The sequence below is a fragment of the Lagopus muta genome, chromosome 4 (assembly GCF_023343835.1).
Source record: "Lagopus muta isolate bLagMut1 chromosome 4, bLagMut1 primary, whole genome shotgun sequence".
In the NCBI taxonomy this organism is placed as follows: domain Eukaryota; kingdom Metazoa; phylum Chordata; class Aves; order Galliformes; family Phasianidae; genus Lagopus; species Lagopus muta.
Genome location: NC_064436.1, coordinates 58,093,867 through 58,238,045, shown reverse-complemented (window position 1 = coordinate 58,238,045; position 144,179 = coordinate 58,093,867). Strand labels below are relative to the sequence as shown.

At 37.8% G+C, this 144,179-nt stretch overlaps 1 protein-coding gene and 1 long non-coding RNA gene across 5 annotated transcripts; both read right to left on the bottom strand.

Annotated features, from left to right (window-relative positions):
• Positions 1 to 1,725: 1,725 nt before the first annotated feature.
• On the bottom strand, positions 1,726 to 12,834 carry HS3ST1 (heparan sulfate-glucosamine 3-sulfotransferase 1). Its single transcript, XM_048942153.1, has 2 exons — positions 12,676 to 12,834; positions 1,726 to 4,440 (listed from the first exon to the last, which is right to left on the bottom strand). The coding sequence occupies exon 2, from the start codon at positions 4,309 to 4,311 to the stop codon at positions 3,349 to 3,351; it is 963 nt and encodes a 320-aa protein (XP_048798110.1). The 5' UTR covers positions 4,312 to 4,440; positions 12,676 to 12,834; the 3' UTR covers positions 1,726 to 3,348.
• A 14,938-nt stretch (positions 12,835 to 27,772) lies between these two features.
• Positions 27,773 to 82,865, bottom strand: LOC125692067 (uncharacterized). Of its 4 annotated transcripts, XR_007376430.1 has the most exons (5): positions 82,735 to 82,865; positions 42,838 to 42,927; positions 41,077 to 41,210; positions 37,968 to 38,156; positions 27,773 to 33,225 (listed from the first exon to the last, which is right to left on the bottom strand). It is a non-coding gene; the product is annotated as an uncharacterized LOC125692067 (long non-coding RNA). The 4 variants fall into 4 exon arrangements; XR_007376431.1 differs by lacking the exon at positions 42,838 to 42,927; XR_007376429.1 differs by lacking the exon at positions 82,735 to 82,865 and having other exon boundaries at positions 42,838 to 56,267.
• Between the last annotated feature and the right edge of the window lie 61,314 nt (positions 82,866 to 144,179).

Genomic DNA, 144,179 nt, shown 5'->3' with positions numbered 1-144,179 from the left:
CCCCAAGAAGACTTCTTTCTCTTTCCATACTCACTAGAAGTGTTTGCAGAGTAATCATTATAGTTTAAACTTTGTCCTCTGTGAGTATAGTGTCTGCTTTCAAAGACTTGCAGTAATCCACGTTGTGAAGCAAAGGGCACAGCTTAGTCCTACACAACCCTGATTAACGACTTGATTGGCTTTTCTTCTTGTACACCGGGGTAGCGGTAGGCTTTGAATTGAACACTGAATTCTCATAAAACGTTGTTTTTATTTTACAATCGCAAGAGTAATCACAGACTTGGCTAGCAGCCCTGCAGAAATAGGCCTCTGTAGCTACACCCAAGTGGTTGTACTTTAAACCTGAAATGGTAGTGTATTACAGAAACAAATACCTGTATGGCATGACAGTGGAAAGATATTTTCAGGGATTTTTAAACCCAAATAAATATGGAATGACTTCAAAGCTCACTGTGTTCCTACAGTACCAACCAGAATGCATGTCAGCCTCTTTCTTTCATTCTCTTATCACTTTCTTCTGTTTGAATTTCTGTTGCTTACCACATTTTAAGAAAATACCACGATGCATGTGAAAATGTGAATGTAGCTCTTCTAAAACAGAATTCACACTCTGAAGCCAAATTTTAAGCATTGTAACCCTTGAATTTAGGCCACAATGGCAGGTAAATATTACCTTTATTATTTGTTAGGGTGCGAGTGGTTGTTCATTCCCATCGCTGCCATGCAGTAAGCTCCAGGGTGAGGTACTGCACAACTGTGTCATCCCTGCACAAGGCGTACACTACACTATGATATAGTGTCTGAGGACACCTTTGAACAGAAGGCCTTGGCTGTGAGTCCTGTGAGCTTGTGCTTCAGGATGGCCCCCTGAAGTGGTCACTTTGCCTCCTGATCCTACAGAGAATATGGCAGGAGGTATTATGTTACTACTACTAACAAAGCAATGGTGAGCTGATGGTTATTCTGCTTCTTGTTCTATAGAGGTATATCCGCAGAGACATAGGGAGTGAGAGGATGTGCCCTGCTTAGTTGCAGTCAAAATACTGGTATTAGGTAGCACTGTACATCTAAAAACATTCTCAGTACCAACAGGTGACAATACTGAGGGTATTGTTATATGCTTATGCCATATGCTGCACCACCATGTGTAACTTGAGGCATCCCTGCCTTCATACATTCATCTGGCTCTGTGACTGAAAAGGTGGCACCCACATGGCCACATACCCCAGCGGAATTTTTTCTTTCCCAGCAGAAAGTTATTGAAGGTAGAGAGTGAAACGGACTACAAGAAGACAGAAGTGAAGGTGGGACTGTATTGAGGAGAGAGCCCTTCTTGTGAGCCAAAATCTTTTAGGTCTAGATGGCTCCTACAGAGTTAGCAAGGAAATGGGATGATAATGAATAGCAAAATCTCTTCTGTTCCTCCTTACACAAAACTCTTGATGTTTCTGTTTTCCATGTTGGTACTTCAATTAAGCCTGTTATTTTTGGTATCTGCCTTATCAAGGATGCAACATTGTTGCCAGCAGAAACTATCCACTCTTCTTTGTATATCCTGAGTGGACCCAGCAATGGACCATGCAGGCCAACAATCCAGCAGCTAGCAACTGCTCTTCACTGGATCCACTGGGCTGCAACTGAACTCTTAAGCAACATTTAACTTGAGACTAAACTGAAGTTGAATCCTAATTTCATCTTTCAAACTAGAAAATTATGAACAAAGAGAAAAAGATGCAATTCAGAAAATATTTTATTGAGTACAATACCATTTCATAGTAGGCTTTCATCAAAGGTCTACTTTATGAAACAAACACCAACAACCTCTCTGAGGTTGAATACAGCTTGGGCAGGTGCACAAGTAGTGGGATATAGAGGGGAAGCATCTGCAAATTTTCATGCAAGCAGCATAATATGGGATACTTGCACCCAGAGGGTACCTTGTCACAGTGCCCAAGTTTGAACCATCTCACTGGGAAAAATTAACCTATCTACATTTATTTAAATTTTATGAAGGATTGAAACAATCAGTAACAAGTTTAAATGTACAGGGTATTGCCACTGAATGTTCAAAGGGTATGTTTTAGATCATAACATGAAAATTAGCTCATAATGAAAGCACTATAGAAGCCTTCTGTGGAAACAGGATTAACTCTAATGCCAGAAATTGATGTCTAATGGAACATCAGAACTAACATAGATAGGAAAAGCTGTAACTTTTACCAATGTACTAGCATCTAACTTCCATTTTTAGCAGATGGAAGACAATAAAAGTTCCTGGAATTTGAGTTAATTCCATCGTACCCGAGGCTGGATCCAAAGTTTGGCTTTACATTTACTGGAAAGAGATTAATTGAATAGTAGCCCGTGGGCCCGTCTAAGTTACATGAAGCAGCTGTTCAACTCATTGAGAAGTGTTCAATACAGTAAAAATGTGTTAATATTTATAAGAATGAAGTTGCTGCTTACTGGAATGTAGACCAGCTAATTTTTCTATGTAACCATTGGTTTTCAGTAGTGGGAAAGGATGTGTCATAAAATTTAGGAACAGCAGTTAGCAGCCTTTAAAATGTCCCCATATTGCTTATATTCTTCTCTCAAACCTCTCTCTTTCATAATGAAGGATATATACATGCCGAGACTGTAGAAAGGTTTTAGATTAATCAATTTCTGCACTTAACTTTGATTTCATGAGCTGCTCCCCACAGAATCTTTAAAAGTTTGCCGTGAAACTAGTAGGGTTCTGCCAAAGTATTTGAGAAGCAGTTACTACAGCATTAAGTAGGAAGGTAAATACAGCTGTTAACGTGCTTTATGACACAGTTTTCCACTGTCCTTTAGGTGTGCATGTCCCAACACGTATAAATACCACATTATCAAGAAAAAATTCCATAAAGCAGGATAGAACAATTTTCAAACTACAAGAATATTTGCAGATAAAAAGAAATTATTAGACCACAATTTAGAGCAATAAAAGTAGAAATGGAAAGTTTAGCATATTCATTAGCAACTAGAGGATAAAGTTCAGAAAGACTGAAGTATTCAAATAATTCTGAAGGGTTTTGTTGAAATGAATTTCTTATTTATTAAAAAGACAACACATTCTCAAGAGAGCATCTTCTGCAGTGAAATAATTTACTTTCTTCATATAGACACGTCATACACAATGTTAACAACCATGAAAAACAATACAAAATGCTTTCAAATTTAACAAGTAGAAAAATATAACTAGTATATATGGCAATTGTGAATCTAATACTGTACAGAAGTATTTATGAATTTTTACAAATAAATTATAGCTTAAATGCCCTTTTAAAATTTACACCAGAACATAGGTTCTCACGTTTACCACTAACTTGCCACAAATGAGTGCCAGTCAAATGTTCTGCCAACAAGCTCAAAAAATTTCTTGTTAGGCTCATAGAAATACTCATGCAGTTTCTCAAGTAACCGAGTATCTACTTGTGGGTGAGCTCGTCCTTTTGACTCATGTAAACAACGCTCCCTACCACTGTCCCTTAGGCAGTAAAAGCCTTTAGTTTTATTGAAATAAAAGTTCGAAGCATTTATCTGTGGTGATAATTTCAAAAATCTCTCTACCTTCTCTATTTCTGGAAAGGGATCTTTGATTAGTTTATCCCCATCTACAATGTGGATATGATCAAGGGGAAAATACTTCAACCAGTTCTGCATGTGAACGTAGTATAAGCTTCTGTTTATTGCCTTGTAGTCCACGTTGAGTTCACCATCTTTAATCAGGAATTGTTCAATGGAGGGATACGGCTTGTGCTTCTGCATGTGGTTATAGAACACTTGGGTGTAATCTGACAGTACTCTCTCGCTTGGGTCTCTTAAAATAAGAAGTAGTCTCATAGATTGGTTCATGTTATAAACTCTTTCAGGCACTTCAGGTGATGTGAAATATGCAGGAGTTTTTTCCACGGTGATCTGATGGGGATGAGAGAATGGCATTTGATTAATATACCATTGCAATCCATTTCTATAGTGATCTTCCCAGTCAAAGAAGTGGACTTCACTTTCTGCTGCAGCAATATCAGGATGAAGACTCAGCATCTCCAACAAAGCTCTTGTTCCACCTTTCCTCACTCCAATAATGATAGTCTGTGGCAGCTGCCGGCATGATCCATTAGAATGAATGTTTTCCTTGAAGTCATTTTTCTGAGATGTTTTCTTTAAAAGCTCTCTCTGAGCAGACTGAGCAGAAGTCTCAGCCTTTGAATTTATAGCTGGTCTGGAAGGCACTATCTGAGGTTGAACAATGAGCAGCACAGCTCCCAGCAGAAAAGCTGCCATGACAGAACTTCTTTAGTCTGGTTTCACTCAAGCAGGTAATGGGGCATGGAGTGATTTCTACCAAGAACAGCCTTTAAAAGTTGTTTTTGTTTTGCTGAGTGGATGCGTATTTCTCAGACAGAAACTTTTCTGAGAGAGAGAAAGAAAAAAGAAAATAAGACAGGCACATTATTTTATACTCAGCTATATTAGTACTAAAGCCACACTACAAGTATCTTTTGATTTTCAAAACTGAACCAACTTCTTTAGATTTCTGAACTCTACCTCATAAATCACTGGAGAGAATTAAATTCTTTAAAGACAGCCACATACAATAACGCCATGACAAAATGACTGCGAGTCACCAGGAGACATGAATATTCTCAATCTCTTTCTAAGATTCAAGATTTAGAGTTTTATTATTTTTAAATTTGATTTCAGTGGAGTTGAAGGGTGCTTTTTTTGTTTTTAAATGTGCAATAGGTCTACTTTAGAAAAAAAACAAAGGGCTTGAACAAGGAAGCTTCCTCAAAGAAGGTCACGTAGTCTCCTAAGGGAACTAGATCATCTATAAGGTTCCTTCTAATCCAAGCCATTCTATGAATTTATGTTATGACAGGAACCTGAAAGTAAAGCCTCCAGGGCAAAAGGCTCATGTGATATGAAGAGAAATGCAAGAAAGCCACATTCTTACAGAAATAAGTTAGGAAGGGCTCTAAGTGAAACTGTAGACTATAGCAAGGCTGCACTAATGAAATACTAAAAGCGGTGGTCCCAGTCAAAATATTCATGGACAAAATAGGCAATGAATATTGCTGAAGGTAATTTCCAGAGTCAGGCAGCCAGTCTGATGTAAACAACTAACTTTATCCTTTATTTATTTATTAAAGTAAAGAGATCTTTAAGGTAAAAGTCAGGATTTTAAACACAGTGCTTGAAATGAAATTAAAATGGCTTCACACATAACAGATCTGTTGGATGGTCACATTGTGAGCTGGCTGCGTATAACAGCTCTCTAGATTTGGAAGCTTTTGTAAGTCCTATAAGCTCAGTGGAGGGCTGGTGCTATTGTATTGTAAGTGTTGTGGTATTGTCTAACTCCATTTTGAAGTGGAAGCCATGATGGCAGAGCATCTGACTCTCTGCCTTATTGTGCTACTGTAATTATGAATTTAAGCTCAGAACAATGCGTACTGTACTAACTAATGAGGGCTGAAATAAATTACGTATGAACAACCTGAGGAACAGCAAGGGCTAGGTTTTGGAAATTCTCCAGAGAATCTGAAAAGAAGCTAATGACTTTTCCACAATAAGCTAAGTCCCAGTGTGACAGGGACTAATGACGTGTTTCCAAGTCATCTAGAAAGTTGTTTGATAGCTTTGCATTTACAGAGGTCATGACTCCATCCTGAATGAAGCAGGCTGGCTTCCTTATGCTTGCTACTGATTATTACTTTCCTGCTTTCCCTTTTCTAATCACTTGTGAAGAGCTACAAGGCAGTCATATTGTTAGGTAGCAGAAATCAAAGCTGGGAGGAGAGGGAAGCAGTGTGCCTCAATGAATCTGTAGTCAAAGGAACTGTGCTTCTCTGGGTGCCTATGGGCTGTGAGCTCATGGCCACGTCCTGTCTTGGACACAAAGTTGTGCCCTAGGCTGTTCTATGATGTCTGATCATGAAAAAAGTTGGCAGAGAAATTTGTTGTTCTTCCATTTTTTGTCTCTGTTATGATTTTTATGTGGTTGAGAGAACTCCATTTCAGCTGTCAATTTACGGCTCTTTCCCTGTCCTCACTGTTCTCAACTAAATCTACTTCAGTTTCAAAAAGAAATAATCCTAGTTATTAGCACCTCACTAAAGTTGTCATGCAGGGAGGGGGTGGGGGGGTGGTGGTTGTAGACTGGACAGCAAATAATTCAGTATTGGTAAATACATGGCTGATGTCCTCACTAAATATTCTGCCCTTATATTTAATAGTAGTCTGAGCAAATGGCCTAATTAGATCAGTGCCCGATGGGCAGCTGAGAACATAAGAGCAACAAAACATCAACTCTTCTTGAATTTTAAGGTCACAGATTAAAGGAATAGCCACTTACTGTAGAGTATATTTTAAGAGTTACAAGTTCTATAAATAGTAAGCCTGAGTCGTTGTCCTAACACCTTACTGGAAAGGCATAATAGGATTCCAGAGAACAGGTTGAATTAATGTTGAAAGGAGTTAAAACCTAATGGTAGGAACCCTTATTTCTATAGCAGTCAATTTGAAATATGTTCTGCTTTCAGCTGAGTTATATGATGAGCACTATTTCTCTGGAAAGAGAAGTAGTTAACTTAAGGTTAACTACTGATCTCAAATATTAATAAGAAAACACTAAGTGTTTTAGTGATCACAAAGTGATCTTAGCAATGTTATTTTATTTGGGATTATTGTTTTTAAATGCATTGGGATTGTTTTTAAATTCATAGTTCGCATAGTACTCCACCACCAATTCCATGTTATTCAAGCCCTTCTATGGCTGAGCATAGCATAGGAAGTAAGGTCTGGTTAAAAGTGCCTCTTAACCGTAAATCTACTTTTGTTTCAGCTGGCATTGCTCTTCACTTGTGAGATATTACAGGTATGGTATCGAGGGACACATCACAAGTATTCCCTTGAGCCTCAGTCTTCCTGTTCTTACCTGAAATACCTAGGGGGAGGGGTGGACATTATTTTTTTAAATAAACAAAACAATGCTTTCAGTTGCAACGTGATACTCAGAAGAACATAGAGTGTCCTATAATTCAGCCATATAGAGTTTGATTTCTTTTTTCCTCCACAATTGTTTGTTTAGGTGCAGATCAGGAATGCATCAAATGTTCCACGGTGTGAAAGCAGTGAATGCTATGAATTCTGTTCCACTCCTGGAATACTCCCACAGAATCCATAGCATTTACTGTCCTTATGCACATCCAATGAACCATGTCAGTAATTACGCCATTTCAAATATATAAGCTATTGTTGTTTCACTTGCAAGCAATAAAGCATTGTCTGCTTTCTCCTTCTGGATTCCTTTGTTCCTTTCAAACACTACGGGTTTGAGATCTGAACCAGTTATTGCGTTGTGTTAGACTAATGCAACACAATGGACATGAGTGTTTCTCTAAATTCAGCACAAAACATATGTTGTGTGGGCTAAGCAGTGTCCAGGAATAAAACTGCATGTAAATTGGTTGTCATTCAGCCTTCTTCTCTCTGCCCTCTTCAATGCTTTGAACAGATCTGCAATTTGGTGGCTAGAATTACTGCAGTTTATATAAAATGATGCAAACGTGTATTCCATAGCTTTATAATTTGTGGGTCTGAAAAACTGTTTCAACAATAATAAGCATGCACTGAAGATTTTATAGCAGCCACTCTGCCAAATTACTTTTCTGCTTTAAGAATTCTCTTCACTGCCTCCACAAGTCATGCAGAGCATACATGACTGCACTCGGTGACTTTGTAGTTCAGATTAATACAAAAATTTAACTGACAGTCATTACCATTGCATTTGCTACAAGTAAACGAGCAAGTTGGTAAAAGAAACAGTTTATGTTAAATGACGCTTTGAAGATTATACCAAGACTATTCAAGAAGTCTAATTGCTTTTTCTTAAGCTTTTCTTCAGCTTTCTGCAACTGATTAGTAAAATGTACCGTACTATTTATTCAACAAGATTTGGTGTGGACAGTGCCAATCAGATCAGCTTTCATGATTAAAACCTCTCCCAAAAGTAATAGCAATTTGGAAATAAATTGAACCTTTCGTCACTAAACAAAATGAAGGGTGCAGCTGTCATATTTCAATGACTTTTAAGCATATTACAGTACTCTTTGAAATTTATGTAGCTATTTTATGACTTCTGATTATCTCTTAACACATTAGCATGGTATTTTAATGCCTCAGTATGTTTATCTTCTCTCAATAAGATGGCATAAACTACCTAAATTATATATAACATTTAGTTTTATTAGCTTTAACAAAATAAGATTGATAACTTCATTTTGCCTGAGGGTGGTGTGGGGTGCATTCAGAGCTGAACTTTACAAAGAACATCAAGTTGGCTGCCGGAGCGGGTGGGAAGGAACATAAGTAGGGCAGCCCATCTGTAGGGCAGCCCTAAGTGGGAGATACAGGCTGCTGGCAACCTGACAGCAGATACTTCACAAAACAAACAAACAATCAACACACCAAGAGGTATAGCAGAGCTAATGGACACAACTGCTTCCAGGACAGTGACTGTGAGAAAGATGACTGCATGAACTGTTCCATGCACATGGAGATGTCTTCAACTTCATTATACAAAAACTGCAGTTTTATGTTTTCCCCAGGTGTTGAGAAAAACCACGTTAAAGTTTCAGGCATCTTCACTTGCTCTTTGCAGAGCTGAAGCCCTTCACTGGAGGAATCTTTACATACATCTGCAAAAACCCAGGCTGGTCCAATTGAGAACTACAGATCAGTCGCTGAGATTTGTCTCTAGAAGGAGATCAGAACTGAGAATCAGAGGGGGACATTCTGCTCTTCAAGGTATTCTCAGCATTGCAGATGGGATAGAACCCCAGGACAGCTCGTGGGTTGCCATTTCCCTTTGCCCTAGAACTACAAGTTTGGGCACTCAAATCAGATTGATGTCACTGGTTAAAACTAGCTGTGCTCACAGATCTGCTACATGGACTTCTTCTGTTGGGAGAAAAATCCATAGTTGAGGTAACTCTACAAATACCTTTCTGTACTGATGAAAAACCAGTAATCTGAACATTTGTATTCAGAGATGCATTTTAAGAAAACTGAACTAGATCAATTCCAGCATACTTGAAACTCATCAGGTCATTGAAATGAACAGTGTATATTCAACCCCTCTAAGAGGATGGTGTCTGTCCTAAGATACATTCCTTAGCTGTTTATATGAGCTCTTTCAAGTGGCATTTTGTATCCCATTAGCACCAAACATGCAGCTATCACTTACAGATCAGTCAAGAGCTTTTCCTGAACAGAAAAGGAGCAAATATATATAATTTTTTTTCCATCTGATCTAGTTTATAAAGCATCTTATTTTCTTCAAAATATACCCTGTAAATATATATTTTGCTGTTTTTAACTGTTAAATGGCCTCCCAATGTCCTCTTTGTGAAGAGGTGCTTCCCACACTTACCCCACATCCTGTTTTTAAATTACATTTTTAAAAAGTTTCAAGCAACATGTGCCAATGAAATGCATAAACTCTAGTTTCCACTAATTAACTGCAGGCAATTGCCTACTTTAGTGAGTGTTACAGAAACAACTGTATTACATTAACCAGAACTACATACAACCAAAGCCATAGATCTCTAGGGGCATAAACTATTGATCTCCTTGTTACATATTAAAAATAGCTATCTGTGTTTTAAGAGGGGAGGTGAAAAGGTAAGAAACTGTATTAATCATATTACAGTGCCCCAGTGATACTGCCCATCTATTCCTTAGACTATATTCCATGAGTTATATTAAAATATACTGTACAATGAGTAGAGATTAAACCACGGGTTTCACTTTTATAGTCAGCATGTTAAGAAATCTAATCATCATTTCAGTGCAGTTAGGGAGACATATTACCTATATGCGCCAAGACTCTGAAAGTATTTCTTAAAAAGTCCCTAAATTTTGGTTAGGGGAACTTAGCAAGCTGAGCAAGGTTGACTTGATAGGAAGTATTTTTGGCTGAGATCTGCTCCATGTCTGAACCTGCTGTGATAAATACAGTTTATACAAATTAGCTAGGTCACCAGTTTGTCCCTTTTAAAGAAGGAGTTCAGCTCCAGTGCGAGCAATAAAGTAGAAAATTTATAATAGACTGTGGTTATATATAACACTGTACTCTTTTTCTTAAGGTCAGAAGGGACCATTGCAATGTTTTATGCCAGGAGATCATAAAAATTTTTTAGAAGAGAGAATACCCTACATTCCAAAGAACCTCATGCAGGTAAAAGGAAAATAGGACATTACAGCAGAATAAAAATAAACCTGAAAAAGATCGGAATGCACAGAATTTTTTGTACTGAATACTAATATGGAATCTCCTTACCATCTTCTAGCAATTGCTTAGCACCTTGCAGGACTTTTTCCCATAAAGAGAGGGAAACATGCTGTATCACTGCCTTCCCTGTACCCCCAGAAGCCCAAACATTCCATTCAAAATGCAGAAGTTGCCTCAGTTCCCCTCAAAAACGGGTCATGACCTAATGAAGAGGCAGAAATGCATTGCACAGAGTTGCTTTTTAATTCACCAAACCTTTCCCTAGGAAAACAATCTGTGTGAAAGGCAGCTGTCTGTCCTGCCCCCCTTCTGTACAAAGGCTCACCTTAACAGAACGTACTGAAAGAGGAATACACAGTGCATGAGGCAATACACAGTACACGAGGCAATCCCATTTCCACTACCCCTGCTAAGCAACACTTTCCTACCACTCTACCAACGCGGGCCCTGTTTCAAAAAGCAATATACTGAAAGTGACAATAGAAATAAAAGAAAAAAAGGAAAAAAAAAAAAAAAAAGGAAAAAAAAAAAAGGTAAGTAACCCTTTAAGTAATCTTCCAGGTTATACTCAAAGCTGATTTCTGTCAGCCTCCTTCCTGGTACTCAACTTCAGAATAATACTGGAGCAGAGCAGTGGTGAGGTCGTCCCTGTATTAGACTTAACTAACCCAATCCTTTTACCAAGCAGAGTACTGCATGGTGACCTGGAGGGAACCTTCCTGCTCAGGAGTGGGAAGCGAGGTGACCCAGCTGAAGCTTCCATCCCAGGCTGCCCAGGGATATTTACAGCTTTCTCGCTCTCTAATTATTAAAACTTCTCAGGGAAATGCATCCATCTGGGGCTGCAGTAGCTTCTTGGCTCTGGGTGGCATTTCTGGGGGTGGGAAGGGAGAAATCCTAGGCTGGTCAATAGGCTAAAAACATTTCTGGCTTCCTCTTTCATGCGCATATTCTTATGGATTAGAAAACTGTTTTTTATGCACTCTGATTTTGTGTGATGTCCGTGCATTTTTACGGTTAATTCAGAATAACCAAGGTAACGTCCTTGCAAGGAGGGGGTATGGATGAGAACCTGGCAATTCTGGGGTTGGAATTCACTCTGTTAAATCAGTGCCTCACTGCAGCAGCTGGCTTGGCTTCAGCTGTATAATCTTGGTACTGACCTACTGCAGGCACTCATTTGACAGTGTACTATCAAAAAACCTGCATTTTCCAAAAAGGGAAAGGGGAAAAAAAAAAAAAGAAAAAGGTGGGTGCTGAAAGGCTGGATGAGTGAGAGTGCTACAGCAGATGCTAGTAGCTGCACTTTTACTGAAAGGTGCTCATTTCTGAGCAGGGTGGGAAATGCACTTGTTCAGGAGCGCAAGAAATGCTGGCAGATATATATCTGCGTATGCAGATATGAATAAATAAAATATAGTAATATTTTATCATTTGCATATGGAGTTTGAAAGCCAGACAATTTATGGGCATATACTGAAGAGAACCTGTTCTGCTAAGCATGCCTCTCGCCACACACTGCAGAGGCTCGCCGTAAGAGCAGGCAGTGAAGGGGTCTCCGATGCCAGAAGGATGTCCCTGCAGGTGCCCCATCCCCACCGCGCTCAAGACTGGTATTCAGGAGACTTCCCAGATATTTTTGCTCTCTCAAAGAGGTCCAGTCTTGGAACAGCAAAAGCCCTCACGTGCACAGAGAGGACAGCCCTCTACATTACCTCCCAGCCAACAAAGCTGGTGGAATTGCTTGTATCTAGCTTTTCCCTTATCAAGGACTGAAAGACAAGAGCAGACCAAGACTGCCACCGCAGCCTCCCAGCATCCTTTCATCCCCCCAAATTTGAACCTCTCTCATCTTCAGCCCTGGAACACGCTAAGACCGGCAGTACACCATGCCTGTGCTGTTCTATTCCGGGCAGCTCACCTATGACAGGCAAAGCAGAAGTGAACTCGAGTGAAGGTTTTGCCCCGAGCCCACCCCGCCCTCCTGCTGGGCGCGCTGCACCTGCCCGATTCCAGCGCCTGCCGTAGGAACGGAGCAGAGATGCTGAGCGGAGCAAGGCAAGCTGCCCTGCCGCCAGGTAGAAGCCCTGCGCTCCACCACGCCGCTCCCACGCCCGGCACTCCGCCTGCCGTGCCTCTGTCGCTCGGACACATCACCTACCGGGTGCAAAGAAAACAGACTGCCCAGGGAACAGATCGAGACAGACCTGCTGACCGCATACCCCATTTTCTCCCCACTCTTTCTCCCCTCGTTCCACGACAGCGATGCCTCCCGGAGGCTGTCTCAGCGAGCGGGGTTTCGCGCTCGCCCGTACCCCAAACCTTCCGCGGGACCCCCGCTCATCACTCACCGCCGGGGCGCGGAGCCGTGGGGCAGCATCCGCCGCGCTGTGCCATGGGCGCCCGCGGGTACCGCAGCCGTGGGAAGAGCTCCCGGCGATAGAAGCAGCGGCGGCGGACCGAGCGCCCGCTGCCGCCCGCCTCGCCCGCCTGGAAGCGGCGCCCGGCGCTCGCCGCCAGCGCGTTTGTACGGCCCCCGCCCCGCCCTGCCGGCGCGTCATCGCCCCGCCACCCGTCCCCGGCCCGCCCGGCCGCTCTCCCCCGCCCCGTCCCGAGGGCGGGCACACGGGGCCGTCCGGGCTGGGCGCCGCCGCTCCCCCTTGGGCCGGGGCGGCGCCGGGCGTCTTAGGGGCGGGGGCAGCGGGCGGCTGCGAGCGGAGAGCGCGGTGTGTGTGTGAGAGTCTGCGCGCCGCCCCGCGCCTATATGTAGAGAAAAGACATTATACATATATATATAAAATAATTAATGCAACTAATAATGCTGGCCTGTAGGAATAATTTGCTAACTACAGAAAGCAGACCCCCCCTTATCCTTCTTTCGCCGGTGATTGCTTCCTTCCTGTACCTATAAAAATAACACCGGTACGAGGTTTCCTGAGTGAGACCTACCTCCTCCACTGATGGCACTTTTTGTGTTTTCTGAACTTTACAAAGTGGCTTTGATTTCTTCTTTCCCTGCAGAGGGTTCTTTGTTCTGCCAGGAGAACTTAAAGTGAAATGGTTGTACGGAATGAAAGAACTGGAAGCCACAGTGGGAAAAAGGCTTTCCAGGAATTTATTTCAGGCACAGGGTTAATCTATTAAAATAGATCTATATTTGCCAAAAACTGATCTATATTATTTTTTTTTCAAGAGACAATGCATTAGAAATATCAATAACATACTGCATCTATATTTATTCAGCAGCCAAAGTCTCTTGAAAGAGAACTCATTCCTAGGCTGACTGGTCAGTTCAGCCCCGCTCCCATCCAAAGGATGTCATGCAGCCCTTGGCACAGCAGTCCCTTGTGCAGTTCCATCTCCTGTGAACAGGTGTGGGCTGCTGCTAAGGAATGTGGACTAGCACTGCGTATGCACAGCTCCCAGCACAGTTTGCCCAGGGAGATAACTTGCATAATAGTAGGCAAGCACTCTCCTAGCTGTGGTTGTCTGGCAGCCCACAATCTCCCTGCAGCTGAGGGTCAGTATAAAATTTCCTCATTTATAATTTTTTTTTTCCTGTTACAAACTCTTCTGTTCTGTAGTTTTACTCCATAGTTTTGCTTGTAAAGAACAGCTGCTTGTGCATCAGCATGGCTGGAAACCTTCTCTCCAATGGCAGTGTTATTGATTTAGGGTTTGGTTAAAGTTCTGTCTGTGCTGGCAGAGCTGTTTGCACAAGCACAAGCACTGCAGGGCTGGGTTACCACTGTGTACCAGGCAGCGTTTTTTATCCTCCCACCAGAAGTGCTTCCCATGGTGGCTGTGCGGGAACTGCAGGCTGGTGTGAGCCAGATGCAAGCAGTATAGAGTGGTGTCTTTAAATATGGCATGGATGAGAGAGGCTTCCATCACCCTTGGTGCGGGATGCTGTCACACTGACTGCGACACACTCATGTTTGCTCACTCCTTGAGTTCCAGCAGTGGGAATGTCAGCTCACGCGTGCCTTCTGCACCAACAAACAGCTCAGTGCACTGCTGCTATGTCAGACTTCTCATGCTGTGTGTTTTGTTAAATCCTTTTCCTTCAGTACTAGCGTGCAGTGGCATTATAACAGAACCAATCAATTATGGGACTCTGCTTGCTGACTTCTGTTGAGGGATGCAGAACGAGGATGTGATGTTTATTTAAGTGTCACCAGCAATTTCAAGTGGATTAAAGGATGTAGGTGTGTGGGGGAGTTATGTTGTTTACAACTGATTGTCTGCCTCAAGCCCTGAGAAGGCAAACTTTGGTGTGGCCAAATTAATTAGTAAAATAAATATGTAAGTGAAAATCTGAGGAATAAACATCACTCCATTTGGTTTAGGAAGTGGTATCTCTAAATAGAATTCTGTCAAAGGTTTGCAAGAGGCAAGTTCAAGTTCTCTAAGAAAAGCAGGATAGTACAACTGAATTTCTTTAATTTGATGTTTTTGCATAGCCTATGTTTTCTGTATTTAAGCTTACTAAATCGATGCAGTGATTTTTTTAAATAATAGACATCTGAAAATACTGTACTTTTAATCTGTAAAATATTTTGTTATTAAAAAACAAAACATAACAGTAACACTGTGTTTTTATTTGTATTTAGTAACTTTGGTGAACTGTTTGCTGCACGAGGAATTGGTTGTGAGATCATACCTGGAGATGTCAATGGCTCGATGTCCATATGGAGATCATGACAACTGGTGTCCCCCAGGGGTCAGTACTGGGGCCAGTGCTCTTTACTGTTGCAATGGAAATTAGCCTTGCTGATTAACTGTACAGTTTATGGCCCAATAGTTTGTTCTGGCTTTCTTGCAGACAGGTAAAAATCCAAATGCTTAAATATTGATCAACTGCTAAAAATTCAGGGATATGGGATCAATATTTCTTCCATGTGGTCTTTAGATCAGATACAATAATACCCATTCCATGCTTATTTCAAATCTTCATATAAAAGAATCAAAGGATGAACAAATAACCCAACAAATTTCTTTAAGTAGTTTGTTCCAATTGTGAACCATCAAAATAACAACAGAAAGTATCTGCACCTCTTAAAACGAAGGTATTAATACAGATATTAACCTGTAGCTCCAAGCCACTGCTTTAACATTATCAATCACTTTTCCTGGTAGATTAAAGATATGTTACTCCAAAATATACTTTCTTATATTAAAAACTTTCAAATTGGAACTCTCAAACTTTCACACTGGAAACATTTTCACAAGGCTTTTATAAGGAGCCCCAGTTGACAATGAGGTTTAAAGACCTATCAGTTTCTCCGATCTTAATTCTGGTGCCATTGACATGTACTCCTTATTTTCTAAATTCTAATTTTCTGATTACTTATGAAAGTCTAGATCGTTCTGACTGCGTATTTCTCTTTATAAAGGGGATTTGTAATTTCCTCAAAGCAGATTTGACATGATGGTGGCAGCTTCCCTTCAACTGTGGGAAGACTGGTAGAAGTCATACAGTAACTACTCATGTTCTGTGTTTTTATTCCATTGATTGAGAACTGACTAATCTAGAAAAAAAGGAAATGAGAATTCCTGAAGTCAAAGGAATGAGAAAGGAAATTGAGAATAATCTGTGCAGTGTTGCCAATATTCATTAACACTTCCCTCGTTCTCTGAAAAGGAGGATGTGAAAATGGGATGTTGGATGCCATCAGAATTCCAGCATATCCTGGATGACTGACATGTCCCGCGCATTCTAAAGAAAGAGATGTTCTACCCATACAATAGATGAAATGCGAGCTGCTTGGAGGAATCAATTCTGCATGTGTTGATGACAAGTCATTAGGACTAGGGTCAGAAAATCTGGGGACAGAGTTGAAGACAAGGCCAGTGCTGGCGACAGGAAGGCACCGGGCTTCCCTTAGCAGATGCTGGTGGCTCTGCGGCAGCAAAGGAGGAGGCAGTGACTCACAGGAAGCAGTGCAGCTTCCAGTAGTGGCCTCAGCATGGAGGGGCTGAGGTGTGCTGTGTATCTGGCTCTGCAGGTCTGGTACTGGCTGAGGCTGTTTCAAGCACAGTCTGGAAAGCCATGGATTCATGCATCAAGGGGTGAACTCCTTCTCAACCACATTTGCAAATTTTCTTTCAAGCCCTGTGCCACCACTCCACTGTTACTCACCATGTTTTGGAAATGCAGAGGTAGAAAAAGCTGAAAAAGCAAAGACATGAAGATTACTTAATTGAGACAACACTTAAAGCTTTCTCAGTATGGTCTACATCGGCTGGCTGTTACATAACAAAGTCTACATTTGTCAGGTTGAAGGAATGCAGTTATGACTTAAGCAATTTAAGACAATTCCAGCTCACAGATTTCTAGATTTGTCACTGGGAAATGAGCAGAGGAAAGCAGGGAGGAAGTAGTGCTGTAACCCTGGCAGCTCAGGGAATTCAGAGGATGAGTTATAAAAGACAATTAAATAGACATATTCAAGCCTATTTTAAGTTTAGGAAAAAATAGGTATGTTAATTTAGGTCTGAAATGTGAAGAAGACAGGTTGAATTCAGGACTGGTATGTGAAGATATGAAATATGTGCTGATTAGGTGTGAAAAGCAAAGGACGTGAAAAGGAAAGTATGGAATGATGTGTATCACAGTATAATAGAATCACAGATTCGTTAAGGTTGGAAAAGACCACTAAAATCATCCAGTGCAACCACCAGCTCACCTCCATCATGCCCGGTGACTCCACCATCTCTCTGGGCAGCCCGTTCCAGTGCCTCACCACTCTTCCTCAGAAGTTCTTCCTGATATCCAACCTGAACTTCCCTGCTGCAAGTTAAGGTCATTACCTCTCATCATATCACTGTTACCTGGGAGAAGAGACCAGCTCCCACTTCACTTACGACTTTCTTTCAGGTGGTTGGGCACGTGAGGTTGCTCAGCTGACATACACTGAAAATGTTCCTGTTTCCTACACATTTTGGATTTTTCTCCCCAGAGGGAAGTACTGATGAGGTGCTGAGGTTGAGTGTGATTGACAGCTTGACTTGCCACATGGGTGCACTTACAAAAGCTGGATGGAAGGTGAGGCATGCAAAGGGAACTCACAGTGAAAAGGGAAAGAGAATTGTAATTCAGTGATAACATTGAACCTTCCCAGTGAAATAAATAGAGGATTAGTATGGAGATTCCACATAGCCCCACCTCATAGCACAACTGACAATCTGATTTAGAGTGGTCTGTGTTAAACATGCAGCAGTACCATGGTCTGCTAATACATTTCCTCTAGATAAAACATTATCAAGTTTGTATTTTAAGCTCCAGGAGTTGAGCACTGAGGAGCACTGAGTTTTATACTGCTACTAAGTAAGGGGATTGCCAAATCCTGTCGTTCAGTATGAACATTTAAAACCTACCTTTTCCTTTCCATATCTGAAGTGCTGTTTGTAATAAGAAAATAGGGATTATTACTTAGTTATGCAAGACTGGGGATGATGGCTTTTGCCTGATCTGAAGAATGTTTGGTTTAACAAAGTAAAGGAAGAATAAAAGATTAGTAGTGAATTGACAATGGATGAGATCCAGGTTCTAGAAGATGTGTCAGACTTATTGCATTTCTGCAAGTAATTAAAGTTTTACCTCTGAGAATGCAGTACCCCTTTAAGGTATGGGTTTGCTACAAGAAGGGGAAAAGTGATTCAGTGATAATTAGTGTGGTGTGTGGTGTGTGCTGGCAGTGAGAGCTCTGAGCAGGAGAGGCAGAGGTAAGTGTGGAGTTGTTGCTGTGTTGCAGATTTTTCCATCTTTCTGTTCATTTTGACATCCTAAAGACAGCAGAGCCTTGCAAGGCCAGCAGGACTTATAGTGCTGAAAAAGCCAATCTGTCCTTTTCCATCTCTGCCTCCATGCTGCCAGACCCATTGGCTGGGCTGCATTTGCCAAAGGAGCAGAAAACCACCAGTACTACAACAGAATTGTTTCCTGCTGGTTTCATTCCTTGCTGAGGCTTTGCCTCAGCTAGATCCTGCAAAGCCAGCATGTGGCCAAGAGCTGGTGCACAAAGGCCGGGAGCTCTGTTTTCAATGGTTCTGAGCTGTGTGGGTATTTCACACTTAAAACTGGAGGAAGAAAACTTAAATGCTACTCTGTCCCTTGAGAGTTACTTGCAGCACACTGGCCATTTTAGTGATGTGAGGTGACAGCAGTCCAAACACCTGAGCCCAGCTGTGCAGTTTTACAAAAAAAAAAAAAGAAAAAAAGAAAAAAAAGTAGTGAGAGGAGGCAGGGTAAATGACTTACTGCAATAGCTTTCCCATTCAAGCATCATTATCCTTCCAGACTTGTAATTTCAGAGCCTTGTGCATTATTATATGTTCAGCCAGAGAGAGAGAGAAGTTTTTCTAGTCACAGCCATGTAGAAATGTAAGAAAATAGCCAGACAGACTCCATAAGGCAACTTAATTCTTTGCTCAGTCTTCTGGCTATTCTCAGTTAGGAATGCCTGGCTTCAAATTAACTTCTCTTCAGAATAGCAGCATTTCCCAGTTTTTCATCTCAGTTTTTAGAAGGTGTAACTGTGATTAAGGGTACTATTTTGCATTTGTCCTGTCCTCTTTTCTTTTCCTGTATCTGCCTCCTGCTGGAATATCTGTTACAGGATTTTCTGTTGTATCACTGTGCCATAGAAGCAAATCCCTGTCATACCAATATTGTATCATCAGTGAAAACTTGATATATAAATAATAGATTCAAACTGATCCACATACTCTAATTAATACATACTCTCCTGGTTTTCTTGACTAGGTGAAGGGAAGACTTTCAGATGAATTTATTCTCTTTAACTCAAATACACACTTGCATGAACTAGGAAATACCTTCCCATATATTCTAGCTCTTTTGTAGGTTGTTAAGGGATTGACTTTACTAAATTTCAGCATGTGACACGGGCAGAGCACAGGAAAATGGGAAATTGTGCCACGCACAGCTGTCTAGGAGCCTGAGAGCATCACAGTGATGAGACACTTTACTCCCAGTTGAATTATCTGGGATGGCTGCCAACTTTGAAGGGGCTATGAGTGAGTAAGCCATGGCCCACTTTCCTTCCACATAGTTGGCAGGAAGTAAAGCATACTGTGTGTTTTCATGAGCACTGAGAAGGGATGGGACACTTTCTAGCCATCCTTTCCCTATACAATAAGGTAACCCAAGACTGGCACCCAGTTATCTGTTTTCTAAGTTAACACTATGGGAAAACTTATTTTTTTATTGCGTGGTCTTGTTTCAAATAGAATACAATGCCACTAAACAGACTGGAAGCCTAAAGCAAGTAGTGATTGCTCTTAAGAATAAAGAGCATTTAAGGTTTTGCAATAGCTACAGTAGAGGTATGGTTGTCTTAGATGAAAAGAACATGGCTAGGAACCTGTATACTTTGTGGTCTTTGTTAGACACCTTATTCATAGCTGAATGCTTTAACCTGACAGATCATATCAAGCATTACTGTGCTCCTTTAATGACACTGTTGCTTGTAAAATACTTTTTTCTTTTTTTCTGCAGTGGTCTCTAACCCTTAAGTCTCAGCTCAGCCACTCTGATTCAAAGCATTATCTAAGTTTGCAAGTGATTCCATAGAAATCAACTGACCTTGCAGAGAAAGGTATGTTCAATAGAGAAATAGGAAGCTTGACTCAGGCTTTTATTAAATACCAATCATGTATAACGTAGGCTGGACTATGTCTGTCTTTGTTACATTTAAGTAGCTGCCACTGCAATCATTAGGATTTCCAGGCACAGACCAACTGGGTTATGAGTTCCAGATACAGAGTGAAGTCCAAGGAAATGAGATGACCCACGTAGCAGACATAAGTCAAGTTCAGTGTAAAATATATATTGCTCTAAATTATCATTGTAAGAGTAATAAAATGAAGCCATATTTGTAAGTTTCACAGTGATATATTTTTATGAGCTTAGAGCTGCTGTTTGTATAAATTCAATAGAGAAGCTGTTTGGAGTTGTTTCAAATTTCTTTAGCTACGGGGGAAGAACATTTATTCCCTATTTCACTTGTTAAAAAGAATAGAAAGCAAATCTTTTATCTGTTTACTAGAAAATACAGCTTTAATGAATGAAACTCATTACCCTTCTCAGTCTGGCTGTTTTGAGTTGTATAGAGATGGAATTAGGTTGCCTAGACATTGAAGGACAGGACTGACACCAGCTCTCTGTGGGCTTTTTTCGAAGGTACAAACTAAAATTGGTTAGACAGATTCAGCTGAAATATTTACCCAAATCATATTGTCAAGTCAGAATACTTCAGCTGAGAATAACTTTTGTTAGAAACTGACGGAAACCAACTTCTTTGAGAAATTCTGCCTAGAGCTTTCGAAGTTTCTGGACTTGATTTTTATCTTAGGTACTTAGCATCCTGGGAGCTGGCTTCATTTGGCAGGTCTGTAGGTCATCCTGACTCCCTGCTTGTAAGCGTCCACTAGCAGTCCTCAGACCTGTTAAATGCTAGACTGTAAGAAACCCTGTTCTTAAAAGTCATCAGGAAAATGGGGTGATTCTCATCTGCCTAACCATAGTGCAGTGTGTTTCCTGACTAAAAGACAGGTGCACTGGAGTTGGTGAAAGAAATTTTATTATACCCTTAGATCAGCATCACTGTAGAGTTCTTTAATCGAGCGGGGGAGGAACCCCAAAGCACTGCTCTTTTATACTCACTGTTAAGATCATTTTGACCTCATTCTGGTCTTAATCTGATTCCCATTTGAATCCATTTCAATGCAGTTTGAGTTGTAACAGTGTCGGTGCCTTTGGGGTGTGCACTGGCTGTATAAGGAGGCAGCATTCCAGGGGTTCCCACTGGAGATGTCCCTAAGACCCTGAAGAAACCATATCTTATGAGTTGGTAATTTTTTTTTTTCCAGTAACAGGAAAGAAAGTGACTTATTGACTACAAACAAAAAATGGGGAAAAAAGCCTTTTACTATAACAATAGCTTTTCTTGAAGACTCACTTCCTCCCCTACAGTTTTTGTCCTTGCTTCAGTGGCAGGTATATGTCTCATTTTGATGATTGGTATGGAAATGAGGGAAATGAATGCATTTTCATCCAAGGATTTGAGTGTTTTTTGGCAAAAGTTTTTTTTCTTAATTTTTTCCTCCGAAGGACAAATTGCTTTGTCTTTCCCCCTGTCTTTTTCTTTTTTCCTACTTCTATCTCTCAATTAGAGAGGGATATGATACATTGAATTTATTATAAGGTAGACCATTGAAATAACTATATGTATATATGAATGCTACCTTTTTACTCCAAGACAACGTTTCATGAAAATGGACAGGTTTAACATTCTGCCATTTTTTTTAAATTTCAGCCCCTTCTAGGCCCATGTGTGTCTGTGTAAATATCTTTTCTACCTCACCTTCCACCCTGTTTCTCCACAGCGGATAAAATAGTAGCATCTCAATTCATTTAGTTTAGCACAACAAGAAGTGAGCAGAATTACTAACTGCAAGTGCTACACCAGGGAGGGAATAGCTAACTAACTTTAATTGTGGACACTCCTACTATTTGGCACAGAGTCATCATAAGCCTGCCATAGCAGCTACCAGCAATTAAATGTATCTGTGGCTAACTAATAAAAGCTTTTATCTCTCTTAACGGTTTCAGACTCACTGTTAGAAAAAAAGGTGTTAGAATAATTGTTTAATCTGCCTTTCTACTACAATTTTTGCAATCTAAATTAAGAAACATTTTGTCTTTACATTGCAACAAAGCCATAGTAAGGGTGTGGCAAAAAATGAGGCAAATATATCTAAAAGTGAATTGCTGCTTCTGCTACTACTAACTCTGAGGAAGAGGGATTAAATTTTTGTCTGTGCTGCTTTCTACTCATTTCACTGCTGAAAGGAGACAGAGCAAGGAGAGGGTAGGAGTCAGGGATGCTGAGTGACCAATTGTTTCAGCAGAGTTCTCACTTGAGATATTCATATCTGACTACTACAGCATGAGCATGAGCTTCTACCTCAATAATTAACATTGATAATTAATCTTCCTGATCACTGAATATTTATATGGAAACTGAAGAAGGTGGTTTGAGTCTCTGGGTGAAAGAGACTATAAGATGAGGAGAATTATTTTTTCTGAAGTTTTTTTTTTTTTCTACAATTACTTTGTTTTAGAGCATCACCATCAGCATTAATTACTACCTATATCACAGGAAAGTCAGATGTGTGGTCAGCTGTCATGTTCTTCCACTAATTCTTGCATGCTTACTTGTATGACACTGTAGGCAGATAGTCAATGCATGTATCTTGGGAAGGCTATGCTGTGTCTACCTTAACATACTTGGCATTCTGTTACTTTCTTTTATTCTGCCATGTTCACCATTTATTTTATTTTCAGTTATAATCTTTTCTGGGCCTAGCTTAATATATTTATATCCTTTATTATAAAGTCTTCCTCTCCTACCCTCTCTTATTATAGGAAACATTTCTGTCACATTAGTCTGTCATGTTTCTCTTTTAAAAATCTGCCTAGACATTTTTCAGCAGGGAGGTCATTTATGCCCCAAAAATTCATTATTAGAGCTGATAAATCTTTACCAACAGAGATAAAACTTACCTTCCATTTCCCAACAAGAAAGTCTGATATTTTTAAAAAACATAGGTCTAATTACTTATTTCTTCTTCCTCACAAAGAATACATTTTAGTATTTAAATTTGCTAGGCTAGTATTTCTGTCTGCATATACTTGTATGTACTGGAATATATTTCAGATCTAAAATGTGTCTGGCTAATATATCTATATGTAAGTCTTTGTGTGTAAAATTTGCATTTTATGTAAATATCCGCATAGTAGATAATACAGCTAGAAAGGCTTTTTTTTTTTTTAGTTACACAGATTATGTATATATATTTTTTAATGTTATCATAAAAGGATCCTTCCAGTTTGTGAACATCAGCTCTAAATCAAATGAAGGAAAATGTAAGCAAAAATGGAGTTAATTAAAGTGTATTCTGAAGCAGCCTCACTATAAAAAGCTATTAAAATTAGCCTCCATTAATGAGCTGCAGTTAGATTAGAAAGTCATTTTAAACCCATGGTCTGTTCTTAGCTCTCTGGAAGAGCAACAGTAAGAACTGTTCAGTTTCTTTGTGTAGAACTCAGTAATAAAAGTGTGCTAATATACACTGGCTACTGTGGTGAACTATCTTGTATAAGCCTGATTCAACTAGACAAATGACCTGTTTTTTAAAAGAGATGGAAATGTTTGCAGTAAACCTCTGGGCAGACAGATGTGCAGAGGGTATACAGCTACTACAGAAAAGATGTTTATTCAAATTCTTCAGACACAGAAGGTCAAAAGCACTTAGTTAAAAGTCAAGCAAAGAAAATCAGCATTTGGGACAAAATCCTTTTCTGAGTATGTAAGCTAAATACCCCAGCCATCCACTTGGGATGTCAATGGACTCTGGGAAGCATTGCTCAATCACTCCTTGAAATGAGCAGAAGTAAGCAAGCTGTGCTGACTACTCCTGATGTTTTTCTTGCCCTTTATGTACCTAGAAATGATTTCCAGGATTAGTTCCATCACCTTCTCAGGAACTGCGGTAAGGCTAGGTGGCCAGTATGGCTCAGGTCCTTCTTGCTGCCTTATTGCTTGAAAATAGGAATGACGTTTGTTTTCCTTCCATCTTTGGGCACTTTCCCAGTCACCATGGCCAACCAACAGTTAAGAGTGGCCTGGCAATGACATCTGCCAGCTTTTTCATCACTTGAGTGCATCTCGTCAGGTCCCATGAACTCATGTCTGTACAGTTTGCTTAAACATGTCCTTGATTTGCTTCCACTAAGGGTATGTCCAGTTTTTCCTTTTGATTTCTGGGTCATGTGATTCCTGAAGGCTGGTCTTGCTGATAAAAATGGAGGCAAAGAAGGCATTCAGCCTTTTCCCTGTCCTCTGTAACTAGTTTCTCTGTCTCATTCAAAAATAGGTCCACATTCTCATTAGTCTTCCTTTCAACACCCTGGTTCTGATAGAAGTACTTGCTGCCTTTGAAGTCCTGCACCATGTTCAAATTCAGTTGGGCTTAGGCTTTCCTGTCTGCATCTGTGCTTGCTTGGACAGTGTAGTCCTGCCATGTTCTCTGCATCCACCTTCTATATACTTCATTTTAATATCCTTATCTCATGAGATTCTCCCAGTAAGAGTACGATGAAGCCAGGCTGCTCTCCTGAAGTCAGCACTGTGGTTTTTGGGTAGTCCCATGTGGAGGCAGATATTAAACTCAATGACCCTTGTGGGTCCCTTCAATCGTGTGATATTCTCTGATTTATGCTTTTAATCCTTCTCCCTCTCTCAGAACCCTAAGCTCCACTGGCTAGAGTAACTGCAGACAAGGCTGCCTTCGATTTTTTGCATTGCCAATGAACCCTTTCTTTTTTATGAGTACAGCAGATCACCTCTCCACAATGGCTGCTGTATCATCTGGATCAGGAAGTTGTTAACAACATTCCCAAGGAAATTGCTGGATTGCTTATGTCCTGCTGCACTGCCCTCCCAGCAGATGTAGGAATGATTGAATTCCTCCATGAAGATGAGAGCATACGAATGGGAGGCTATGTGTGGTGCCAGACAACAAAATAAAATTTTCAAGTATGGTAACTGCAAGAGGAGGTCAAAGGAAAATGTTGGACTGATACTTGATACAAACAGTCACCTAACAAGTAAGGATGAGGAAAAAGCAGAAACTTCTAATGTCTTTTTGCCTGAGTTTACAATAGTAATGGCATCTTGGACTGTTTGGTCCTTAAAGCTGAAGGACAATGACAGAGCAAGCACTGATTTTTTTTTTTTTTTTTTTTTTTTTTTTTTCTTCCATCCATGGTGACCAAAATTGTGAGGGATCAGTTTTATCAGCTGAAAGTTCGTAAGTTCATGAGATATGATAGGATTTACTCTAGAGCACCAAGGGAGTTAGCAGACGTTATTGCTGGATGCCTGTCATCGATTTACCAAAGGTCCTGGTAGTCTGGGACAAGACATTTAGCAGAGATATCTAGGTAATAAGGAACACTAGGCAGTCATCAGTGCATGAAGTTCAACTAGAGTTAATACTAGGTTCTAGACCTAGGATAGAGTAATGCTGGATGTAGGTACAGAATAGGAGATGAGTGGCTGGAGAACAGCTCAGCAGAAAGGGACCTGTGGGTGCTTGAGATAGCAGGCTTAGCATGAACCAGCAGCGTGCCCCGGCAGCCAACAGAGTAAGTTGCATTTTGGGCTGCGTTAAAAACAGAATAGCTAGCTGGTCGAGAGATGATCCTCCTAGTATATTTAGTGTTGGTGTGGCCTTATCTTGACTACTGTTTAGCAGGAAGGCATATGTTATGAGGAGAAGCTGAGGTCATTTGGCTTCTCTAGTTGGGAGAAAAGTAGGGTCAGAAGCCTCACTCCTCTCTGTGACTTTCTGAGAATGGGAAGCAGAGAGGGAGGTGCCCATCTTTTCTCTTAATAACCAATGATAGAAAGCAAGGGAATGCCATAAAGCTGTGCCAGGAGAGGTTCAGACTGGGTATTACAAAAAATGCCTAGTATTTGACATTCCGGTAATTCTCCTTCAACTCCAGTGTTATATGCACTCATACACCTATGACAGTTTATGGCTACATGAGCTCAGGCAATTTCATATCTGTCTTTGGTAAGCTACTTGGGATGTAGGAGGACAGCAGCCCAGAGTCTCAGAAAATCTGTTGGTTAAGGTCAAGGGGATTGCTGATACTGAGAGAGAGGTGTGTAGCAGAAGCCCCCTGCTTGCATTTTTCCACTCTCCAGAATCATTCCAGAGCATCTGGAAAAGAATGACTTTACAGCTTGCCCAAGAGAAGGCTTGCCAAAACCTAAATACTTAGAAGTCAGGTACGTAGTATAAGCCAGTGACACTCAGTCACTTCATCAGTGGAAAAAAGTCCTTTGGCTGATTGTATTTGAATGTTTTAGTGCTTCCTATTTCCCCAGTTTCCAATTCCTGCAGATTACCTTGAATACCAGAGATAAAGCTTGCTGAGATTTTTGATAGCAGCTGTGTGAATGTTTGCTTCCGTTGTGTGAATGTGAATTTAACCCTAAGGCATGTGCCATTCTTTGTGGCTTTTTAAACCGCAGGATAAAAATGTGACTATGTGAAGAGTTGCAGTAGAAAGTGCTATTTACTCTGCTGAAAGGAGATGCTATGAAATGTTACAAAATCTTCCTAACCTAGCTTAATCTTTGTCCTGTGTTCTTCCACACAGTGTTCAGAATCAGGTAAGTGACATGAAGAATATTACACAGATGAAGAATATTGCTTTTCTGGATCTGAAAAATCCAATAAAAGTCAGGTTGTGCTAATATTCATCATGCTGTGATATATATATATATTTTTTAAATCTTGTCTAGTCTCCCTAGTCGAGGGTGATCCTATTCTAAGAAGGAAACCAAGATGATCAGCAAAAATCTGCATGGAAAGTGCATTTCCTATCTTTCCTCTTTACTTCAGCTGGGAACTAAGGAGATTCTAGAGAAGAACACAAATTTTGCTCCTTCTGCGTCCAGTGCTGCTAACTGTGTATGAAGGAGGAGGCAGACCACATCCATGCAGGTGTTGCAAAAATATGTTTAAGACCAGATTGAGAGTGTAGTGACTAAACAGATTCGATGCCAAAGCACTTTTGTCACATGTAACATGTATGATGTATGAAACTTTACAAACTGCACAGCTTCTCTGCTCCACATAAGAGAGAAGGTAATTCAGAAAAGAAGCTGAGGTGTTACTGTAGCAGTTCCAGCTACATGGTACGTAGTCATGAGGTAGGGCAGCGAGGTCATTGGATCTCTCTGGTGTTTTCTTTTCACGCATAAGTGATTCTGGACATCCATCTTTACAGTACCAGTAGAGAATACCTGATTCTTGGTTGGGTTTCACAAATTTCCTTAGTGCCCACCAATCAACCTGCACCACCCATCTCAGAGACTTTCAACAGTCACTCTCAACAGGCTTGACCGGTTGTTTACACACAAGGTACTCCTCTATTTTTAGAACTAAGCTATTTCCTTATCCTAGAGGGTTGACTAAAGTTCATATGCAAACACTGTTGTCAGCTAAGTCTACCTTGTGTCAACTGCCACAAAGAGCAACCTTCCAGGCTTGACTTATTTCAAGCTGAAGTAGGTGAAAGCATTGCATTCAGGGAGCATTGCATTTGAACCACAGTAACAGTGTCAAAATCTAGTCCTGAAACCCCACCAGTGTACATCAAATCCAAATAATGTCTGCAAGTACATTTTCCACCTTATTAATTTACTAATATATGTGCATATATATGCATCACACATTTTTTTTTATCCCTGTAGAGAAATACAGCTGGACAACTTGATTCAATCTGTTCACTGATTTTATTTTCTTTTGAGTTTTAATGGTTTAGTGGTGTCTCTGCTGATCAGTACAGTCTTCACCTCCACAAAGGATTATATTTTATCTTGGCTTCAAATCTGTTCTCAAATTAGCATGGTGATACAGATGGATTCTTGTCTCAGAGCCATGTGATTGATTTCATCTCTGATATTCTGCTCCATCAACATGCAAGGAGTTATTCCTGACATCAACGGGCAATCTGTTTACATTGGGAGTGCAGAACATCAGAACTAAGCAATACAAAACAGATTAAAAAAGAGAATGACATTTTTATTGCTTTTTGAAGCAAAGCAAAATACAAAACTTATTAGTTAAGCCATACACTTGCTTCCCTAAAACAATTATCTTCAAGCTTAGAACATAAGAGCATGTGTAATGAGTCAAACCAAAAGCCTATTCAGACTGCTGCACCATCTACTGTGGTCAATTTAGGATAGATCAAGCAGATTATATACTTCCCCTCTTGCACTTTTTCCAAAGTTTAAGAGAATTTCCAGAATGTGGACCAGCAATAGCCCTAGTAAATTTAGGTGAGGCTATGATTTCTTGGTCATGAAAATGTAAACCAGATTTTAAAAGATTTAAGCATTACCATGTAACACAAAATATTATGAAAGAACTGCATTTAAGTTCATAAATTAACACATAATTATGATATATATATATCAAATAACTGAAATTCTGACACAAAGTTTTCTTCCATTTTGGTTTGGAGTGCGGTGACACTGGATATGGTGAAATACTTATTTTGACTCTGAAGAATGTGTTTTGTTATAGTGAAAATAAAGGATGCAAATAGGTAATCCAGATTCCACTCTGATCTTGCCACTTGTAGTTCAAAATGTCTTATTTTTTCACTTTTGAATCATAACAGATTTTATTTGATGTTTATACTGTTACACGGCCAAGTTTTATAGTCCTTATGTGAGATTATTTTGATTGCTATGAAATAATAATAAAGGCATTCCTTGGAGGGAAAAAAAAAAGACTAAAGTGGTGAATGCGAGCTAGCCAGACAGTAGAAAGAACATTGCAATAAGTTGGGCAGTGCATAATTTCTCTGGGTAATATATAACCCTCTCTCCCACCTATCATTTACTTTGCATTGAAGATCTTTCTTTCGTGTTTACATTCCATACAAATAATGAAGTATCTGGTTTACTCAGCCCTTGGTAGTGGATTGTTAAAGAAAATGGGTTTCTGAAATATTAACAACTATAAAGGGAAATAATATTTAGTAGAAACAGTTGAAGTAGATTAAGAAAACATTTTTCTTTGTATGTACTTTTTCCAGTTTCCCGTAAGGGCTAAGTCTGTCTTAGAGGCTTTTGGGAGAGAGATTTGGAAGCTGGTACTTAGATTTAAAAATAAAAATACAAAAATAATAATAAAAAAGAAATTTAAATAGATATAATTTATAACCCTGTTGGCCATGCTTTTTTTAATGCACCCCAAGATACCACAGGCCTTCTTGGCCACAAGGGCACACTGCTGGCTCATGGCCAACTAGTTGTCCACCAGGACACCTAGGTCCCTCTCTGCAGAGCTCCTCTCCAGCAGATCATCCCCTAAACTATACTGATGCATGCAGTTACTTCTTCCCATGTGTAGGGCTCTGTACTCACCCTTGCTGAACCTCGTAAGGTCCCTCTCTATCCAACTCTCTGGCCTGTCCAGGTCTCGCTGAATCGCATCACAGCCTTCTGGTGCATTGTATCATCAGCAAATTTGCTGAGGGTGGACTCTATCCCTTCATCCAGGCATTGATAAAGATGTTGAACAAGACTGGAATCAGCACCAGCCCCTGCAGAACACCACTAAAGGCGCTTAACTACACTCTGCAATGCTGATCACAACTCTGAGCTAAACAGGTCAGCTGTGCACTCATTTATTCCACACTTCCTAAGCTTGCTTATGAGGTTATTATGGGAAACAGTGTGAGAAGCCTTGCTGAAGTCAAGGTACACATCTCCCCCACTGGTGAAGGCTACCAGGTTGGTTGAGCATGATTTCCTCTTGGTGAATCCATGTTGACTACTCCTGATAACCTTCATCAAGGTTACGAGGTCCCCTTCTCAAGGGGGCCAAAAGAGAGAAGGAGCAAAGGAACTGTGCTTTGCCCTCGCTGAGACATGTCCAACCACAAGAAAAAGCACAAGATCCAAGGCAGCTTGTACTCCCTCACTGCTAGGCTGAAGGCAAGATCTCAAAGGCAAGGAGTGGAGGCAAATCCATGACCTGCACTGCAAGAGAACCCCTTCCTTGCTCACTCCAGTCCCCCAGGTGCATTCGTGGAAGAGGTATGAGCTCCCGGCTGTGAAATGCCTGCGTGTGGGTCATGCCAGGCCATAAACACGTGTGGAGCTAATAAAACCAAAAGCAGAGGCGCTCGGCTCCGGTGCGGAGCCGTTCTGCAACGAAGCAGGGAACCGCTTCAGCGGATGAGGAGAATTCCGACAGCGAGGAGCGAGCGGTGAGCAGCTGTGTGCGCCGCGAGCCCTCGGGAGAGCAGCTGAGCGGGCCGGGGCGGGGCTGGGAGCGCCGGCGGGCATTTAAAAGCGGCGAAACCACCCTTGACAGCCTTTTTTGGGGGAAGGCTTGTTCCGTAATGATGCAGGGAAGCCTGTTTGTTGTTCCTTGTTCTCTTGTTGCTTGCCGTGGAACTGCTGATTTCAGTACTGTCCTTTGAAGCGCTTTTCCAAGTGTTGAGGAGTCGCAGTGAACTTTCCAGAAGGCCACAGGAAGATATATAAAATGATGCTAAAATTATGCATGAATCTCATAATGAGGTTTTTTTGTTTTTGTTTTCCTGCTCAAATGCCCAAGAAAAGTCTCATTCTCCTACCATGTCTTCCTGGCTTTCCAAAGCCAGCAGGAATGCTCCTGGCTTGCTGGTGCCTTTCCACAGCATGGTTTCTGGGAGGTTCAGATTTTCCTGGTGCACCTTCCATCTGCTTTATATATCTAGGACCATTAAGGTTGGAGAAGGCTGCTAAGATCATCTAGTCCAACTGCCAGTCCATGCTTACTAAATTGTGTTTCTCTGTGCCATGCCTCCATGTTTCTGGAACATCTCCAGGGATGGTCCTTCCTTCTGTATGTAAGTATATCTCGACTGTACCTTTTAAGTCCTTGCATTAAAACAAGGTTTGCTACTCAGAGTACCTAGAAATGTAAATCTTAACATGACCAGGCAAACAAATGGTTTTAAAAGGCTTTTCTCCATAACGTAATCTAGGGAGGTGTATTAGCCATGTAAATATATCGTTGATTTACTTTTTTTTTCCGTTAACAGTGGGTGATTTCTCTGTAAGTGACCTGCAGTGTTGCTTTCTGGGAACAAAGCAATGTTGATGAAGACAAGGGAATCTAAAGGAAGGGTTTTTTTTCTTTCCAGAAAACTTATAAACAAAGCCAGGGTACTGAGGTTTCACTGGTTTTATACCCTTTGGAGTGACATGCCTTTGTTGCTTTGTCTTCCTTTACCTCCAGGTCAAAGGAATAATGATGTTCATTATATTTGCAGCACTGTTTTCATTTCTCTCAACATCTATGCTCAGACTATGCCTTTTAGAAAGATGAATTTATTTTGTGACTGCCTGCTCTGTGGCATGTTATATAATTTGATGTATATTTAGTTATATCCCTTCATTGCTAAGAATGACAGTTTTCATCAAAAGAAATCAAGACATTCATTCTCATTTGTTTGAGGATTCAAGATGTATTGTAGCTAACAGTTTGCCTCCATCTTTTTGCTTAAAGAAAAACAGGAAATAAAGTCTGGGATGGAGAATATAACAAAACATGTGGTGCTGGGGATAATCTTTTATAATGAAGGCTGGCCTGTGATAGAATATGCCTGAAGTTTTCATGCATTTATGTGTCAACAGCTTTTGTGTTGTGCTATAAGGTAAGTATCCAACCACTGTAAATTGATATTCAGCAGATTTGTTAGCATGCAGACCTTTGCAAGATAATCAAGAGAGCACTTACAAAGTATTGCAATAGTAAATTTCTTAGAACAGATGTTCCTTAGTCATTTCAGTGATAAATCCTTCTGACTTCTTAACCTTTAACTACAGTTACGCATTTACCTTTGGTTGTGAGAAATAAAAGGAACTGGTAAGGATTTTCTAAAGTTGTTTTGATTTATCTGGAGGTCACTGAGTCTGTGACAATGAGGGGGAAAAAAAAAATAAAAAAGCCTCTAAAAGTTTACATGAGGAAGATTATAGGTAAAAACAGTAAAATGATTGGATTTTATGGATATTCTTCAAGTTGTTCATGCAAAGTATTAAGCCAAGTGTTTAAATCTAACCTTCCTAGGATGTATTTCCCCTTGTTCATTCCTAATTCAGATGTGGTTTTATTCTCACAGATGGTTTAAATGTGACTTTTGTCTCATGTATTTTTAATCTTCTAGAATTTATGTATATACATCAAAATGCTCATCAAGACTGTCTTTCTAAATAATAGGGAGGAAAAAAAAAAAGTATCCTAAATGAAAACTTAGCTTGCACACTTTAGATAGCTGTCTTAATATGGAATTACTCATACCTAAAGTTACTTAGCTGTTGTGTTTACTGTGGTTCAGTAGCGACAAAACTACAGGATCAGTTTTAGCATTAATTGTAGCTGTAGGCTTTGTCCACAAAAAGCAGGTTTGTTCCATTTCCTTGGATTCAAACCTCAGGTGGTTTCAAAGCCCTTTATGCCCAGGGGTATCCTTGGTGAATAAAGTTAGACCTACCTAGACCTTTGAAGGTGTGAGAGTTGCATACCTATAAGCTATTGAGAAAGTAAACATTGTTATATGTTACTCTTTTAAAGATATTTTTGCAATCTTTATTCCCTTCTTCTCACCTAAAACCAAAACTAAATAGAGAGATACACAGAGACTTTTACTGCATCTTTACAGGAAAATGTCTGGGAATATTTTAGCCCTGATGTCAGTGACATTATCTAGTCAGAAGTTTAGGATTAAAGTCTCCCTTGCAAACACAGTGTCAAAGCGCCTGTTAGAAAACGCTGTTGGCATCTGTTAATATCCATCCTTGTCTGAGAATTAATCCAGACACTGCTGGTTGGCCCCATCCAAAACCACACTAGCAATGATTCAAACAGCATGAAGAATCACATGTACACGTCAAGAACATTCTCTGGCATTTTTTATTTTACTAATATAGTTGTCTGTGGAGACAGAAGACATATAAGCACTTTAATAAGAGTAGCTAGATTGTACTTGCCTTGGCAAGTAGAGCTCTGTGAACCTCTTATCTGCAAAATAACACTCAACTAAATGATACAGATATTGATGAAACTCTTTCTTTAGTCTTTACTGTGGCTCCAGGAGAATAGTTTAAGTGCTCTGCAACCTGTGGGCTTTTCCACCGTACAATGTGAAGAGAATCTATAAAAGAGGAAAGTTATGCTGAAAGATGTCCAGTGTAACTGCTTCAGTTTCTCTGGGATGGCAATCGCTAATGGTGGAGAAAAGAGAAGACAGAGAATCAAGTGAGAAATTCTAGTATTTTCTAGACTTCTGCTTCTCTTTAAGTTATAAGTTCTTCAACATGGATAAGAGCTGGACTACAGCTGTTATAGAGTGGTTGCAATGATGATGCTGGAACGATAAACAGCTGCCAAGACATTACTACAATGATCTGGAGTCTGCATACCCAACTGAGCTGAGCTAAATGTGAAATATGTATATTTTATTCTTTGCTCTTTTCAAGTAAATATCAGAAAACTTAGGCCTGGGAGACAGCTTAATGAAATGATTTCCTTGGGGAAAAAAGTCATTTGAATCCCTAATGGCTATTTATTTGTTGGAGATGTTAGAAGGAAAGGATGTGTGTGAAGGGAAGGGTGATGGGGGCAAGTTCACATTAAACTCCTTCCTCAGGAGTTATTTAAGAAACCCAGGTCTGATAAGAATATATGCATGTCTGAAGTTTTTTTGTGGTTATTGCTGGATTTCTCAGGATTTCACTCTAAATGAACCTGAAATGCAGTCAGAACTTGTTTGCAATCAAAACCAACAAGTCCTGCCAACAGGCTGAGCTGCTTAAAACAAACAGCACCAGCTATAGGTTCATAAATATCAGGAGCAGTGGTTTGAAAACTGTATTGAGAAGTCAAACAGCCATGGTGGCAGCTGAGCAAAGATTAAAAAAGTAATGGGGAAAAAGTCCATCTGACTGAATTTGTGGGGAAGAATCGGGCAGCAAAACTGAAATACAGTATAAGCATAGTCTGTGTATTCCATGTTAAAGAATATGTACAATTTAACTCACACCTGAATTTCTTCTGTTTTGAGAGAATGATGCGGCTCTAAATAACAAAGCTCCTTAGAGCCTGCAGAACAGAGGATGCAGCCTACACATTAGGGTGTCAGTAAGTATTTATCTCCCAAACACTGTGTTTTTCACGGGCATATTTTATGTTTTGTTAATAACATAGGTAATATGCCTTTCACTGGATGTGTAGCAGAGCTTAAAAAAAAAAAAAAAAAAGCAAGTTGTGCATCCAGGCACTGCTCAAGGTAGGAGTGCAAAGGAATGGTTGGGTTGTGCCTGTTGTGGAATATTGCTTTAACAGACTGTATTTCTATGATTGCTGCTGCTGGCACTGTGTTGGGGCCTTTTTTTTAATTTTATTTTTATTTTTATGGCTTGATACTGGAGAGAGAAGATTTGGATACCAGAAGAACAGGAGTAGCCTTCTTCCTCTGTCCTGGTCCTGCTGAATTATAATCTGGCTACTTCTATACTTAACAGATTTCATATCACAATTTTTGTAGGTAGAAATTTTACAAACGAGAAATTTTGTTTTGGTTGCTGAGAAGGAGCTGCAATTTCATGCAATAACTTTCACTTGTTTTTTTTTTTTTTTTTTTTCTGTGATTCACTGTAACTTACATTCTCAATATAAATGCACCTCTCTTCACTGAAACATTTTGCTGGTCCATTTAAAATGGAAGAAGAAAGAAAGGCAAAGAGATTTGTCATAAACTGAGAATGTGAAGTCTTTGGACTATAGTTTTGCCTTGACTCAGGTTAATTTAAAAATGAAGTGTGTATTGGCTTATAGTAGGTTGAACAAAGATCAGAGTGAAAGGGTCTTGTTGTAACTACTTTTCTAAGTAGTTCTCAGTGCAGTTTGTGTGTGTACATATACTATTTGCACAGTATTAAGGCATGCCTAAACTTAATAGCTCTTCTGGAACTAGGGAGTAGACTTTGGACCTTGACTTCAGTTGAATTCCTATTAATCCTCATTTCTGAATAACCTCAAATCTGTGGTCTTGTTAATAGTTGCTTCTTTTGTAGGTGCATGTTTTCTTAAAGTTACATTTAGAAGGAAAGGGTGTACAATTGTTGATATCTATGGTACTCTTCTATTGGAGTCATTCATTTTATCTGAAATTAACAGAGTATCTGGACACAGTGAGAACTCTTGTGAAGTGGGTTAACTTCAGAGACAGGGATTCTAAGGACAGTTGAGGGAGAAGATGTGTAGTCTCTGAATTACTTCCTCTGTTAGTTCTCCAGTCTAGTGAAATTCGTGGGTGTCATAAAATGAAGTACACTATACTGAGTGCCTTCCCTGTAGTCTGTGGGACTGTTCAGTATAAATAAAGGCAAGTGTGTAACTCATGAGCAATTACAGCAGTGAAGGTGAGAGTGGGACTGTAAATAACTGAAGTAAATGAGAACGGAGAATGCTCTCGAGCTTTTCTCACCTAACAACATAAGTGAAGGGCAAGGCTAAAGCAGTTTGCACTACTTGAGAAAATATTAACTTATTCATTGAGAAGCAAAAGCAAGTGAAAGGGCACCTTTCACATCAGTATTTGAAACAGTTTGTAATAGCATTTTTAATGAGGATGAGGCTTCAGCAGAAAGAAGGTTTCATCTTGAGAAATCATCACACAGGATTGCCTGGCTTATCACACAGCACAATGACAGTCCATCAGGCAGGAGGTACGCTTGCATGACTCCTTGCAGAGATGCAGGCACTGGAGCCAGGAACAGCTCTTTGTCACTGCACTGCATGTCACTTCCTCCCTTTAACAAGTTGATCTTAGCAGGAGATACTGTTTGCCCATCTAAAATAGGACTGCTATTTTGGGCAGCACTTAGACTCTCACCTGGTCAGGTAGCTGTATCCTAACTCATCCTGCCACCTCTAATGTCATCCTGCCAATGTCTTCCAGGAGAGCTTTGTCACTGTATCTGAGCTCTGAGCTGTCTATAAAATGTGGCCAATATAATTTACTCATTGTATAATTGATCATTCCTGGTGTTTAAGTACTATCTAAATATTGTTAATGGTTGAGTATGAAAAATATATATGTAAATATGAATGAAAATAATCTGTTAAGTACCAGTGCCTGTTCTGGTAGGGGCTTCAAATTTCACCATTGTGAATCTCTGTTTGAAAATGATTGTTTGCATTCCTGTGTGAGTCAGATTTGAGCAAGGCTGAAGGCTTGGCTCAGAAGTTTATTGCCACATGCGTAAAAAAGAAAGGATGTTAGAAGAAAGGAATTTTGTGAGTGGGGAAGATGACTATCTATACATCACGTCAAACGATGTTTCAGAATTTCCTAAGCTGTAGCATCTGTGGACTAGTGGACTTTGAGGCAGTTATAGATATCTCAGAAATAATAATTAAAAAAGTAATAAAAATTAGAACCATCAAAAACCTATGCTATTGCTCTTAGAGTATTGTCAAGGAAAAATTGATCACAGTGACCTGTGAGAAATTTGCTGTGGCCTGTGAAGAACTCTGAAATTTCCCATTGCAGAGTTGGCCTCTTATTTAGAATTTCTGATCCACTGCTTCAAATAATAGACTGGAATGTAAAATAATTACTGGAATGAATGTTATGGAAGTAATGTGCTGAAGAAAATTCTTCTGAACAAGGAACAGTTAAGAGTTTTTCCTGAAGTGATTTTCATCTCTACTCTCCTTTTTTTGCATCTGATTTAATTATTAGTTATGTATTCGTATGCCCAAATCTTAAATATTTTGTTAAGACTAGATAGTTGGCTTCAGTCATACTGTGTGAAGAGGAGCTCAGCTGTTTAATTAAATGCACTATTAAAAAGTGTCCAGGGAATCTTTTGGATTAGCAAAATGTTTGCCCCAAAACAATCAAAGAATACAACAAAGTAATGAGCTTACATGATATGATAATTTGGATTCTGCAGTTCAATTTGCTTTTAGATTGATAGAAAATATTTCCAGTGAAAATGCATAATGATAGATAGGTGTATTTATTTTATATTTATGTTTTTTAAAACAGTGTGAGGATTGCATACTCCAGTCCATATCTCAACTTGGGAGATGTGTGGGACAGTAATAATACAATCCAGAGTTTGTACAGAGATGGTCTACTCTGATAATCTTATGAGAAAGAACTAACAGAGCTTGCCTGCCTTGACAGAAAATTAAGAGTGAAAGAGGGCATGACCATAGATATTTCAGGATTAGAGGAGGAGGTAAATGCAGAAAGGGAAATGAGTTATTCAAGGGTAAATTTTGACATAAAAACAAATGGGTCTGAATGGTTGTGAATGATGATTTAGCTTGGGAGAGCGGGGGGCGGGGGAAGAGAAGAAAAAAGATATCCATAACTATCAGAAAATCTTTGAACTGGATCTTAATAGAAATAAGGGACAAGAGCATATAATTATTTTTGAAAATGGGAAGTTATGGGATGGATTATAAGATGTGGGTACTTAGGAACTAAGGGAATGGACTTGAAATATGAGAACATGACTGTTCCTGTTTTGCTGCTTCAACTTCATTTAGTGGTTGATCAGGAAACTGAGAAATGGGAGGAACTTCTGGGGCTGCTCAACAGAGCATCTGTGTTTAAGGCATTTAAGCAGCCATTTAAAATAGTATGTCTTTGTGGTACTATCCTAATTCACAACAGATAAGAATATGGCTATAGGTGTCACATTTGATTATTGAAAATAAAATATTCAGTTGAGAAACTTCAACTTGCAAAGCCCTCCATGCAAGTAGTTCCCTGGCAACGAAGGACATCCTTATGTAGTGCTGCTAACACTGAGTGAGGCTGCTATAACTAAGCCAAAATCAATTACAATCAGAGAAACTAACACTTGATACATAGACTTTGTTATAAGAAAAATAACACTTCATTCTTCTGCAGAAGAAAACTCCTAGGAAATCAGTAGATATTTACCAGCCTTCTGAATGACTTTTGTTGTCATTCCTTCTTAAAGCTGAAGATTTTTCTTTCAGAAAGTAGTTTTTGTGCTTGCATTTACTGCAAAAAGTGAGAGAAGTGGATCTTGAGCTCAGTGGCCTGATGAATAAATACATTGCACAGAAATTCTGTCTTTCCGCTTCCTTTGAGTTCTCTCCTTTTCAGCTGAAAAATAAGCAAACAAATATGTTGGCTATGATCATGTGGATATGACTTTGTTAGTAGGTATTAGGAATTTTTCATGAGTGCTGAAAACCATCATGCAGGCATGTGACTTCACAGAATACAGACTCATAAATGTGTTCGAATTGTAGTACAGAAATCACGTGAATCAAAGGCTCAGTTGTATTCCTTGCCTAATTTTGAAGTTACTGGATCTTTTGTTTTAAAACTTTTGCACAGGACTTCTAACACAACTAAAAAAAAAATAAAAGCATCTGTATATTTAAAAAGAGTAACTTCTTTTCAGGTTCTCTGTGATTAAAAACCTGTTCTTAATGAAATACTGCTGCACAGTTTATCCTGATTCAGTTTCTGTGTTCTTTTTCTTTTATTTTTTAGCTAAAGTATTGAAACAATCAAGTACCAGTAAGGTATTTGCTTCAGAGCACGTGAATTAAATTCTCTGTATCTTACATTCACATCTGTCACTACTTCAAGCTTTTCATTTATGACCCATGTGCCGCAAGAAGAGGTTTGTTCAACTTGCATTTTGTGTACTCTTAAAGTTTACAGATCCAGTGCAGGTCAGGAATCATGAGCATTTATCATTTCCTGTACAACTTCAAGAAAGAGTGCAGTATTGCTACGGAGTGTTGATCATGCAGTGAACTTTCCAGCTTGCATTAAATCAGATTAGCCCATAGTGTTTCATTAGATTTCAATCTGGGTTTTTTTTTTTTGTTTTTTTTGTGTTTTTTTTTTTTTTTTTTTTTTTTCTCCATAATGAAAAAAATAAAATTGCTCAATGAAATAATCTGGTAGTATGTCTGAATAAAAAGGACCATGACCAAATTCATATCTGACTTAATTCCACTGACATCTTTAGACTCACACTTGGATGAATGAATTAATTCTTGTCCACTGTAGCTTGTCATTATTTTGCATATTAATATTAATGGTATTGCCACAATATCTTGCTTTGTCTTCTTGCATTATAACTCTGTACTCAAAGAATAAAATACAGTATTAGTGAATAAACAACTGAGACAAGCATTTGTATGTACCCAGTGTACACAGAAAATGTTGTAATTTCACTATGATTGCTTTGGGAAAAATTTATAATATGTCAAAGAAGTCAGGACTTTTTTACTTGAGTTCCTAGCTTACTCTGTGAAAACATTTTTTTTAAGGTTGTAATGTTAATACAGAATCAACTTCGATCTGTAGATTTGAGGCAATTTAGAATGCAAAAAATGAATTTTGTGATGATTTGTATTTTGACTTTTTTTTTTTTCCTGAAATGAGATCTAGTGACTTATTTTATTTCTCCCTTCTACTTAAAAATGAGTTCTAGTGGTTTTTTGTTGTTGTTGTTGTTGTTGTTGTTGTTGTTGTTGTTGTTGTTGTTGTTGTTGTTGTTGTTGTTGTTGTTGTTGTTGTTGTTGTTGTTGTTGTTGTTGTTGTTGTTGTTGTTGTTGTTGTTGTTGTTTGTTTTTCCCCTTTTACTTTAAAACAGAGTTTCTTTCTCAAAGTTAAACGAACAGTTTTGGTTTTAAAAAAATTAAAAAAAAAAAATCTGTGCTGCTCACACTGTGAGCTCTGCCAAGTAATGTCATTCATAGTTTGATTGTGTGGAGGACGGGAAAAAATAGCATCTTCTCATTGTCTTGACTGGAGGTCTAGGGGTGAGCTCTGTGCTCTGTCCTGCCTTTCTGGAATCATTAGCCTTGCTGATAGCATTTTATACTCTTTGCATGGGAGTAAATGGAAGGCAATGAATAATCTGGCCAGTTTCCTATAGGCTTAAATCAATACTGGAGTCAGATGGACTATGAAACCCTCTCTAATGGGTATTGTTCTTTCATGCTTGTAGGACAGCAGCAGCTAGCATGCTGTCGCCATTTCCATTCACAAGTTGGATAATGGTCTGTGCCATTAATACTCTCCATTTCCTCCTAAACCATTTTTTGAACTTTCTTTCTTCAGGTTAATTGCAGGCCCATGTGAAGCAATTTAGTTGCAGCAGCTTACCGGGTAGCTGACAGCTACCTAGTCCAAAGTCTCTGTAAATGCTGCCTTCTACAAATACAAATTATACTGTGTCATTGAAATACACTTCTTAGTTTGAAGATTCTTTCTTAGAAATTTTATCAATTTTTCTTCTATCAAATTAATTAAAAGGCTGGCAAAAGACCAAGGTAGTTTATGAGCATAAAGAAGCAATGCCATTTTTTTGAATTGAGCAAGAGAGATACTTTTATAAAGCCGTATGCATTATACCATCCTGCTTGTGAAAAGGGTGTGATAGCTCAGAATGATTTATCGTGGAGAAACCAGTGTATTGTCATCCTTTTCCCAAGAGGATTCTTCTATGATTTGTGCAATACTGCATTCAGAACCAAACTACTAGTATTTATTTCCCCATGTTTCATCTGATGATTGAATGAATAACCATCACCTGAACAAAGGGCAATCTGTTTGCTTTATAGGCAACTCGGTTTCAGGCAGTTATGAAACAATGAAAAGTAACACCTAACAAGAATGCTAAACTAATACGTCAAGCTAAAGGTTTTGAGCAATGTGTGAGACAGAAAAAGTAAACTCTAGATTGCACATCATTTCCTATTGTGAAGTTGAGTATTATTTGCTTAGTAGTGATGAATCATGAGACTCTAATGTTATATGCACCTGAGACATAATGCTTACGGAAACTTTCTGAACTCCAATTAAATGTGGCACAAGTATTTTCTCCTTTGCTCTTCTCTGTGTGCCTGCTCTGGTCCTTGTTTGCTTACAAACGCAGCTCACACTTTGTCATCCTGTGGGCTCTAGTTTCATGAAATAATAGAGTCCATTTCAAATTACTGGTTTTTCTCTCTTTTAGGAAAAAAACTTAATAGCTACCCATACTGTATATTCTTACTTCTTTTTTTAATGGAGTGAGTTTATTACTGACATCTTGTTGGTCTTGCAGTCTCCTTTTAGTGTTGTTCTATCATCTGTTCTTCATACCAAGTATTACAGTGCTCTTTTCCATTCCCTCCACCAATTCAATTTCTAAAAATAATCAGCCATAAAAGTAGCTATTGAGCTTTATTGTTACCAGCACAGTGAGATTAATAGTAGTAAATATACTGTACCTCACTAAAAGGGTGCCTTAAATTGTTTGACACATCTCAGTGCAATCAGGGAGTTCTGAGAAACCCCAGTGTTTCCTGTTACTCCTTCTAGAGCAGTATGGGTTTGCATTGATTTTTCCAGTAGCCTGTGCCAGACAGGAACAATTTAGCTCATAAGGGGTAATAAAATCATTTTTACAAGCAATGAATATACTGAAGTGGGTCAGAAACTGGATTTGTTTTGGTAAGGGAGAGAAGATCTGCTAATTAGTGCTTTCCAGGGACGTTCTAAAAAAAAAAAAACAAAAAACAAAGAAAGAAAAAACAGTTTTATTTGGGACAACTGAAGATTTCATTTTCACGTATCACCTGCTTTCCTTTCCAGAAGGTAAAACTTATCGTTTTAATAGGATTAAAAAAAAAATTTCAATTCAACATTTTTCTTTGCTTAAGAATGATTTTTCTATGAAATACAATAAAGTTTAGGTTAAATTAATGATGAAATCAGCATGAAATGCTTTTAACATTATCAGAATGAAATAATGTCCAATTTCTAGATTGATTTGAGAAAGTTGATTTTTTTTTTTTTTTTTTTTTTTTTTTTTTTTTTTTTTTTTTAGTTTTATTTTCATCCTGCTAAACTTGTCCTTGAAACAAATTTTCAGAATAGTAGCTTTTACAGTGCAATTAATTTTCCATTAAACGGCTGTGATCAATGCTGGGAATTAGCCAAGAAATCTAGGTTTTGGAATAACACTTCTAGTTTCCAGGTGACTCCACTTTTTTCCCCTTTGGTACAATATTAGTCCTAAAGTAGGTGCACATACCATCGTAATATATTTTGCTCCCAACCTTTGCTTCTGGAAAAGTACATAGAAAAATAGCATGCGTGACCTAGGCTTATATCTGCGATGCTCCAGTGGCTCTGGGAATATCTGCTCTGTTTCATTTTATTGCCTTACTGTCAAGAGGGCAATACATCAAAATTGCCACCAAGTGAAGTATTTGTGTTTTGTTTCAGAGATTCTTTTTCTTTTTCCTGTTTGTGAAGGGTCATTTTGTCTAAAAATAATTGCAGGGTGTTTTAAAATGGAGACTGATAAGTGAAAAGTGTTCAGGTGAACAATTAATTTCATATGAAAATATGAACACAGGAACATCTTCAGTCATTAGCAAATAAGAGCCATAAATCCTTCTGTTTTCACAAGATATGGTTAAGGCTAGTTTTACTGACAGTGATAGCTTATTATTACAGTATACTTGTGACTTATCTCTTCGTGTGCTCCTTGAATTGTAGGCATTCCTCTGCATATTTAGATAACAAAAAATTGCACTGCTCGTTTAATTGTCATGGCATTGAAAAGGAGCTCGTGAGTCAGTCAAAAACTTGAGAATTCTCACTGTGAAGCTGGGACAGATCCCTATTAAAATTTGAGGGTTTTTTTTGTTTGTTTGTTTTTTGTTTTTTTTTTTTTAATGCTAATGGAAACTCTTGTATATGCTATGCCTAGAAAATCATGTATCAAGTCCCCAGTAACGAAGAAAAGTGTGTGTAATATAAGTACCTTCTCCAGGTTTTATACTTCGTTAAAGCTTGCAAATGTCCAGTGCTCGTGAGAGAATCAATGCAGCCTTCTTCTGAGATGCTTCAGAGGCTTGTAAGGGAGGGAGGGGAAATAGCGTAGGTTAAAGTATGTACTTCCTACATATTGTTGATCGCTAGTCCTGGGTCCTTGGGTCATGCCTACTATATGTAGGTAATCCTGCTCTTTAGGAATCATTTTCTTGGCTCCTTTAATGAACTCTAATGTAGTGGTACTTCTGTGTGGTTTTTTGTTGCTTTTGTTGGTGTGTTTTTGTTTGTTTGTAAAAGAAATGTGTTTTATGGGTCCTGTATTGAAAAGATGAATAGGGTTTGTAATTTAGTTAAGTAGCTTGAGACCCAATTACAGTTACACTTTATTGTTTTTTCAGTCACATCTTTCTGTTATTGTGATTTATTATTAGTCACATGTTGTTAAAGTACACTAAAGAGCTCAATTTGTCAATTAAATGGAAAAAAAGAATGGTAATTCCTTTCAAGGTATGCATGGAAGGTAGCTCTCCGACAAACACATCTGTTATTACTGGTAGGTTTTTTTTTCCATTTCAACAGAAATTCCTTCCATAGCACAAAGTCTTTACAATGAATTTAGATGTGGAAGTGGCTAAGCAAAAACATAATATCAATGTTTAGTCTACATTAATCAACTCATTCCTTAAAGTAGCTTACAATTCATGGTGTGGATGCCAAGTGTTCAGATAAGGATCCAAGCTTCAGCTGGTACGTGTAGACATGATTATATTTCATATACTGAATATGCATAATTTTACTTCAACAGGGGCCTGGTTCAAATACCTGCCAGTAGAATGGATCATGAAGAAGAGATGGAAGAAAAAGCAATGACGGTTTTCTATGAGGCATTTTCCAGTAGCATTGCAGTCTAAGATCTGTGAAGCCATCTACTGGTAAGTTTTTTTCTGCTGTAACCTTGTCTGTGCTATTCTTGCTCTTTCATAGTCTTACAAGATACTGGGAAAAAATAAAGTCTTTCACAGTTGTATTGTTGACTTACACAAGTTGCAAGGTCAAGAAGGACCTAGGCCATCAAGAATTTCTGTAGAACTGATGTCCCTTCCAAGCAAAAGGGTGAATTTCATCAGAATACTTCAGAGCAACAAGGAATTACATTCAAATTAATTTTTTTCATGCTCATGCCCTGCAGAGTTAAGTGGAAGTGATTCATAGGTAGCTGGTGGTACTTGACAGTAAAGTCTATTACACTGCTCAGTCCAAATTATAGAAATGATAATGAAAGAATTGATGTCTCTTTTAATTGTTGGAGCATCTCTAAAATTTTGCAGATGTTTTGTCAAGGCTTACAATGAATTGGCAGCGTAGGAGCAAGTTGCAATAAAAGGCAGGGGACATTGGAGTTTAGAAACGCCTCACGATAAACTTCAGGATACTGTGAACTTCTGGGCATCACTTTCAAAGTCCACATACAGTGCTGTGGCTGTTTATGAAAACTTCCCTTATCTTCAGACTGAAGTGTGAAAAGACTGCCAAAAGGAGTCTTTCCTTAGCTTTATTTCTCAAAGGTTGTATTTAATACCAGTTCTTTAGTGCTTTTTAAAGCTATTCTAACATCTTAATGCCTTTTTCATGTTTTTTAATGAATGAACATTTATGTGTGCAAGTGTGCACATGTACTGTGAGGTCATGCGTGGGCTTTTTGGTTTCGTTCTAGGGTAATTCATTAATCAACTGAAAATAAATAATTAGCCTGGAAAACAGGCCTTTCTTGCCAGAATCCAAAGTGAATTTTTCTGATCATGAAGAACTCACAGAAGCCTTTGAGAAATAATCATATAACTTTTAAAACAGAAACAGAAAAATGATAGAAAATATTTTTTAATCTTGCAAATAAATGAATGAAATCAGTACTTACTACCTTCATCAAGCAGCTACTTCTGAAAGTTCAGGTATTGTACTGTTAAAATGTAGAATGGCCATGTAAAGCAATTTTAACTGATAGAAAAGGAAGTAGCTCCATTGAAATGCAACCACTGATGTCAGGTGGCTATCTCATGGTTCAGAAGTTATACATTACAAAGAATTCTCTTTTCCTGTCATAGAAGATGTTAAAGAATCTCTGGTCAAAAGTCACTTTCAGCTGACCTTTTTTTAGCCCATTGTTTTTTTTTTCATTTTTGCCCTGTGATTCTAGAAAGGAATTTTGTTAAAGGGATCATTACATGGTATCATAAAGGAAAAGGTTATTTTTGTTTATTTTAAATGTTATTACAAAATATTTCGTAGTTGCTGAGAGAATTTACTTTTGTAATCTGACTAGTTCCTGATGTGCTTGGGAAGTGCCTGCTGATGTTGAGCTGACGTTGCTGAAGCAAAGAGCCAAGGTGTGGTGGAAAGGCCCGTGCTGGGCTGCTGCCAGAAACAATACAGCTGTATTACGATGGCATTCTGTACAGTTTAATTAGCTCTGTTGAGAAGAAAGTATCATACTGTGCTAGAACGGCTACCTTTGTTCTACAACTAACTCATTTAGTCCTGGCTTAGGTACCTTTAGATAAGCATGGTATCTCAGAGTACATTGAGGCAAAATGACTCATTCGACAATGCTAATCATTTCTGGCAAGTTCTGATCAATGTTAATCAGCAACATGTAGCAGATGCTCTGTGATGGTATCTTTGTGCTCTTACTTGTATCCACCTGCTCAGGGGAAAACAGCTGACCTGGAAAGCTCTGTGAGTGCACATATGGAGCAATGCTCCGAGCTGCCTGTATCTCAGCTAGGTGTCCAACAGCAATGTAACTCTGTCTCATGAGATGTTAGAAAAGAACAGGCTAAGTGTAAAACCACTAATTCAAATGGCATCTCAGTGGGCTGAGATTGCTCTCTTGCTCTGGATGACTGAAATACTGCAGGTTTGGGTATATATATATATACTATATGGGAAGTACTGACTCATTTGTGTCCTTTCTGGGATCTTTCTGTGTTGGTCTTTCTACTATCAGTAGGACCATTGCAGCCATTTAAATATTTGGCTTGATTTTGGCCACAAGTACTCTGGAAACCAAAGGGAAAGATTGTACTCTTGTCTCTAGTGTTTGCCTGGTGAAGCTCGTTAAGCATTTATCTGCAAGTCTGTACATATAATCTTGATCTGAGGACCAAATCTGCAATGTCAGAAGAGGTCAGTAATATTTATGTAGGGGAGAAAGCAACACTTGGCCAGGCACAGTTAGGCAGTGAATTCTGATTATAAAATGTTAACTGCTAATTGGGTGTAATGAGACAAATGCCTAAGAGAAGATACCCTCACCAAACAAGTAAGTCAAGAGGCCAATCCTTCTTGGCAGGGAAGTTCTGAGTATGTTAATACTCATGTAAAACAGCCGTAGGGAAATGAATCATACAACTGAAGGTTGTTTGAAAATGTCTGTCACTGGGTGTGCTACTCTGAGGCAGCTTTGTGTGCAGAACAGTGAGCTAAATTAATTTCAAGTTACTAAAGAGAGAGGAAATTTTTGAATAATCATCACTATACAGTGACCTAGATGGCAATGAGAAGTTTAAATATAAGAAAGGCTTTTTTGCATTTGGGGGAAAAAAGTGTATATTGCATATTGTTTTCCCAGACAATGATATTGGATAGACTATGAGAGAAGGGTATGGGCAGGAAAAATATATGGACTTTTGAGGAGTCAGGATTTTTTTCTTCACGATCTGTGCAGTCAGGGGCAATGAGAGATCAACAGTGAAAGAGGCTCCACACAGATTATAATTGTTTAGATTGACCCAGCAGTGCAGATATACTCCTGAATCTGCAAGCTGAGGGGATAAGAATGAAAGGTGTGAATTTTCTGCTTTGCATTTATGATGCTAGTAACATCTAATTGCAATATTTTTCATATAAAAATATTTGCTTCTGGTATGGCTATCTGAAGGGGAGACTTGGATATGTTGCTTTTTGTCATTCTGTTCATGTGAATGGATATCTTACTGAGGCTGTGTCTTAAGTATACAGATAAAAACTCTTTAAACATTGGAATAACGGAGAAGTGAGAGCGATTTCACAAGCTGAGACACAAGGGAGCAGCTGCGACTCCATCTCTTGTGAACTCTCTATTTGAACTGATGTCATACAATTTGGTAAACTTAAGAAAACACTTATCAAAAACAGCAACTAGAAATGGCAGAATATTGTTTTTGAAGATTTTGGTGCTTTTTACTATCAGCATCGCTGTAGGGTTGGGAGGTAACCAGTATATTGAAAAAAAGGATCTAGTTAATTCAAATAACAGCAGAGCTTGAAAATGTAATGAAAAGCAGAGAATCAAAGTGCTCCAAAAGGATTTACATCATTGAATCTAAAGAATCTAACCAAAAGCTTTCAAAGTGCTTCCCTAATTAGTAAAAACATTGTTAGAAGTCTTTGAGCTGTCAATACATACTTTTCCTCCTGAGCCATGCCCTCAGCTTTCCCAGTGACATAAATAATTCCACTTGCTGGGTTTTTGCTGTGTTCCATTTTCTGCTTTCCCAGAAGTAGCTGCTCCTTCCCCTTCCAGCCCTTGTTATTTATGGAGATTGATCATGTTTATTCCTTACATTTAGCTTAATGACACTGGCACACTTAACCTGTGAACTGAGGCTATTTTGGCTGGGTGATAATTTTGTGAAAGCTGTCGTTACAGAGTCACAGTAGGTAGGACAGCTAATCGGTACTATGCTGCCATAGCTGTTGAAGACTACCAGGGGGTCCTTACTGTTCCTCTGGGAGGAAAGATGCCACTTACATACTCAGACGTGGTTTCTCATTTTCTCATACTTTAATTTTATGTTGGGAAATGTTGATGTTACCCAGTTGCAATCCCTTAAATTTTAGTTTAAGTTGTTGAGTCATGCCTTTGTCCAAACATGTTTAAAGCTTTTGTCCAGATGCACACTGGGTAATTCCATCAAATCACTTATTTCCTACAAGCACATCGAGTGCAGCTGCTCCTTAATCGCCCACAGTTAATATGTCTGAAGTGTCACTCAGGGAAACTATGCCCTTCAAGAGATGAATTTAAAATTTTCAGTTACCTCAGGAAAACTTCAAGCTCAGCAAGGTTCACATCTGACACCTTCAAGAGCCTGTCACATCCCTGCCTGACTGAGAGCCCGTGATGTAATTTATTTGACTAAAATAACTGAGGAAGCTATTGAGTGAAGATTTCTCTCAGTTGTGAACAGGCTAAATAGAACCTAAAATATTTGACAGTTCAATAGCTGTGTGGATAATTATAACATTAGCCTTGCTAACATCTACGCACTGCTAGTCGCTGACTTTGAAGGGGTCAGCTTTCACCTAGTATCTGCAAAGTCCTTTCAAACTAACGCTGTGTTTAGTCTGCTTATTCAATACAGATCCTGGGAAAAGCATACTGTAATAATGTGTCTGTAGTTGATTTCATCCAGAAAACAAATGGTTTTCCCTGAATCCACATGGTCGTTAGCAAAATATATTGTTGGCTGAATTACTGTACACAGTGACTGTGATAACACATGCTACAAGTTGTCATTTGTAATCATCACTGTTTCAACTGATTGTCTGCTCCTGGCTCATGTGTTGAAAGAGAGTGAGGAAAAAGAAATCGTGTGCTGTCTTGCTTTAACCTTAGAAGGACAGGATGCTGCCATCAAGCAGTTACAAGGGCTTAACTTCTTTCCTACAGCAAGAAATTTTTGCAAGTTCAAAGCCTACTAATGTATGAGTAAAAAAAAAAATCTGTACAGAATTATAAAACAGCAAAATAATTAACCAATATCTCTTCAAAGAATATGAAGAATTGACATTTGTCTACATATATGTACTTCTCAAAGTTAGTACAACATATTTAATTCTTAGTATATATTAAGAAAACTATCCTTAATGTGGATTTTGATGCATTAATGAAAGAAAAGAAATATATCAGGAAAAGAATGGTTATCCACTGCTAGCATCTGCTTTTTTATTTATTTTTTTTTACATATCCCCTCCTTTTCTTTGATCAGCTCTTCTCTTACACTGCTTCAGTGTAAATCATTTTTAAAAAGAGCTAGAAACTCTTAATCTGTTAGAGGGGATGTAACCAGCACTACTCACTATTCTGAGGAGAAACACTACAATTATGTCTTTCCTTCTCTAGTCACAAATGTATGTGAGTGTGACCTGCAGGACATGAGATGGGGACCCTTGCATGCAGAAGATAGTCCCTAAATTATACAGGTGTATCTATTCAAGTAATAGATATAAATTTATTGAAGGAAAATACCATATTTTATAAAAAAAGTTTGATATTTTATAATAAATACAAAAAATAAAAATAAAAAATTAGTGCTGTTTGCCAGTCTGTAGATAATACCAAATTCAATTCATATCTTAGGTTGTTTATATCCTGCAGTGTAAACATATTAATCATAATAAATGCATTTATGCTGCAAGGCTATGTTTTTAGCAGTGTATAACTCTGCTAAATTTAAAGTGTTTGGGCAAACATTTGTCATGCTGAATGTTTGACTCAGGAAATTAGTTTTTTTAATGGTTTAGCCAATTCTAAGAATGAAGTTAAGGGAAAAACTGTTTCATCTCTACTTCAGACCCTAAAAATATTCAAAACTTGTTTGTTAAAAAGTGTGAGGGCTGTCAATCAATTTAATTATTCACTTTATTTGTCATAGTAGTTGACAGATGTGTTTACAATTTGTGAAAATATATCTTGTTTCTGCCAACTTACAAGAATCTAAAAATAGTCTGTTTTCTTACACACTGAGTAGAGTACAGAACAGTTGAACTGTTGACTTGAAGACTTGCCTTGTTCTAAGCATACTTTAAGCTTGTACAACTGCTGCATGGTGATTGGATAGGCTCTGTGACCTCCCTGGACCAGAAAATAATTTTCTGGAAGACTAAAACAGTATTTATTTTACAGTGATTTCTCTTTGTTCACCTGGATTACTGTACTAGTAGGCATAAGGTTTCTAAAATTTGATTTTTACCTCAAATTTTCCATCAATTATTGCTCAGTAGACTGCAGACAACATTGCTGTTTCATCTTGTATTTATTATTGTTAGCATTCCTGGAAGTGTGGGCTTTCTGAAGGCAGTTAATACTCAATAATTTTGAAAGGGAATTACACCAGGACCTGTGAGCCCATCTGTTGTTTATGCACTCACTGCACTAACTTCAAAAGCAGAAAAGTTAGTGACCAGCGCAAACAAGCTATGGAGAAAATCAGAAATACCACATTTGGTGATTACTAGGGCAATGTTCACCTACTCAGGGAAGTAACAAGCAAAGAAGGTCAGCGTTTTCCCATTGCTGTGCAAACAAGAACAGGCACAGAAGCACAAGCACTCTAAAGAAGCACCAGCATTCCTTGTGCTTCTTGTGTAAAGCAGATCTTTTAGAAGTGATCATGTCATGAAATGCTGTATTGTAAAATGTGTGAATAAGTTAGTGCAAAGCCCCCAGATTGTGTTGTGTCGCAGTATTTGGCTGTGTAAACTTTGCCTTTACTGCTTTACATCAGTCATTTACTGGGGCCTTTGTTTCTCTGTGAGCGTAATGCAAATAGTAAAATGCTTCATTTTTTTAGATTCACTGAAATATTACGTGCCACAGTCTTTAATTTGCATTAGCCATAATTTCTTGGGAAAGTCAAAGGATGTTTTTATGATAGCATTTATTTGTGAATTTTCTTTATATTTAGGTCTTTATCAGTTCTCCAGAATTGAGTTTTCTCTGTTACTCTGTAAGCATTTACAGTACACAATAAATCCTTTTGTTGCATAAGAAGCAGAGAATTTTTCAGAGACAAAGATGAATGAGTCTTCAGGTTGTTCATGCTGATAATCACATTGTTGGCCCCAGTGTAAGTAGAAGTACTCTTTGTAAGCCTTCTAATTTAACAGACACAGTTCAGCAAATTCTCTGAGGGTGCCTAAAGGTTCTTTGAAGAACTTTCTCTTAGACTTCTGTTTTGATCCCAAAGTGCCAGGTACAGTTTGTTTCCATGGGTTGTGCATTCTAAACTTTTCACTTGCTTTAATGGATTTGCTCTATGACCAAATCCATGTGCTTTGAGGTCTCATTCTCTGCCACTGAAGTCAATGAAAGATATTGACTGCAGGCTGGGTGGCACGCTTAAAGCAAGTTGGACTCTTGTCTTTGTGTGGAACCGTACAAAAAAATAAAAGCCCAGATCTTTGAGGCTAAGCATGAATGTGGCAGAATTGAGCGAAAATCTTTGAAAGGCTTCTTTTGTGTTTTCTTTATTTATTTTTAGAGATGAGTAGAAAATGCAGTTCATTCTTACCTCAGTATTTAAAGCCTCAGGTTTTTCAGTCTCACTGTCTCATGATATAAATTTTAGGTATAGAAATATGGGTTTGCATACCTCACAGTTTTAAAGATTTTTTCCAGTAACATGGGAAAGAAAAAAAGCTAAACCTACCTCCAGTACTAGTCAAATCTGGCACGAGATTTAACAAATGTAGCTTTTTTTGTTCTGTCTTGCTAGTTTATGTAATACAGATCTGTATGCAGATAAGTAATATACCATATGTCATAGAACTGATCTATGCTAACTGCTGTAGCAAAGTAGGCATATTTTAAGGTGTAGAATTAGTATGGCATGCAGGCTTAGCCTTCATAAATATATAGTACAACAGCAATAATGCCACAGCAATGCCTTAGCAACTCATTGGCATGGATGGACAGAGATGTAAATTACTATAGTAGTTAATTTATAGAGTGTGGCACATAGCAAGATTAAATAGCAGTCATGCTTTTGAAATTAGTAGCTGATGAAATTAGTGAAATGGTGTATTTCAGAGCAGTTACAAATGCCTTCTGGGAAGGGGAGAAAAACTCCACAACATATTCTTGCCAAGGATGATGGTGGTTCAATTTCAGATTTTTGTTTTATCAATGAAAGATGAAAGTTTAGATGGTATGAACAGACAGACACAACTGGTCTGTACCTTTGTCTTCTCTGCTTCTGACTTTAGTGATCAATGCAATAAATAAGTGGTGTTATCTCTTTAGGAAGGATTGTGGGGAGTCTGTGAGTCTCTGCATCAGTTATCTGAGTGACTAATTTCAGAGTTCAACTGTGCCATGTTGTAATTCACTGAAATCAGCTAGAATTAATGATCCACCAGCATTCTTTGACTATAGTCTGTTCTACCCAAGAATAAAAATGAAAGCAGGAAAGCTATAATTTAACACGTACATTTTCAGCATTTTTAATACCATTGCAAAGAGTGTGCTCTTTCATTGTTGTTGCTCTTATGATGCATTTTGCTGCTGGGTTCAGATTTGCACATCAGCAAAACTTTGGACAGAATAAATTAACTTTCTTCTGTTGACTTTAGTGGAGCCAGAGAGTTGCACACAGTTGAAATGTTTCCCTGATTCTGTGCAGGAAGTGGGTTTATACCAAAGCCATTGTTCTCTGTGAATAGAGCCAGGTAAATAAGTAATTCGAGTGGCTTTAATCATGCAGAAAGTATTCAGACTAACAGGGAAGTTATGCCTTAAGAAAAAGTAAAGAAATTTCCCAAGTACTTTACTAGCAAGAGATTTGAACAATCAGAGAAATAAATGCCGACAACCAAGTTTGGGAAGTACTGAGAACCACTGCTTAGGGTCTATTTCTGTTGCTGCTTTTACAGCAGATTCCTGGATTTGTGGCAATAGGAAGTCACATAGCAATAAGATGTTGACACCTGACCTACAGTACAAGGCTCACTGGGAAGGAATTTAAGGGAAGACTGCAAATTCCCCTTTCTGCTATATGGAGGGTTGCATATATGTGAATATAGCACAATTTCTTTTAAAGTGGAAGCAAAACCTCAAATAAATCAAGAGCAAGAGAAAAATGCTTTTCCTGCATTGCATTCCTCTAACTTCCTGCCATTCTTACTAAGAAAAGGGATCCAGTCTTCTAGGTGCTTTGCAAAGGCAGATCTGGGTAGATATCAGCTCTCAGTAAAACCAAACTTCACTGATTACACAGGTTAAATAGAGCTGGTCACGGGATGAGAGTGCTCTCTTCTCTCTCCCATAGATTAAATACATAGTTTGTGTTGATTTTGGAGAGAGGTGCTAGACAAAGGACAAATTCTGACTTAAGTTTCATTAGTACAATTTAGGGCAAATTTTGGCACTGCCTGGAATCATAGTATCCTTAGAGTTGAAAGTGGCCTTTAAAGGTCATCTAGTCCAACTCCCTTGCAATGAAAAGAGACATCCACAGCTAAATCAGGTTGCCCAGAGCCGTATCCAGCCTTGCCATGAAAGTCTCCAGGGACAGGGAATCAATCACATCTTTGGGCAACTTGTTCCACTGCCTCACCACCCTCACTGTAAAGGACTTTTTCATTATCATCCAACCTAAATCTACCCTCTTTAAGCTTGAAGCCATTTCTCCTTGATCAGTTACCACAGACCCTGCTAAAGACTCTGTTCCCTTCTTTCCTGTAGTTCGCCCTTAGGTATTGAAAGGATGCTATCAGGTCACCTTGCAGCCTTTTCTTCTCTAGAATGAAGAACCCTAGCACTGAGCCTGTCCTCATAGGCAAGGTGTTCCATCCCTTGGAGCATGTTTGCGTCCTTCTCTGGATGTGCTCTGACAGGCCTATTTCTATAGTGTACTGAGGACTCCACATCTGGATGCAGTACTCCAGGTGAGGCCTCATCAGCACAGAGTAGAGTGGCAGGACCACTTCCCTTGCTGTGCTGGCCATGCTTTTTTTGATCTGGCCTGGGATATGGTTGGCTTTCTTGGCTGTGAGGGCTCGTTGCTGGCTCATATCCAGCTTCCAATTCACCAGTATCCTCAGGTCTTTTTCAGCAGGACTAATCTCAGTCCTTTAATTCCTCAGCTTGTTTTGATAGGAAGGCTTACCTTGAGCTACAAAATCTTGCATTTGGATTTGTTGAACCTCATGAGATTCAGCCTATCTAGGTCCCTCTGTTTTGCATCTTGTCCCTCTGGTGTGTTGACTGCACCTCAGATCTTGGTGTCATCAGCAAACTTGCTGATGGTGCATTCGACCCCAATGTCAGCGTCACTGATGAAGATATTAAAAAGCATCAGTCACAGCATTGACCCCTCTGGGATACCGCTTGTCACTGATCTCCCTGCAGACACTGAACCATTGACCACCATCCTCTGGACTCAGTCCTGTAGCCAATTCTTCATCTGTTGGACAGGCCACCCATCAAATCTATATCTTTCCAGTTTGAAGAGAAGGGTGTTGTGGGGTACCGTGTCAAAGGCCTTCCTGAAATACAGGTAGACGACATCAGTTGTTCTTCCCTTGACCATTGATGCAGTGACAGCACCACTGAAGGCCACTGTTTTGGTCAAGCAAGTTCACCCTTGCTAAAGATATGCTGGGTCTCCTGTATCACCTCCCTATCTTCCATGTGCCTTAGTATAGCTTCCAGGAGGGTTTGTTTTGTGGTCTTTCCAACTGTTCCACAATCTTTCCCAGCACAGAGGTGAGACTGAGAGGACAGTTGTTCCTGGGGTCATCCATTTTATCCTTCTTAAAAATGGGTGTGATGTTGCCTTTTTGCAATTACCAGGGACCTCACCTAGTTGCCACTACTTTTCAAATGTCGTTGAGAGTGGCTTGGTCACTATGTCAGTTAATTCCCTCAGGCCTCTGACATGTATCTCACTGGGACCCATTTGCATTAGTGAGTAATAGGTCCAGTATTGCATCCCCCCGATGGGGCCTTCTGTTATCTGACTCAGGAGGTTATTCTCAATGCATTCCAGGAGCTGCTAAGATTGTCTACAGCTCTTCATGCTACTTTCCAGTCTGGGTGTTTGAAGTCCCCCACTGGTAAAAGCATCTGATGTCTCCTGTAGCTGGAGGTAGAAGGCTCCATCGTAGGCTCCACTTGATTGGTTGGACTATAGTATACACTGGTCACAAGGCTCCCTTTGCTGCCTTGTTCCCTAACTGTCATCCATAGGTTTTTGACTTCCTCATTATACCTGAAGTGTTTGCCCTGGATATGTGCCTGAAGGGCTGTTTATGTCGCACATAAGCATGCTCACTTTATTCCAGACACAAGCAGAGGCATTGTGTTGAATCTGTTAAAGGAAATATGTTTTGCATATGTCAGAAGGTGTGCTCTCAGTTGGTCCCTAATGTTGCCAGCTGGGGATGTGGATCCCACAAGACTTTGCAACAGGTACCAATGCTTAGAAGCAACAAGGACTTTTTTTTTTGGTCAGCTCTTCCTATCAGGATAATGTGAACTTCTCTGTTTGCTGAGAACCTCCTAGTTATGAGAATGTTAATAGCAAGATTGATTTGACTGTAGAGTCTCCTGCTGTGAAATCTCTTCTCTCTAAGACCATCTTAATACTCTTTACTGCAACCACCTTTGCATTTGGTTCAGCCTGAACTTGCATTGCTTATTGTACATTTACTGACAGCGACATGCTATGCTGCTGTACCTCCTGCACTGATAAATTAGATTGTGGGTCACCTTATTCTTTTGCTTTTAAATGATATCTGCTAATCCTTTCTGGTCTTCATTGTCACCTTTGAGACCCACTTTTGCTGTATGTTCTTGCTTTGGGCTTAGTTTGCAGCTCCTTCACTGCACACTCTTGCTTTTCAAGTAAGGCAAGTGTGACACCCACAACAGGTTACAACACTGTCTTGATGTGGGTTTTCTGCCTAATTTGGTTATGAGTTGGCTTTGCACCAGCATACATGGATCACATCACCCACTATCAGTGGGAGCTGTGCACTGCTGAATTCTTTAGCTCTGAGCTTGGCAATTGATCAAGGAGTGATAAATAAGATTTTCTCAGTTGTAATTGTTTATGTCTACAACCCTAATGTCTTAATTAAACTTTCAGCACATTATTCCATCTTTTGTGGGCTTGTTGTTTCATTAGCTCAGCTGCTAATTAGCCAGTATTTTACCCATCTTCTACGTAATGCTTTATTACATGTGCTTTTCTCAGGTTAATTTCCTTTTGAAAAGCTACAGTATCACTATACCTTTGAATTTATTGTTTTCCTGAACTTACTGGCTGGCTTTGAGGACTTTTTTCTTATTCTTTGCTGAATACAGTGGCATGAAATCTCGGTGAATTCCTTGTGATGACCTCATCAGCTCATACTCAGATCTATTACACATTAAACATGCACACTTCTAGATTTTATAGTATTTCACAGTCTGTTGCACTATTTCTAAATATTTCTAAATATTTTTGCATATCTATGAAGTATAGTTTTATGATTTTTAAGGAATCTTACTACTACTAAAGATATTTTTTGCATAATTACTACAGTAAAACTTTAAGCAATAAAGCAGGCTTATTACTAGCTCACCTAATCTGGATGCAAAAAAAAAAAAAAAAAAAAAAAAGTCTATAATAATGTCTCTCCTCTTATTTTATTTTTTCCATCAATTTTCCAAAACAATTTCAGTCAAAACTTAAAAAAAAACCCTCAGTAATTTTTCTTTAGTGGGAATACTCAAGATTCGTCATTTGGATTTCTGCTGCATTCACAAAAAACTTTGTCCAACTGATTGGCTTTTTCTCAGTTGTCACTTTCCTAAAAATGTACATCTTGATACATGTAATCAAGTAACATGAATAGTGTCCCTATAATTCAACTGGATATTTCTAAGCTGCCTGTTGAACTCAGTCTTTGTAGTACTTATATTTTACCTACAATACTTTCACTGTACATATAATTATCCCTAAAGCAGATCTTTCTTTTCCCTTCCAAAAATGAACATAAAAATAATTCAATGTGTTCAGGTGAAAGCCATGTATGCAGTCACTGAAACTTCTTGTGAAGTACATCCTAACTTACTATGATGAATGATTAACTATGATGAATGAATATGAATTACTATGTTGAAGATTTCTTTTCCACGCTTTCATATTTTAACTAAGAACGGTCTTGATGTTTTGTGCAATCTCCAAGGCAGAAAAATGTGGTTAGTTTAATCTTTTTCAATCAGACAAATTAATATACTTAGCTCAGATCTGAAATGGTCTTATATATTCTAACAAATAGCTCTACTTGTGTTTCTACTGTGGCAAAAGGGGATCTCGTTCATTACTTTAAGATACTTTGGGGAACACAACCAGCCTTTTTTTTGTTCTTGAAAGAAAATATATAGGTGCTCCACTCAAGAGGGGTGAGATGCTTCTGAATAAAAAGTCAAAGGAAAGAGATGCTTAGATACTGATGCTTAGTTGGCTAGTCCTAGGTTTTGGCATTCTGCTTCTACTATCGTTAGCTAGCTCTACTGATAGAGACTCTTCTGAATCTCGTTCTGAAAGACCCAACTCGTGCAATGGACTCTACTGAGGGTTATGAATCTTGCACTTGGTTTGGATTTCAATGCTGGGAACATCTGTCTTTTTAATACAGAAATGTGTCTTTGGATCTGGACTCTAATATTTCATTTGAAATAGAGATTGCTTAGATTGGTATCACTCAACACGAAGATCAGTGCCTTATTGGTTTATTATATTTCTGGAAAAAATTGTAGGAGGCAGAAATTTTCAGGCATGCGCTGAAAAAGTAAAAAGTAAGCAGAGTTACTTAGGTACTAGAATTAATAAAACAGAAGACAGACAGTGTGGAACAGTTTGCATTCAAAAACTTTCAAACATTAAGGTTAAAGCCTGTCATTCACTGAAAGTGTTGTATAATATTAGATGCAGATTAAAAAGAACTTTTTGTTTGCCTCAGGTCAAAACAAAAAAAGAACACCCTAGAATATTTAAAAAAAAATCTTCTTTACGTAACATGAAGTGGTCTAGAAATATGAAATCCATTAATTCTCTGCTTTGATTTCTACCTTACACAGAATATCCAGCACTATCAGTCACAGAAACGGAGAGGAAGATTAAGGTTTGCTGAGTTACTAAAGAAAGAATGATTACTTAACTCTGTGCACAGATTTTATATAAGCTTTCAGAAGTTTCATGAATCTTCTTGCTGCAATTAAAACTCAGCAACATTTCTCTAGAAAGTTAACTTGGAGGACTGAGAGGACTGTAATTAAATGATCAGAATGGATTTGTTTAGCATTTTTGAGAAAACAGGAGTTGTTACCTAATACAAAGCAACAGAAAATTATCGGGGTAAAATAAAATTTGAGGCATTAAGAAATAAACAAAAAACAACAACAAACACAGCTCATTTGATAAGAGAAATTATAGAGTTAATAGGTATCTAATGATTACATTGTAATGTAATTTGAGTTCCTAGATAATAGCTGTGTTATTATGATTAGCCTGACTTCAAAAAATAGAAACACTTATGTCATTGTATGGAAAATAATGTGATTGTTCAGGCTTCTTGCTATTTACAACTTTTGAAAGAGCAAATTTTCCCAGGGATTCTGTGTTTCAGATTTTAGTAGACTTTTCTAACCATTAATAAACTTAGAAAATGGATACTTCTGAATCCCCGAGGTTCAGATGTATCTTCACTCCAAATCAAGATGAGACACAGATATGCACAAATTCTGCCATGAAACTTTTTGTTCATGGCTTCTGTAAAATAAAAGCTGTGTGTCTGTGTCTTTTTATGATTTTTAATTATCAGTATTGCACATCACAACATCACGTAGTGCACTGAGAGTTAAAGAGTTAATGTTCTAGGTCTGAGGACCTGCCCTGGAAGAGAAGAACTGCTACATTGCCCAAAAGACTGTTTACTGCTCTGTTATCATTTCTGCTCAGGGGGAACAGATATAAGGCCTTGGTAGGTCACCTGCTCTTTTCCCGTTTTTCAGCTGCTTGTCCCAATCATATGCATTGCTTCAGCATTAGTGTAAGGCCTTTCAGGTTTTGGACGCTATTTTTCTCATTATATTTGGTTTATTAGCTTCAATTCTAATTATATTGTCTTATAGTGTGTTATCTTGCATGCCAATACTATATTTAGTAAATCAGTTTGTTTCTCCTCAGATCGTTGCTGTTGTTTTTAATTATCTGGGATACCCTGTTTCCTCTTTCTGGAGGTGTGGGTTTAGTGAAACCCTCAGCCCTGCTAGTTATGAAATTGAGCCAAACCAGGCCATAAACCGTTGACAGTCAGAGAGGTCATGTATATGCTCTGACAGGTGTCTGACCTGAATAATTCAGTGAAAAAGATTTTGGGATACGTCAGTCTCCATACGGACGCTCTTTCTGTGCTATGCTTCAGCCCACTGAGCAACTCCACTGTGCACCTACTTCTTGGAGTTGCCAGACAATGCACCGCAGCTAAGAAAGACTTTACCTTGCATATGTTCTAGCTTGTAGGTTTAATATTTTCTTCTTTATAATTTAGCCCTAGGTACCAATATGGATATATATTTTTAATATGTCTAGATGGAAAAATAAATATATAAGAAAACTCCAGCAAGTAAGCCTAAAGCAACAATTAGGTGTAAATCTGAAATCTCTGCAAGATGAGTTCGATGTGTTAACATGAAGTATAGTTGCCCAGTTTATTTGGGTTGCACTTTGTCCCATTATTGACGGTTATGTCAGCAATTATTTGTACTTCCTCTCCTAGAAAAGCATGCCTAAGTAATTTGGAAAAACTACATATAAATTTGTGTTTGCAGACAGCAATTACAAACAAAACTTTTTTGTTTTTTTGCCGATACACTATCAGCATTTTTATGATGAATTATTTTCTTAGCCAGAAATAATGATGTTAACATCCTGAAGATTAAATTGCTTTTCCCAGTAGCTCAGGAAATGAAGGGGAAAGAGAAGCTTTGTTGACTGCGTGTTCTCATAGGCTGGAAAGATCATATCATGATGCGCTAAGGCACAAAATCTGAAATACATTTGGCATAATTTTAGAGAATTTGAATCGGGAAGCTCAATGTAGTTGAATTGAAGTGAAAGGAAGTGAAGAAAACTTCCTGTTGTGAGAGAGAATGTGGGTTTTCTGCTGTTTCCAGATCAATCTATCAAAGTAATGGGCTACCTGTTATACATAGTGCTTGATTCAGATATAGAATGAGATGTGAATAAGGTTCAAAGGAGCAATAAATTTGAATTTCACAACTGTGTCTGCTCTTACTTCTCAGAGTTGGGCAAAATTTGACAAATGTGTGTACATACGCTCTCTTCCCTCCCCCATGTGTATAAGGCTTCTTTTTCCTCTTCAGTGCCTTTCCCTATTTCCAAATGATGTTTCTTTTCTTATTCTCCCAAATACCAAATGCCTCAAAAGGGAAATACCAAGGCTAGGAAATCCTGGAAATTTCATGTGAATCTATGATGTCTGAAATACGTGTTGGAGAAGTGCATACTTCTTTTTCCTGTCATTTGGCATTCAAGATGTGCTATTTTCCAGTTTTAATTTAAAAGAGTACATTAGTAATTTTATCACAGAAAGTGCAAGACTGTTTTGAGCTTTTCTTACTTGAAACTGTTGACTATTGAGTATTGCTGCTTGCTCAAAGGCAAATAATATAGCACTGTCTTGTTCACCTACCATCCTGCTGTATCTGAGAGCATTTTGACCTTCACTCAGAAGTTTGTAACCTTGTAGTGGAGATCAAATAGGTTTGGATTGCCTCTGCGCACAGAGCTTTGAATTTAGGATCTGAACTTCCTGTTGCTTTTCTAGCACTATAAAACTATGCATAAAATGTGGCTTATTTCTGTCTGCTTCAGCCTTGTGCTGACTGTGTCTGGCAGTTAAGCTCTGTTGGGGCATATTAGCCATTCCAGGACTGGATGTCTGTAACACTGTAAGTGTGAAGAGACTGTGTGAGTTGCAAACAGCTTTACCCGCCTACATATTCATCTCTGTCTTGGTGGTGACAACTTCAGCTGGAATCAGTAGTAAAAGTCTAGATCTGTAAAAAGATTTTAGCTCAGTTGAAAAATTGTTTTGTGAGACAATGTGTGTCTTCTTTATTCAAATCCTTAATTCCATCCAAGGGAAAAGTAACAGGGGTTACTTTTGGAAGACCTTGCTTTCCACCTACTTCATGGCTGGTAACTCCACTGCTGTTACAGTCACGTTGTGAGGTGTGGGCTTTCAGTCAGTGCATGTAGCAAGGTGAATGTTATAGCTATAGTCACTATTGGCTCCAAGATGCTCTGTAAAAACTGTACCCAAATATAGGGCACTCTTGCACCTAGGAAGGTAGGAAGACAACAAAGAGCTCATCTTCCATTTACTGAGCTCCAGAATCCAGCTTAGATAAAGGATAAAGCTATACTTTAGCAGGATTTTGCCTTCAGTGATTAAGGTGGCCTCTCCACAGCCATTTTGCCGTTTCAGCTTTTCTTTGTGCTTGGCCTCACCCATGTGCCAGAGGAGCTATATGTAGTTCTTGTACAACCTGCTGTGAACAGATTCAGAACTCTGGTTGGCCAGCTGGTTCACAGTACAGCCACACAGTTTGGCAGATTTGAGGGGTCCCATGCTGCCATGAGGAGTGTGAGGAGGAGATCTCAGCAGGAAAGCAGCAGCGCCAGAGTTCTTCAAGCAGATATTACTGTGAACACTACTACCTAGTGTCTGAGGGACACTTAAGAAAAACTTTTCTTAAGCGATACTTTGTGGTGTTTGAAGCAGATCACCTCCCATAGAAACTGCATGGCACATCTAGGCAACACCTCTCCACCGGATGTTATCCACACCAGTGTTTCAGCATCTAGACAGAGCCTCTGTGGTTATTCTGAGCTTGAATTGGAGACCACAACATACTTTAAGCACAGGGTTCAATATGCAGTGAAAAGATAGCATATGTAATAAGGAATTGGACCAAGTTACTTTTGTCATTCTGCATCACAACTGAAGTTTGAATTGAATTCCATGGGATATCAAGACTTCTCTCCTGAGGTATGCTGTGTTGATTGTCACATACTTGAAATGTTTTGTGTCTTGCTTCAGAAATAAGTATTTCTGCAGGAAGAAGGACTTTTTTCAATTGAATAGCTGAACAGCATCTCACTGATTCTTTTAAATTTTTAAGATTTAAGAGACTGAGGAGTATACTCTCTCATTCCCATGCTATGAAGGTGTAAGGAGGTTGTGGTTATGAATAAGCACCTGCTATCATTTACAGCAACGTTAGCATTATCATAACAGAACAGCACTTGTTATCAGGCCTTCACTCTCCAAATGTATCCCATCCTCTTCAGTTTATCAATTCCCCATTCCTCAGATACTGCCATAACACAAGTTCTCAGCTTCTGAGTCTCCCTAAGCAGGAGGGATACTGGTCTCTACTCTATTGAACAGAAGGGAATGATTTTTATTTGCTTGTTCTCTTCCTTTCCTTTCCTTTTCAAGCATTGTCAAGCCACTGACTGTTAGCTTGCAATCCACCTTTGATGCTATTTTTTCTCACTTGTTATATTTTCAAGCACAAACCTACACGTGACCCTGCCCCCTCCTTCAGAACTGATGAGATTGTCTCCTTATCATCTCTCAAATCACTCCTTCAGCATTTTGTGTTCTTCAGCAAGGGAAACTGATGCTTAAAATCTTGTTCACAATTGGCTATGAGTGGACTGCTTATCATGTTGACCATCATTCTCTCATTGTTGCTCAGTGCCTGGTCATCTGACCCTATCTTATCTGCTGTATTTGTCTGTGGCTGTCATGCCCTATAGAAAGGACACAGTGTTCTGTTCTTGCATAGGGTGAAAAAGAGCTGATATGAGGTGAAATGTTACAGAATTGGTACTGCGCTAGCGTATGATAATTTAAGTAATATGTACAGTGATGACCTTGCTATATCTAGTGCATCTTAATACCACTCTCACTGAATGCTAGGACAAGACATTGAGTGGTATTTAGGAACAGAGAATATAGTAATGTGCTGATGAAATTGATCAATTAATAGTTTCAGTACTTAGTGTGAATTTCCAACCTGCACTCATATGCAGGCTAAACCAGTGGCTCCGATATTTCAAAAATAATTTACAGCTTTCTAGCAGATCCACCATTAAACACTCATGTATACACTGAACCAATGTCCTAAATGTCCAAAGTCTGTCCTCCAAAAGTGCAGGGTAGTGCTGACCCTCCTCATGAATTTAATAATCAAGAATTCTATCATTTTGTGATCTCTCTGTCCAAAATGACCAGATCTCCCACCAGTCCTTCTCTGCTTGTAAACAGCAGATTTAGAGGGGCACCTCTCAAGGTATGCATTCTTAGCAGCTATGTCAGGAAGTTATCTTCTGATACACACTCCAGAGACCTCCTGAACTGTGTTGTAGTTCAAGCAAATATCCGCTAAGTTGAAGATTACAAGGGATACTTCTGACATCAAATACGGGTGTAATTGTTTATTCTCTGAAGCTCCTGACAGAAAGTTTGAATCATGGATGAGGCTTTGGTCCCAACTGTGCTGGTGTGTTTGGGATGAGAAGAGTCCTAGGCAGACCCAACTGCAGCTCTGCTCTTTTTCAGGAGTAAGCAACTCCCACAGCACATCTGCTGAGTGGGATGGGAAACAGCTTCTGAATGGCTGCAGTCTGCACTCAGAAAAAACAGTGAACTGAGACACTTCAGCTGTTCCTGCACACCCTGTTCAGCTGCCCTCCTGCAGCAGCTACTAGAAGGGAGAAGTAGAGAGTGTAAGCTGTGCACTACCATGCATAGCTTTACAGCCTAAGCATTGATCCAGCTGGGCTTCTTCATTTCACTGCAATCTCTCTGCAATGACAAATGCAATTCTCTGTTTCATTTCAAAGTTTGGATTCAGATTTAGACAGAATCTTGAAGTGGCATGAATTCAAAACAGATCAATGGAATTGTTCTTGGGTTTTGGTTGTGAATTTTTTTTTCCCCCCAGAGAGAAGTAAATTAGAACATTGTAGAGTTTTTCCAGATGATTAAATCTTAGTAGATCCAGCTTCTGTAAAGTTCTGGCATACTGTCTCAAATCTCAAGATCAGCCCAAGTTCATAAGCAGTCTGGTTTGGAATCGCATATTTTTTACAAGTTCTTAGAATTTATGGGACAAAATTGTTGAAAATATCAGTTATACTCCACTGAACAAATAGATCACTTCTCTGTTTATAAACAAAAGTTGTCAATAAAAATAATTTACAAGTGTAATGAGATGTAGCTTCTTAACTAAGTGTTCAGCAGGATGATGGAATGAGAAGGATATCTGCCAGCTAAAGCCGGCAGAGGGTCATATACTACCCATAATTTCTTAAAATAAATACCAATGTGATTTTAATAGAGCCATTTAAACTTGGAATGGAACTTTAACATGATGAATGTTGACCTTTTATTTCTTCAATGGACAGAGTGTGACCTAGAAGAAACAAGCTTTACAGCTGAGGTTTTCGGTGGAACTTAAAGACATAGTTACGTAAATTCTACTGGAATGTTTTGGGATACAAACCTTTTTGTCACTCTGTCTTTGAAAATGATAGCCTATGACAGCTTATTGTGGATTATAACACCATGTCTGTGACTTTTTTGGTTATTCCCACACAGCGGTGTGTAGATAACAAAGGTGACTCAGGTAGTCATTTGTATGAAACAAAATGAGTGCACAGCAGATTTATCATTCCCATGATATTAATTAAGGCTTAAAGACTTTGGCCTGCCACTAAATTCCTCCCCCTCATGAATTTACAAGATACAGCAACCTAGAACTCTGACCTTATTTTCTGTGATTTTCCTTCTACTCACTGATTTATTTTGTATTGATGTTAATAGCAGAATATGCTATCCATTTAAAATTATCACCAACTATTTGTTTGTATTGTGGTCTAAATCTGTAAATGTGGCATCAACAAGTCTTCTTAACTGTGTTCAGTTTGTGTACAAACAGATACAGAAATTGCATAAGTAAATAAATTTACAAATGAATAATTTGCACCAGGTTTGATGCACGTATGATGAGAAAGATTGAGGACTGGACTCAGTGGCTATTCTTAAATCCAGCCAAGTCAATCTAATCCAGCATTATTCAGTAGGTTACGCAGAAGAAAAAATAACTCAGGAGGCAATGGGATCAGATAAAAAACTGGGATTTTGCTGCTATAAATTTCATGTCTGAACACAGAGACAATACTTGTATGGCAAATGCTACACCAGATTTCTTGTTTTCCTATAGAGAACATAGAGGATAAAGATTGAGACCGTTTACCTTCAGAGACTATCTTTGCATTCAGAAACAGATCTACAGAACTGCCCTTCTGGGATCACAAAGATATTGTGAAAGCTGAAGTCATATTAGCATCTCTACACTCAATTGTTTATGGTCTGAATATAGGAATAAAATGTTGGCAGCAGCAATTGCAAAGTTCAAAATATCACAGGCAGGTGCGAAGTAATGAGTGAGGATATATTATGGATATGTTTATGTACACAGAGGTGGTTTTTGTTGTTTTTATCTTTGATTTTCTTGAAAATCTTTCAGAAGATTTGCAAATTAATTACCAGCATCTGTTCCCACATAGTAAATTTATGCTTTCCTTTATGTTTTGGCTTTTCAAAGGTATTGACTGGTTGTTAGAATTCCACGTAGTAAACTTTCAGGTTTTATGTACCAATATTTGTTGTCATCTCTATAAATATGTTTTTGCATGCTTGCTAGTCCAATAGATTCAGTGGTAAGTAATATATTTTAACATCTAAGGAAACTTTGTTAGTAGTTGGGACACCTGGAGGTGTCAGAAAAATGCAATTATTGTGCTTTGCACATAACTTTGTGTATATTTAATACAACCAGTGAGGACCATGTCTCTAATGAAAGCAAACCTCTTGTTCTGGGCTCATTCTCAATTTACATTAAGTGAGTGAGAGAATATAATTCAAAATATAAATCTTGCCAAGAAGAGAAAAAGAAACCAACAGTTAAGTGCAGACACTTCAAAGTAGCAAATTTCCAAGTAATTCTCCAATGAGAATGTAATGTGAGTGACTACAGTATTTTTCTCCATTCTAATGCAAACACAGAATCAATGATTTGTTGCTGGGAAGAGAATGAAAATAATCTTGGTAAGCACCACAAGCCAGATCCATTTACATTTTTGGTGAAAAATAATAGAGATGTGGTTGGTTTGTTGTTGTTGTTATCCCACAGTGTATAAATCCAGATGACATTGCTCACGAAAATTAGCCCTAAGGTTTCAGTAGAACTACTACTGAAGTGGAAATAAATATTGAAGATTTCTCTGTTTCAAAAAAATCGATGGCTAAAAAATTTAACAAAATTTAATGCAATTTAGGCTGATTGCAACTTTTGTTACATTATAATTCACTTCATTTAGCGATTTACTTTAAACTGCTATTACTACTGTGTTTTATCTCTTGCTTGCAAAGCTCTTTTACTCCTTTTCAGATAAAATCTTACCCTTCTTTGAAGAAAAACAGATATCTCCTTCTAACTTTATAAAGAGATTATCTGTTATTACTCTATTCATATTTTCCACCAGGTCAGCATTTGCTGGGTTTCAGTGTGTGTGTTTGTGATGAGTGTATGTTTTGATTATTTCTAAGGCTGATATTTTTCCTTATTTCCTTTTGTTCCTGTCTTTCAGACTTCTGCTCAGATCGTTATCTATTGAAAGGTATCAGTTCACTCTGTTTTGAATTAATGAGAATTTGCACAGAGAGCTTTTAGTTCTTCATTGGTCTCAGCATACAAGTGAATTTGATTCAGTTTTTGCTTTTAGTTTCTTCATTTTCCCCAGCATTCATGCATCTTTATGTGTCTTTTTATATTACTAGAAATCCTTAAAAGAAAATTTGTCATTTTTATTACAAACTTTACGTTTCACTTTTTGTTTTCTCTGCAGAAGTATATTCTATTAACAAAGAGAAGCAGCATCATTTTTGTTTTAAGAATAATAAATGAGTATTAGCTTATTATATATTCTTTTGCAGTCACAGTTCTTGCAATCTTCTTGTTGGAGATCATCAGGAAAAAAAATGTCATCCAAAAATCTGCAAGAAATTTGGAAAAAAACATGATCTAATTCAGTAAATTTTTGGCACCAAAAGTTAAAGGAGGGGAAAAAAGCCATTAATTTTCTATTATAAGATTTAAGTTATGTAAGTGCTTACATAACGTGTAAAGTTTTCTCAAAGGGAAAATATATTTCAAATGTTGCTATTTATTGTGAAAGGATAATGCCAGATCCACACCGTTCCCCCAGATTGAACACTTTTCTTAAGAACTAAGACTATTTCAGTAGTTGGAACCACCTCCTTTCACCTTACGTGGACTTAGATGGGAAAGGAAAAGAAATGGTCTCTTTTCCATATGTTATTTCTTTCTGCCTTTTACTCTCTTAAAAAGAAGATAAAACAGCAATGAAACTAATTACAAGTACTTGGGATACAGCTTGAGCTGAACTTCAAATTGAGCAAAAGGGCTTTCTTTCTCTTAGAGCTCACTGCTCTACCTTTTATGAATTTTGACCAATGCTCTGGCCTCCCATACCAGTTATGTGTGTCATGAAATCTTTTACACAAAAGAACTAAGTGGCTGCAGTTTCCTATTCAATTGTAGAGACAACTTTCTTTCTTTCTTTCTTTCTTACTTCTTTTTTTTTTTTAACTTAAAAAAACCCAACTCCTTCAAATGCAACATAACTGTGTTCTTACTGCAGTGCTTTTCAGACAGCAGATATATGAATCCTCTCTTGGGAGCACTCCTTTGAGGCAAATCTGTGACACTTTTCTCCTGTCCTCTGTAAAGGGCAGCTGTTGTGCTCAGATCAGATTGACACTGCATTCTTCATCTTTCAGCTTTGCTTTAGAGCTACAGGGAAGGTTTTGTTTGGTTATGGTTTGTTTGTTTACTTTTGTGTTTTTTTTTTTCTTTCTGGGGCATTGCTTATCTATATGAAAGCTCTCACCTTGTCCTCCATATCAAGCATTAACAAGAAGAGAAGTGAGGTGGAGGGACAAGATTTCTTCCCAGTTTTCTCTGTAGGTGCAAGAGGCATCAGTGGAAGAGTTTTATTTGGAACTGAGCAAGAGGAGTAATTCCCTGTCAATAGCATTTCAGTTCTTAATAGCATCTTCAGCTTTGTGGAAGCTTGTTGTTTCCAATCTGAAAGACTCAAAGGCTTTTTTACAAATCACAGAAATAACAGTGGAAGAAATGCTTAAAATTTGCTTGCTTTACCTTTATATGAAATGTTCTGATGCAAGTTTATTTTGATCCCCAATCATTTTTAGCCCGATTGTGAGTGCTACACCTAGCTTATTAATCTCATGCCTCTCCAGCATTTTAAATGTAAACTAGAATGCCTTAAAATTATCTTAAATGAAAAAGCATGTAGTTAAATTATGTATGTTAAATTGTATTATTGGGAAATCATGTCAGGTTGTCTTTTTTTTTTTTTTTACATTGGAAGAGCAATAGAAAAAACTTGCTGTGGCTGAAGTGAATGTGTCATTACCCTCTGTGCAATGACTATACCAATAGGAACAAGAAATTCCTATCTACTGGAACACTACTACATCTACTGAACATAGAAAGTCCTAAAAGTATCAGTTCTACAATGGCCAAGGGCTTTTCAGCCCTTTGGTGGGAGTAATTTTGATGTTTGGAGGTACTCAGTCACTTTCTATTCCCTTTCTTGAATTTCAATTAGCTTCCCCATGTCTGACTTTTTTTCCTGAATTTCTGTGCAGAGTTCCTGAAATTACTAGTTGTTCTTCCACCCCAGAAGCTTTGTTAGTCTGTAATGCAGTGACATGGGAGAATATGGAGTGAAGTTAGTGGCCATCTCCAGAGAGCTGGGCATCCACCAGGCCTTGCAGTGAGCCTATCTTCATTCTAGTCTTTGATCTCCATGGAGTTGGTTTAAGTTATTAGAGGCTAGTCATGATATCATGCTGCCTTGTTCTCATGCTTACACCCCTGAAATTGCTTCTACTCAAAATCACAATGGGTTGAGTCTTGAAATATAGTCTCAATTTGTCTTTGATTGTGTTGAGCTGTTCAGCTGGAACAAATGTGAAGCGTCAGTGAAAGAATGCAGATACTCAAAAAGTGCATCAGCAACTGATATGTAAACATCCTGAAGTGGCTTTTTCTTTTTTTCTGAAGAGCTTTCTATGAGAAAAGTCACATCTTGCAGAAAAAAAGATACTATTAATATTATTTTACTCAAGCTCTTGACCTGAAGTAGAGACTTGATAGAACAGGTTTCAGGATGTACTCATCCAGAATAGCCATCACCTAGGGGTTGAGACTGTGGATTGTGCCATACAATTAAAATGCTGTCATTTCTTCCTTTCTTCTACTCTTCACCCTTCTCCCCCCTTTTCTTTTTCCTTTTTTGTTTTTTTTTTTTTTTTTTTACTCTAATCACATGTGGTGTAGACTGGCAAGAGAAAGAAAATGATTACAGCCATGATCTGATCATCTGAAACTTATCTTTAATACTCCATCCATTCTTGCACTTTGTCATTGTCTGAAATCACCATAGCAATTCTCTCTATTTACAGATATCATCTCTAGCATGTTGCTGTTAGTTTTGTTCATTTCTCATGTTGCTCTAACAGGTCTGGAGACATTGCCAGTTTCCTTTTCCTTTTTTCCCCGAGATAAGTATCTAAGCCCAGCAACTCCAGAAGATAATTAATCCTGACAATTTGTCACCATTACTATGAAGTGTGGTTAGATATCTGGTTTTGACTAGGCACCTAACTTTTTGGTATCTATGCCATTGTATACAATGGAAGGTTAAGGCCCCAAGCTACTTTATTTTGGCTTGGGAAAACACTTCACAAGCAGCTGTTTGTCTGTGTCCTGAAGTGGCTTATCTCCCTTCAGTGAAGACACCTTTTTTTAAAATCATAGAGCCAAATCCTCATTGAACAGCAAACATGTAACATCAAATGTTAATTAAATGGAACGAAAAATCAGATTCTTATGTGCCATATTCTTAATATACATTACAAATGTATATTAAATGATTATAAACAAATCAGAATTTTTCTGTATTGAATCAGTCCAAATAAAAAATAAATTCAGGCAGGAAATATGATTAAAATAAAAATCAGAAAAAAAGTATTTTAGCACACTTTTAATTCAATAATTCTTTAGGAGTTGAGTAATTGCACACATTTGTGTAAAGTATAATGAAAAAATTATTTCACATCAGGATGTGGAAGCATTTTACATCAATTTCATGTCTGCAAATGCCAGTGAAATGAAAAGAGCAATGACAGTCCTTTCAGAAGCTGACTGCATATCAGATTGGCTGGTGGAAGACAAATAAATGGGATATGTGGCAGTCAGGCCAGATTTGACTTTTTTGCTAATTAGCTTAAAAAGGGGATTAAGAGAAGAATATACTCTTAATTATCCAATCAGAATAGAAGCTAAATTTGTATATAGATTCAGAGAACAGCCGTGTTAGAAGTTCAAGGTGCAACAGAAGCTCAGCACTAGGCTGGGCCTCCCTCTTCTCTTGCATAGAATATTGGGAGCTGATGGTCGTCCTAGGGGACAAGTTTGTGTGTCGATGTGATGCATAGCTTCCTGGCCTCAGGAGATCAGGGCCGTTCCTGAGCTGGGAGAGGCTGAGCAGGAACAACTAGGAGAATTAGAGAGGTTCACAAATGAGGCCTGTGGGGACATTGCTGGTTCCACCCAGAGCCTCATGTTACTGAGGAAAATGCCAGTTGCAGGGTGAAAAGGTTCTCTGAGCACATCTAGTTGTAGAAAAGGGGGGTTTGGTTGTGTTAGGAGCTAGTGAATATTTGGGGAATGATGTATACTAGAAAAATAGCTTTACTTTAACCAAAATAGAGTTGGCACTAAAGATGTAAAGGATTGTGGAGGATTATCTAAACTAGAAGCAGAAAGATGACAGATATTGAGGAACATTTAGTTCAATCTGATGCAATCCAAACAGAAGATGTGGCTAATGTACAATACAACTCCAAAAATGCCAGAAGGGAAATAAGAATTGCAGTAAACAGAGAAGGCAAGTCAGATTGTTTACAGCACCAACTGAGTAGCATGTGCAATACTGAACAGCACCCGAAATTATAAATGCTTCTCCAAGAATAGGAGAAGCCGAAAAATAAGACAGGAAAATTGGAATAGTTGACATCAGTGGCAAATCTGGTAGAAGACGTCCCAGAGACTGACTGAAAAGAGGTGAACAGTCAGTTACTAAGATGTTGTACTTACAGATGTGGTTTAGTGGGGAAATATTGGTGGTAGAAGGATGGCTGGACTGGATGATCTTGGAGGTCTTTTCCAACCTTATTGATTCTATGATTGTACTAAGCTGCTTAGACATCATTTTTTAGAAAGTAGAGACAGATTGTTAGGAGTGTGGGAGGAGCATAGTACAGGAACAGTAATGAAAATGTCAAAAACAGTATAATATTGTTGGGAAATAGGAGTACTGAGGAATAGATGCAAGTGAAATCTATTTCTTTAGTTTATATTAAGTTTATATTGCCAAGGCCTCCTCTCTCCCAGAGAGGACAAAATAAATGAACTGAAGACACTACAAAGTTAGATAAAAGACAGATAGTAGATTCTAACTATCTGATATTGTGCAGCTCTTTATCTTTATGAGATGCAGAAGAAAAACTTCTTAATTTAATTAACAGCTCATTCCTACATCAGCTTCTCTGAGAGCCCAAGTAACAAACAAAAAAAACCTAGACATTATCCTAAACTCAGTCTATAGTGGTGTACAAGATCTCACTGGTGTGTGAACCAACATAATTGAAGTTAAATGTTTGCATCATTAGGGAAAAAGACAAAGAAATCCAAGAGACAGGTATTCAGTTTCAAGAAAGAGCACTACATAAGAAGAAGACAAATAGTAAGAAGAAGGAAGTAATCAACCAGAGAAAAAAAAAATCTCGTGAGATATAGTTCAACAAACGAGAGCCTGGACTATGTATTGCAATTCCACTTAAACTGCATACTGCAATTCCAAGGGAAAATGAAGCCATCAAATGAAATTTCCTCAAAGCTCAAAGGGAAAGTTATCACTGAAAATGATAGGAAATGGAAAAGGATGCTATCTTAGGGAAGAGTAGTTTAAAAAAGTAAGGCCTACGCAAAGGAGGAGAAAGCAAGGCCTGTAATACGTGGCTAGTAGAAAAATAAATAAAAAAAAGAAAAAAAAAGGAGGAATGAAAGAGTATTTGAACGGTAACTGATAAAGTTGTGTGGCTTACTGCACCAGAGATGTGGTTGTTCAGCAATTTCACCCTTAAAGAGGGGTCTGGATGGGCAGAGTTTCAGAACTACAATCTGGTGAATCCTCTCTGCTACCTCAAGACTATAGAATCTGGGATAAATAAAAGGTTACTGAATTCACAAATAAAGAGTCTTTGTTAGGAAGGCTGTTGTAAGGTAAGCTCTCTTACTGGCCTAGTGGGATTTTCATCATTCTGTTTTAGTAGGTGCGTCAATGAATATTATTTGATTCAATTTATCCAAATCCTTGTACATCTGGGTTTTATAAAAACATCTGATGGAGTTTTCAACCAAACATTCTCCAAACAAATAGTTTGTTTACTAGTAAATAAAAATTTATTTTGTAGATTGAAAAGTGCATATGGGGTAGAAAGCAACTGGTAGGGCTTAAAGGTCACTTTTTAAGAGGTCAAAAGGTAGAGGAGTCACTAATGAATCAGTACTGGGGCCAGGTTTTTTTTTTTTTTTTTTTTTTTTTAAACATTCACCAATAACTCAGAAAGGGAATGAACTATGAAATCTCCAATTTCACAGCTGATATTAAGTTATTTTGGGTAGTCAAATGCCATGCTGGTGGCATGGGGGATCATAAAAGGACCCTAGTAAATAAGCGGGAAGATAAAATTGTAGTTAAACTCAGAGCTGAGAAACGGAAGGTAAAGTTCATGAGAAAAAATTCAGCATTGACAGCTGCCTGTAATTATCTGTTCAGCAAGGAATGACATCATCAGGAAAAGGAGTAAGAACAAAATAAAACTTCATTTTGCCACTGTATAAAACATTGATGTGTTCACAGCCTAAGTACTGTGCGCAGTTTCTACATCTCCAAAAAGTCAGTGGAATTAAGGAAATATAGAGAAGGGCAGCTAAAACAGAAAGGAGACAAAGCAGATGCCTTAGGGAGAGAAATGAAGGATTCTGGGGCTATTCAGTTTAAAGGGAAGAAATGAGAGTAGGAGCAATATTTGCCAAATCTACAAGGTGACAAATGATGTATATGTGAAACTGTTATTCACCAAACCCCATGGTACTAAAATAAGTGAGCAGTCATTGAAACCAGCAGAAGGGAAGCTTAAACAATAGGAAGAACCTTTTTATACAGTAAGTAGAGCAGTTTTGGTATTTCTTGCAATAAAAGGAGACAATTATCAGCAGGACCATAAATAAACTAAGGAAATCATGGAAATCAAGTCTAGAGATAGACTCTAAAAGCAATAGGCAGAGTCACTTTCTAACATCACCACAACAGGTTTTGGAAGCTGGAAGTCTCTAAAGGGGAGGGAGTGCATCTAATCACCAACATAATAGCACCTATTTTTGCCTCTGTTAGAGATAGAGTACAGGTGCATGTAAGCTAATAGTCTGAGACTGTATTGCTTTTCTTTGGTTCTTACATTTTGTAAATTTCCACCACTTTGAACTGAATATATTCTTTCAGAAAATATTCATTGTCTTTTAAGATTTCTTCCCCTTCTTTTCAATAACCACTTCAAATGTTCACTGACAGAACCTGAGCCGAGAACAGAGATGATTTCCCCATAATAAAATCAAAGAGTACTGGAATTTATCTGAAAAGCAGTAGAATGGAATGAGAGGGAAGGAAGGAAACTCCCTTCTTACCTATTTTGGGTGCAGTAGTCATGCTTAACTGTTATTAGATCATCCTGCAAATATATGTGCTATTTAACACAATGTGCTCAATAAGCTTAATAAAATGGCCTATGTGGCAAGAGTACCTTTACTCATTAGCTGTCCTCACCTCCTGCCAGCATGTCTCCTTCTAGTCTCTATATGTAATTGATGAGAGCCACTCCTTCCTGGTTTATCAGTGTAGATAGATTTTAGTAGTTCTTCATTCAGTTGCGTCTACAGTAGGATTAATAACAATACAGTGATCTAGAAATGCAAGAGGGCCCACCACTAGGAGGCTCAAGTATATTTTGTGCAAAGTTAAAAAATATTTAAAAGCTAACGAGTCATTTTAAAAAATCAGGAGATTTTTATTGGAAGCAAATATGCTGGTTCTTGAGATGTACCACTGGGGTTTTTTAATCCAGCCAGGTTAGGTCTTTAAATTGCTTTTCTACAATGTAGCATTAGATGCTTCCTTTTTAAGGTAAATGAGGCTTCTCATTGTTCTAGGAAGGAGGGCTATAAAGAGTATGACAAATATTTTAGGACAAGGCAGAAAAGGGAGCTGTTATGTGACACCTTAAAAGAGCAAGAGATTTATAATGAGTAGCTACTCTCAGCCTGCCAGAGAGAAACTTTGTGTTTTAAATATGATTAGCTCTGCTAATAACAAATCTATAGATCTGCAGGACCACAGGAGGAACTGAGGATGTATAGTCTGCATTTTTAGTTAGCCAATCTGAAAGGATAAATGTGCTAATGCTTTTTTCCTTGCTCTAATGCAAACCTGCACAGACTCACTCACAACCTGCACATATTTGCATATTCAAACCTTCAAGATCCAGGCTGTATTTCTGGTTTCTTTACATGCACACATGCACACTTTCTATTTTTCATATTGCCTCTGAAAAGTTTTCTTGAAATTCATGAATCATTTGGATTTGCTCTGGAAGAAAAAATAGCAGGAAATAACTTTTGAAGTAGGCTGGATGGTATGACCTTCAGCTGCACAGGTACAAGTGCCACATTTCACAAACGTATAAGCAAATGAAATATCACAATTTTCCTTTCATTTCACTGTTTTCATAGGGGTGGCAATGTAATAACTCAAGATTTTCAACCAAGGGAGACAATTGTGACTTTTAATGTTTTCCTCTATTCACAGCAAAACACAGAATAAGATTTAAACAGATACTGCCTTATTTCTTAAACCAACTTCCTCCCCCAGGCATGTTTATACTTGCTTGAAATCTCCTAAGTGGTATGGCCCTGAGCAATTATTTACTAACTTCTCAGCCTTTAATTACACACAGTGTACAGATAAAAGAGAAGAATGTTTTCCAGAAGGATACTTTGTTATTCCATGGTGATAAAGTATCATTTGTGTGAAAGGTAAAGTTCTTAGGACAAATAAAAACCTAACCCCAAAATAAGAAGTGCTTGTTCTTAACAATGGCTTCAGGAAGATAAAACAAAAACAGTGTTTGTGAAAACTGCTTTTGGTAGCGACTGGAAGATTTTAAGCAGCGCAATTTCTAATTCGAATGATAAAAAGACATAAGATGTGATATACTTTTGTCTTCTGCTGCTTAGACATTAGGGGATTGTACAAATGTTGAGCATCTAAAAGTAGGAGAAGAATTACATTTTTTTGTCTTCACATCAGAGAGACAGAAGTTGCAGTAACAAATGACTTCAATTTAGAAATGCTCTTTGGATGTTGATTACAAACATTGGTACTTGTAAGGCACTTGTATAAACTGGACTAACAGATGTGCAACCTCAAAAATCTTGTTGAAGGCAGCAGCACTTAGATTTGTTTAAAACTGTCCCCCAGGCTTTGGATATTCTTTCAGTTCTGATAAGTACAAATGATGCATCAATTCTTTTGTGTTTTATGACATTACCTCACTGTTACACTTTTCTCATTCACATTTTTCATTTTTCAGAAATACTGTATTGTCTTGAGAGAAGAGATGCGCAAAGAATGGAGGAAAATAAGTATGTTTAAGTGTATCGGTAATCTTGTAATTATAATTAGAATAATGTACATAAAATATAGTACTTCTTGATACTTTTTAATTAGTATCACAAAAGGTGACTTTCATTCTAGGCTGCCTTCCTGGAAATCCCCCAGCAGAAATGCTTGAAAGGCAAATGCAAAAGAAATTTGCTTAAAGAAATGCATGCCTTTATGAGGTCATAAACCTCATGTATGCAAGCTGGTTACTGTTAACTAACAGTAGTATTTGTCAAGGGAGGAAACAAAAGAGACAGTACTGTTGGCACATGTTGTGGTTTAACCCAGCAGGCACCATGCAGTAGCTCCCCATCCTCAGTGGGACTGGGGCGAAAATTGAAAAATATGAAAGTGCATGAACTTGTGGGCTGAGAAAAGGGCAGTCATTTCTGTACAAACTCTTCTGCAGATGCCAGTAACACCATGTTATAGGGGCACAAGCTGTACTATGACCGAATTTAATGGGTAATGTAACAAGTTACCAATAATGTGAGAAAAGAGGTCAGATGGATTGGAAAAATATTGATATATTCTGAAATTATAGCCAAAGATCAGAAGTTTACCCTAAATATTACTGTATCTGTACTGGTCACCTTCCTTATAATATAGGGAAGGATAAATGTGCACACACATCTGCAAGTAAAATCAGAAATTCCAAAGCACTAGTTAGAAAAGTATTTTATTTCATGTGTATCCTTTTTCTCATGTTTATCTATAATCATGTGTGGTAGTCACATATATAGACAAACAGAATACTGTTTTAAATATTGTTGGTCTGAGGAATGAGTGCTCAGCTAAATGAAGAAGTAGCCAGAGCTAGGATCAGGCATTTGTAATTTAGTTCACTCAAGGACCATCTTTGTGCCCCCTCAGGAGACTTTCTTAATATGAATTCAATTGTCTTCTTAGATTGTTGTATTCAGGAGAAACATCAGAAAGCCCACAAAGTTGTGTATATGAACATGAAGAAAGGAAGCGTAAGCCCATCTAACTCTTAAAGATAGATTCATGTGAAATAAAAATTTCCTATCCATGGGGATATAGTAGCATCTCAACATTTGTTTTTATAACAGATTAACATAATCATAGTTCTTTTTGACTGAAAACTTCTGAAAAATATAACAATTAGAGTCTGAATATAAGCAGCTGTATGTTGAAAGCTTGAGAATCTGTCCCTTGTTTAGATATACTAAGGAAAACTAAGAAGTTTGAAGAAATCTGGCCTACGTTGTCATTCTGAACACTAAAAATATGGTTTTATATGGTGCAATCCACGTCACTTCTGTATTTAACAGTACTCAGTGCAGCAATGCCACCATATGGTGTAGTCCTCTTAGATATATCAGTATTTAAATGACAACACCAGCAGGAGCTCTGGGAAATGCAGCAATCGTGATTCAGTACGTGGGCAACAGTGCCAGCTACAGACATCCTCAGAGGGAGAGTGGGAAATGCCTGTGGGAATTCATTAGTTTCTAAATCCTTCCACATTGCTTTCAAGCCTTTACCTAATTTCTGTCTGTAGGATTCACCAGTAAATTCACTTCTATCTTTTGAACATTTAATGATGAAATTTATTTTCCATTGTGTTCTAATAAAACAGGCCAGTGGTAAGGAAAGAACCGTGTAATACTGACTCTAATTTCACTGAGGTTTTGCTGTCAATCATTCTATCTGCAAGGGGAGAGTAATCCCAAGGAACTCTGTTTTGCTGGGGTCTTTATCAGACCACATTTAAATTTTCTCCCAAATTCCAGTCTATACTGGAGCATATATGAAGTATATGGCAACTTTTCATCCAACTAAAAAGATAAACTGTATGCTCAAACTTCACACAGAATATTTTCCTTTTTTATTTATGCATCTTGTCATTTCTAGAGAGGTTTAAGACCTGGAGTTAGACTTTTTCCATTCTCTTCCTTTAAGACCTGCTCTGGTGCTATTTACACATGTCCACAAAAGATGAAATACAAAGATTCCTTGTTTTGGCATTCAAAGAGCAGATCAAAACTGCATTAACTCCACTGTCCTGGGTAGCTCCAGTTTGAATAACCCCTGTACACTTATTTCACTCTGCACTTTCAAGTAGGTGGTCCATTTTCTATGGTTTCTGTAAAGCATCATTCACTTTTAGAACACCTCTGAATGGTACCTACTCTTACAGTTTGTTTGCAATATGCTTGGAGATCCTTTGCACTGAAAACTGATCTCTTAATGTACTGTAACTGTTATTATGGAATTTTGCCAAAATACATTAATGTCAATGGAAGACTCATTGTAACCTCAGTGAAATCCAGATCAAACTCTGTTTCCTAATTACTTTATGCTTGGACACATATAAATACACTTTTCATACAAGTATTTCCAGAACTCTGTGTTCTCATGGTTGCCATAACACGTCTTTGTGCTGAAAGGTAAGCAACAAATAGAATGTTTAGCACTGGTGCAATGAAACTGTACAACTTCTCACAGAGAAAAAAGGAAACTGCTTAAGTCTCTAAATGTTACTGAGACACCAAAGATTCTTAAACATTGGGTAATAGATGAGTAAAAGATCTAAGCAAACAAGCAAAAACACGAAAAAACCCTTCGGTTTCATATTTACTTGACTTGTTTGCTTTATTTTAAAGAGACAGATCCACTCTAACCATGTAATATTACATCCCTGAGATTCCAGTCTCACAGTGCAGAAAAGGCAGAAATCTTTAATAATAGGGAAGCATTTTTTGCTACTTTTTCATAATTCTGCTCTCTCAGAAAGGTTTTTTTTTTTTCCTACTTGGGCAGAGATGGTCATGTTACATTTTTACTTCAAAAGCTTTTTGAAATTCTATCATAATGGTCGAATCTGTGAAACACTAGAACATCTGACATTTCAGCTTCATCATATTATTTTTCTGCTGTCAAAATCATAGTACAGGACCAGAACCTGGATGAGGAAGAAGAAATGATTTCTATTCAAGGTGATCTAGAAAGCTTAATCATCCAGATGTCATTAATTTGTTACTAGTGCTTTCAGGAGTTTGAAGACTTGAATTTTTATTTTTTTAAATTTGTTGTCCCTGCCCCATGTTACCAGCTGGAACCTTGAGAACTTGCACGTCCTTCATCTTATGGCTGCATGCAGGGTTAATTCTCTTTAGTTCTTGCTACACAGAGAGCTCTTTACTGAACATAGATAATCTTGAGCTGTAAACACATGCTTAAAATTGCCTAATAATTTTTTAAAAATCCAGATATTTTAGTATTGAATCAAAATATCTACTGCTAGTCAACATGTCAGTGATAAATGTAGCCTGTATGCTCAAATATTTTTAAAAGGCTGTGGAGCTAATGTTGTCATGGAAGCTTGATCTGTCAAAAACGTGTCAAAGGAGTCAAGCTGATAAAAAGCCTGAAATACGTTCTATGAATAAGGCATGTAATTTTGTGCCCAAATTTGTACCTCTGGCTGACAAAGTTGTGCACAGTTGTGGTGCTAATTATAATGGAATAATTTTCTAAGGTTTGAACAAACTTTATATATCCCTAGATTGATGATGCTAAAATCTGGGTGAGGAGTAGTTTTAAGCTGAATTCCAACTTACGCAAAATTGAAGATAAACACAAGAATGCTTGATGTGTCCAAGAACAGAGAGATGTAAGGAGACTTATTACTTTGTAAAGGTAGCTGGATGCCAATGTATTGGCCATGTCTCACTAAGATAAACAATAGAAGTCTCTCACTGGTAATAGAAATGCAAGAGGCATAGTAGAAAGATTTTTCTAGGCTTCTGAAATTGTGGAAAACTGATTATTTCTGTTCGCTTATCAATAATTTGATTAAGGTACATGTATGATGCTCTGAGTCTATCCATTTTTGCAATAAATAGTGACTGCAAGGAAGGTCTGATACAGACCAGAGAACTGTGAAATAAAACTAGGTGGATCTAGACAGTATGTGAATGAGAGCATTAAAATTCAATACCCATTTTCCTGGGAGCAACAGAAGGTTCAGATAAAGTTTATTTTCTGAATGTCTTACATTCTTCAAGATGGCTTAACTGCTAATGTTAAATGTGGCAACTAAAGACAGTTAGGCTCAGCTGGTGTCACATAGTTATGTAGAAAATGATTACTTAAAGCTGTGCTTTATTTCGCCTGATTGAACCCAATAATTTGTTCAGCAATGCCCTAGATGCTGCATGATCATCATGGATAAGCAGTTTTCAGAGAAGTCTGAATGTTCAAATCTTGCAGTGATACACCATTACCTCAAAGCACAATCACATCCTGGGATAATCACTGCTTCTTGAACTCAGTAATTATTGACTGTCCAAGAGAGAGCTACTTATTTGTGTCGTTTCTATATTTTCTATATTTAAGGAGTTAATAACTTAAGTCAGAAGTCTAATTTGATTTTGAAGGATTTTTAAAAATGTTTGCTTAATTTTGTTGCATATTAATATCTTATTAGTTTTTGTAAAATTTCATCCCCAATTTTTTATTGTCTGAGAGTTTACCAACATCATAAACCCAACGTTTATTCAACCTTCAGTCAGCATTGCCTGAGAGGATTTTAGAGCTGAATAAACCCAGTTATTTTGCCTTTCATAATTATCTCTTTGTACCCAGTGAGCTCATTTCTGTCCTAAAACAACAAAAAAAAGGCAGGCTCTCCTTAGAAAGATTAAACAGGGTTTGGATAAGACATCTAGTTTGCCCATAATCCTAAATTATTGATTTAAAATATTGATTTCATCCTTACAACCAAAGAAACCCCAAAACATAAAAACTGTGGTTTCATGTCTTGAAAGTGATCAGCAATCTTCAGTTTTTTGAGAATAGCTTTTAGACCCTTCTGAGATAAATAAGCTTGATTAGCAAAATAAACAAGATAGAAAGATGTGACTGTAAACGTCAGAAGCTATTATAAGGGAAACAACTCTTTTTGCAAGGCTCACTCTGATGGCAGGGAGGAGTGATAGGCCTGCAGCAAGTGCTTTCAAAGTGCAGCGTGGTTCTTGGTACTTCATGATAAGCTGTCCAAATATTTGGACATTGACCAAACAAAGCTCTTGGCAGTCTGATGGTCCTTTAACTCAAACACAGTTATGGCATTTTTAGTGAATTGAGAGGCAAGTATGAAGGTTCAGAACAGAGATCCTAAAATTTTTATGTAACCATCAGGAGGTCAGGTACTGACCATTTCTCCAGCTAGAGTAACAATAAATTTTTGAAGTGATGAAACCAGTTTTGTTTTGATAGAAGATTTCTTTTATCAAAACTAGCTACTCCTTACACATTTCAACAGATAGATTATGTTACTATTACATACTTATCCATACATATAAATAAAATGTGAATGATGTTAGGATAGCATTGAAGCTGAATGTAAGTTTTATGCTTGTTAGTGAAAATCCTCTACTCCTAAGACAAAAGGCTTGCTTTCATGCTCATAACAGAGTCATCAAAATCTGGATATAATCTCTCTATCATTTTAGAAGAGTAATGTATGATGTCAAGTGGTTAATACTTGTTCTTCCTTCCAAGACCATAAAACTCAAATCCATGAATATTCATGATGTCACTTGGAAAAATATTTGGACCAGATCACAAGAGCTTTCTTAGATTAATAATACAAGTTGATCTTTGGCTGTACTTTGTGTCAAAAGAATACGTATGGGTTTTCTTCAACACTAACCCACTTTAAGATTTTTTGTGAATCATTTTTATATAATTTTTTATTATATATATTTTTTATATAATTTTTCTTATTAAATTTTTTTTTTTTTTTTGAGAATGCATATATATTTTGGCCTTTTTTTTTTTTTTTTTTTTTTTTTTAAACTTAAGTGACTTAATGACTGAATGAATATTAAAGAGTGATGAATAAAATGAATATTTTAACTCACTACAGAATTAAGGAAGGCATTATTAAAATACACGAGATACCATTGACAAGTTCCAAAATGTACCCTTATTACAATTTGTTAAAGGATTAGAAAATCTAATATTTTTCTTGCAACACTGCTAATATTACATACTTTGCAATTTTGATAAGACTCTTCAGGTATGTGTTCCAAAAAGTATTGCAAAAAAAAAAACAAAAACCAAAAAATAACACCAACCTTTCTGAATTGGTATTACAAGAATGAGGACAAAGAAAGTAATGATTTTGACTGTACTTTCCATTTGGTTATTGAAATTATGCTGTATGTTCTTCTGGACCAGAACTAAATTATGAAGATCTAGAATGTTTTAGTTTGCTTCTTGTGTTTTTGTGGGTTTATTTATTTGTTGTCTGTTTGTTTATTTGATATCTGTTTTTTTCTGTGTGCTTCTGAGCTTATGAGGTATTTAATGTAGGAATAGTTTCAGTACATTTGTCTGTGAATTTTCTATTTTTTTTCAGGAGAGATAGAATCAACTTATGATGTGTATAAAGATAACCTCTTTATGTGCAGGAATGTAGAGAATGAGAATAATGGAGCAAATCACTTGTAATACCAGTTGCATGTGCATGGGCTAAAAATAGTGAGTTTCTTTACACATTTTCTATTTTTTTTTTCCTACTGAAGAAGAATATGCCCTCTAGAGATTAATCTTCCAGTACTTTTCAAAATTTTGTAATTGTTTTCCGCATTTCATAATGAACATATCAATTATATACACTGGAATAAGAGTGCAAAGGAAGATTTAGAGGAAAAGGTCCCAGTTTGGAAACAAACAGAAGAGGAGTTTCTTTGGTTCAGACACAAACTGTTTGCAGGAGAAAAAAACAAAGAAAGTTATTATAAGCCAGAAATAAACCATCCTTTCTGCTCTCAAGGTACAGGAGCTAACAGAGTTGTGTTCCCTGATTTCAGCTCCTTGGTGATGAGGTAGTTTGGATAAAAATGTAAGTACATCCCTGAGGTGACATGAGAGTAACAGGAGAGCCTGAACAAATGAACATGGTACAAAACCAAAAGACATGTCAGTGAAAGGCTCCTAAATGGATCAGATAGCTGGAAATCCACAAAAGAAAAATTTACCTTGCTTAGCAGTAGAAGCCTTCATTGTGTCAGTCTGTCTGGAGCTGAAATGGCTGTCGCTATCTTTGCTCTCCAGCAAAGGGAAGGGAGTGGATCTGTGGGGTGGCAGAGGAAGCTCGCAGATTGCAACCTCCAAACTTCCTACAGAGAATATTTCTATTTCTGACAGGATGGATGATCTTTTAAAAGATAGTATACGCTAGCTTCCGAATACACTATTTCCTTAATATCAGATGGGCTGCCTTGTGATATTTTCTCCAGAGTAAATATGAACTGTAACCATATGTATCTGGACTTTTTCCCCATGACTTTCTATGACTGTTTCTGTTATGACATCTTTTAACTATTTTTTTTTTCTTTTTCTTTTGTATGTACACATGTATTAGCATATAAGTTTTAAAGCTCCAGATGGGAAAATTGACTCTCTTTTTCATAATGTCTGATCCAACTTCTTCCTAATTACATGAATGTCAATTTCCATGTCATGGTAGATGATACTTGAATGCTTGTATTCTGTGCAGTAAGTTGTTATTTTTCGTTTTTTTCCTAGTCTGTAAGGGTGTTATCACAATATCTGCATTGCCTAAGCATGTTTGGTGATGTAAGAGCAATGATCATTTTATGGATAATAAATGGACAAATTTATTTTTATAAATATGACATAAAAATAGGAGCACAAATATTCTAAGAGCAATAATACGAATTCCTAACCTGATCTTTGATTTAGAAGATGATCTGTGCTAAATGACAAATCCTAAAGCTTCTTCTTACCCATTCCTGTAAATGCGGTCTATATTTGAAGGAAGTCTTGTCCAACAGATCCAAATATTTTGAAAAAATATTCCCACAGTAAATAATAATAAGTTTCTAAGAAAAACTAGTAATTTTATCATAGCTTTTATTCAAATGAACTCTCTAGGTAAGATCTGTGCAAGATTGGTATGAAGAGTGTTAAGCTTACGCTTTCACCGAAATCTGCATTTACCCATTCCCATTCTACACAGCAGAAATGATTAACTATTGGCTTAAGTATTTCATAGCTAACTACATAGCATAACTGCCTGCTAATTTCTTCAGTAGTCACTTTCTACCAACTGTCCTGCAATCAAAAACAAAAACGGAACAAACCCATGTAGCTTAAAGAAAGTCTCCTGTAGGCTGGCAAAAAATTAAAGAAACAAAAAATGATTGATTGCTGCTGTAGGTAACATATTATGGATAACTTGTTATTACCATTATGGTACCAAACATAGATGAGTCACTCCATAGTGACAAGACAGCTGTTTCAAATCTGTATCTGGCATATCCAACTTCATGTCAGTTACCTTAAAATCAGTTAACTTAAAATGATTGTCCACAGGTACATGAGTCATGAATTTATCCCAGGAACTTTCTGGAGTGTTTTTGAGTATCATGGTATTAGTCTTTTCAGTTTCACACTCTTGCTCACTTAGAAAAAAGTGAAAATAATGATGGTGTGATTTGACCTAGATTCATCTTGCAGTCTCAGAATGGAGGAAGTTGCAAAAAAAAGGTGCTGCATTTTTATTTTTTTGTTCAGGGGTATAGTAACATTTTTAACATATGTAAAATCTACAAAGACAGGCAGTAATTGGTATATAATGTATGTAACTTTTTTTCTGAGTTAACATGCTCTTTTAACAGGAGTAAGAAGTTTCATGTATCAAACTTTTCCATATACTAAGCTCTTGAGGATCATTGTTTTTGGCGTTCAACGTGAATTGTGTGAATTTGTTTTAAGAGCAGGTCAATTAAGTACTACTGTGACATACTTAATATCACCACTGTTTACATTTGGAAAATTCATAGTATGTACAAATGAAATATAACATTTTAAAAGCCTTATTTTGGGGGTAAACAGATGGGAAATTGTCATCCATAACCTTACTAGAAAGTAAGAAAGAAATCTGAAATAAACAAAGTAAGTTTGTGACAGTGCACTGAGTTCTTTATTTTAGTATTCTAAAAATATTGAGTTAGATACAGAGAGCCTTTCATTACATATTTTACTAAAACTATTAAAAATCTATAGAAGGGAAAAAATATTTACATACTTACGTACGTATTTCTGTGGATAAACTAAGTAATAAAACCTAGCAGAACCATGTATCACAAAGCTAACTATTTTATCTTAACTGTCTTCCTATGACCGGATATAATGTACTTACCCTTCAATCTCTAGGAGTTATTGTTATTATTTTCTTTCTGGGAAGATTTTGTAATTGCCCTTTGTATTTTGTACAATGGAGGTGCTACAGCCTTGAAGTAGTCAGTTTACAGTTAACTGTTACTTTCTGTACCTCTTCAGATAGTTCGTAAGTGTTATTAACATTTGATACATTGAAGACTTTTTCTGTCTTTTTAAGAAAGGAAAGCAACACATTTTTATAGGCTCACCTTGACTCAGTAAGACGTGATTTTGTATTATATTCTTCTTGTTTATAGTGAGATGATGACTATCTAAAAGAAAGTATTGAGTTTTAGTGCAAAGTTCTGAAGAGATGAATCTGCTAGATTAAAAACAAGCCTTTCAGAATGGAAGCCTTTTTATAAGAACTTTTCAATCCTCTGTAGAACTTTTGTCTTCTTTCTAAAGGTATGACAGTAGTCAACTTACCTGCTTACTCATTAGCTAGCACTATTGCAAACTTAAACAGCTCAAGTAGATGAAGGGCTGTTTTTATCCATGGTATGCTCTAAAGTAGTGCCCAGCCACTGCACTTGCTGTTCCTGTTGATATCACAGTTCATCTAGTCTTATGGGGAATGGCTGAGTGAACTGGAATTGTTCAGTCTGGAGAGTGTTAGCCTCTTCTCCTGCATAAAAAGACTAGAGGAAATGACCTCAAGTTGCATCAGGCAAGGCTCACGTTGGATATTAGGAAAAATTATTCTCTGAAAGAGTTGTTAGGCACTAGAATGGGCTGCCCAGGGAGATGGTTGAGTCTCTATCCCTGGAGCTGTTCAAGAAATGTTTAGGAGTTTTACTAAGGGATGTGGTTTAGTGGAGAAATAATGGTAGTAGGTGGACTGTTAGACTGGATGATCTTATAGGTCTTTTCCAACCATGCTGATTCTATGATTCTATGATCAACATTAACCTACTTTATCATGCCTCAAACTACCTATAGAAAAGGATCCTGCCCTCTGCTGTGTCTGTATTTTGTCTAATGTTGTCTATTGTATTCTATTATAGCAATAATATCAACCAAGTGCTATTTAAGAAATCAAAGCTAGTGAAGTTGTTGAGCAGGTTGAGGGAGGTGATTCTGCCCTTCTACTCTGTGCTGGTTAGGACTTACCTGGAATGCTATGTCCAGATGTGGAGTTCTCAGTGCAGAAGAGGCGTGGACCTGTTGAATAACATCCAGAGAAGGGCCACAAAAATGATTGAAAGGATGGAACACCTCGCCTATGAGGACAGGCTAAGAGAGCTGGAGTTCTTCAGTCTAGAGAAGAAAAGGCTTCAAGGTGACCTGATAGCAACCTTTCAGTATCCAGGGTGAGCTACAGGAAAGAAGGGAACAGAGTCTTTAGCAGGGTCTGTGGTGACAGATAAAGGGGAAATGGCTTCAAGCTTAAAGAGGGTAGATTTAGATTGGATGTAATGAAAAACATTTTTCATTACATCCAATCTAAAAAAACCCTTTACAGCAAGGGTGATGAGGCACTGGAACAGGTTACCCAGAGGTGCAATTGATGCCCTGACCCTGGAGACTTTCCAGGCAAGGCTGGATATGGCTCTTGGCAACCTGATCTAGCTGCAGATGTCCCTGTTCATCACAGGGGTGATGGACTAGATGACCTTTAAAGGTCCTTTCTATGGGTTTCTATGATTCTATGAATCTATGAAGTTCTGGGTGAGAGAGAAGGCCTTCATATGTGTTTATGAACTATTTCTGCACAGAAAACAAATTATGGTTATATTGTGAAAAAGGTTCCATGTAGCACTCTTTTGTGTAATTGCAAACAGTACACTGGGAAAGAAAAAGAACCACCTATAAAGGAACTATGCATTAGTTAATATTTGGAATAATTATTTTGCAGCCCTCTTGTGATTTTTCATCCAGCTTTAATTGTATGCATCTAATGAGAGGAAATACTAACATAAAAAATAATGACCTCAGAAAACTTCAAAAAATAGCAAAAAACCCCCTACACCAATACCTCTGTTTGAGAATTATGTTGTCAAGTATTGTCATATATAAATCTGTGCAAATCATCTTGCTCAATATTCTGCATGTCAGTTTTATGTCATAATTAGAGATTATTTGGATCTATTTGCAATTTTGTTCTGTTTGGACTATCTTGTAGAATTTGTTGCTGGCATTCAAGTTGAGTATATGAGTCTCAGAGAGTTGAGAGTGAGAAGGTACTGTGAGTTGATTACCTTATGATTCAGCTGATGTGGTTTCTCACTGAATGAATTGTTTATCTGTTTCTTGATAAAAGTGAGAGTAAATATATGTCTAGTCAAGAGACTGGTCTTTAAAAGATTCAGTAAAAAGGCATGATGCTTTGTTTTTAAATCTTATAGCAATAACTATTTTTGATACTGCAGAGCTTGAAAGCACCTTGCCTTAAAACACATGTAATAAAATTGTTCATGCTGTTCTTGGATACTCTAAGCAGAGAGAAAAGGAAGACAAGACTCACATTTCTTTAGGATATGAGAATCCTACAGAATAATTCTCCCATTTCTCTTCAAGTAGTTATTTTCTGATATTTATGTACTAAAGGTTTTGCAGAACCAGGTGACAATGTGATGAAGGAAATAGAGAACTTTTTTCAATTGAGTGAGGGACAAGAATCCAAAAACCAAATGAAATTCATAAACTCAAATGCAACAGAAAGGAAGTGATTAAACGGAGTCTCACAGTAGAACCAGATTTGATATTCTAACTTCCAGTTTGTTCTAGTCAGCATGGAGACGTTTCTGCTGGACGGAATTTTTGGCATTTGAGAATGCTGGCTTCATATTGCTAAAATTTTGACTGAAGCAAAATGAACTTTATATTGGACAAGAATCATAAATATGTAGTAAAAGGTCTGAAAATATCCACCTTGGTGTCATGAGAGTTGTATTTCTGCTTTGCTCAACTTCTGAAGTCAAAACCAATCAGTCAGAAACAAGTGTCAGTAATGCTCTGTTGCTACATTTTCATGAAAAGCTACCACGCTAGAATAGTTAACAAAGTTGAGAACATCTTGCTTTTGTAATATTACTGCTTAAATTTAGTGAAAATGTATCTAAGTTTCTTTCACAGCGCTTACAATATCTGCTCTGAGTTTAACAAAGTACAAGCACAGAAAAACAGAGGACCAGTGTTTTGGGTTTTTTTTGTGTTTTTGTTTTTTTTTTTTTGGTTTTTTTTTTGACAGAATCAGACCACTTTCACACATGGATAAATCTTGCTTTGGTATGGCTGAGGTGCCTCTTTTAACAAAACTGTATTGCTGACAGCAAAGAGCAAGATCTTACTGCCTGAAGCCAGTGGGAGTTGTGTCTTTGACCAGAGTCAAAAGCATATTAGAGCATAGGTTATATTACTCCCACTAGACTCTGTCAGATCTGAGATACAAAACTTGTTTTTTTGAATCTTTCTGTTCTGCTTTCACAAAATCAGAAATCTTTAACTGAGAGCACCTTAAACAGTGGCTCACTGAAGAGTGGCTAGGAATATTGTTCTGATTGTTTCCTTCTTCCAGCTAAATACTGTTTTAAGAATTACATTACAAACCAGTATCAATACAATAGATCAAATACACTTGTGGAATACCTTCAAGTAAATGAGACATATGTGATAAACGATTATGCATGTATGAGATTAAAAAAAAAAAAAAAAGGTATGACTCAAAAACCTGCTAGCAGGAGCTGCATCGTAAATGTCTGTGAAACTTGTCTACACTGATTATAATAATGTGACTATACTGGATACATACAGCCTACATCATGAACTTTCCATTCACAGAATCACAGAACTGTAGGGGTTGGAAAGGCCCTCTGGGTATCATCAAGTCCAGCCCCTCCATTGAAGTAGATTCCCTATAGCAGGCCACACAGGTAGGCATTCAGACAAGTCTTGAATATCCCCAGAGAAAAAGGCTCTAGCGCTTCTCTGGGCAGCCTGTTCTCCATCAGTCTGACAGTAAAGAAGTTCTTCCTTGCATGAGTATGGAACTTCCTGTGTTCCAGTTTCTGCCTTTTGCCTCTTGTTCTGTTGTTGCTCTCTGCGAAAGTTCCACTCTCAGACTTCACTCCCACCCTTTAGATGTTTATAAACAGTTATGAGATCCCCTCTCATTATTGAGAGGGTCAGTTTGTCATGGACCTGGGCTGCCGGAGTTCAAGGAGCATTCAGACAATGCTCTCAGATATAGGGTTTGGATTTTGGGTGGTCCTGCATGCAGCCAGGAGCTGGACTCAATACTTGTGGGTCTCTTCCAACTTAGGATATTCTGTGATTCTACAATTCCTTTTTTTAAATTATTCTTTAAAGTCACTTTTTGGGGCAAATTTATATTGAAGGTGATCAGAGTTGTCTCTCTCTTTCATGATCTACAGTATTAGAAACTTAAAACGCAGTATAAAACTTTCTACTTTTTCCAGTCAAAACAAACAAGAATTGACCTTTTTTTTTTCCTTCAATATGACAGTTTTCAGTCTTTGTAAAGAATTCTTCTTGTTTTCAAGGAGCTGTAAAAATAGGAAGACACAACAGTCTTGTCTTATATGAGTCAGCCTTTTACAGATCACACCTCCCCGCTAAAAAAAAATCACAAGTTAAATTTCTGTGCTAGCTGATATCCAATACCTTTTGTTTTTCATATTATCTTTTCTTATCCTTTACCTGGATAATGAAGGCTTCACTGTTTTTAAAGACAATCAATTTGAATATACTGGGATTCTTATTGAACAGAGATAAGTAACAACTAGGATCTGTCAGAAATCCCCAGAGCCACCGTATGTATTTGTTAAAGATGCATGGCAAGTGGATATATCTTGCATTCTGCTTCTGATTCTACACATTCAGACTTTGCTTTAATCAGTCTGTTTTAGGTGTTATCATTCCGAATGAAGTATTCTCTGCTATGAAAAGATCTGAAACCTGGCATTATTTTAGAGCCTCAAGATAAAGAGGTGATGCTGTAAATTTGTTGATGCATCCTTTTCAATGTTTATGTTGATGAGAATTTGGCAAGCAAAAATCTGCTGGCTGGAAATATGGCAAATATAATTGATTGAGCAGTAATTTTTGTGCAGTTGTCAGCAATTCAAAACCATTTGCTCAGTGAGGTTTTTAACTTAGCTTTTATTAAACAGTAGAGGAAAAAGTAATTCACTATACTCATCAGGGAGAATGTCTTTTATCATGCTTTCAAAGTACTTTCCAAGTTAAGCTCTCCAACCCTCTTTTAAGCTAAGTATCAGATACGTGAATGGAACCTTTTATTTTAGCACTTTTGTATGAAACATACTTGAAAATTTCTGATCCCACAGAGCAGTGAATGGGGCTTCATGGGACGCAGGGCAACTCAGTCAGAACCAAGCCCTGAAGACAAATGGGGCTTCTGAAGCAGGTGATGGCTATCACAGCATTACATGTATTTTCCTGTTCTTCTGGATGCTGGTGTCAGCCCATGAGAATCATTCTGCCCATTCTCTCCATGTCAGCTCATGAGGAGAACCACTCCACTTCTCTCATTTTGCCTGAAGCATGTATGTATCTCACCTGACATTTCATTGCTTTTCTATCATAAAATCTATTCAAGAATTTACTTAATTTCATTGATCTTGTTCTTAAATATTGATTTTTTTAAAATAATATGAAGTATTTGCCATGGAAATGTATAACTGTAAAGTGTAAATATATAAATGTGGTTGAGTAAGAGGAGATACAAATTCATTCTTGTTCGTTTATCAAGACTCTAGAAAACCTTTACAGAAACTTTTCAACAGGAGAGTTTCTTTTTTTCTTTTTTGAGCAGGAGAGTTTCCACCTCCTTTTCAGATATTACTCAGTTGACAAATTCCCTCACAGTTTTTCTCAAGGTCATTTTTCAGTACCCAATCAGAATTGATTTTCTGCTGCTTCTCTCTCAACATTGCAGTTGTTTCTCTTTTTTTTTTTCCTTTTTTTTTTTTTTTTTCTTTTCTTCCTGATGTGTTTTTATCACCAAATGATGCTTTTAGTGAATTTCCCTCAGCCCACACTGGGACTGGTAAAGGTTATAATCCTTCCATCTGTTTGGTTCTATGAGGGATTTCAGTTACTTTTCATATTTTTTGGCAAGTATAAGCAGCTGTTTCACAGAAACTTTATAAAAAACGTTCATGCCAAATTATAACAGTTCTTGAAATAATCATGGTATTGTATAAAGTTACATATACCATGAATTAAAGCAGTTATTGCTAGGATAAATATTTTATCTACTCTTATTTGAGATAACTTGGGAAGGTCATGGTGAATTAATTTGAGCTCCTCCTGATTAAACCTTTAACCTGAGATGTACATGGACATATATCTCCTGTCCAGACTTTTCACATAGAAAAGCTCTGGTATGAGTGATTGACATGATAGAAGGAGAGTGCAAATGACACGTAAGTTACAATTTCAGTGTTCATTGCAACCCATGAAATAGCCCTGGCATAGCTCAAAAATAGACTCCTTGACCACATACCAGAAGTGTTAATGTGTATCTTCCAGATCATATTTCATCTGCTTTCCTTTAAAAAAATGTTGAATTTGTTTTCTGGCATTTTGAGAGGGAATAAAGAGATTTCCATTACCAATAATGACCAAGCTGATGTGGGAAGCATGTTTTAAGAAATTCCTAGTATACTACCATAGTAGTGCTGTAAATGCCTCTACACACCATCCTCTGTAACATTTAGCCAGTAAGACTAAAAGCAGTTAAACTGGTTCAGAGCATAAACCCAATCAATTTTTTGGTAGTTTCACTGAAATCAATGGAATTTACAGAGAATGAATTTAGTTAATATCATTATTTTGCCCTGAATTTTCTAAAGATTAAAGATTTTAGAAATATTTTGTAAATAATAGTTCTGTTTACAAGCTATGTAGAATTCATCCTTCAATTTATACTGCTGCAGTATTTTAAAATTCACACAGAACAAAAGATGTGTCTTACCAAATAAGGAATGTTCCCTTTTGTCAAACATACATGTTAGATTAAATGCCTCTCTTCGTACACTACTTATCACATTAGGCAGAATTCATACTGACATAAGAGCAGATGGCTTAGTTTGATGGAATATGTTTCATACAAGGAAGAGGATTGAATAATTTGACAAAAAAGCATTTTGTGGATGGATTAGACACAGTAGAGTGACTTGTGTGATGTCTATGGAAAACACCAATGAATGGATTTTTAAGGTGTTGAGTGTAGAACATATTCCTTATTGATCAAACAAATTGAGAGGCCTGGCAAAAAGTAAAATATGCGCTCAGAACTCATTCTGTCAATGGGAATGTTTTTCATCTACCTGCATCCTCAACAAATGGTATTTTATTATATTCTTCATGTGCTTCTAGCAGCACAATGCCACTTTCTTCCAATTTCTCTTTCCTCTGACAGAAAAATGTATTTGGTGAAATCTCTTGCTATGACAGATTTCAGTCAGTGCATAGCTCAACTGCTGCTGCTTGGTATATGATTCTGGCCTAAAAGGAGGGTTATTGGTAAAAGCTCTGGCAACTGGGCATTTCTATCCAGGCCCCCTCCCCTTGGCCATTTTGGTCCTCTGAACTGGGTGAGTGACACAGAGGTAGAACCACAGCAAGGTGTGTGTTTTGTGCTGGAATGACTGACTCGGCAGTGCAGAGTAAATCACAACCCTAGAACGTCTAATGCTAATTAAACACCTCGGCATGATGTTCATAAAATCAAGAACACTGAGAGAAGAATGTTAGGTAGAGAATAATTAGAGGCTGAGGCACAGGTCCCACCCATGGATCTGTTTAGTTACTGTTGCTGGAGATAACTATGTAGCATAGATACTTGTGTCAGACTAGCTTTTTCCTCTCAGGGGAAAGGAAGTCTAGAAGCTCAATTATTCAGCGTATGGGTGTCCAACCTTCTGGCTTGCCTGGGTTGCAGTGATTGAAGAGGGTCTTGGGCCACATGTATATATGCTGCTTCAAAAGCATTGCCTCCCATTTGTTTCCATAAAAATGAAAACAGATACAAAGAACACAAGAACACTGATAGAGCAAAATCTGAGCTACAAATCACTATCTTTCCACATAGTCACCTTCATGAGCTATGCATTTTTGCCATCGATGAAAAGGAGCCGTGCTTGTAAAAATCTGCAACAGTGAAGGTAACCCATTGTCACAGTTGTCACGACTGAAATGCACCACTCACCACCTCACTGTACTCACATCCACTGTTCTGTCTCCATAAACACTGAGGAAGCATCAGTGAATGTCATTGGGTGCATTTTTTCTGCACTTTTGCTTTGTTTGCACTCCCATGTCAGACACCATTTTGTCAGACTTCCCCTCTGCTGCCATCTGTCACACAGCAACAAAATGTAGCAGAACACTGATGGGAAAGTTCATCCTCTGCTGCCATACCACCAACTTTTCCTCCAGACATCATGGGCTAACAGAACAAAATAGGAGGCATTACTTTTGGAGCAGCCCTCATTAAGTATATAATATAGTAATGCATATAAAGTAGTGGGAGTATTTTAATTTTTAACACTTTTTTATTAAAATAGATTAAAAAAGAGAGCAACAAAACCATAAAACTAGTGACATACTTGATCTTGTTTTTGTGAAACTAATGCATCATTCCGGTTCAGTGGCAGTAGTTGCAACTATGAGTGAGCTCTCAGGATTTTAATCAGATTGTTTTGATGAAATTTTACTCTTCTCATATGTTCTTCATCCTCCAAAATAGTTGTTTACGAATGTATCTGCTGCCAAAAAGGGGCTACACAAATATGGCGTGATTATGAAGTGATGGATATGTCTCTCTGATCAGACAGGGCTTATGAAAGGCTGGCAGTGACATGATCAGTTTTTAATTGCAACTCTATTCATCCCATTTGAACATTCACAAGTAATGTATTTATGTCAAATGAAATGTTGTTGTAAATAATAATAATAAAAAAAAAATTCAGCAACCTTGTAAACTGTTCGGAAATTCCTTTTTCAAAACAGAAAGCACAGCTGCATATTTTTTGCTGTTCACAGGGCTGTGTTCAGCCAATGTATCAAAATCCATAAACTTATTTGCCATAACGTGAGCTGGCATTGCACTGTGCCCCGTGCCCTGGTTCCAGCCCAGATGGAGCTCATAGCACACCGATACTCTTTTGGTGCTAAGGGGCTGTGCAAGGCCGGGGCAGAGCCACCACCATGATGGCACAGGGCAGGAGGTGACCACACTGCGGGGTGTGCCAGGCCATGTCGAGCCTGAGGGCCATGGGTTGGACATGCCTAGACCTTAATGCCAAGTTTTTAAGGAAATTCATTTCATACCCATGGTATGTATACTTGCTTTATGGATGAGTTCAGAGGGTACTTCTTTTACAAACTGCTGAGAAAACTCCAAGACCCATGAGTGATATGCAGAAAACTACTTTTTCCAAAGTGAATGAATGAACATAATTGAAAGTTAATCCCAGATTGTATTTTACAGTGGGGCTGGCATTTGGTGAACTCAGTAACTCCTAGATGGGATTGTTTCCAGATCAAGACAGTAGCACTGCCTAGGTTGTAAAGTTGGACATGACTATTTCCTTGCAGACCCACTCACATAATATTATGAGCCTGCTGAAAGTTTAATTTGAGAAAAGTGTGTTATTGGCATATGCAGAAGCTTTTGAACTAGCAGACAGTATATGGATTATTATTTGTTTTGTTCCCTATTTCAGAGCTGTTCTCATGCCTGTTTTGTATCAAACACTCTCATAAGAGTTCATAATGCTGCATAATAGGGCTAGGTTGAAGTGTTTATAAATTGTTAATGAATAATTTTAACTGACCAAAGTTAATAAAGATTCATTAAAATTCATAAAATAGTTCATGTATATTTCATTGCAAACATAAAATGAAGTACTTTTCTAAACATGGATGCTTCTTGAAACTTAAAATTAAGAATTTTCAGAAGCATTAATTAGCGGAAAGCTGATGAAAGTGGTTATGATGAATGTACATTTTGAACTATTTTGAAAAACTCCTCTCTATAAATTCATAAATTATTCAGTAAAAACTACTTATGTAATATTTCTTAAAGGTAAAATAAGTGTCCTTTCAGGCTTGGTTGCCCTTTCCTCAAAGCAAAATAACTCTGCTATTTTATTGGAACCAAGTAACAGAAATAAATTATTTTTTTTTCCCTCAGGGCAAGCATCTGTTACTTCCTAAAGTAAAGAAACATTCAAGGAACATATGGTTGAAAGGATTTGGCAGGGCTCTCTTTTAGAATGGGAGATGTATGTGAGACTGAAGAAAGAAACCAGAAAGTATCAGATTCAGCCAATAGACTATCAGTATGTCCCTATCTAAAATTAAGAAAGCCTCGAGGAAAGTACTGTCTGAATGATACTGGAGTTAAGAATAATTCAGCTTCTAAAGACAGAAGAAAGTCAAACCTTATTATCTGTGTAAAAACAATGCACTTGGATTTAGTTCTACTTAGTTGGCCAGCATACGTGAGTCTCAGTCAGATGTTTGGTTTCCTTAAATGCAATGGGGAATGAGGGTAAGGGTTACTCACATGAATAAGTATTTCTAAATTGCACAGAGCAGATACAGAAAGGCTACTATAATAGCATGTAAAAGCCAGTGAAAACTAGATATTTGGATCAGCGTTTGAAGTACACAATTCCTCTTGAAAGAATGTCACCAACGCTAATAAAATGAGAAAAAAAGGAAAACTAAAAATTGAATGTGATCAGAATTCAAAAGGACTAATTACAGCATTTTATATTTTGTATAGGCTAGAAGCTCCCCGATTGTGATTACTTCCAGTGACTCTTCATTTCTGAACTGTAGGAACAAGGATGAGGAGACTCCCATTAACACAGTGCCCAGAGAACTAATAGAGACTAGTATTCATGGCAAGAGACTACTGGAACAGTTGTTCTTGAGAAAAAATAGTTTTTTCTCTTCTCTAGTAATGTCAACCTAGCTCAGAAGAAATACAGTTTCTGTTGTCTTTCATTTGTACCATTTGAGAGAAGAGCAGTGAAATTTGCAGTTTCTGCCATTGTTTAGGTGCATTGCTCCTTCTGTTTGTGTGGAAGAGAGAGGAGCCAAAGAGATGCTCCTTATTTTGCTTTTTGTCTTCTATATAGTGTGGTGGACAGATCTGTTCTGGAATTGTAAATGAGACACTAAGCTTTCATATTCATTTGTCAAGTGGCTGATAAATGATTGTCAGGAAAATAATTACAAGGAAAAAACTAGACTCCAATGAAATGGAGATGGCATTTCCATGCAGGTATCAGCTAGGTATAGTTCATATTGCTCTTCTGCACCCTCCTGCATCTTGCTGTCTAGAAGTATCTAGATTCTTTAATAATGCAAAGAATTCTGTGTTTTCAACCCAAGGCAAATTACTAACAACCTCTGAATGTTATTGCTGGGAGGGCCCCTCCCAGAATATGCCTTTTTTCCCTGTGTGGAGTTGGCAGCTTCATGACTTCTGCACTTGTTTTCATGCAATATTGAGTGTTTGAGTAGTATCCTCACTCTGCTGAGCTGCAAGGAAAGGGAACTGGCAAGCCCTTGAATGGCTCACATCAGACTATGTGTCCTCAAGAGAATGGGTGTGCTACTTTGAGAGGGGTCAAGATTTCCTGGCAGCTGAGAGCAAAGAAACTGTCAGTCAAGGGAAAATGCAAGATACAAGTGAGGCAAAGTTTTCAGTTAACAGAGTAACACTTTTTTTTTTTTTTTTTTTTTTTTTTTAATACAAGACTTTTAATCACCAGATTTCAAATAGTTTTACAAGTATTTAATGTATTCTTATGTGTACTTCACGGGAGGCCCAAATATATGAATTGAAGTAATGAAATGAAGAAAAGATGAAGCGAGAATTACATCTCACCTTACACTTTATTTTCTAACTATACCACCCTACTTTGTCTCAGTACAAGCTCAAGGAAATATGAGACAGCATACTAGAGAGTTGTCTTGCCTGTCTGAGATGGATCATTTGCAACTTGGAATAACTTCAGCTTGTTTTCATGTTTTTCTTGAGTTATCTGGAAATCTCCATTCCCAGAGTCACAGCATTTTCTGTTTCTGTTCTTTGGAGGTGTTTGGGAACTGTTAGATCACCACTGATTGAGCACCTGGTAAAGGGGAGTCAGGAGCTCTGGGAGCACAAGTGTAAGCAATTCCCTGGGTGTACTCATCCCTAATCTCATTTAAGGACTGGCATATGTGTTTGGTGTTTTTTCTTCTTTGGGGTGTTTGGTGAGCCCTGATCCTTAGAAAGTGGTAAGAGACTCCTAGTAGATTGTGACCTCTACTTTTCTTGGGCGATCTGAAAATGGTTTTAAGTAGCTGTATTTGCTATTGCTTATCCTTATAGGAGCATTTAATTTCTGATCATTGCGTCACAGAATTTAACTAATGACTTTTAACAGGTTTTGCAGCATGTAGAAATAAAAAGAAGGGCATAAGAGATTTCATTTAATCTGTCCAGATGGCTTTTGTGTGACATGTATTTCTAACAGTATTCTTTCCAAAACAGCAGAGTAAAGCTTGTTTTCATCTGTGTGCATGATACTTATAATAAGCAAATTCTTTGAGTTAGAAATTCCTGCAGTGAAGGATTTTGTAAGTTATCACATTAGGCTCGCTGTAGGAGGCAAAGGTCTCTCCACAAACTGTTTGACTAATGCGGAATGGCACAAGAAAGATCTTTCAGATGCATCCTTGCATCTAAGCATTCTGGTTCCACTTTTATTTTTTTTGAAACTAAGTAATTTCAAAAACTTTAAATTTGCTAGCTAGGACCCACTCCTTATTTACCTGCCTGCTTTCAAGAGACAGCCCTACCTTCTGGAGATTTAAATTATGAAGAATCTTATCAGTACAGAAATTATTTTCTTTAACTGTGAGCTGATCAGAATTCAGAATCACATTCTGGAGCTTCTGACTTCTGTAGTTGGAGGGGCAGAGCGAGTCAGCAGCAAAGCAACGTTTCTGACTTGTGATTTCTCAAGTCACAATTCTGTGCACCCATTTAAATTCTCTTCTTGTATTGCAAGTAGACCTTGTATCTGCAGCACCTCTGACTTCTCCTGTTGGCTATGAAAATATATGGAACATTGCAGTATTTAATGGAGATATGAAAAATTGAGATTGGAGAATAAGGACAATTTCTATGAATACCATTAGAGAGTTAATATATGTTTGATTTTTGCACTGCTTTTGGCATAATCAGAAAGAACTGAAGACTTCAGAAGGATTATAGAGGCAAAATTTAGATAATCGAGATGATGAAGAGAGGTAACATGACGTTAACTAATGAGATGTGTGGATATATGGGTGAAGTCACTAGAAGATAAAGTGTACGTGGAAGTTGCCTGAGTGAGGAGAACAGTTTGAGTTCTTTGTGGAGAGGAAGGGAATTCAGCACTCCAGCAGCTACAAAAGCCAATGCAACTAATATTAAAGAAAAATAATTTGGATTTAAAAGGCTGGACTTGTAGGAGAAATAAAGGCTGCAGTCTCTTGAACCTCACAGAAAGGTTAGAGCAGCTAGGAGATGGATAGTCTAGAAGGAGTGTCCTGGTTTAGCTGTGATATTAAAGAAGAGAAAGTGAGTTGTAGAGACTGCAGAGAGCAGGAGGAAATCTATGAACTGTGCAGGAGGAGAGCCTTGGATATCATCAGCCAAAAAGATTATAGTGTGTGGGAAATACTAAAGAAGCTGTTACAGGTTTCTCTGTTCCTGTGTGCAGGAAGATGCACACAGTAGTGTATGTGATCTGGGTAGAGTTGACAATAATTACCTATCTATGTCTTTAAGAAAAAAGAGATTATGTACCAGAATACAATGTTTTGAGTTCTGGGGGAAAGTGAGTTTAACCTGGTGGAAAACTTCAGTGGTGAAGCAAGTGAAACAAGATCTGGAGACCTACATTGTAGATCTCAAACTTGATGAACTGAGCAAGTATTTGTGGGGAAATAACACTACAAAGGAAGCTGTTCTGGAGCCAATTGAGACACAGTTCAAAGATTTAGAGGACATTTTGCTGAGTGCTCAGAGATACATTTGTAAACTTTTCTCATTCTTTAGGACCCTGAGTGAGCACATGTACTGTGCTCGCACATACTAGCCACTAGTTTCGTCCTGAAAGAGGTAACTGTTAATACTGGTGTATTGCTGCAGTGTTGTGTTCCTTCAGATAACACTATTGTTTGGATTAACTTTCTACTTTACTTAGTTTAAGATAATAGCAGTAAAGGAAATGTTCCTGAATGAATGCTTTCTGTGCACCTTCCTTTTGGTGCAAACCTATAGTTTTGTAGCCTTTCTGTACAACAATATGACAATTAGTTGTACAGGGAAGTAGAAAGAGGATGATTTTTTTTTCTCAATATTGCTAAATCCAAAACAAACTTTGAGTTATCTGTGATTCCATATGTGTTTCTCCCTCGGGTATTTATCATAGTGTATTCCATTCAAAGCTACAAAGTTATCACCACTCCCATTAAATTTCACCTTGTTTTCTCTGAACGATGTAGATGTCTTTTCTTCTGAGTTTTTAATCTTTAGTCATTTTTAATGTCTTCTCTTGCACTGCTTCTTATTCTTCTCTTCAATTTTGTCATTACACAAAAAAATTTAATATGTATATGTCTATCAGAGGAATTAACTGAAAACAAACAAGGCCAATGCTCCTTTAACTCCAGTATAAGCCACTGTTCTGTTAAAGTAACTTAATCCTATATTCCTTCATTTCCTAATTTACTTCATTATTTTTCTATCTCATAGTAAAATAATCTTCTGTAAAGAAGGTTTTGTTCTAGTTTAAAATAGACCTCAAAGTAAGTATCTTTCAACTTTGTTTAGCCTTCACTAGTTTCCTATTTTAGTTGGAGATAGGCTGTTCCAAGATGTTCCTCTCTAAGTCAGAGATGTAAAACATCACCTGGGTTCACCATGGGGAGGTCATGCTCGACCAACTTGGTGGCCTTCTATGATGTTGTCACTGGCTGGGTGGATGAGGGGAGAGCAGTGGATGTAGTCTACCTTGATTTCAGTAGGGCATTTGATACTGTCTCCTACAGCATCCTTATAACAAAGCTGAGGAAGTGTGGGATAGATGAGTGGACAGTGAGGTGGGTTGAGAACTGGCTGACTGGCAGAGCACAGAGGGTCATTGTTGGTGGTGCAGAGTCTGGTTGGAGGCCTGTAACTAGCGGTGTTCCTCAGGGGTCTGTGCTGGATCCAGTCTTGTTCAACATCTTCATCAATGACCTTGATGAGGGGATAGTGGCCACCCTCAGCAAGTTTGCTGATGACACAAAGTTGGGAGGATTGGCTGACACGCCTGAAGGTGTGCTGCCATTCAGCGAGACCTGGACAGGCTGGAGAGCTGGGCAAAAAAAACCTGGATGAGGTTTAACAAAAGCAAGTGTAGAGTCTTGCACCTAGGGAGGAATAATTGCATGCACTGATACAGGTTGGGGGATGAGCTGCTGGAGAGGAGTTATGCGGAGAGGGACCTGGGTGTCCTGGTGGACCACAGGTTGGCCATGAGCCAGCAGTGTGCCCTTGTGGCCAAAAAGGCCAATGGCATCCTGGGGCGCACTAAAAAGAGCGTGGCCAGCAGGTCGAGGTAGGTGATCCTCCCCCTCTACTCTGCCCTGGTAAGGCCTCATCTGGAGTACTGCATCCAGTTCTGGGCTCCCCAGTACAAAAAAGACAGGGATCTCTTGGAAAGAGTCCAGCAGAGGGCCGCAAAGATGGTGAAGGGCCTGGAGCATCTCTCCTATGAAGAAAGGCTGAGTGAACTGGGTCTGTTCAGCCTTGAGAAAAGAAGGCTGAGAGGGGACCTGATCCAGGTCTATAAATATCTAAGGCTGGGGGGCAGAGTGGCGAGGCCGGATTCTTTTCAGCAGTGTGTAGAGACAGGACAAGGGGAAACAGATGTAAGCTGCAGCATAGGAAGTTCCTATGCAAGAACTTCTTTATGGTGAGGTGAATGGAGCACTGGAACAGGCTGCCCAGGGAGGTTGTGGAGTCTCCTTCTCTGGAGATGTTCAAAACCCGCCTGGAAACTTACTTGTGTGACCTGGTGTAGGGAACCTGCTTTGGCAGGAGGGTTGAACTCGATGATCTCTGGAGGTCCCTTCCAACCCCTATGATTCTGTGATTCTGTGAAAATGTTCTTTGCAAAATAAAATATTTGTAAATATTATATAACTTTCATCTGAAATGAGTGCTTGCAGTATCTAGTGAACAACTGGAATTATGCTTGTTCTTGTGATCTGTCTTAAAATTTTGAACTATGCTAGACATTTGCCACTCCTCTTTTGCTTCCTTTATCAGTAATAAGCTATCTGTAAGATTTACCCATGGCTTTTCTACCTCCTTTGCTACTTAATTCATAATGTTCAGATATTATTTATGTAGATCTGCTGTCTTATCATTCATATCATCTTTCATTATGTCTGATTTCCAGACTTCATACCATCTTGTAATCATAAAATCTTAGTTTATCTGACTCTTTTCCTTGGGAGACACTTCTCCTGTCTCCAGTGTGTGGTCTTCCTTTGTTTGTTTGTTTGTTGTTGTTGTTTTCATCATTAAGGTAAAGATGCATTTACAATCAGAACAATATGTTTTGCTTTTCTTCTGATCTCCTAACTCATTTTACACAAACCATCATCTCAAGATTAAGGATAATTGAAATTTTGCTTGAGTGAGGGGTTGGTTTATTTGTTCACATTCTAGAAAAAAATGCTTTTCTTTTGTGCACAACTATTGAAAAGATAATATCTTCATGAAAAAAAGTCCCAAGGAACCTTACAAAAATATCATCTCTTAAGAGACTGGTAAGCCTGTCAGCAAAAGTTTTGTTCTTCTCTAAACTTGTTCACTGAACAGATAGACAAGTTTAGATATACTTGACGAAAATAGGATTTGCATTTCTAGGTTGGTATTTGTCATTCACCATACAACTGAAATAACTAATTGGGTAAGTCTTACAGATAGCTTATTACTGATAGAGGAAGCAAAAGAGGAGTGGCAAATGTCTAGCATAGTTCAAAATTAGTTAGATAGAAGTGTAAAGCCTTTGCAGGTTTTGAATTCATTTTGAACTACTAAGGTATTAGCAGTGTGCTTTATATTACAATGTAAATTATATTTAGTAGACTTTTACACTGTTAATGAAGCTTTACTATTCCAAATGCCAGCTAATTTTTTATTTTATTTATTTGAATTTTAACTTTCTCCCATGTCATTCTTTTTTCATTAGTCAGGAACACCTTTTTGCACAATGTGAATGTTGTAACTTTAACTGGGACAGAATTTCAGGACAAAAATATAAACCTCTATATAAATTCTATAAACAGAATTTATGCCTTTCCATCACACATCTCTGGTACAGGAAAGTAAAACAGCATCATCCTTATCAGGACTTAAAAAATATATATTTATGCCCTTTCTGTATGTATAGATTCAGTGTTTTGAATTATATTTTTATCTTCAATTAAGTCCTTAATTTTTTTAGGTCCCACTTAAAAATTTTTTAGCTTTTTTTTTTTTTTTTTTACTGATAAGCTAGTAGCAAATATAATTGCTTAGAAAACATTGCTAGGCAACTCTGCAAACCGACAATGCAAACTTTTTTTCAATTGGCTAGTTCTGTAATTTAAGTCCAGATGTGACTTGCAATTTCCAAAGAAACTGCTGTTGTCCCTGGAAGAATTCAATAATAATAAACTTCCCATTTGCAAAATCACCTCTTATGATGTAAGTGGAATCAAACTGGAAAAAAATTGGGAAGCAACGCAAGTGTTTTCTGGTTATTTTTTGTATCTTGGGGAGGAATTATTGCTATAGATTTTTAGATGTATATATATAAGGAACTTGGCAAGATTTTTTTTCTTCATTTCATTGTAAGGTCTCCTGCATAATGTCAGCATGTATAACTGGTGATATAATGAACACCTGATCTTATCTTTGTTAATCACTTATCATGCAGTCTTTGCCATCTTCCTTCTTAAGGAAGTCCTCTTGATTAAACAGTCATAATTTTCTCTCACTTTTGCTTATATGAAATTCTGAATCTCTTGAATTTTTTTCTGAGGAGCTGACTAAGCTCATTTCCATCAGAAGAATAATGGCATGTGTCATGGAGTTAACTAAATCAATCTGTGCCTGTGACAGAGGGGCAGTAGGCCCCTGCCCCCCCCGCCCCCTCGGTCCCACAAAATGGGAAGGAAAAGGGGTAGGGAGGTGGGGGCTGGGCTCAAGGAAGGAAAAAAAAACAGTGGCAACGACCTATGGAGGAAAACTTATTTTACTATGATATTGGAATGCAAGATGACACAATATAATACAATCTAATTGAAATTGAGACTAATAAATCAAATAAAATAGGAAAGAGAGGGAGTTCCTGAGACCGAGTCAAACCTGAAAAGCTTGGTATGGCTAGGAAAGCTCCTTCCAGCACCCACTGCAAGGCAGTAAGAGACTGCCCAAAGAGGAAGAGCCAGATCCCATGACTTCCGTGATGTACTGGGACAGGTACCCAGAATTGGAGCATTGAAACAACTCCCAGTGCACTACATGATGTTTTGATGTGGAATACCAAAAATCACGAAACCATGACAGCATGCTTGTGTTAAGGAGATAGGTTGGCTGAATATAGTCTGCTTCTGATGGAGAATCCAACTTCCTACTGATTCCTCTTCTCATGTAATTGGAGATTCATTATCAACTGACCGATAAAAGACTTCAGAAACATCTCCTGACTCTTCAGAACCATGCTAAAATGCCACAAAGCTAGTAAATTCAAAGGGGTCAAGAGGCCCTGTAGTGTGAGTTGGATACCAGATTCCAACACTGTGATTAAGCAAGCAAGCTCTGGGTAACTGCCATGTAGCTTTTCTATGGGTATGACTCCTTACTTGATGGGAAACGAGCAATTACCTAACTTCTTCCACTGAAGGCTGGTGCATTCCAGAAACCCATCAGAGCAGAAAGAGTTGATGAGTGTGCTCTGAGCATGCCTAACATCTGCCAGCAACTGAACACCAACAGCACAAGGTTTGGGCTGCTTTCTATTTTTATAGCTGCACTCATTACAGAAGTACCACTCAATTTAGTACATTATATGGTTTAGTGAGTTGAGTGTTCTCCCAGGAAATAGTTTTAAGAGTTGACATCTTCCTTCTCAGCCTTGAGACTTCCCAAATCCAGACCATTCACTTCTCTTCAGTGTGTTTTCCTTTTCAGGCTAGTACTAGAGTGTGAGAAGGGAGAGAACCTACTGTGTCTTTGTTGTGAAGTTTCACTGTGCAAGAAGAAATTCCATATCTGATAGGTCAGAAGAAAAAAGTTTGAGGGAAAACTTGGTTGCACATGGGAAGCCAAGAAAATCATTTCATAGGAGGAAATTTGGACTGTGTTCTCACACTCATATCTGCTTCTGAATTTCATACAGAAAACAGAAAATAAGGAAAAAACCTATGACCCATCTCTTTTGTGACAATGCTACTGCTGTCCTAGTGCAGTTTGTACTTTTTTTCATGCAGTGTACAATGGCAAATAGTGTTGATGTTGCAGGAGGAAGTGAAGAATGCCTCCACCCTCAAGCTGGTGCTGTTAAGAGTTTGGATCTAGTGTGGCCCTACTTGGAGAAATGTACCAGCTACTAGACAACTTGAAAATGTATGCCAAAAAGAAAGGCTTCTCCTCAGCTACATGAGCTTTGAAAAATAGAAAAGGAGATGTGTCTTCATTTATTTATTCATTTTCTCAAATAGCTGCTTTGGCTTTAAAAAGAAAACTGATCTTCTGGCTTGAACAGATAAGTGTAGTCATGCTCTAGACAGGCATAGCAGTCAGGATGTGTACTCTGTTCTCAGCATGTACTAGTTCTATTTTTCCTCAGCATATTATATATATTTTTAAACCAGTTTAGAGCATACATGGAACTCTGGAGATGAAGTCAGTTTGCATTTTTTAATCCTGTGACAGATTTTTCTAGTTGAATGCTGTAGGTCAGGAATGTATTATCAGGAGTGCTGAATTCATGATGCAGATCTGCAATTCATAATCCTAATCACAACAAATTGTAATAGAATGGCTTAGGATGGAAGGGACCTTAAAGGTCATCTAGTTCCAACCCAGTGCTATGGGCAGGGTTGCCAACGACATCAGGAAAGAAAGGTCTGAGTCCCTACAATCCATTGTGAGTGAATTTAATGGCATCATCTTTTTTTCTGAAACATTTTCCTAGAACTCAGACTAGAATATGTCCATACTTGGTCTCAGTTCTCATTAAAAAAAAAAAGAGCCTTCAAGAAGAATGTTATCCAAAAAACAAAACAACTCTAAGCAAGCAATCAACAGCAAAAGCAAACAACCGTCACATGCACACACAAAAACAACAACAAAACAACAGAAGAGTCTTGCTTCTTTTCTTGAAGAAGTTGTGCCAGTTTGCCCCTTTTGTCACGTTATGCGTTCCTCTAGGAAATTTCTAAGTACTCTTTTTAATTTCCTTTTCATTTATCTTCTCTCGTACTAAAGTGGTTTACGGCCAGCAGCCTTAAGAACACCCAAAAGACTTTTCTAAAGATGTTGAACAACATTTATTTGTCCTATAATGTAGCAGCTATCTTTTAAGAAAGAAACTATATATTTTAGGTAATATAGCCAATTGTTATTCTGTAAATGTATTCAGAAGTGTAGAGCTTTCAGTTGTCAAAGTATCTCCAAAGGCTTTTAGTACAATTAGATTGATTCTGATTTTTGTGTACGTAATGATAATTGTAATGGCACTTATTAGAAGTTGTTTCTTGGGGGCTGAAAACTTGGTTTGATTTCAAAATAGAAACTATTTATCATTACTGTATCCCTGCATTTTTCTGTGAAGTACATACTGAAAGACAAGACTTGAAGTTTGCTCATGGCCTTCTTATTTTATTACTAGGAAAAAGAAGAATATGGTTGAAGAAATTTATCTTACTCTTTGCAGGTGACATTTCTAATGTTTCTGATATTGATTCTGGTTTGACCTAACCTTTTCTTTTTGTTGCCAGCACAAAAGTGTTTTTGTGCTACTCATTACTTGGCTGCTGCACACTTGTGTAATTGGGGAAGGGCAAAATGGATAAAGTTCTACGGTATAACACTGACGTGGAAGAGAGATGGGTGCAAAAAAAAAAAAGTGCTGATAAAACTTCTGTTTCTGTAACTGCAGAATGTAATCTCCTGTAATCTTTCTCTTGGTTTTAAGACATGCAAATGTAAATTTCTGTGGTAAATCCTGTGATGGTGAGGATTTCAAAGTTATGTAAAGTTGACTAGCTTTACACATAAATGCAAAAAATCAGAGAAATGTGAAAGGAAAAGGGCAGCTTTAAGCACAAGCAAGGAGATGGAGCAGTTGGTTTTAGCAATTGAATGGAGGAACTCAGGATCCCAAAATGAGGATATGGTCTCAATGTAGGACAGTTCTCAGAAAGAGCAGTTCATAGGAGATTCCTTGCAATTCTACTGTTACCTAATTCCCCCGAGCCCAAGTTTTGAAGTCCATGCACTTATATGAGAAAGCATCATGCATTCCTGACTGTTCTGAAGGGGGATCCCAGGTGTATGCATTAGCCACTTTTAGAAGCAGAACACAGGGCTGATTGGACCTTTTGTCTGACAGTACAGGCTGCTGTTCACTCTGTTCTCTTACCTGTTGTTTTTTTTTCCACATAAATTCCAACACCACTTGGAATACTCTTTTACTCCTCTAAAACCTTATTGTATCTCTCAGTCTCCTGTCTCACCCTTGCCCCTCAAAAACTTGCTTATCTTTGGCAGCATTACAAGGTCTCTTCTGGTCTTGTCCTCTCATTTCACCTCTGCTCCTGCCCAGTGCCCTCTCTGTTGTCGCTATATAAGCCCATTCTCCACATGCCTCCATACGTGCTGGGATGCACACAACCACCGAGCTTTATTTCCCCTATAGTAAATGGAGCTTATAGAAACCCAAGAACCATCTGCACGATCCTGTGCTCATTGTACTCAATGACAACAAGAATTGCAGGATAAATTCTGTGAATATTTGTCTCTAGTGTAGTGATTTCTTTACATGCCCATGTGAAATTTATGCCTCTCCACTAAGTTCTATTTTCAAGTTAGGAACACACTTGAATTCAGATAAATTGTGAATAGGTCCCTTTGTTTTGCACCTCTATGTATTTGGGAGTTCTCAAATTCCCACTGCAAAAAGCTCTCAATCTGCTTTTCTCTGAACTCTGTTCTGCAATCCAAATCAGAGCACACACAGGGAAAACAAGACAAACAGCCCTCACAACAATGATTTTCTTGAGCTCCTTTACTGCAAAAGCATTTGTTCTGTCACTGTGAGTCTTGATCTGCAGAAATCTGTGCAAAAGTTACAGCAAAGCTAATTTAGGGCACAGCAAGGGCCTCGCCTAAACAAAACAAAACAACAAACAGACAAAAAAAAATTACAAGCAGAACACTGAACACAGTAATCCAAGTTGGCTTTTTCTTTTGTGACAGAGAAATGTAAAAATATTCTATTGTAACTGTCTATGGTGTTCTGATGAATTGTAGATCCTTAGAACCACTTAATGGCTTGGGCTGAAAGGACCTTAAAGCCCATCCTGTTCAACACCCTGTCATTGGTAAGGCTTCCATTCAATAGATCAGGCTGCCCAGAGCCCCATCCAACATACATTGACGACCTGCAGGGGTGGGGAATCCACAGTTTCTCTGGGCAACCTGCTCCGCTGCCTTGCTACTTTCTGAGTGAAAAATTTCCCCTTAATATCGACGTTGTTTCCTTGAAGAACAGGAAAATAATCCTCCTTAGTCAGTGGTAGGCTGGTGTTAGTACATGAAGTTTTATGGGAGAGAAATACTGATGGCACTGAGTTGGGTCAAATGCAGTGTGAATTCTACTTTCCATTATCAGCATTGAAGAAATCAGGCTTCAGGTTATGTTGGATCAAGGATCTTTTTTTGTGTGTTTAAGGAGGGTTTTTTCTCATCTTAAGTCTTTTATTTTGTCTTTGGCATTTTAAAGTTCAAAAAAATTTGTTGAAATCTTGAGCCATTTCTCTAAGTGGGAAAACTACCTAATCTAATTGTAAGCCTGTGGAATATAAAAATTGAATTTCTGGGATCTATTTAGTCCTAATAATGGAAGAATATAGAGACAGACTTTTTAAGTCCATGTGATACTGTACAGAAGCTTGGATTCACATTTCATTATTGATTCTTCTTTCCATTTGGCAACATTTATCCTTACTGGGCTGTAGAACTGTAGAGTATAAGTCAATTTGACTACCATAACCTATAAAATATCCTCTGTCCTAACCAGCGATCGAATGCAATGTGTATATAAGCTACAGATATTCTTTGATTTGTAATTCGTTCGTTTATCTGTAAGTGTTGAAAATTCAATCTTTCTATGGGTTTCAAATTTATGAAGAATATTACCCTACACCCACTAACAGCAGGATTTAGTATATCCTTTCTTTTGAAGCTTAAGATGTGAGAAATGTAAAGCAGCATAGTGTTCAACAGGACAATTGCATTGTTGAAAACTTAGATGCGGTATTAAATCAGAGTCTGAAGGGATGCTAACTGCTGTGAACAGTACAGTAGATTAAGCCAGCAGTTCAAATCAACATGCTTGTTACATGTAAAAGATTCTGCATCTCTGATGGCTGAAGCCTCTTTTTTTATAGATAACATGCAAAATAACATAGCAAAATCTGAGCACTTTCTTGATAATTTTATGTATGCTTACCTGGATAGGTACTATCTAGATGTTTTTCCATGATCTGTGGCTTCTGCCATAGATGTTGAACCTATTCAGAGGGCCAAGAAGGCAATCGTGTGCTTATGTGGTTAGCATGCTGGTCCTCAAAATGAAAGTAAATGCACCTACCTATCATGCATAATGGTCTGTCCATGAAATATTATCAAAGAGTCAAGACTTTAAAAAGTTGAATAACTTGCAATGCCTGTTTTGATGTATTTTAAAGATGTTTAAATGCTCTTTTTCTGTAGTTTTGAATAAAATCTGGCTGTATTTATGAACATGATCTTTTGGAATTTGGCTGGATTCTACATAGTAGTCAACAACATCTAGTTCAGGTTCTTCGCTGAAGAATCTGATCACCAAAGCAAGTGCTATGACATATATAACCATTACTCCCCCCCCAGAAATGCAATTTGTTATTAAACATCAGATGAAAATCAAAGCCAGAGCACAACACAAACACAAAAAAGTAAAGCCAAATGAACAATTTCTTCAGAGCCTAGAGCCCATTACAGGAAGTGCAAGCAGTTAAGCCAGGCTTGCAGATGGCAGCATATCCACAGAGTCATGACAAGGTGCTACATCTGCATATGCTGGTATAGTTTCTTCCTTCCACACAGAAAGCTGTTTAAACCACCATAGCTCATGCTTGAGGTCAGAATGATGCGTACTGTGGTGTAGTCTGTTAGTGACCAATGTGTTGACCTTCTGGTCACTCATTATGCAGCTGTGTGGAACTAGGATATTCTGAATAGACTGTAAGGGTTGCTTTGCTTTCATGCCCAGTTGGCTTTTAGATTGCTGACTCTTTTCAGACCTCTTGACCCTGCAGTTTTTTGTTGCATTTGCTGCAGAGAGTAATAGTGCCAACAAATGGACATATCTAAGTCGAGGTTCTATAGTTCATTGGAAAAGACAAGTCTGAATGGTAAAAAATATAACTTCAACTATGATTATTTCTCCCCTGTTTTTACTTGCAATTTTTTAATTTTTTTAATATATATTTTTTAAATTTTATTAATACTTGCTATATTTAAGCAAGTATTTTTAAAGCCAAGAACTGATTCTGCTTTTTAAATCTGAGGACAATAAATCTCAGAAGTACAAAAAAAAAACCCCGAAAAAGTAAAATGCTAGTAATGTATCAAGACAGCTATGCAGAACTTTATCCATACATGTACATGTAAAAAAAAATTGACCTCAAGATAATAAAACTCAGCCATCATCCATAAATAAATTGATCTGACAGCAAGTTCACATAGTGCTGCAGGCAACATCTTGAAACAGGTTTGCCTGTAGTGAAATCTGAAGGTTTGGAAGAACACAGTGTGAAAACAACACCTACAGTTTCATTGGGTTGGAAATGTCAGCATATCACAAATAAGACAAGATCTTGAAAATCTCTGTGTTTGGCTGTGCAGTAATGTTAAAGAAAGAACGGCATGCAGGAGCTAAAGTGCAGGATGAAACTTTATTCTCATTATCAGAGAAAGGTCATTTGGCTACCAATACTGTGGTTACCAATACTCTGCCATCCTCATGGGCACTTACTTATGGTGAAACTTAAATCTATGTTTACGCTACATTACTTTTCAATTTGGCTCCGTTTGATGCAACATGGTATGCAGCAAGTGATAATGAGCTCTATATTGCAGACTCAGTTCTATAATAAAGTTTGGTTGAATTTGTAAACAAAATTTGTTTCGGTGTAAGCAACTCTGGGTGTATGGACAGGAATTTACCCTTGTAATAAAAAGAGCTGAATTGGCACTCAGGAAATATGTATTTAAATCCTAGTTCTACCTCAGACTTCCTGTATTATCTTTGACAACTTAGTCTTTGTTTTTTAACTGGAAATCGGGATGTGAGCATTTCCTCTTTGGTTTATAAGTTCTTCCAGTAAGAAATGCAAGAAGAAACTTGCATGCTTGTGTCCTGTGTAGGTCTGATGACCTACTATAGCAAAAGCTGTTTAGTTCAAATCTGCATCAGAAAATGCTATTTTGACAAAACCAAGATTTTGGATTTTTGATGGTGATGTTCATGACATTTCCATATGGTCTTCCTGTCATCTGGGGACTACTTTTTTTCAAATATAGTTCTGAAATGATGTTCAACATGCACAAATTTCTAAGAAAAAAAAAACCTACAATTTTGTGAGGAATTCTCACAAATGTTTTTTTCCATGTCAAGGAAGAAAAATATTTTAATAGCATAACATCAGTAACCTAGAGAATGCTAGCACGCACCAGCTGAAAATATTCCTCCAAATACTGTTTCAGTTAATGGGAATGATTATGTCCCCTTTGAACATTCTATTAATATTCATGCTATTTATTAAGAAATTTAAGCAATGTTATGACTTCTTGATATTTTGAATCAAGAGACAGAAAACAATACAGGCATAAGAACATCCTGTCTAGCTATATGCAACTGTTCAGAAAATCCTGTCTTCTCAGTTTTTAATTTGCAGTGGAAAGAACTTCAAAAACTTTAGGTGATACATTCTTTATGGGAAATTCTGAAAGTATTTTAAAAAGGTAAACCAAGACATCCTGAACTGGGATTCCAATTTCAGAATTATCTTTATTCTTCAGAGTTTTATCTGTTCTAACAATGCATCTTCACTGTGACTGATTAATGTTGTAGGCATAGTAGATGCTTTTGAAGTCATATGAAGGGAAATTAAGTTTGTAAGAGTATCCGCTGTTATAAAATATGTGTGATTCACAGGCAATCCAACGATAATACGTCCTGTTTCTCTATGTTACCTTCTGAAGCATTCTTTCATCTGTACTAATACCTACTTGTCTTGCCTATTTCTACATGAACAATTTTGAGATATTCAGCCTAAAATTGGCACTGAAATTTTATTTGCTTTGCTTTTGGAATTTAAAAGTCTGCAATGCAGAGATTGAAAAAATACCAATGCCTTGCATGTTGTTCTTTCTCCTAGCAATGGAACGATCTTGAGACAGTAATAATTTAACGAAGTCTCCTTCAGAACCTTAATAGATTTAAACATAGTAAATTCAGAGAAAATAGATGAAGACTGTATTCTTTAATACAGTCTGATGAGTAGAGAATATGTTTCCAGTGGACAGTGCTTTTGAAACTTTTTGAGACTTTTCCTTTGGGGTAAATAATCACTGGCAATAAGTGAAGAACTGGAAAAAGAAATAATTCTGAGCGATATTTCTGAGTGTTTTGGAAATATTATGAGCTGTTTGATAGCTTTTGCCAGGAAAAAAAGAGGATAGGGAACTATGACAAAAAAACAAAAACCAAAACAAACAAAACAACAACAACAACAAAACAAACAAACAAACAAAAAAACCACCACCAAAATGCTGGAAAACAACAGGCAAATCATTAATCCTTGTGTTAGTTCATGTCCAGGCAGATAGAAAAGCATTTTTTGCTCATAGTTTTTTCTTTTACTTTTTAAAACATGGATTAAAAAAAAAAATATGAAAATTAAAACTTTCATTAATGTTTCTATAAAATGCATAATTTTATTCCACCTTCCATTAATTTCTTGTATTTTTAAGGTCTCAAGTATATAGGATCTTAATTCACATTCACTTGCTAAAATAGGAATGATTGGACTCTTTTTTTCTTAATTTGAGGGGAAAAAGAAAAATGTGATTTTATTTGTTTGGCTATACTTCTGATGACCTGAAGGAAAGTTAAAGGTGAATCTTATGTTGAAATCTGAAAGTTAAGGTAATAATAACAATAATTCCTGTAGGAAAAAAAGCTCTGTAGCTTAAATAACTTCCTGTAATAGATGTTTCCCTTACATTTAATTCTCTTCCTCTTCTGAAATAGGGACAATAAGAACACTTTCTAAAACACTTGTCAGTAAGAGTCTAAACTCTATGTTCTCTATGTTGAGTGGAAACTCAATGCAGAGAGAAGATCCGGTATTTTTAAAGGAAAATATTTAAGTTATATATGTAAATTGAAGTTATGTTCCTGTATCATGAAATCCAACTATTTTCGTGTATTAGATAATTCACTAATCATTCAAAAGAGAAATTTCTCATGAAAAAGCTGAAAGGAAATGATGCCTGAATGGACAGAAGTCTTTTTTACCTGATATTATGGTGATACAAAAGTGTTAGTATTGCATTGTGTTTTCATCTTCAACTGGACCTTGAAAATAGCTTCTAAAGCAGCAAACATAACAGATCTTACCAAGTGCATGTGAAAGTACTCTCTGGCTACAATGGAATTACTCAAGTGAATAATATTTAATAATGTAGGTGAGGTTGTGCTGACCTGATTGAAGTGGGGATTTGGCAGAAAGCAAAATCTTCTCAATTCTCAGTTCTATGGAGCAGAAAAACAGCAAGGATTTCTCAGAATTCGTAGGAAATTATAGATATGAATAGCTAAATTAAATGTCGCAGAATTTACAGCGGCTTCTTCTCAGTGGAGACAGTTTTGCCACAGGACTTTTTTGACACAATTTAGCATAGTATCAGAAAATAGTCTATTGTCTGCACTTTTCCTCTTGGGAGGTGCTCATGTATCTTCCTATGATGTGCAGAGGTTGTGAGTGGAAAATGTCCTATTACTCTCTTAGAAGAATAAGTCATATTACTTACACAGTTTTTTTTTCTTTGTGTACACTTCTAAAAATGTTCACTTTGCTTGTATATAGTGATATTTGATTTTCACAGCTATTCTCATTTCCTTTTCCCTTCTCTGCACAGCACTGTATGTTACACTGCATGTTATCTCATGATGGATTTCCTACAACAATTTTCTTTTTATACTATGAAAAGTGTATAAGAAAACGGCATCCTTTAGATGCCATCTCATAATTCTTCTGAATCATAGAATCATAGAATTGCAAGGTTGGAAACAACCTGCAAGATCATCCAGTCCAACCACCCTCCCATTCCTATTAGTACCACAAGCTACTAAACCATATCTCGTAGCTCCTCATCCAGACGCCTCTTGAACACTGCCAGGGACAGCGACTCCACCACCTCCCTGGGCAGCCATTCCAGTGCCTGACCGCTCTCTGAGAGAAAAAGTTTCTCCTGATGTTCAACCTAAACCTCCTCTGGTACAACTTCTGGCTATTTCCTTGGTTCCTACTATTTGCCTGGGAGAAGAGGCCAGACCCTATTACACCACAACCTCCCTTCAGGAAGTTGTAGAGTGCAATGAGGTCTCCCCTGAGCCTCCTCTTCTCCAGACTAAACAATCCCAGCTCCCTCAGCCTCTCCTCATAAGACTTGTGCTCCAGACCCCTCACCTGTTTTGTTGCCCTTCTCTGGACACGCTCCAGGGCCTCAATGTCTTTCTTGTAGTGAGGAGCCCAAAACTGAACACAGTACTTGAGGTGCAGCTTCACCAGTGCTGGGTAGAGGGGGATGATCACCTCCCTGCTCCTGCTGGCCACACTATTTCTAATGCAGGCCAGGATGCCGTTGGCCCTCTTGGCTACCTGGGCACACTGTCGGCTCATGTTCAGCCAAGCATCAACCAACACCCCCAGGTCCCTTTCCTCTTCACAGTCATCCAACCACTCATCCCCAAGCCTGTAATGCTAAACTCAGAGCTAAATGCTCTGGTGCTTGCAGAGCCTCAGTCTAACTGACTGTGAGTCAGACTTTTCCCATATTCCTTCTGCTTGTGTTCATCAGCCCTTCTGTCCATCATGTTGACTCGCATTTCCTCCTGCTCACCCCTGCTTTCAAAACTCCAGGATTTCTTCCACCACCTTACTGGGAGGTGAGATGTGGGGCAGTGCTACTCTGCAAGGGAAGCTAAGCCATTTACTGCATTTTCTCACTGACTAATAATAGAGCTTTCAGGCATTGCATTACTAAATGTCACAAGATCAAGAGTCTGGAGAAAAAAAGAATTAGGGAAAAGTGCACTTTAAAAATATCATTTAAAGGTGCTGGTTTCCTTTTATTTCTTTTCCTACAAGGCCTTGCTATGCCTTGTGAATCTAGGGATCAGGTTTAGAAGCATTTTTGGCAGAAAGGCTTAGAAGGGAATTTGCCTCTGTTTCTCTTCAACGCAAGATTTTTTTTTCTTCAGAGATTCTGAAGGCTTACAGCAAAATGAAGACTGCTATACTATTCAGGACCACAATCTGATAGCACTTGCAATAATGATATTGCAGCTTCTTCCATTAGTTTAAGAGGTGCTTTGTTATTTGTTTTCCTCTTAAATATTATAACTGAGATTTGTTTTTGGAGTAGTGTTTTTTTTTTTTTTTTTTTTTTTCAGTCAGTAGCACTGCATGACATGCTTCTGTGATAGATAATGTAGGGAATGAATTTATGTTTATCTCTGCAATAGTTTTAGGTTTACCTATTTGTAACAACGTTTTCTGCTTTAAGAAAATGCCAAAGCAGGGCTACTGCAGCAGTTTGCTGTATGAGCTTCAGTAGACTTACAGACTTAAGGCTTTAGTTATTTCTTTTTGTAAGATCATGATTCATGGTTTTCAGTGTTTATTTGTAGTATTTCTTTCCCAACTCAGTGTGGAAACTGCTAATGTATTCCTTTTCTCTCTTTCTCTGCCAGTTCTCAAGAAGCCATAGCCAGAGCTCTATTGCAGTGTTTGTGGAACACATCCTTAATGCTGCTGAAGCAAGCTAAGGCCTTGAATAATTGTGATTTCCATGTTGTTGTCACTTCTCTGTCCAGGGCACTAAGCGGCTCATTTCTGCTTTCTGTGTTTTGACAACTTTCCTGTGTTTTTCTCTGGCTTGATGTTTCCGTATTTGTCTCTTGCATGGTGCATTTTAATTACAGGAAGTGGAACTGCCAATGAATTATTGCAGCTGGCTTTGAAGCTCTGAGAAAACAAACTGGGCAGAACTGGGAAAGAGTTTGGAAAAGAGAAATAATCTCTTTGTGTTACATCCCTCACATCTTAAAAAGATATAGAGCAAGGCAACAAAATGATCAAAGTAAGAAAAGCTTTCCTACAATGGCAACTTTTCAATCTGGGGGAAAAAAGGCAGTGCATATGACAAAGGTCACTGGTACGCATGAAAAGCATAAAGAAGCATTTGCTCTGTGCCACAGTTAGGAACAAGGAGTCCTAGTGAAATGATAAAAACAGCACTTGAAATGTAGAAAATCATTTTTCCCCCTTCATATGTAATTTAAATGATGACTCTCAGTTTGCGAGGTCAAAATTATAAATTGGTTCAAAAAGGTATTAAGCAAATTCATGAATAATAGGCATCTGAAATACAATAGCCCAGAGCTAACCCCTAGCTTGAGGAGTCTCTAAACCACTGATTGCTGTCATCTGTCAAGGGTAGGGTCATGCTGTACATGCCTTATGGTTACAAAAGCATCAGCTACTGTCCATTGTTTGAAAAAAGGGACTGATCTGAGACAATAAGAATATGCTCATTGCCTTCATTTAAGATTAAAGATTGATACTGAGGAATTTTATTTTGAAATGATGTGGAAGAAATGGAGAGGTAACTACAAATGTATTAATATCAAGAAATATGAAGAATTATTTAGAGTGCTAAAATGAATCATAACTGGGAACAGTAGATAAGAGTAAAAAATAAACTTAGGTTAAATTCTGATCAAAAGGAGACTGAGGAAAAAAAAAAAATGCTTTTAGACTAGGAACAACATCTTCCTGTATCTACTAGAAACAAAATCCCTAGCAAAATGTTTGAGATATAATCCTGAATTGACATCAGGATGGCAGAAATTAAATGTCCCAAGAGCGAAATTTACTTTAGTGTAAAGCTCGCTCTGTCACAGCATGCGCATCTGGTCTACAGCTCAGTTGCACATTCAACTGTAATAAAATATTGCAAAAAACAATAGGTTAAAATACATTCTGATTTGCACCTAGTATAATATCGTAGAATCGATAACAGATTTCTTTGTAGTAGATGAATTTATCCTTGTTTAATGGTAGGGTAAACCTGAAGTCAGTTAACTTCGAATTTTCCCTCCTTTTACTGAGACCAAATCTGGATGCAATGCTTTAAGGCTGAAAGACATTACAATATTTGTTTCTGTTGTAGATCTTATGGGAAAGTAAATAAATATTGCTGACCTTATAATCCGTTCTGAAATCTTAAAAGCTTTTGCAAAGCTTTTAATGACTACTAGCATTTCCATAAATGGGATCATTATTCAGTAAAAATATTGTCTTAAAACCTTGCGTATCTTGAGCAGTGCTATTATCTCCATTTCTCTGTGAGACGTGGAGTTAGAAAGAGGCTGAAGGGCAAATAAATTGAGTAGAGAAGAGTGTGAGGGTCAGCAGGAAAGGGATTACTCAGGCATATGAGGGACAACTCATATACTTGTCCTTGTTTTTCCTTGCATTTTAAATAGAGATACTTATTCAGCCACAAGACCTTTCCTCAAGTTCTGTCACTGCAGTCTGAAAAACTAGGGAGAAGTTTATTCGCTTCTTGTTTATTAATTAGAGTGCAATATCTGCAAACTGACATTGGATTCAGCAGTGTATTTGGGAGTGGAATTTTCTTCACTACACATTTGTTTTTTCAAAAAGGTAGGTATTTATTGGTATGTGAATTATCCTATATACAGCAACTTGGATGCTAAATTGGAGTGTATATAAAATATTACCTAATGAATTTATTAGCTATTTGCTCAGTTCCTCTTTCAAGTTGTTACATTTTTTTACTGATATGGAAGAGGGTAATTTCTATTGTCATCTACAAAGAGTGAACTTGAAGTTCTTCCTATTACAAATGAGAACATCAAATATAAGATATTTTTAATTAAAATTAAAAAAACAATCCCTTTTAACTGAAGATGGCTTGAATTTTAATGATGCTTGCAGTTTTTGAATACTGGACTGACTGAAAGTCTAACTTGTTAAACCAAGTGGTATCTGGAAGCACCATTGAAAACATAGACCCTAGAGCTAACCTGACAAGTTTGACATAAATGTACTGGACCAATTACTTTATTAATAATGAGTCACACTTACTAACCAATAATGTGTGTTGTGACTAATGACGTACTCTTGTCTAAACAAGAACACAGTTTTAAGACTGAGGTTTAAGAATGATGAGCATTTGTACAGAAAATATCCCAAAATTCTATATTGCACAATGGATATAAATTACTATAACTGCTTGGGATATCAAATATAAGAAGAGAGAATTAAAAAAAAAAAAAAAAAAAAAGTATCTATATTATAGATCCTGACATCACATATGGGATTTGCAAACATTTTAAAGTCTCAATTTTTACTTCCTTCAACCATCTTCTAACTTACTGAAGTTGTAGATAGATTTGCCCTAAACTTGCTTTGTACAACTAAAAGATATTTAACATTGACATTAAATTTGCTGGTGAAGAACACTTCCCAAATGCTAACTAAGGCTAACACATATCTTAGGAAACTGTGTAAGCCTACAAATGCATATGTGACTTTTCCCTTATTCTCTACACGCCAGCATGAGATATGCCTGCTGTATGCTGACTGCTATTCGGACCATGGAATTGAAACAGCAGCAAGAAATTCCGTATGTGCTGGAGAAATGTCATGACCTTTCTTGCTTTCTTCTAGCCATGCATTCTGTTCTATTTCACTGCAAAAGAGTGACAGGAGAAGTCACACAGAAAAGTCCATAAAATAAATTGAAGTGTAGCCAGTCAGACTGGAAAAAGGAGTGTAACCTGTGAGTGAAGCAGCATGAACCACTGACTGAATGAACTTCATGAAAGCCATAACCGCACATACCCCTTGTTAGGTAGCCACTTCTGATTCCTTAAAAAGCCTGTAACAAACAGAAAAACTGTAGTTACTTCTTGCTGAAGTCGGCCTGATGGGCTCACCATGAGAGGTTAGAAAATACCTTGACATGAAAATGGAGAGCTGGTTTCCCACACTGCTCCAGCTTGGCTGCTTAATTTCGAGTGTGTCTTCGAACTTGTGCCAAGTTAGTGTCCCCTACAGGGGTCCTTCTTGGAATTGCATTTCCTTGGAACTTTATGCTCTTTATAACAATTAAATCTTTATAATCATTAAATGTCATTAGGAACTTTGATTCCTCGGTTTTCAGACTCTGTGAAGCCTTTCCTGTCTCTGAACAGAAATGAAATCCAGAACTCAAAGACATTTGTTTGTGGGATGAAGAAGCCTAAATTGTGAATTTGGAAGATTTTCTGTATTTCTGTTGTCTCAAAGTGGCAGTCATGCATTGCTTTTTCACACAAAATGAAATGGGATGCCCAAGGAAGTGCTGGAGTCACCAACCCTGGAGGTGTTCAAGGAACGTTTGGATTTTGTGTTGAAGGACATGGTTTAGTGAGTACTATTGGTGGAAGGTTGGACTGGATGATCTTGAAGGTCTTTTCCAACCTTGGTGATTCTGTGAAAATTAGCAGACCCTGATACTTTAGTCAGACATGATCAATATTCAGTAATACACCCACATCTGCCTTTGATTCAGAAAAATAAAAACGTTTTGCAAATTTTTTCATCAAAAGTATTTCAAAGTATTTGTTCTCAGCTAATCTCTAGCTATGTAATGAAATACTAAAATATTTCAGTTCATGCTGAATTGAAGTTGAAAAAAGTGTTTTGAAGTCTGAGTACTACTTTTTCATTTCCCTTTTTTTTCCCCAGTATTTAACACATTTCCAGTTAATGAGTTTTAAATATGGCAGTAGCCATCAGCAGCAATAAAATATCCCCTAGCATATGGGGCTGATAATCATGATTTTCTTAAACTTCTCACATTATAAGATTCCATGCCGGAGTATCTATCCAGCAGTACATAGTGTTCATCTGAGCAACCCAGCTGACATAATGAAATATAATTATTCTTTTCAATTGTTCATTGTAAATGTAATTGCATTTTAAAATTACTGTGCAATTTAACAAAATCATGGAATATAATTAGCTTCTTTCAACTTCTATATGTTACAGAATATCATTATTTTCTAGACTCTCGTGCATTCTTCTGTCTTTACTTTAAATCTGCAGTTTTGAGTCTTGTTGTTGTTCACTCTGAGTCATCTTGCGAATTTGTTGACTGTTTGGATGTAGCCCATAGTCTTATACTGAAATATTAAAATTGACATGATTTCTGAAGCAACCCCATTTGAAGTTATGAGGATGTCAATCTTTACAATCCAAAATCTTCAGAGATTAGACATTGGTGTTTACTTGACTGTGAGCTAAGTGTTCTCTAAAACACAGTAGTGAGCTGCCACACAAATTGAAAACTTTGAAGAAATTGTGAGAATAGTCTCAAGTGTATTCCTGACTTGACATATTTCTAAAGTAGATTACACAGCTACTAGGCTGGGCTCTTTCAGGTAGTTGGCATTTTTAATGTGAACTGGGAGTCAGGTGCTGTTGATATTTGCTTGTGGCTGTAGCAACAGAAATCATTCAGCTGAAGTCTGTGTAGATTGACCAAAATGCCCGTGGACAGAGCCAAAGGTGTGCCTTGGATTCTCAAACTTCTATTATTTTGCATAAGCAGGACCAGCAACTGACTTACTTTCTGAGTTGCTAAAAGTTCTCAGTGTGTTTTTCTTCAAGTGGAATACAAGTAAACAGTCATAGAAACAAATAATAAAGCCAAAAATAAGAAACAGCATGAATTTATAGTGAATTCTCGTTCTGAATCTTTAAAATGGAGAAACTGAACTTGAAGCTATGGAATTGAATGATCAATAAGCGTAGAATTCTAAGCTACGGAACTCAGCTAGTCAGGGACCAACATCCCAAAAGGGAAATATTTGAAGGAATAAGCTTTTTGTTGCTTACCAGACAAAGTTGAGAATCAAGTTGGGGATTTTTGTCCACTGTTTGATGATCAGTGGGATCGAGATCCTTTTTCATAGTTCCATGTCACTGCAGTATCTCTAAATCCTTAAATGCTCCAGATTTCCTGAATGGTTCTTTCATCAAAATCAGGCTTTCTGTAATCTGAAAGATACAATCATCCATTCTGTGAAATGGGGAAAAGTTATGACTGTGATGTTTGTGCTGTGTTCAAACAATGTCCATTTGGCACACCTTTTTAAGACCCTCAGCTTTGTAATGCGTAAGTTGTTCATGAAGATCAATTAATTCCTTTTCCTAATACTCTAGGTTTACTGAGATTTTTTACCCCTACTTCAACCAGGCCCTAGGAGAAAATAATAAAAATCAGACCAAAAAAGGGAAAAGATTGATGTACCGCATTTTTAGAAATCTGTGCTATTGCTTTAGAAAAATAAAATTTATTTTAAAAAAACAACCTGGCGATCTATCTACAAATGTCAAGTATCACTTAGTGTAATCCTTTTAGGGAGACAGAGAGAATGAGAGAACTGTAGTGGAATATTTTTTTTTAAGTGACATGCCTTCAGATTTCCTGTTTCACACTGTGCTTTCTTAATCAAAAGAGTTGCAGGGAAAGAAGCTGCTAAAGGATAAACCAAATAGGTAGGGAGTAGAGGCAAGTTTGGAAAAGCAAGAAGAGTCCCTGTGGGGAAATACCCTCTGTCTCAATTGATCTTGGAGTTTACTTTCCAAGTTTTAGCATGAGGCTAAATGTAGTCTTCAGGAGTGGGGTAGGATGGATTCTCAGCTGTCAGAGATGAAGAGCAGAAGGAATATGCTATGAGAAAGACAGGTGACATCCTCTCCCCAAAACTGCTGAGGCTCCTGCAGGCATTAAGCGAAGTCTGAACTGTAGCACGGAACTATGAGTCTTTGTTCTATAAGACTATTTTATTTTGTATGGATGCTTGAAATATGTCTGAATTAGGGATTGCTCTCTGCCTTTTGTTTCTCTCTGACTTTTGAGTATATGAAACATCAACCTTTGAAGGAAAGTTCTTAAATGTGAATGTTCTTAAATGTGCCTTTATTGTTAGTGTGATTTAAAAACAAGGTACTACAAAGAAAGAACATGGTCTTAAGGGTTTGCCCACGTACTTACAGACAAGTATAGAAATAGATGCACAAACTCAGGAAAAACTGAGCTTATAGTTGTCAGTTTGATGTTTTCTGTCATTGGCAGAGAGATAATTTTCTGAAATAAATATTGGCACAATATTTATCTCCAAATTCTAGAGCTTAAAGCTGGAAAGATTCATCTAGCTGAAGGGTTGCCAACCCATAGCCTATTTACTGCATCCAACATGTATGCAATTCATGTTTGGCTTCTCCAGTAGAGTGACCTCACATGTCCTACTGCTGGCTCTGTACTGAGACCCCAACTGTACAGAACCCTAAATCACAAGGGAGAATGGATTCAGGAGTTCTGCCTGTCCTCAGTAAGATAAATTCCAGATGTCTTAAGGCAGTTGGCCTCATAAAAACCTTTAACCTAGGCTGAGAAAGCTAGAAGATTGCCTGCCACTCATGCAGTTTGACACCCACATCCTTACCATTTTTTCATTAGGTTTTGACCTGGGAATTCCTATTCTGAATCCAGAGTTACTGGATGGTTGGCCTAAATAACATGAAGTTCAGTCATCTGGAGAGTTAAGTATTACATGCCATTGGCAAATAGACAAGAGAGACATCGATGTGAGCAGTGCTTGATGGCAGGGAACTTATCAGGAGGGATATGCCCAGCCGATAATAGCAGGAAATTCACGACTTGTGCTGTCCAAATAGTTAAAAAAAAAAAATAATAAAAATCATCTTTGGTTTCCCTTCCTCACTTGAAGTTTCTTTTCTAAGAGTACAGGAACTTCTTGCTGTGACTTAGTGCTGTGAACTCATGTTGAGGCAATTGCCTATGATGACCTCTAAGTCTGTCTTATTTCCAAGACAGAAACTCGTACAACCTTCTCTCTCTGTTCCCAGCTACCTTATATTATGTTTGTCCTTTTATTGCTTTGTGATCATTTACCAACTGATTCAGGTCTCCTTGTAAGTATAACCTCACTATTAAGTATATTCTTTGATCTTACCAGTTACTGTGCGGATAAAACTTTTGTAGCTTCAGCTAAGTTACTGATAAAAATAGGAGTTGAAAATCGATTCCTAGTGGCCTTATGGATAAGGCTACACTCCTAACTATCTCCTTAGTAGGAACTGCACTTGGAGATCCATCAGGGGACTGAGTTTTAATTTTCAGTGCCATCTTTTAGATCCAAAGGATCTAAAATTGTCAATTAAAGGGTCCTCAGTATAGAAACTGTACTAATAATATAATGATATACCTTGACCATGCCAGTTAGATCACAATTGCAACTACTGTAAGGGAACAGTTGATTTGAAATGATCTACTTTCCATGAAATCAGGCTGATTGATGCTGTACATTTCCATGGTCTCTAAATTTAATTTACTGTCCCCAGTTGGTTCCATATTTCTTCCAGGAATTGATATCTAAGTCCCAAACAATTCCCTCAACACCAGCTTTTATTTGATTTCTTAATCCTGGCACTCCTCCACAGACCCTTGAAACTGCTATAGTTTTCAAACATTTGTTAATTATGGATAGTAATAGATATGTACAGAGAGAAACTTTCTCAGCAGTTTCCTCTAAGACAACTGAGTTTAGATTATTCTCTCCTGCTTGGCTTGATTGGCAAAGCCTTCATTTCACTGCAGCTGCTTTCCATTTTTCTATTATAAGAGAGCTGAATGTTCTGTGACCTTCACAGCTAAGTAAGGGATGCATTTTCCTCACTTGCTACTAAGAAAATATACATGTTGCTATTTCTCTATTTTTTTTTAGTGATGTTTCCTAATTTATTGCTTTTGTAACCCTTTTTATTTATCTGTTTATTTAAAATTTATTTTAAAACAAGTTAATTTCTTCATTTATATGTCTTTAAAACACATCAAGACTGGTTTCTTTTCTAAGTATCAGGGCATTTTTTGGTTGGTTTGAGCATAGCCACGCAAGAGCAAATAAATGCATTTCAGAACCCCTGCAACAAACCTGATCCTATCCAGGTGTAGACTGAATGCTTTTTGTCAACCATAACTTCATCTCTATTGATTATCCAGACAGGCCAATGTAAATTTCTTGTTTAACACATCCACCTGGCTTACCAGTCTGTTAACTTGGCAGTGTTTTAAGAATGCCTTTTATAAAGTCTCTTAAATACCTATAGCAATGGTCAACCCTGCATGTTTTTTGACTGATATAGACCAGGTATTCAGGTCATACAGCTAATTCCTGGAAAGCATTAATTTTTAAGTCCCTCTTTTGATGATAAGTAAAGCAAAACTTCTTGGTTTTCAAATGGCTAGGCAAAGCCATTTTTAGATATCTCCAATGTTTTAAAAATCTTTAATTTCTTTTATATTTTTTAAAAAGTCTCTTTGGGATAGATTGACCCTGTTATTCTCTGAGATAGTGGATCTTAAATTCATTTAAAGCTTCATTTAATATTGCTATGCCAGCGCATTAATCAAATAGCAGGCTTGGAAAATGCACAATAAAAAAATTTGGCCATAATCTTTTGGTGCCAATGGGTCGGAAGCACCTACTGTTAAGTGCTGCTGCATTTGGCATCACTGCTAAGAGTCAAGCTCCAGATGCCACAGAAGCTTATTAACTTAAAATATCCAGCTGCACTGTATCTCAACTTTGCTGCAGCCATTAAGGTGGTCGCAATGGATTTATTCTGAAGCTATTTCTGCTAACTCAGAGGAGAGTTCGTTGTCATAGCAGAACATTGTTCCTGGCAGTTTTCTCATCCTCATGTTCTTTACTTCACCCTTTACTTCACTCTCATTCCTTGAGGTCATAACAAAAAAGCAGGACCATCCCAATGAGGATGTGACTTTGTGTTTGTTTGTTTTCCATTAAAATGGTATTTGCATTTTGTACTAAAGCTTACTTTTCCCCCATTCTCCATCTTTCATGCCCATTTTGGCACTCTTGCCAAGTAGAGGTCATTGCCAGCTTGGTTTCTTCTCACAATGAGAGCTCTCTCCTTGATGCTGCATAACTAATGTTACAGATCCCTATGCTGTCTCCAGGAGATATGTACATTGATATCACATCAAACAAAAGCTGGGGAGTATCCAGGTGTTAATCATAGTTTGAGATATCTTGGTTTGAGATTCTTGTGATATGCAACTTTTTGATGCTGTTATGCTTTGGAAGGCTGGAGGAAAGTTTGACAGGAGGCTCTGGAGGAGCAGCAGGAGATGCTATGGAAGGAGGTGCTGACCAGCCCTGCCCTGGGGTTTGTCATCATCTCCCCATCTGGGGAAAAGAGTTCAGGTGTAGGGCTACATCCTTGCATTTATTTCCAGAACAGAGCACAGCCAAGCTTTCTAACTACTATTTTGTGGGCATTTGATTTCTTTTATCCTTCTAAGAAGCAGATTTTGTGGTGAAACCTGGAATCTGTCCAACTGTACAGCTTGAGCTACCCAGGGCTGCACATCTCTCCTATGTATGAAAAATAAAAGACTGTTTAAAGGTTGGCAATTTAAATAGTGAATAACTGAGCACCCAGAAGTCTCATCTCTTTGGAGAACTCTCTAAAGAGTCCTTAACTTCACATACATAGGTGCCTTTTCACCCATGTGGTTTTATATATGTAGGTAATTACGTGCATGGGTGAAAAGTGGTCATAGCCAATAGCAGCAGAATCAGCTGTAGCTGTGGGGATTTCTGCATAGTGTCACAGGCATCACTCATTATCCCTGCACTATGGCTACTGAGCTCATCTCTTTCCCATCAGCCTTGAATGAGTGATTGTCAGAATACATGAGGTCACTTCTTGCTTTCAATAGATTAGTAAGTGGTTTTGTAATTAATTTTTAATGGGAATGTCTTTGCAATCTTCAGGAAATAATCAATTGTTGATCTTAAAAAGGGTTATTTGGGTTCACCTCATCCACATTAATTATGATATGTGCAAGCATGGGGTCCACAATCAGAAAAGATGCTGGGCTTTGGGCTCTGGGGAGATTGCAGGAATATCTGAATGAGGAATAGTCTGTGATTCAAAAATGATGCAAAATGTACTCTCTGAGAGTAAATATAGAATGTAAAAATTCATACCTTCAGGTTTTCTTCTTCACATTTAAACTTTTTCAGAAGAAATTTTGAATAAGAATTCTGCATTTCCTCTTTCTGAAACATATATGAAGTACAAAACTCAACAACCACACAAATCATCCAAAGCAATCGCAAGGTTATATCCTGGGTAATAATATCACTAAAAAGCAAAAAATAAATACCACCCACCCCACTAGCCTTCAGGCATAAGCAATCAATAGAGAACAGCATTGTGTATATTTTTTTTTTTCTCAAGACAAACAGCTTATTCATCCAAGATTGCATTCTTTGATTGACTGCAGCTATTTGTGATATTATGCCAAGTTTGGCAAATTGCTCCACCCTACAGTAACTATACTTTTCTAAAAGGAAATAGTTCATTCTGACACATTATAAACTAGGTATTTGGACTTTTTATTTTGAATGAACACTCTAAACCTAAAGATAGATATACATAGATATATAGATATAGATATATATATATAGATATATATAGAGTTTACTTTTGGCTATTGATCCATGTAGATTTTAGGTACTGATCTCTCTTTGCACCCTCGCTCTGATCCTCTGCAAGAAGTAAGAAGGCACTCCTCTGCGGCTTTGTCACTCTGAATTTGGTCTCAGAGTGATGCACTTAAAATGTGAGGGCAGCTCCAGAAGTAACGCCTCCTATTTTATTATGTCAGCCCACAATATCAGAGGCAGATGGTGTATGGCAGTAGAGGCTGAACTTTCCCACCAATATTCCACTATGTTTTGTTGCCATGTGACAGATGGCAGCAGAAGGGCAGTCTGAAAAAATGAACTGGTGGTTCTGATCTTCTTTCACCTCAAAGGCATGACATTTTTGCCATGTGTGTGATTAGCTACCTTTGCCACTATGTCTGAAGCATCTGCTTTTGTATTTTGAAGGAACAAATAAGTGAACACACGAATACTGTTGCTGGTAGAAACTGTGCTTTGCTCTTTGTACTTTCTGAAGCCCTCCAATTCTGTGAGATGTTGAGCTGAGAGAACACTGCACACCTCAGGCTCGTGTTCAAATTGCATCTGGGTTGCAAGAAAATCTGCTGACCTTTGTGTGGGTACAACACAAGAAATGTGTCAGGAAATGGCAGCAACTGCTGTGAGTGACATAGGCATTTGATGAAAAACTAACTGAAGAAAAGAAAAATGACTGAAAATAGTTCTAGTGAGTACTATGGCATTATATTTAATACATGCTTTCAGATGTTCTGATTGTACCTGATAAATGTATTGGAAATGAAGTCTCTAATTGGAAAATATAACAACAGTGTTACCCTGAATTCATTAGAGTTGCGAGTTTTCTTGGTTTTGATCATACCTATAGGTATTTTAAATAATATCCTGAATTCAGCAACACATTTCCACTTTTCCGTGTTCTTTCAGTGTGATCATGTAGAGATTCAGAAAGGAGAAAGTGAAAACGGGGGTGGCATTGATCAGTGCTATATGTGGACTCCCAAGGACCTTTCTCTTCCAACTGAACTGTTCTATTTATATTCATTTCCACAGCAGAACTGCTTCATTGCTGGAGGAAGGAATTTCAAGTGCCCCTTTGTACAAGTATGCATTGACCATTGCATTCCAATTTCTTCCCCTCCTGTATCTTGCTTTATGTCCTACAAGGAACAGAAGTTTGAGAAGAGAAGTGGTTTGCTGATTGAAAGAGAGGATTGCAGTAGTTTTGGTCATCCCTCTAGGCTTCAGCTGAAGATGAGCAGGTGAACATTCATTTTTACTCTCCTATAAAATGTCATTAAATGAGGGACAGATTCAGCAATGTTGCCAGTTCTATAGGCTTTGTTTTGAGAAATACCTGGTTCGGAGGGCTCTGAGCTTGCAGGTGTCTAGGCAAGGCATTGTCTTGGCTACAAAACAGTGCTCTGGGTGAATTTTCAGTCCAGAATGGAAGCAGATGGATCTTAGCTCTTCAGTTTCTGAGAACACATTTCCCTTTCGTATTTTCTGCAAGACTTTGGCCAAATGAGGGCTGATTTCTGTCCTCTCAGGTACCTATTGCCCTGCCAAGGACAGCTAGTCTCCTACCAGGCTGAGGTTAGAGCAAAGCTTTTTAGGTGTGGTTTTAGATTTAGTGTTCCTGGTTTCCTCTCCCATCCTGTTTTGTATTTCCATGACCTAATTGGACTCTTGCTCTAATTTAGAGTAGGTGTATATTTTAACCTTAAAGGTTAAAGAATCTGATTTTTTTTCCTGCGAACAATGCCTCTTGGTGATACGCAAGTAATATTTAAGCACTTGTTATTTTAGAGTGCAATCTTTTATTTCATGTCATTTTCATGACTGCTTGAGCATTCATATGTTAATTTTTGTCAGTTCCATAGGACTGGAAATATTTATTCCAAAGGATAAAACGAGGATGGAATTGAAAAACATATGAAGTAGAAACCAAATTCAGGAAGAATTTATTTTTAATTAAGAATCTGCCTTAAAACTAGTGATCAGATAAAATCGGAGTGTGGAGCCTTTTAAAATTTAATTTGCTGATAGGTCAGCAGTTGTGAAAACCTGATCTCCACATTTGTGATGCAAGTTTTGCCCACTGGGGAAAAAGTTTATGATTTAGCTTTTGTCTTTTACAGCTTTTTATATGGGAAAGGCTCTGCTTGCAGTGTTATGTCATATTATGGAAATAAATACTCGTGTTTAGAGACATCTATGCAGAGTAACTCACTGAGGGCAACTGAGAATAGCTAAAACATGTGAAATGCTAAAAGATGCAGTGTATTTTTATATCTGTATGTACTAAATTGACATTTTGTGAAGTACACACCTTTGAAGATGATCTATAAGGTATTAGCTACACAACCTCCAATTCTGTTTCATCCTTTGTTTTCTGTACTATTATTCGTGGCAGTGGAGTTCTTTCCCTGCCGTTTCATCCATTGTTCCATAATGGCATTATAAGGCACATTAGAAAAAAAAATCTTTAAGTGTTTGACCAATGGAGAAAGGCAGTACTCAGTACATCACAACCAATGGTTTTAGGTTTGTGCCCGTAAACATGTCTCTGCTTATTATCTCATGCATATTTGACTTTCTGTGTTAATACCAAGGGCCATTTAGGTTATTATTTAGGTCTTTTGTGTTAGAAAGTCGTCTTATATGTGGAAAAAGTTGTATTTAGTTTCCTCTATCAGATGTATCTATAGCCATTTCTCCTTTCATCTTCTCTTTTTCTCATGTTTATTGCTTTGAGAGGAGGGAGCTGAATTGGCAGTGGGGTGATCTTGAGCAGGCTCTTGTAGATGCTCTCCTTGCACTCCTGTGCACAGTCTCTACTACAAAGATGTACAAAGGCAAATGTAAGAGCAGTTTCATACCTCACTGGAAACTAAAGTCGTGCTGCAGTGCTAAACCTATGGTTTTATTTTTGTATGCTTGTATTTTTTAAATTTTCCATTATAACTTTTATTTCTTAAGCTTTGTTTTTAGATGAGGAGACAAATCTGGTTTGGCTAAACCTAAGGCTTTTCTGCCTCTGAACGTCAATGAAAAGAAAGAGCCAATCCCAAGTGAGAAAGAGACTTTTATTCCTGATAACTGAAATCCCTGAGTTTGTTCACTTCTTGTCTTTACTCTCTTTTACTTGGAGTATTTTTAGGTTTTGGTTTTTTTTAAACTTTATTTTCCCACCTAAACCAAGATCTTACATTAAACCCCTCTGAACATCCATGAGTGACTTACCAGAAAAAATAAAGTCCCAATTGTTCAGAAACTAACAACATGGAAAAAATATGCTTTCAGAATGTTAATAACAATTGATGGAAACAAATAAAGAAGGATTTGTTCAGGGAACTGATAGCTGAATCTGCTTATTTTGTGTTCCCATAATTTGAAATATAAGCCTTTAAAGATAGTGGAATGTAACAGTATCTATTTGATAAGTGAGTAAATACTGGGCAGTGTTAAAAGACAGAATGACAGCCTTTTGTACCAATGACGTCTGTAGCAAAGCTGACGCAAGGGAAAGATAACGCTTTTTGCCAGCCCTTGTTTATCTCACCCATATCATATGTTCACTTGTGATCATTGGAAGAGTCTCTGCAGAATGAAAATACTGTTTTATTTGCTTGCCTAGTGAGCAGTTTTGTTTTTATTTGAGCATTTGAAGAATCAGTTCCAATTTCTGTTCCTGGAATAACAGGCAAAAATACCAGAGGACAGCAAGAAAAATAAAACAGCAACTAGGGAGGAGGAGATGATTGGGCTATGAAAAGTTACGATGGCTGATTAGAAAATCTGACTGCATTGCCTAAGTAAAATACCAGCAGAAAAAAACCCTCTTTCATCTATCTGGCAGCAATAGCTGCAATTATTACATGAATAAATGTAAATGAATAAAATGCACATAATTGTTTTTAATTTTCCATTATTCAGTAATATGCTTTAATGCATCATTAGCTCTGATGATACAATCTACTTTTGATTAGAGAGGATGTGTAGCATCTTTTATCAAATGTTACTGCTTCTCAAAAAACTATCTCTGAACCACAACAGGACCACCTTAATGCAGCAATTTCAAATGATAAGGGTAGCCCAGAATAATCGGTTTTAGCATGTAAAGGATTTTGAATTTTTGTATCCTGTGTGTCATGGATACCAATAAAAAAACAGACAGAGAAATGAAAACACTTCTATTTGTTTAGGTGAAAATAGAATTGTGTGTTGGTACTCCCTTTAGCCTGAAAAATAGTCCTGACTAGCTTCTTGGCTTCCAGGAGTTAACTTCAAAGAAATGGTACACTTCTTACATTAACACAATTCACACTTCAATTCCTGAACAGCCTACTTGTTTCTACTGTTTGCTGTATGTAACTGAATTCAAATTTTAATGTTTTTATTGTTATCACATGCATTGTTCTGCTCAGATCTGTTCCTCTGAACATCCTTAAAGGTGCTCAACATCTAATAATGAACACACTTTGTTCTGTCTCTTTGTTCTTCTCCTTTGAAGTGTTACAAGGATGAATTTTACTACAGCACTTTTTATTGCGTTTATAATTCTGTAGGAATGTTGAGCTACTTCTTCAGTGACTTAGCGACTATAAAAAGAAAGGTAAATGATTATTATGACCTGCTGCTCATCCGAAACCAAATTTTGTTTTCATAGAATCGTAGAATGGCTTAGGTTGGAGAGGACCTTAAAGATCACGGAATTCCAACCCCTGTGCCATGGGCAGGGCTGTTTAGTATCCCCAAAACTGAATGCTGATTCTAAGTAAAGAACTGGACAAAGACTATTTGGTGCATTTGCAAATCCTTCCCTTTCCATCCCTCCCCATCCCTTCCCAACCCTTCCCATCTCTGCCCTGCCCTTTCCTGCAGTACACCCTTGTGCCTTTTTCTCTCTAGCTAAAGCCAATGCAGAGCTCAGGACAGTCAGGAGAGGGGCAGGATTCCTCTATCAGTATAAAGCCTTAGTGACAATAAAAGATAACCTGCAGTAATTTTTCCTTAATTGGGATCCTTTAAAAAAATAATGTGACTTTTTAACTTCTTGTTTGGGTAAAAGCATGTTTGAATGTCTTCATAGTAATTTTGTTAAAAATGTGACCAAAATTGATACAAGCTCTTTGATCTCTTTGCACGGTGAAGTTCTGACATTTCTAAAAATCCTGTGGAGTTCAGTTTGTTTGATTGTTTTTAATAACTAAGAGTTCTTGTAATATAGGTCCTGCACCTTTTGTTATGGAACAAGAAATGTAACATATAGGTGAAGCACAGAAATCACAGCAAAAATGTCATTATTAAAGTAAGACTACGTGAGAACATATCTGTATTCACCAAATACCCTTCATATGAATTAGAAATGAAACAAATACAAAAGGGCGACAAGTTCAGTTGATATTATCTCCTTCCTGTGGGAAATGTAGTGGAAGACCAATGTGAGAGCAGAATTAAGGCTTTTAACTAGACCAGTGGGTCTGATTTTGGCATCTGAGGTACTATGCTGGGATTCGTTGAGGTCAGTTTGTGTGTTTTGGAATGTTTAGCTTTATTCTAGACTGAGGCATAACTTGTAGTTACACTTGTTTAGCTATCTGTTCATTAAAAGCCTGCTCTGTGATTTTGCATAATTTCATGTAGAGCTGCTTTTGATGACACAAATGTTTTCACTGGAGATGTCAGAATTTCCAAAAATAATTAGAGAAGTTGGTAAAAAGAAGCAGAATCTTTTTCTTGTATGGGGCTAAGTGAGGGGAAAAAAGAAACTTACACCAAATGACACATCCAGGGAGCACAGTAGGCCAGTGGCTGCAGAGTAGGTCCAGAAAGCAGCATGGTATTCAGGCAGAGCATTGCAGAGGCAGTGGGCCTGTGAGTAACGCACTGATATTAAACTGCCATCAAGTTAAAGCAGTTACACAAGTGACACAACAGCTTTGCAAGACTTCTCTGTTTCCCATTCTCTCCTACATCATCTTTTGCCTTTCCCCCACCATCCCCTTGTCTATAAAACCACAATCACCTAGGTAGATAGCTAGCTTGTTACGTACTTATTGCAGCAAAGGTCACCCCTGTGTTTTGTGTATTTTTTTTGTCTTGGTATTTCTTCCAGCCCTATGAGTTTGGATACATTATTTGTATACCTGTGTTCTTCTGTCTTTCTCCTGCCTGGAGATGTACACTCTCGCTGCATACCACTTCCTACACACCCTGTGTGAATAGGCCCATCAGCAAGATACTTCTTGACTGTCCCTAGTTAGGTAATACTTGAGTGAGCTAGAATCAGTGACTCCTCATGACTGCCATCTTTTGTACCTCCTGCCAGAAGCAGAAGTACGTCCGCCAGAGCAGCGACAAGCGCCCCTCAGCTGATCCCTGATGCTTGGTTTGGAATATATTTCATTGTGTTTAATGCAGATGTCTACAATTTACAATGCTGAGTGCACAAATGTATATTCATACTCACCTGCTTCCTCACCTGGCTTTTTGCAGATTCAGCTTCCAATTTGCTCCTGTTAGCCAGTTTTCACTTTGACTCCTTGCTCTGTTCCAACGCAGTCCCTACCAGCTCCACAAGCACATTCACACCTAGCAGGCTTCTCCTTACTTAGCTCTGTGCTTCTGCTAATGCTTCCTCTGATACTCAGACACATTCTGTTCTGCTTACCATGACACTTTTTTAAGCTTCATAAATTTATTCATTTTAAAATTTCATAATTGGCCCCATATTTGCCCAGAACGGGCGTCTCTTTTCTTGTCTTTTATGTACATTCTTTTTTGTCTGTATTACAGTACAAGATTTGCAGGAGTAACTATTTTTTTAATAGGTGAGATGGTCTGATTGGTATTTGCATAGGATCATTTGGGAAGCTTTGGCTGAGCTGGGGAGAAACAACCAAAGATTCGGACAAGCAATTATTCTTCAGGATTATACTTAGCTAAGAAATTTGCTATTTCTTTTACAATGATGTAGCAAACATGAGCACAAAAGCTTGCTATCTTTCTCTTATTAATTAGTTGAAGAAATAGTATTGTTCCTGCATAGAAGCCTTTTCTTTAAGGAAGTCCTGTGGAGAGTTAATGGTATTTAAGAAACTTATAGACTCACATGAGTCATCCCATCTTATTATTATTTTTGCTGGCAGGTGTTCCGTTTCATTTTGGGATAAAAATTTCTACGAATCCTCTGCAGCATAGAAAATTTAGCTTTGATGGTCTCAAGTCAGCGTATTGCTATATCATTTGGAACACTATGAGAGTGGCCAAACATCTTGCAAAGATGTACAATTATTATTCACAAAAAAAAAAAAAAATCTTTTGCAAAGGCGCAGAATATTCTCACTTTGTCAACATTTTCAAATTTCATAAATTTATAATGGAGTTTTTTGCCTTGATATCTTCTGCATTGTCAGTACTTTTACTGAGGCTTTCCAGAACCAGTTTTAATTAGTAAGAATTCATATGCTCCTATTGCTTTCTGTAAAAAGTTAATTAAATGCGTGAGAATTCAAACAAAGAATGGTGAAGTTGTCAGATACAGTACTGCCAGAAATGATTACTGAAAATATTCCAAATCTTAAAAAAAAAGAAGTCTGTTGCATTTCAGGGAGATGAAATTGTTCTTTTATTAGCAAATAAAGTTATATCTGTAACTAAATGAGAAAGAAAAATGTCAGGTTCTTCAAGGTTTTCTGACTGTTTTCCTTATAAAGCCAAAAGAATGTGTTTTTGAGGACATTATATTTGGTGGCAGTTTCCACTAACACTTTATTGTTGAAAAGCTATTGTCAGTGTGCTGAGACAAGGCTAAAAGGAACTGGTGATTATTTTTGTTGGCTGTTCCAAAGAATTAAAAAAGGAAATAATATTTCAGGACTTTCTAAGTGAATATACGGAGCAGGATGTGGTGTTTCCTGAACAAGCAGGGATTTGCAGCCCACACCTGCAGAAACTCATTCTGTGGCTTGATATGGCTGAGCAGTGAGTTTGCTACTTTTCAGATAAGGCCCAGTTTCCCCAGTGAAAGTTCAGTTCCTCCATTGCTCTCTGTTGCAGGTTTCGTCTCTAATGGCATAAGGCGCCCCTCAGTGGAGCAGGACATGTTGTTTGGGTATTATTTGGTACAGGAACTGCCTGTCAAGGCTTGCTCTGAAATCAGAATGCCTGCTGAATCAGCTTAGGGGATCATCCTGCTTCTGTTAAGTTTTATGCAGCACAGTTTTTCTGACTGCATTGTTCCCACGCGGTTTCTTAAATCTGAGCTAATATCAAAGGATTAAAACAGCGCAATTAATTAAGTGGCCACTGTTAGCACAGACACTAAGCAGTGCACTATTCAATTTAAAAGAGCGGTTTGATCCTCACTTCCGTGGCGCAGTGCTCTCATGGAGTGCCCCACGTGCTCCCAGGAGTGCCCACTGCAGCCCTGCCCAGGAGCAGGCAGAGCTGAGCAAACACTGCCAGCAGAGCCTGTGCTGCAGGGCCAGCCTCACCAGCAGACAGAAAATCAACCCCTTGCTGGCTGTGGGACACACAGGGCTCAGCTCACTGGGAAATGTGAAACAAGGCTTTTCTGTTTGGCTTTTTTTCATCTGTAACTGCTGGAAGTAAATAAAATGGCAAAGATGATGTCATCCCACTCACAGCGTGTGGAATACTGTCTCACAGAAACAAATATTAAGCTCTGTTTGAAAATTGGAGCAGAAGCAGATAGCGTAAGGTGGAGCTCACTTTATAAAAATAGGATCTCGGATCTCTAAAGGTATTTGGGACTTTCACTTGAATCTTAATGATGGCTTGGCACCTAAACACCGCTGTGGATCTGAGCCACTATCAATATTCCCCTCTTCCCTCAGTGAGCTGTTAGCCTGTTCGGAGACATAGCCTCAAGAAAGTCTACACTGAGGTCCCTGTGCCAGGTCTGGTACCACCACAATGCTGCAAAGGGGTTTTAAGTGTCTAAGAGCTTTAGATGTTGAAGTCAAAATGTGACTCACAGACAAATACATCACTTCCTCTTTTTCAGTGCTGTTATTTCCTAATGCAGAATGGCACTGGGAGGGGTGAGATACCAGAACAGTGGTGTGGTTATATGTTGTACAGAAGAAGGATGTGCTTTTTATTTTAAGTGTAGTCTATTGCTTTATTAATAATCTGCTTGTATACAACTTCACTATGCTCCTTTTAATGCCTTTGCATAGCTATTCCTGAGAAATCCCTTTCCTCTACAATTTATGTTAAACTCAGGGAAAAATGTAAGTCTTTAAAAAGCACATGGAAGTTTAACAGTTTGTGACTTTCAAGCTCAAACCACTCAGAAATGAAGAAGCAACTCATTTACGAGCACTTGTCGCTTTTCTGTCTTATCTAAAGTTTCTGTTCTCCTGAGTGGCTTCTAACAGCATCACATCAACCCGTCTCCTCCAGAGCTGACAGCCTAGTACTGTTTTGCCAGATGATCTTTCATTTAATCTGATTCTTTGGAAAGCAGCAGGGTATTCTAGCTCGACATGTTATCTCCAATAACAACAATCAAAGCTGTTATTTTCCTTATTCCGTAGCAGGGCTTTGCTTTATCTCCTGTTGTGGAATTTTCCTTCTCTAATGGGCAGCAGCAGCTCAGGCCAAAAGCTGTAGCAATGAAAGCAATGCTGAGGAGGAGGCCTGAGGTCAGAGCAAGATCCCAGTACAGCACATTGTTTTCTAATGACGTTCTCTGAATGTGCTGACTGTACGGCCTGAGAAACATAACGCTACTGTATGATTACAAATTTGTGGCCAGCTAGCACCTGCCATTTGGCAGCCTCCTGGATATGTTGACCAATCAGGATTCCATACTGGTAGCATAATTTGGTTCCTTTTTCTTAAAATCAGTTAAAGAAAAATCCATTGTATCACAGACTCCCTCTTGGAAGCTGAACTTTCAGGTGCCACAGCAGCAGAATCTGTAGTGCACAAGCTAGAGCTTGAAGGTGTCAATAATCAAGATAACTGTAACTGTTGTAAATGAAGATACTCCTGTTCACAGCTGTCAGTCCTCCCTTTCTACTGTGGTCGCCGCTCCAAAGGTAGAGGCAGCAGGATAAAGCCTAAATCTGTACCTCCCTGTTCCACTCCCAATTTCAAGGTATTAGCTTAACACCATGATAAAGAGAGATGGGAAACATGGGATGAAACAGACATCTTCAGGTCAAGAAAGTCTGAGGCAGCAACAACTAGATTTGACGTATTCCAGAAACTCTCAGTTCTGGGCATTGCAGATGGAAAAATCAGACTGCTGGTTGAGATTTACAGCCATGAGCTGGTTTTGTGAAATATCATCCAACGCGTGTAACTGAGACAGCCTCAGACAGCCAATCAGCTAGTAGGAAAGGCTTGAGGCAGAGGAATTTGCATTCCCCTTCAAGCTTCCAGCAGCTAAGAAAAACCTCTAAGACTGGTGATCATGAAAGCACTTGCAACCTGATGGACTTCAGTGATCCAGTTGTGTGTTTGGATTAGGATGGTCTTGTATTTCTCTTTAAAAATTCATCTGAAAGAGAAGGTATCTCTCCATCTTCTGTTTAGCAGATGAATTTCAGAGGAAGCACTACACTGGTTCTACCCTTTTCATCTTGAGATGGATCAAACCTACATCTTGCATATTCCAGGAGCTGTGTCTTCACTTCCTGGTTTAAGGCAAGGCTGACAGAAATTTTTTCTTCACTTTTCAGTTGAGGGTGTGCCACTGTGCAGACGGAAAAGCAAACCAAGGTGGTCAGAGAGGGAGCAGAGGGCAAATAACTGGGAATATAATTCATAGCCCCACTACAAGCAGCGTTGCCCAGGAAGTGAACAGTTCACATACTGTGTATATATTTTATTAGATTGGATACTTCAGTGCAAAAACGCATAACCAATTATTAGGCAGGGAGTACAGCCTCAAAAAAAGACCACATCAGATCACTGAGAAACTCCTTTGTGTTCCCTCTGTTTACTTTTTCCGTGGCCTCTGAATCTTATGTTCTTTCTACAGCTGTTAAGTCTACACGGTATATTGTGTGCTGAAATCAATAGGGTCTGCCTACATGCTGAGCGTGATGAAAGTTACGAGATCAAGATACTGTGCCCACCAGCTAGTCTACCTTGTCTCGTCTGTATCTGCTAATCTAAACTCTGCCTTCTGCATTATTTTAGCATTACTGAAGCTTTTTGGAACAAATGAACTGGCTGTCACATCAAAGTCCATGTTGGCCAATACCAGTGTTAAATCAGAACGAGCATCCTATAGCACCAGATGATAATAACAATGTCTTGCTTTCCAGTGTCAGGAAATCTCCCTAGACACAACTGGGACAGTCACAGGGATATTTGATAAATCAGGAATAGGCAGTCCGAATTTCACAGTCATAAAATACTAACAGGAACAGCCTAATAACAGCAGTCTTCCCCTGCAAACTAGTCCTGAAACCTTTCCACAGAATTGTGATGCTTAGCAAACCTTTCTTGTCTGTGCAAAGAAATACATGAAATAACCACTGCAGTCAGTCATAAGGCTTCTATATAAAAGATATAAAACATCTATAATACATCCTCTTCATTCTTTGCTGAGTTTTGTGTGGTTGTAGCAGATATTGTATGTGGCCTAAGCACATTTGCTCCATAGGATCTTTGAAGTTCCCAGATGCTTGAACTCTCAGATTTTTTCATCGCTTATTTTGGCTGAGGTGTTTGCATTTCACAAACAACCTTCACCTGTGGCTTAATTACTTGTATTTCTTCTCCTCCAGGGCTGATGGAAGAAGGCTGGCACCTATTGGTGGTGAAATAGCTAGTTAAAGTTCTGCATTGCTGACCTCTTTCCTCCAACTGTAGAGATAACACATCTAATTTTCTACCTTTAATGTCTCACTTAAGTGACTAAAGCTAGGCAGGGTGAATCCAGGCTCACGTGTATTTCTGGTTAATGCTGTAGTCACTACTAACTAATGTCTTAGTTACTAGGCTGGTGACATGCAGCTAAGTCTACCTGCACATGAAGATTACAGTATTTAAAACATGATGCTATTAGAACTTTGGGCTTTTTGGAAATCTGTAGATTTTCTCAATAATGTACTTTCAACTGTTCAGGTAACGTAATTGGTAGTATTGTTGGTTTGAAAGACTGCATCTGTAATCTAGCACAGACAGTGTTGTGTAAGTCAACACTTACTGAGCTTCAGAAATTCAAGGAGGAGATATAATTTAACATGTACTGAGCTCTGAGTGCAGCAAAATTCTGATTTACTGATCTTACAGAAGAAACTATAGAACTACATGTCTTGTGTGTACTAGAGGGTATATGATCATGGCAAACCAGAGAGCAACATAAACTTCCTCTAAAAAATTATAATTAAAGTTTTACTACTCTTCATTGACTGTCACTTAATTCAGTGGCCAATGTATGATAAAGTCTGCTACTGAACTGCTGTCAGTGAGAGTGCAGCTCATCATTCTCAGAAGCAGGACTTCACTTTTTCAAAGGAGACCAGCCGGGAAAATAGTTTATGTAGGCAATGAAGAAGGCAACTGCTAGAAACAGATGAGAGAATGTCACATTGCAAATGCAGTTCCTATTGTGAGGTACAGGTAAGCACCACGGAACATTGAAACAGGTGGCCATTTTAATGATATCTAAGTAATGAAAGGGGAGTTCATTAAAAATCCAAGTAATTGTGAAACTGCAGAAAGGATATCTGATAACTAATATGTGTCTATGGCAAGGATGGGTACTAATTTTTAGACTTTAAGATATTCAATTATCTTGCTCTACCTACAGTTGTATTTTTTTCTTACAGAAGAACCTATGATTATTTAAAATGTTTGTGCTTTTTTTTTTTTTTCTTTTTTTTTTTTTTTCTCCCCGTCAACTGCAGTAACTTTAAGGGAAAACAAGATTCCAGCTTGGTATAATAATTAGTAACATTATCTCACCTCATCAACATTGATACAGTATCTGTGAGGTCACTGGACTGCAGAAGTTATGTGACACGATTTCTTCCAAGCTGAATTTTAGCCTTCTGTATGCTGTGTTCATAGCTGTTCTGCTTTATAGTGGGAAGCTCGGATGAGTTCTGCAAAGCCAAGAAAGGGTGTGGCATCTGTTGTTGCTTGTTTGCAGCAGCTAGCTTTTATAGCACCCCACTGTTTCAATAGCTTCATAGAATGAAGAAAATAGGCCTCCTTCAGGGTTGGCTGGATTCAAAATCAGCTACTGTTATCATTTTATTAGCTCGGATCTCTCATGTTAGCAGCTTCTCATCATGAAGGGGGTCTGATATACATATGCATGATTGTAATTATTACCAGCTTGCTGATCATGCCACCTTTGTGGTAAAAAGTTTGCAACATCTTTTGATTTTTCATCTGTCTTCTGCTTGACCCACTTTCTGTTATGTACTTTATTATCAGTATGCTTGAACTCTGATTGAAATCTCACTTCTTGTGGACTTCCTCCTTCCCAGAATAACATTTATAGACTTAGGTTATTTTTGAAAAGTGTCCTCAAATTTAAGCAGCCACATTTAAGCAGTTTTCTTTTTTTTTTTTTTTTTAATTTGGCACAGAAATGGTGTATGTATTTTCAGATAACAGCTTGACATAAATAGCATATGCTCAAGTGGCTATTGTTCCTAGTAAGGAACCCACTAAGGTCATTTGACATTTAGGGGCATATGAAACATCTCGCTAATCATCCAGTGTGGATATCTGGAAGGTGCTATTTACAGATTTATTACAGTAAATAGTATTTACAATTACAGTTCTGAAAAGAAATTTGTCATCTTAAGCATCTCAAGGAAAGTCATGATTACTGCAAAGAGTAGAAACACAAGTTAGCAGAAAGGAAGCATCGGTTTATTTAAAGCTTTTTCTCACCATTACTGGTGTCCTTTACGTCTCTAGCAAATTATTAGTAAAAGTAGAAATTTTATACGTATAACTTTTCATTGCTTTAACATAAGAAGCTTTTTATTTTCCTTCCCTGAATAAAAGAGGAGATATGGAAACGATGCTCTTTGTGCTTTGTTTTATTACTCAGAAAACACCCAGCCCTGCATTGCTTTGTTCTTTCACCATAATGCCCTGACATTGCTTTTGACACAGCACCATGTCTTTGCTAAAGCATACTTTGCTTTCATATTTCTTTTTACTGGAGATAACTGTCATGACTTTAGACCAAATACTTGGTTCTAGAGGAAGGAGTGCTGTTGGTTAAATAAGCAGTTTCAAATTTTGCTGAAATAGATGGGAACCTTCTGCAATAGTCTCACATTTTTTTCAGAATTTCCACTTGCTCTTAGTTGCCATTTAATTGATTTAGAAGGAAAATTCTGGTTCTCTATTGACTAAGATTCTTGGGTTATTAAAACCAGACTGCTAAAACCATGGATTGCAACTGAAAAGTTGAAGAGAAAAATGAGAATTAGCATCAAGTACACTTGGATCTCCTAGAGGAAATGATGATTTCTTACAACAGAATGCTGTGAGATGATTTTTGCCAGTTTTCTTCCTGTCCATTCTTGGCTTGTGGTATTCTGAATTCTGAGCATTTTTATTAAGATAATATTTTGCCTTTTTCTGACGTACAGAGGTGGTACCTCCTTCTCATATGGAGGAGGTACACCTAGCCTACATCAGTGTCATTCATATTTGTATATTAATCATTCTCTTGTCTTGACCTCACAGTGGTGTGTACAGACTCCTCCACATACACTGTCCTGGTTAATGCTGCACTAAACGCCTGCTGCAGGTATTTATTTCACAATGAATTCTCATTTGTTTTCATCAGACATCCCTGTCTGCTGTGATACTGGACAGAGTACGTGAGTAAGGAGGGATAATTTCACATTCTTTCTTTGTAAATTCATTACTTACATGCTTTAGTCACATATTATCATTCAAAAACACTTCTGTGGTATTTTTCTGAAGTTCCCCAGCAGTCATTTCTACTGCATAGTGCTGCCTGTGTTATAAATAGATATTTTGTTTTCTAATAATACAGAGCACAAATGTGTAATTAAGACTGGGGAGAAGTTTCTGCAGCTTATCCTTGGACAGGATAAAATAACTAATTTAATTTGTTATTGCAGTTGTAGAATACCCTGTTTAAACACAGCTTGGTGTGTTCCGCTCTCTAACTGCCTGATGCTCCAAGGAACATGGGTAGGTTCTTGCAGTAAGTACAGCAAGAACAAATTATCCCTCCTAAAAATGCATGATTTATTTCTATGATTTTTGATTTCAAAATTTGTATTATTCAAGAATGCTTACCTTTACATTACTTATTTAGAATGTAACAGTGTCTAAGAGGTACACTCTTCACGCAGTTCCTGAGTTGTTAACTGTGCAGCCTAAAACCATTTTACAAAGCATCGTGAGAACACCCTGACATAGAGCAGGGGTTATTATTCAGATGAGTTTTAGTTGCCACATGTATGTTTGTTTTAAAAAACACCAATACTCTTCTCTCATTCTGAGTTCCCATCCTTTCTTATCTAGAAGAGAATGCATTAATCTCCGTTTAAAAGGAGAAAAAAAAAAAAAAAAAAAAAGATTTGCCTTTATTTCCTGTGATTTTCTGCAATTTTCCTTTAAACTCCATTCTCTAAACTATATAGGGAAATACGATGCCACATTCACATGCAAACTATTTTTAGAGAACATGAATAAGTACACCAGATGGTTGTTTAATTCTCTTGGCATTATCTCTACTGTACATTTATGGCTTAAAGTAATATTTCCTTACACTTTTCAATATCTGTGGAAGGTCATGGTAAGTCCCATTTCTTTATTTGCACCTGATGCCTTTTATGGACATATTTCAATGCTACAGCTGTCAGAGGGCTACAGAGATGCTGATCTGCAGACTTCTTAGTAGCTAGTCAGCTCTTAGAACCAAAGTCTGTTCATAAGAAAACATTACATCTTTGACAGCATATTGTTGTTAGTGTTTTATATACAAAGGAACACTACTCATTCTATGATTGCCTCCATTTAATCTTCTGAGATTTACTAAAATTACCCCTTTCAATTGCCTCTTCATTTTATGCAGCAGTGAAAACAGGCGAGGTGTTTCTTCACATACCTTGACTGCTTTGTGAGTCGCAGAGGAGATTTCTGCAGTTCAATCTGTTCCATTGCTTGGTGAAATTACCTCGACAATTACTCCCTTCCAAATTCTTAAACATTTGGACCGGTGTTAAAGATTTATTCTTTAGGTGTTATTTCTGAAAGCTGCAGATTGTTATGTGTCAAAGTGAATTCAATGTAGAAAGCTTAAAAGCACACACTCTCAGGAAGTATCTGGCACTGTGCTCTAGACTGTGGAGGATGAAGAATTTGTATCAGGAGAACTTCTGATTTTATTTTTTTTTCTGCTCTAGATCAAAAATAAAATCTTTCAAGCATTTACATAGAAAAAGGAGTAAATGAAAGTATCTGTCTTTGGGTCCAAACTCAACTAACAATTTAATAAGTTTATTTATAACTCAGGGTGCTTAGAAGCTGATCTTAGCTGGGAAAGCCATCTGCTGTGCTTGATTCTAAAGTTTTGTACCAATATTTCTCTGGAGAAGACAGATAAGTTCTTACATTTAATTCCATGTGTCAGACTAGTGTCCTAATGGTGAACTGTAGAAACTTTTAAGCTACAGTGTATATGCTGCTGTGTTTTCATTTTGCTAGAAAGGTTCTGATCAGCATATCTAAAACTGGTAAAGGGAGATACAGAAAAAGAAAGAGAAATCCCAACGATTTTGACACTTCTGGAACAGGAATGGTCTCAGCAGTCCAGTAACTGTCCCCCACTTAGAAACAGTTGGCTATATTCAGCATAAATGTATGCATCTGACTGATTTCTCCTACTATATATTTCTGTACACCTGCAAGTTTTGTGCAACAAGCAAAAAATTTTGCACTCTATGCAACACTTGACCTTTTATTATCATCTCCAGTGTGCATTCAGAACAGGGTGTCTGAAACCGGGTATAGGGAAGGGAGGGTCTTGGGCCCCTTTTCATATAGTTACTGAACACAATGGAAATATTGATTAAAGATCTCAAGCAAGTTTAGTGAAGGTGCAACCTCCAGGAGACCAGAGCATTCTCTGACCCAAAGGCAGTGATAGGTTGTTTCTTGTTGTACAGAACAGATTTAGAACAAGTCAAGAAAAGTTCTAAAGATGAACTCCAGCTATGTAAAACTTACTATTTAACTTCCCTTGTGCTTTCTTTGCACGTAAGACAGGAGTGCAAGTCTTTTAAGTTTGCTCTTTTTCTCATCTTAGCTGAGAGGTATTGCTTCCACTGTAATTTAGAGTAAATTCCTAGCTCCCATTAAACTTGTCTATTTTATGTACTTGAGAAATAGTAGAAACAGAAAAGATAAAATATGGCAACATATATCCACTCATCATTTCTGAATGAATCATAAATATTCTGAGTATATGTGACATGTTAATGCAAAAGGACCTTATTCTTGGTATATGGAGAAGAGAAAGTCTTTGTCATTATATTTTTCACATGTGACTTTTTTATAACTGTACCTGTATGGGAACTGTTGATCATGGCCTGAACCTCTGATTGATCATCTGAGGCAAGTAATGAGTCAGCCATGGGAGTACAGGTGAAGGCAATTTACCTGTGTGAATGGAAGGTGTGGAGCCTGGCTGCACTTCTCCTAGACCCCATTTATGGGCTGACTGCCTCTGAGGAAGGATCAGTCTCTGGAGACTGCTCTTGGAGTATTTTCCTGTGAGCTCAGGACACAGGTAAGCTTGTCCATTCATTTCTGGTTATCCTTTTCCAGTGTGATAATCTTTCTAGCTATATGCTCTCTGGAGACCAGCCTAACTTCTCCGTATATTTGTTGATTATAAATCTGTGTACTCATTGATTATGTGGTAT

What these genes read in the sequence shown, in the direction of transcription:
- HS3ST1 (XM_048942153.1), bottom strand. Translation starts at nt 4,311, where the DNA reads ATGGCAGCTTTTCTGCTGGGAGCTGTGCTGCTCATTGTTCAACCTCAG.